Source organism: Microtus oregoni, unplaced genomic scaffold, assembly GCF_018167655.1.
Source record: "Microtus oregoni isolate MIOR12 unplaced genomic scaffold, Mior012 000000F_ref0000247, whole genome shotgun sequence".
Lineage (NCBI taxonomy): Eukaryota > Metazoa > Chordata > Mammalia > Rodentia > Cricetidae > Microtus > Microtus oregoni.
This window is the reverse complement of record NW_024543059.1, coordinates 13,226,113-13,334,653: the sequence shown is the minus strand read 5'-3', so window position 1 is coordinate 13,334,653 and position 108,541 is coordinate 13,226,113. Positions and strand designations below refer to the sequence as shown.

At 43.6% G+C, this 108,541-nt stretch overlaps 2 protein-coding genes across 3 annotated transcripts; one reads left to right on the top strand and one right to left on the bottom strand.

Annotated features, from left to right (window-relative positions):
• The first annotated feature begins 24,522 nt into the window (after positions 1-24,522).
• Tm6sf1 (transmembrane 6 superfamily member 1) lies at positions 24,523-46,123 on the top strand. 2 transcript variants are annotated; one of them, XM_041660678.1, is made up of 10 exons: positions 24,523-24,932; positions 28,494-28,597; positions 31,138-31,235; positions 34,372-34,475; positions 35,134-35,216; positions 35,845-35,966; positions 38,110-38,214; positions 39,935-40,027; positions 40,201-40,320; positions 45,932-46,123. In XM_041660678.1, exons 1-10 carry the CDS (start codon positions 24,841-24,843, stop codon positions 46,121-46,123), a joined length of 1,113 nt encoding a protein of 370 aa, XP_041516612.1. In that variant the 5' UTR covers positions 24,523-24,840. The 2 variants fall into 2 exon arrangements, with proteins under 2 accessions (XP_041516612.1, XP_041516691.1); XM_041660757.1 differs by lacking the exons at positions 35,845-35,966; positions 38,110-38,214; positions 39,935-40,027; positions 45,932-46,123 and having other exon boundaries at positions 40,201-40,286.
• Positions 46,124-47,065: 942 nt separating this feature from the next.
• On the bottom strand, positions 47,066-101,292 carry Hdgfl3 (HDGF like 3). Its single transcript, XM_041660880.1, has 6 exons — positions 100,580-101,292; positions 67,690-67,766; positions 62,296-62,434; positions 61,652-61,807; positions 56,610-56,756; positions 47,066-48,533 (listed from the first exon to the last, which is right to left on the bottom strand). Exons 1-6 carry the CDS (start codon positions 100,661-100,663, stop codon positions 48,528-48,530), a joined length of 609 nt encoding a protein of 202 aa, XP_041516814.1. The 5' UTR covers positions 100,664-101,292; the 3' UTR covers positions 47,066-48,527.
• Positions 101,293-108,541: the final 7,249 nt, after the last annotated feature.

Sequence of the window (108,541 nt, the reverse complement as noted above, 5' to 3'; positions counted from 1 at the left end):
AGGCAAAAACCACTTACTGGCATCATGCTAGGTGTGGGTGGGGTGGGGAGGTGGGGGGGATGTAGGAGTTCAGGTAAGCAGGCAATTTTATACAAGCTAAGTGGTTTGCTGGAGGGGGTTCTGCACAAACAGGCAATTTAACAGAAGCTAAGTTATCCAGGGCACCCTGACCTTCTATTTCCTACAACAGAGTAATTTTCCACGGGATTCCTCATCGAAGAGATCAAACTGTTGTTACAACTGAAATGGCCTTAGAAAGACCTGTATTTTGATTATAGCCATCTTAGTCACAAATTAAGTAAGATATTCACCTATGCAGGGCAAGTTCCCAGCCTAGGAAATTAACCCAGTGTCTTATCTCCCTATGAGACCTGCAGGCCCCAGGCTTCAGAAGCAATCAGCATTTATTTTGTTAGATAACAGTCACAGACCCTCAGTATCCCCTTCATCTCTTTCTCTCAGCCAGAGACGTCTCCAGACCTGACATTCCAGCATCCTATCCCCCCCCCCCCCCCGTCCTTTTGCCATAAAATGCTCCTGAGGGGGAAAAAAAAGTTTGCAGCTTGATCAGAATTCAGACTTGCTGTCCATTTCTTGTGTCTCCTGTCCCTTTCATTCCCATTCTTCCAGGGTTCGGATCCCGTTCATGTCCTGCAGGTCAGGACAATTCAGGATTCCAAGAAAAAAGACCTATGGAAAAATCAGTTCTACTTCAGTATTCTAACAATGAATAATACCAAACAAAACTAGGAGAATGATTTAATCTTGTTAAGAAGGTATCTCAGTCAGTAGTGTGTTTGCCTTGAAAGCACCTGAGTTCTAGCCTCAGAACGCATGTAATATTCATCAATAAGGAACTGATTAAATTATGGTTTACTTATATAGTCTAAAAGTATAGTCATTTATAGAATGAGTACTGTAGGAGGCATGGAGGTCTTTGGGCTCACAGATAAGCACTAGGGAACCCAAAATGTTAAACACACAGGGGTGTTCCTTCAGAGGAAGGCATGCACACAGTCTCATTGCCCAGAAGGCTGGGAGAAGAGGTGGTGACCGCCTGGTGATCTGTGTGCTCTCTGTGCGGTCCGAGACCACACTGGACCCTCCCACAGATCTCTACCATAAGCTTGTTATTCTCGGTGAGTCTATAGAACCCATCTTTATGGAAGGTGGCACATGTCCTTTGCAAAGAGTTTTTATTCCTCCAGGAGATTTATATCTGCTTTATTATGCATGCAGGTTTGAATTTATTATCACCAGGAATCTTTTCATCAAATTGTTCTGTGGTGTGGATTCTAATTGGTCTTAATAATAAACCCGGAGTCAGATTGTGGTGATACCTTGTTTGTACAAATAAAGCTTGCCTGAAGATCAGAGGGCAGAGCTAGCTAGCCACTAGCTAACCATAGAGTCTGGAGGTCAGTACAGACAGTCAGGAAGTGAAATGACTGGCGGGAGAGAGGAACGGATAAGGTGGGAGGAGACGGGAACTGAGTCTCTTTTTAGCTGGGAAGCTCAGTAGCTAAGGTGGCTGTGGTTTGCTCTTTCATCTCTCTAATCTCTCAGCATTTTCCTCTATATCTGATTCTGGGCTTTTATTATTAAGAGCTATTAGAATTTATGCTATATCAGATATTAGGGGTAAAAGCTGAAAGGTCAAAGAAGCAGAACAACCAGCTAGGTATCCTGTCTCTGCGAATCTTCAGACCGAAAGCCCTGAGCTCCTCCCTCTCTGCCCAGCCATATCCCATCCCGTCTCCACCTCCCTAGTGCTGGGATTAAAGGTGTGAGCCACCACCTCCTGCTCTGTTTCTCTTTTAAACTGGATTTATCTCATGTAGTTCAGGGTGGCTTTAAACTCACAGATATCCATCTTCTTCAGCCTACCAAGTGCTGGGATTAAAAGCCACAATGCTTGGCCTTTATGGCTAACTAGTGGTTTAGCTCTGCACTCTGATCTTCGGGAAAGCTTTATTTGTTATAGCACTTAAATATGCCTAAAAACATAACTAAAAATATGCCTAATAAAACTAAACTACTTGGGCTGGGTGGTGGTGGCGCAAGCCTTTAATCCCAGCACTTGAGAGGCAGAGGCAGGCCGATTTCTGTGAGTTCGAGCTCAGCCTGGTCTAAAGAGCGAGTTCCAGGAGAGGCTCCAAAGCTACAGAGAAACCCTATCTTGAAAAACAAAAACAAACAAACAAACAAACTAAACTACTTGGGGTCAGACTCCCAAAGTTTGATCCAACACTGGCTACTTAGGTTGAGCAGATGGCCTTTTTGCCCCCTGTGGATTGTTACTCTGCTGACTACGGTGCTCACAGAGCCCCCTGCAGAGTATCATGTGTGCTGGTATGGAAAGCTCTTCAAGCAATATTTCCCAAGATTGGGCTCGAAAGATGGCTCAGAAGCTAAGAGCACCGGCTGCTTTTCCAGAGGACCCAGGTTCAATTCCCAGTACACACACAACAGCTCACAACCATCTGTAACTCCACTTCCAGGGGATTTGCCATTCTATTCAGGCCTCCGAGGGCACCGGGCATGCAAGTGGTATGCAGACATACACAGAAATGGCAGACACAACACCCTTGCACATACAATTAAAACCAAATATCCTCAGAACTGTAATGCTGAGATAGAATGGAGCATGGTCGTTTACAGACAGCCTAGGTCGGTACTTCAGTACTGTAATATACTGTTATATTAATTAATAACAGTAATATACTGCTAGTGGCAGTATATTAACCAGTGTTGCCTTGACCTCTCTTCATTTTATCATCTGTAAAATGATTGCATCATAGATGCATGTTTTATGAGGAACTTTTAAGAAAAAAATAATGCAAAGCTAAGTAGAAAACTGGCCTGTGCAGCCTTTGTTACATACAGAAGTCTTTCGAACCTTCCAGCACACTTGAAAGAGGAAGAATGAAGTCACCGAAACACCTGTGTAAGGCTGTGCCCTGCAGTTCCGACTTTCCTAGGGCAAGAGAATGTTTTCTAGAGAGAAAGCAGAAAGACTATACTCTAAAAGGATCAGAAGGTTATTATTGGCTGTTGAGTGAATGTCGTCAGCATTCACAGTTGTTAGTGGAGACAGTCTCTTTTGTGGGGTGTTCTGCAATCCAGGGAAGACTGATGCTTCTCTGTGGGAGCTGTCACAGACGTTTACAGTACAGATGTGTGTTTTATAAACACAGGAAGGCTGATAAATGCATTCTGTGTGATTTCACAAGAAGGATGTGATTATCCAATTGAAGTCAGTGACTTACCAAGAATAGTCTTGACAGTAGACTTCATCTTGATCAACTATAACTGAGAACAAAGTTCCCTCATAAATTTGTACTTTGATGGATTGGAGGAAATCAGACTGATTGGCTTCAAGTCATGCAAATGTTGACTCTGTTTTTTCCCTACTACACATACACTCTAGGGCTGACCCACAGCTATAGAAAAGTTCTGACCCCGTCCGTGTCCTGACACGCTGCTGGCTTGATCCATAGAGTAGGCGGGAGGAGTCTTCCCGGAAGCTTTTCCTACCTCGTCACCTAGCACTACAGGTGGCAATTCCAGAAGGGTATCCTATTAAACCCAGCTAAGTGCACCCCACTTGGCTTCTTATTATGCTCTGACTCAGGGAAATTGCCATGGGAGATTTTCTTTTTCATAAGCAGCAGTAAACTAACTGATGCGAAATACCTTATTTTTCAAAGTCTATAAAACACAGGCTTGTGTGGAGATGTTGCTGGCGTCTGCTCCAGGGAACTGTCCTGAGTTTGAAGACGAGGCTTCTCCATGGAGATGCTGTAATGGTTATCTGAAATGAAATAGAAAAAACAAGTAGAGGAGTCTGGGGACATATAGGTGCTTGACAGGTGGATCTATAACATGTGACTGATAAAGTCTGCCATACTTGAAGAGACCAGGAAGTCCAGAAACTCTATTATAGACAGACAAACAAGGAAACATTTCATATTAGTGGGAAAAGCATGGAATTCATCAGTAAAGGTACCAGTATAAAATTACTTAGCTCACATGAATTAGATTGTATTTCTCTCCCTACATATTTGAAGTAGTAGTCTATATATTTCAAAATATGATGGGAATCTGGGTGTCTTGATCCATGTATGCAATCTCTGCACTCAGTGGCTGAGAGAGGAAGATCATGAGTTTGATGCCAGCCTGGCATGCATTGTGAGTTCAAAGCCAGTCTGGGCCATGTAGAGGGATCTTGCCTCAACAACAACAAAACCATAATAATAAAAAGGAAAAGCAAGGGGGAACAATGCCAAGAAGAAACTATAAAGGAACCAGAGTAAAATTCAAGTAAAAATGATTGCTCTTAAGGTAGGAAATGCTTTTCTAAAGAGAACATCAATACTCATAAAATTAAAAAATACAGGCTGTTCAGTTCTATCTACCTAGATATAATGCATAATTAAATCAAACGTAGAAAAACCAAAAACCTTGAGTTTACATGATTTATGACAAAGGTGTGGTGTTGTAAAATATAAAAACACCTTTGTAAATCAGTAAGGCAAATACCCTTCCCCCTCTTTCATCCTGGAACTCAAACCCAGGGCCTTGTACATATTAGGGAAGCACTCTACCAGTGAGCTGTATCCCCAGCTCAGTCTCCCTTTCAGTGGCTAAAGCAGTGAATTCCCTGGGGTAATTCAGAAGTATATGTCCACAGTTTAAAAGCCAATGCATTTCTTACTTAAGAAATTGTGTCTATCTATAGTAATCTATCTTGGAGAAATGGAGCTGGGTGTAGATTTTAAAACAAGGAGCTCAAATTGCTATGCTGAGTTTCAAAATGGAAATACCCTAGACAGTTACTCAACTGTGGTTCCAGGTTGGGCTCCCTTGCTTTGCTGCCATAAAGTAGTGACCCAAGGCATCTTGGGGACGAGAGGGTTTATTTCCATCTTACAGGTGGCAGTCCATCACTGAGGGAAGTCAGGACAAGAACTTGAGGCAGGAGTCCGAGGCAGGAACTGAAGCAGAGACCGTGAGGAACACTGCTTACTGGCTGGCTTTCCCTGCTTAGTTCAGGTGGCTCTTACACTATGCAGGACAATTTCCCAGGTGGCACCGCCCACACTGGGATGGTCCCGCTCATGCCTATCATTAATCAAGAAAATGCTCTGCAGACGTGCCCACAAGACAATCTGATCTAGGCAATTCCTTAATTCAGGTTCCTTCTTCCCGCGTGACTGGGTTTGTCCCTAGGACAGCTGAAGCTAACGAGGGATACCTACAGTACAGTCAGCCGTGTGACGGGCTCAGGATTATCTGCTGGAAAGTGGTCTATTGATGTGAAAAGGTATTCTCAACCCCTAACACTGACAAAGGAGGAACAGGCTACACAGCACGGGCTACACACACTGGTTTGTCCTCTGAGCTCAGAATAAGGCATTCTGTGTGAAATGCCTAAGGCTTTATGAAAATATATGCTCACTATATATAGGAAAACACATAAGCACGCTGTTAGGTCTTACAGAGGGATGGATAAGGTTATGGGTGATTTTCTTCATGATCATTCACTGAGGAAAAAGAAACAGGCTGGGTTTTTATAAGGAAACGCGAAGCAGAGACTACATTGAAGTCTTGAACGAGCAAGCTCCTGGGAAAGCTCCAGGACGGACCCCAGGCGCGACTATCATAAACTGCCGTTGATTTATTTCCTTGAGCCCCTGCAGCGCTGTCGGGTATTACCTAGAATCGGAAGAGATGTCATTTAATCTGCTCCTGCCCCCACTGCAAGGACTAGAGGTGAGATTACAAACACGACCAGAGCATTACTTGTCCCACGAAGCTTCCTGTTTATCGAAAGGTGGAAACCCAGGGAGGCCTGCTCAGCTCGACATCAAACTCCCGTGTTCTGTATTCCTTTAAATACTACAGCAGCAACGGCAATTTGCCGTGTCCTAAGCTAAATTTCTTACAGAGCCTTTCTTTCTCTGCTTGTCAGTGCTCTCTGGAACCCAGCGGAGGGAAGGTAACACAGCCACCATGCATGCTAGTTTATAATTAGAACGAATGGGAGCACGCCGAAGAAAAGGATCTGCTGGCAGGAAGGCATTTAGGAAAACCCTAGAAACGGCAGCCGGGGGGAAAGGAGGAGGAAAAGATCTATTTTGGAAAATGATCTAATGCCAAAGAAGACACAAGATCTGGAAAGCGTGAAGGCGGTGATTAGTCCCTTGGAATGTGGGTTTCGGGGAGTGTACGGAATGGTAGCTGCCGCTGGACTACCCGCTCTTTGAAGGGATGAGCGCTGAGGTATAAATAGAAGCTAAAGCCACGGCGCCAGAGGCAGAAACACTCACGTGTGCCATGGAAACCGGTAAACGCGTGAAATCCCACCCTCTACACTTAAGGCTGCACTAAAGCCTTCGACCCCAATTCGAGTTCCAGGGAGGGCAAAGGTCAAGGATAGAAGAGCTTAAACTTGCCCTTTCTTCGGCCAACCCCTTCCTCTCCCAGGTTTCACTGGAACTCAGAGATCCGCCTGCCTCTGCCTTGTGAGTGTGAGCGCTCCTCCTCTGCCTTTTTCAAGATGGATTTGTCCTCCCTCGGAATGAAAGAGTGGATGTCCAGCTTCCTCATCAAGGCCATTTGGAGGAAGTTCCGTGGTCAGGGGGTCGTGCTATCCACTCCTGAGCCTCCCTTAGCTCCTAGGATTGCAATTAAGAACAACTAGACTTCCATAGACCTGCTGGGTGGGGACAAAGTGACCTCCTTGCCTGGTAGACAATGTGTCAGTGGAGCGCAGTGGGTCAGTCAATGCCAAACTGAGGTGGAGCCAGCTGGAGGGCAGCCCTCAGGCTCTGACTGAGAGAAACAAAACTAGGCTACAGGTTAACATGACTGCTAAGGTCAGCTGTGGACACCAGAACACCAGGGCCAGAGCCAGTATGTCAACCATCACCAGCCCATACATATCCCCGGTCCAGGGCAAGGACAAGGTAGTCAAGCAGCCCAACGATAGCCTGAGGGCACGTGGTCTTTCCCCAGATTGTCCCGTTTACAGATAGGCTGGGCAGCAAGGGAGAAGCTAGGAGAGTCAGTTCACTAAACGGATGGGCACACAGGGATTGGTTGTCTTCCTGTCTTGGACAAGTTACTGAAACAGGCTGAAACACATTTCCCCATTTCGTCTAGTAGGTGGGACCTGCTAAGACCAATCTGTTTGAAGATAAATAAGGAAGTTCCATTCCTTAGTGTTTCTGAGTGTTGTGTGGGTACACTTACCACCCTCTTTTGCTTGTTTTTCCCTTGGTTTTGCCAACTTTCATGGTTACCGTGAGAGTAGTTTACTTTGACCATTTTCCTAGACTTCCGGTTAGAACTGAAGGAGGAGGCTCTAAGCATCACTGCCCCGCACTCCCCTTTATCTATTGGTAAATAAATAATAACCTTTTAGCAGTGTTTTTGTTTTGAGGAAGGGTTTATCTGTGTAGCCCTGACTGTCCTGGAACCTGCTCTGTAGAGCACACTGAACTTGGAACTCACAGAGATCCACCTGCCTCTGCCTCCCAAGTTCTGGGATTAAAGGTGTGAACCACCACCACCCAATTTAAGTTTAATACTTTTTATATTCTTCAGTGTATTAACCTTATAACTTGGGTTGGGACAATAGTTCAGTCAGTAAAGCGTTTGCCTTGCAAGCATGAGGGTCTAAACTGAGTTGCCAGTATCTGTGTAAAAAGCTGTTACAAGTGAAATTTTTAAAAAGTTTATTTGAATAGTCCATTGCTCATATACAAATAAAACATATTTCTGGGCATTGATCTTACATCTGCCACACTGCCAAATTCAGCAATGGCTTTTGTGCATGTATTCTTTGATAGTTTCTTTCTATACACAGGACCAGATAATCTGTAAGAACTGTTTTATTTCCTTCTTTCCATTTTAGATGCTTTTTCATTAGTTTTCTTTTTCTTTTGCCCCATTGCTCTGTCTGGGATTTCTAGAGCAGTGTCACCTGGGGGAGATGAGAATCAGCAGATCGTGTTCCTGATTCTGAGAGCTGCTTTGGAGGTTCTGGAAAGAGAGTGCAGTACTGCATATCCTTGCCCACAGCAAAACTCTTCCCTTTAGGGAAGGTCATGCTCTTAGTGCGTGGCTTCAGGAGGAACAGGCATGGGATAGTGAGGGAGAAACAACACTCTATCCATCCAGCCAGATCAGCCGAATCACGCCTGGTGATCAATGATGATCAATAAATTGTGACCACAGATGTCGTAGGCAGACCACCCTCCCATCTCCAGCTAATGCTTGCACCTTCAGGGCAGCGTCTTAAGTATTTTCACATCGAGTACCTTGCTAACTACAGTGTTGGGGATACTATTTTAAGGTGTGTTGTTTTTGTTTACGCTGCATTTGTTTAACTCTGTGAAGCTGTGTTCCTGTCCAAAACACCTAATGGTCTAGCGAGGCAGGAGAGAGAAATAGGTGGGGTTGACAGGCAGAGAGGATAAATATGAAGAGAAATCTGGGGGGAAAGGATCTGGGAACAGGAAGGAGAACTTCAGGGGCCAGTCACCCAGCCACCCAGCTACATAGCCAGACATGGAGTAAGAGGGAAAGAAAAGGTATACAGGAATAGAGAAAGATAAAAGTCCCAAGGCCAAAGATAGATGGGATAATTTAAGTTAAGAAAAGCTGGCAAGAAACAAGTCCAGCTAAGGCCGTACATTTAACTAAGAATAAGCCTCCATGTGTGATTTATTTGGGAGCTGGATTTATTTGGTCCCTCAAAAAGCCAAAAAAGCCCAAAGAGTAAAACGTCACACAACACTTGGGGTTGTTCGCAACTGCTCTTTTCCGTGTTGAGGGGGTCAATTTTTTATTTCTACTTTGTTGAGGACTTTTCATCATGAAAGCTGTTATATTTTCTAAGATCCCAAGACCAAAGAATAAGATACTTGAGACCGGTTTCAGAGCTGCTGGCGGAGAGTAGGGACTAATGAGAAACAGGTTTGGAAACCAATCACCTGGGTTTGAGTTGTAGCTGGGTCACAGTTTGCTACATGGTACATGACCAACTTCATCTTTCCATTCCCCATTTTCGTTATTACAAAACGCTAGCAATTGCTCAAAAGGGAGTCAGTTTAAATACTAATTGCTGATTTCTTTTCCTTTTGGCTTTGTTTGTTTGTTTTAAACATTCTTGCTATGTATCCTAGGATAGCTTTGAACCCTTGACCCTTCTGTGGCAACTTCCTTAGCATCACAGGCTCAGGTTCTCACCGGTAATGTCTGTGCTACAAATTTCCCAAGGTCTACTCCGCATGGACTTAATAATTTGACTTTGCCTTTGTTTAATTCACGGCACCTCATTTTTTCCTCCAAATTCCCATTTCTGCATTTACTGCTGTTCAAAATCTTTCGTTGTCTTTGCTCCCTTTCTGCATTTAATCTACTTTTATTGTTCGGTTGCACGATTATTGTTAGATGTACTGGACTATTTTTGATGGGATCAAACATAAGGCAGATGGCTAAACATTAGTCCAACTTTCGTCATGTCAAGATTTTCATGATAATAAAAATAACCTGAGGGCTGCAGGGCGTTGGACACTTCTCTGCCCCGTGTGTTCTGAGCACAGTTGCTGTGATCGTGCTATGGGGATTTAAATATGACCTTCCACGAAAAACATGTCCTGGCCAGAAACGAAATACAAAGCAGCAGGCTGGGTTTCAGAGTCCGCTTCTCGAGCATCTGCTGCCTCTTGGGTTACAGGGAAGTAAATATAGACGCTGATTTATGTGAACATGGTTCATTTAGCTCTGCCCGTCTCTACTTATTCCCCAGCCCTCGGAAAGCAGATAATCCTGTCAGCAGTTGCTTGACTCTTTCTGCCAGCTGCAGAAATCCCCCTTCTTTTCAAGATGAGTTTTCCTATCTTTGCACTTGGATTCATCCTGTTATCCAGAACTGCTGTGTGTTCTCCCTCCGGTGACGTTACTGTTCCCATGCCTTGGCTCCTTCTCCAGACATTTGTAAACGTACGGCTAGTCCCCATTGTGAAGTTTCCTCCATCCTGTCTCAGCCTCCGTTGCCTCTTCTTCTTGCCAAAGCACCCTCATCTCCTCACGCTCCACAAGCAGTGTTGTCTGGTTCGGTCCCCACTTCCACAAGTCGCTCTAATGCTGCTGGCTGGTGATTAACTGTCAGTCCCACTGGGTTTTCGTCTCCTGGGGCATGATGTTGACATGCACGCTCCGGAACCTCCCTTGCCTGGGTTTTGTAGCCCAAGTCCCATCATTTTTCACAGCATCTTTAAGCTTTGGACCATCTCACTTCCCAACCAGTTTCTTCATATCTCAGCCATACCTACAGTTCAGCTAATGCAGGCGACTTCACAGCTCTCTCTCTTTCCAGCCCTGGTCGTTCTTTGCATAGGTCTTTTTTTGGATGTTCACACTTCTACTAGAAATGTCCTATTGATGTCTCACACATCAAACCAAGCCTCAAACTTTCTTATAAAGTCAATTGCTGCTACCTTAAAAAAAATTGAGAGTCAAGGACCCTGTTTTCCTTGGGGTTTCTATTGCTGTGATAAACCCCATGACCAAACCAACTTGGAGAGCAAAGGGTTTATTTCACCTTATGGCCCTCAAGTCACACTCAGTCACTGAAGCAAGCCAGGGCAAGAACCTGGAGGCAGGAACTGAAGCAGAGGCCATGCAGGCCTTTGTTGCATGCTTTTATTGCATGCTGTTTTATTGGTGTGCTCACTCATGGCTTTCCCCGCCTACTTTCTTATACCATCCAGGACCAACTAGCCAGGAGTGACATCACCCACAGTGTCCTCCCACATCAACTCTTAATAAACAGGAAAACGCCATACAGACTTGCCTCCAGGTATCTGATGGAGGCGGTTTCTCAACCGAGACGCCTCCTCCCAGATATGTCTAGATTTGTGTCGGTTAACAAAACCCAGCTGGCACACGCCATCAAGATGACTCAGTAGGTAAAGGGTAATTTGTCTCCAAGCTTGATGACCTGAATTTGATCCCCCAGAACCCATACGCTGGAAAGAGAGAGCACAAACTCTGAAGGTGTCCTCTGACCTTTGCCTCCGTGCTGGAGCCCAGGTACCCACACAGACACACCAGATAGTAAATAAATGTAAACAAATGTAAGAAGTTCTGCCCCGATTCTAGTTGGGAAGCAGAGAGAAAGTCACACCATCTGGCTTTTGCCTGTGGTCTCAACAGTTACTTACAGCAGAATACAACAAACCTCTTTAAGGGTGTCGGCCATGGTGTTTACCAACGTGGTCACGTGACTCCATTCCTGGCTTAGGAAATGGCACCACAGAGCAGTCAGCCACCGCCATAGCAGAAAGCCTCCAAGCCCTGGTGCTATGCTGCCCTGCTCTGTCTAGATGACCCTGGGTAAGGGTTTCAATCTTCCAGGCTTCGACTTCTTCACCTGTCTAATGGACATGAGAACACTATTGTTTACTTGGGATAACAAAGGGATCGATTGTTCAGACTCACAACTCCCAGAGAGCTTACCCAACACTGGCCTTTATTGCCAATTAAAAAGATGACATTGAGTCTCACGAAGGCGTACTGCTGTCTGGGACCAGCAGCGGAGGGCTGGCCTCTCCCACGATAGGATGTACAGTGGCCCGTAAGGAACATACCAGATTATTAAGAGGTGCATGCAGGGCACAGCTTACACCAAGCTGAGTTAAGAAACACCCTTATTTTATAGTTCAGTGATAAAGGAACTGTCTCTAACACTTTCCACTATGCTAGGTCCCCATGTCTTATGGTAATAAGACATGTAAACCAGCCATAGCCTGCTAAGTGTGTTGCATGGAAAAGGCTTTTTAAAAAACCTTTCTTATTGTTAAATGCCACCAAGAGTTATTTAGGAGACCTCTTTGACTTTCTCTTTTCCTTCCTCCCTCCCTTCCTTTCTTTTTTATTATTTGTTGGGCTGATTTTTGTTTGTTTGTTTTTCTGTATAGCCCTGACTATTCTGGAATGTACCCTGTAGACCAGGCTGGCCTCGCTGGCCTCAAACTCAGAGATTCGCCTGCCCCTGCCTCTCAAATGATGGGATTAAAGGTGTGCGCCACCACTGCCTGATGGCTTTCTCTTTTTCTAGTTTTTTCTTTTTTTCTTTCAACACGTCCCCACCTCCTGTGATGTTCCATAGGACAGACAACTGCTATATGTCAAATTATTTCTTCTTTTCTAGACTCTGGAACCTGGTTTCATTCAGTGGCGACCCAGGCCTAAGAGCACCTGACTCTGGCCTCAGGGAGTAACCAAGACTGACCCTGTCTTCCCACGGTGACTCCTTCTGAACTGATCAAAGCCCGGGTTCCAGCCAATGAGAAGGTTTTTGTGGTCTCGTTAACATTAAAAACCCCAGAGGAAACGGGCTTGTATTAACAAGTTTAAAGGTGAAAATCCAGCAGGCCGAGGATGGAATTAAGAAGGCCTAAAGAGGCCAGGTCCTAAATGACAGATATCCTTGATGTACTCGTGCTGAAAAAGGAGTCTTATTTTTCAGGGACTTTCATATGGGATTTTCAAGGATCATTTTCCTTAAGCTGGGTGAGGTGTGCCTGCTGATCTTAGTACTCCCTGTGTTCCCAAGGGCAGCAGAGCCTCGGGGAGCTGTTTGAGGACGGGGCGCTAGGTCTAGCATGACAGCAAATTCATAGACTCCTGTGATAAGGAGACTGAGATAGGAGAAGAATGACTTCCAGAGTAGCCTGGGCTACAGAGTGAGAGCCTTGGTGGAGAGTGTTGGCATTCAGGCATATCTGAGCCTGCCCCCTGGGGACCTCGCAGAGTGCATCACCCTGTGTCGCTCCTATGGGAGTGGCAAGCAGTACCCTGGCTCTGTACATAAGCAGGGGCAAAAGGTCTAAGAGACAAGCCCACCCCCTCCCTGTCTTTCTGCTGTCCCTTTGTTCCCCTCCCACTCCATCTCCTCTGTCTCTTCCTCTGTCTGTCTCTGTCTCTTTCTCTTTTCTTCCGCTCCTGTCCCCAGAGGCCGGTCTCCCCTCCCCGCTCCCCCTTTTCCCGTTCCTCTTCTCTCAATAAAACTTCTCACTTAAGCTCCAATGTGTCTGTCTCGCACCTGCCCGGAGACTCCTTGTGGTTCAATCTTGCTCTGTATCTTAACAGAAAGGGTGAGCAGATAAAGCATTCAATAGATCTTTATCCTACAACTACTTCCTGATTGATTTTCCTTTCTTTCCCTGTTTATAAAACTGGGGTAAGGAAGGAGGTTCTAGAGAAAAAAAACAAAACATAGAAGGACTCAGTACGTTTCAGAGAATCTTGGTTTCCTTGGCTCCCTTCCTCCTTCCCTCTCCTAACCACCTGCCGCCCCTAAATCCTCCTGTTACTCCCGGGCAATTAATCGCCAGGCTCCAGGCTCCCGTTCCTAATTAACTCATCCTTTCCGCTCTTGCTCTAACTGCCCAGAACAGGGCCCGTGTTTCCTGCTGAGATGAGTCTCCTGTTCCTCTTTGCTGCCCGCCTGTTCTCTGCACGTCTACCAGCCCCAGCTACTGAATTAGCCCAGCGAAGGTGTCTCTCTCATAAAGCTTCCGCTAGTCCCCTTGCCCTGAGGATTTTCTCCACTAGGCCGGTCCACATGCTTTGTGAAAGGCCTCCTCCACTCTGCTCCTTCTGGGGTCACATTTGCTGACTTGCCTGCACCCTGAGGTTCAGGACATGTTATCTCTCGTAGTGGTTTTCAGAAGAATGGTCCCCATAGGCTCATCTGTTTGAATGCTTAGTAGCCAGGGGTGGCCCTACTGGAAAGGGATTAGGAGGTGTGGCCTTGTTGGAGGAAGTGTCGCTGGGGATGGGCTTTGAGGTTTGCAAAAACCTAAGTCAGGCCCAGTGCCTCTTTCTCTTCCTGTTGCCTGTGGAGCCAGATGCAGGATTCTCAGCTATTTCTCCAGCACCATGTTTGCCTGTGTGCTGCCATCTGCCATATTTTCTGGCATAAGGATAAGGGACTAAATCTCTGAAGCTGTAAGCAAGCCCCAATTAAAGGCCAGCTTTCTGTTTGTTTGGTTTGGTTTTTTTTTTTTTTTTTTTTTTTTTCCTAGACAAGGTTTTCTTGTAGCCCTGACTGTCCTGGAACTTGCTCTGTAGACCTGGCTAGCCTCTAGCTCTAGCCCTCCTGTCTCTGGCTCCCAAGTGCTGGGATTAAAGGCTCAATGCTTTCTTTTATGAGTTGCCTTGGTAATGGTGTCTCTCACTGACTACAACACCTCTGCATCTTGACATCTGAAAAAAAAAAACAGGAAAAATCATTTCCCCCTCATTCTGTTCCCCTGAAACAGGTCTGAAAAGTTTCATTCTCAGGGTGCCTTTTCTAGACCGTGAATAAAGGGGTCTTCTCATCCCTGAAGATACAGAGATGCCAAGAATAACCTGAGCAAACAGTTCTGGTGGTGTGATTGCTGTCTTTGTTCAATTTTATCTTCCCACGACCATACACTTCATCAAATAGCATAAAACTGCCCAGGCTTCTGTGTTTCTTCACGCCTTCATTTTTAAGGCTCTGCTGCCGCAGAGAAGTTATACATCCACTTAGATGACTGCCTCTTTATCTTCTTTATCTTCTGTTTTAGGTGCCTCAGCCATGAACCTAGCAATGGGCAAGGAAGGTATCGTCCCTCACAATCCCGCATGCTGTGGAGCTTACACACTCCTCGTGTTTTCCCAACACAACTGTGATCGTGATGAGTGACACACCTAACTCCCTTGCACACTGTGAATGAGTTGGTAACTTACCCTCAATGCCTAGTGCAGGAAGTATCCGGTCAATGCTGCAATGCCCTTTGGATGCACTGCACTAAGCCTGGCAGCCAAGGTAGAGGTTCGCTTTGTTCTCTAGTGCTGAGGGGTATAAGTAGTTAATCTCTGTGCTGTGCTTTCTTTCCCACTTCTCCTTTCTACTTCCTGACTGTGGGACAGCCTTGCCAACACTAGGATCGAGGAAGTGGTGAACTCCCGATGGTAGAGCGAAGGTGACAGCTAATAAATATCACAACAACCAGCATTTGCCTGGCCTGGTTATCTGTTATTCAGGATCCCAGAGGGGAGGGTGTGAAACAGCCTTCACCGCTGTTGCCCCAGAAGATGATGGACTTACAGGGAGGGAAGGTTTGCTTCTTCTGAAAGGTTCACGGATTTCTGTCCTGAGGCAGAACGTCAGGAGCCTGTGGAGGAAAATCATTCACCGTGAGGCAACCTGGAGAGAGCGAGAGGCTCTGAGAGGCCAGACAAAACACATCCTTAAGATTCACTTAGGTGACTACTTTCTCCAGCCGGGCCCCACTCTCAACCGCCCATTCCGTAAGAACTCCTCAGTGGATTGACTCACTGGTTAAGATTAGTGTCCTCATGGTCCAGTCACCTCCCAACAGCGCCTCCAGATGGGGACTAGGCTTTCAACATGTAAGCCTCCGGAGGGAGGCGGGCTGTGACTGGACTAATAGTCAAACCGTTGCATACAGCTGGTGAAGAGAAGCAAAAGTCAGTAGCTCTCCAGAATATTAGCTAACGGGCTGGTCAGTGATAGAAAGTGTGCCCGCTGGGTTAGCCCACAGCCCATCTCTGCATTGATCCTGCATTGATGGTGGTCAAGCCATCAGTTTGGGAGCTCTTACCACATCTATGTCTTTCTTTGTTCTTTGTTAATTAATTTTATGGTCAAATTCTTATAAGCCATTCTCCACCATCACTTTGATGAACTTTTTTTTTTTGAGACAGAGTTTCTCTGTGACTTTAGAGCCTGTAGCTCTTGTAGACCAGGCTAGCCTTGAACTCACAGAGAACTGCCTGCCTCTGCCTCCCAAGTACTGGGATTAAAAGCGTGCAGCACCACTGCCTGGCTCCACTTTGATGAATTTTATGAAATTCTGCAGGTCAGCAATCCAGGAGAGGCTGAATGTAAGGGGAAAGGCCACTGATGCCTTGGGGAAGGAACGGGCTCTGATGTTAGCAGAAGCGGAGCCAGAGGTATTTATAAACGTGAAGGGTTGCATTGTTTACATTGTGTTGGTCTGAGAAGATTCTTGAGGGGTCTCTCAATTCCTGGCTACCTTCCTCAGTCCTTCGGGTTTTCAGTTTCTTGTTGCCTATGTTACCTTTTCCCTGGAAAGTCATTTTTTTTTGTTGTTTTACTGAACAGTATTTATGATTAATTTTCTCATCTAGGGAGTACGTATACTAAATATCTTGAGTTATAGCATGTCTTAATATTTATCTGCTCTTTAGTTTTCTACTAGTAATTGCAGTTTTGGCAGAATTTATTATTCTATGTTCAATATCTTCCTTGCTAACTGTGTTTCCTAGGACCTAAGGCTGTTCGTGTTGGGAGACAGTCCTGCTTTTTGTTCCCTTGAAGGAAATACCAACGATTTTGTACTTTCCTTCTTGTAAGTGGAGTTGTAAGATATTGCTCTTTGTGTCCAGATTTTAATTTAATTCACTAAAGCTTTATGGGTGCCTTTTGGGTGCCAGGTACCAAGTTCCAGACACTGTTCGTTAGTGGCCGAATCAGACAGCAGTTCCCAGTTTCCTGGAGCCGGCAGGATAGGAGGGGAGACAGATCCTAGCTAACATGTATAACGCGTAAGGAAAGCAGACAGCCTGCTAGTGATGGGCAGTGCTATGGGGGAACGAAGCACGCTGACCAGGTTCAGGGGCGTGCTGGGAGCGGAGTTTTCTGTTTTTGTCCTAATTCTGTTCAGTGGGATTTTTTAAAGACCCATGAATTTAAGTAAATATTTAGTTGGGCACGGTGGTGCGCATCTATAATCTCAGACTGGGAAGATGATGCAGGAGGGTCTCTGAGAGTTCAAGGACAGCTTAGGCTACAAAGTGAGATCGTATCTCAAACACCAACTGACCAAACCCAAGCCAACCACCAGGCAAAAAGCAGAAACAAGCATGGTGTTCGATTACTTGAGGCGTTTTCTCGGTCTTTTCCTGATTGCGCAGTTGCTGGATCTCTCGTTAGTATGTCCAGTCCTTTGTTTCTCTCTCCCTACCTACATCAGCAGTTCTCAACTTGTGGGTCGTCGTCCCTTTGAGGGTCAAAGGACCCTTTCCCAGGGGTCACCCATCAGATATCCTGCAGAGAAGATGTTTACATTACGATCTATAACAGTAGCAAAGTTACAGTTATGCAGTAGCAATGGAGATAATTTTATGGTTGGGGTCAGCACAGCATGAGGAACTGTGTTGAAGGGTCGCAGCCTTAGGAAGGTTGAGAGTCACTGCTCTACACTCTGAGATTCCTGGAGCAACTCCTTAGTCTGTGTTCTTGGTCCCTTTTACACAACTCTGCAGCAGGCTTTCTTTTGGGCCACCAACCAGCTCCCAAAATATGACAGGAGACTTATTAGTTTGAATGCTCGGCTTTATCTTAGCACGTATCTGGCTAGGTCTTTTAACTTAAATTAACCTGTTTCACTTTATCTACCTTTTTGCCTTGGGTCTTTTCTTTCCTTCTGTGTGCATGTGCGCGTGTGTGTATAATTTGTTTTTGTTGTTTTATTTTTGCTTTTTAAAATTAATTTTTCTTTTATTTTATGTGCATTGGTGTTTTGCCATGGGTGTTGGGTTCCCTGGAACTGGAGTTCCAGAGAGTTGTGAGCTGCCATGTATGTGCTGGGAATTGAACCTGGGTCCTCTGGAAGAGCAGTCAGTGCTCTTAACTGCTGAGTCATCTCTGTAGCCCTCCTTCTGTAGATCTTACTTTCACTGCTTCTCCTGCGATTCTCTCTGGTGGCTGCCTGGCTTCTTGCCCCAGGTGTGTCCCCCTCTCCTTCTTCTCTTTTCTCCCTTTCTTGTCTTCTATTTGTTTCCTCTGCTCTGCAGCCCTGCCTAGCACTCTCCTGCCTAACTATTGGCTGTTCAGCTTTTTATTAGACCAATCAGGTACCTTGGGCAGACACGGTGAAACAAATGCAACAATCTTTACATAATCAAACACACATCTTTACATTGTTAAACAAATGTAGCACAAACAAGAGTCACACACCTTTACACAGTTAAAGTAATGCCCTGCAGCACAAACAAATGTAACACTGCTTTGCCCAGTTAAACTAGTCCACAACACCTCTCCTGCCTCCTACGATGACACCCCAGACTCTTCCAGACAGTAACTAGCTGTTACTAGTGCACAATTCTTCCTTAAGCAGCCTGTCTCCTCCAAGGCCAGCTTTCCTTTTGGCTGTCTTTCTTCTGTGCTGCTGATTTTCCTGATTCATCTAGAAATCTCTGGGTTTTGCTTATATTTATGAATAAAGGACTATATGGTGGTCACTATGCCTACGTGTGTGTCTTTGCAGATAGGTAGGCTGCTCATCAGGCCTTTCTTAGTGGACAGGTTGTCGGAGGGTTCTGTGTAAGCGGCAGGATCTAAGGAAACATAGAAACTGTTTACAAGGGTTTGCCTGGGAAGGAAGCAGCCCACTTAGGGATGCCCACAGAATCTCAAATGGACTTTGTTCTAGGGCTAGGACATTTTAGCACTTCAAGCTGGGGTCTGCTTCAGTTAGGGGCTCTATATCCTCCAAAAGTCCCTTGGCAGATCACCTATTCCCTTCAGGGAGTACAGATTCTGGTGAGCAAACAGAAAAGTCATTACTTCAGCCATCACTTGGTCTTGCAGGGAAAGGGACAGGTATGCCCAGCTCCTGAAGGGCCATCCAGAGCCACCTCCTACTCTGCCTTTGTTGACTCTGACCTCGGACTTATCTCCCAGGGGAAGCATTTGGTGTCTCAGTTTAGGTGCCTCCTGGTCTCTCATGATTGCTTCCTGTGTCATTTATCCACGGTGGCACAACAAATCCCTCCAAAATCCAGTGGCTTAGGACACCAAAACTTGGTAATTTGTAATGATTCTTATGACTAAGGAATTTTGCTTCAGGTGGTGTGAGCGTTGGGCTGGCTGGAAGGTCCAAAAATGTTGCCTCCTTGCTGGGATTGTCTATGGCTGTCAGCCATGGGCCTGGTCCTCTGTAGTGACTTCTTCACATGACTGCTAGGACTTTTCCTCACCATGTGGTAGCTGTGCTTCAAGAGAGTGAACCCCAGAGACAAAACACTACTAATGTCCCTTAGTGCCACTGAGAGAGGTACAGCTTACACTGCCAAGCCTGATGTCACGTGGCTGGGGTGACGGTGTCACGTGGCAGGTGGCTTGCTGCTCCCCGCCCCCATCAACAGTTGCCATAACTGTCTGCCTAGTCTCCAGACTCCATGGCCTATCAATTATATCTCTTTTCTTTTTAAGTAGAATAATGTTTATTTTTTCCAATTTATTTATTTATTTATACCAATCCCAGCTCCCCCTGATCCCACCCCTCAACCACTCCTCAGAGAAGCGTGTTGTTTCTAAGTCCTGCCCCACTCAGTTCTAACCCTAAACTTAGTGGAGTCTTTCTGTCATGCCTCAGGAGCAGTCTAAAGATGACAAACACTTAGGGTTCTGATAAGGGACTCTATCCCAGCTCACCCTTTTCATTCAGAATGGCAAATGATCTATTTTCTGTACTCACTGAAAAAGCATACGACATTTTTTCCTTGCGCGCCAGCTGCTATAACCTCAATCTCCCTATCACCTCATCTGTATTAAAATTTCCTCCCTTCCTCTCTCCGCCCTCCTCCTCCCCCCTTTCAGTTTTTGGAGACAGGGTCTCATATCCTGGGTTGGTCTTTAATTCAGTACCTAACTGGGACTTACTATGAATTCTGATCCTCCTGTCCTAGGATTGCAGGGATAGGTCACTGAGCTTGGCCTTAAAACTTTCTTTGGGAGTGTGTGTGCCTATTTGTGTGCACACAAAAATGTCTGTTCATGTGCAGACCGAAGTCACCTTGGGTATCATTCTTCAGGTACCCCCTTGTTATTTTGAGATAGGATCTGCTTCTGGCTTGGACCTTGTTGATTAGGCTAGATTGGCTGGTATGGTTATTTGAGCAAGAATGGCTCCCATCAGCTCATATATTTGGAAGCTTGGTCATCAGGCAATGGCACTACTTGAAAGAGATTAGGAGGTGTGGCCTTGTTGCAGTAGATATGTCTTATTGGAGGAAGCATGTCACTGAGGGGGAGGGCTTTGGTGTTTCAAAAGCCCAAACCAGGCCCAGTCTCCCTCTGTTCCTGCTGCCTGTGGGTTCAGATGTAGAACTCTCAGCTGCTTCTTCAGCACCCTGTCTGCCTGAACGCTGCCATGCTTCCTGCCATGACGTTAACAGACTAAACCTTTGAAAGTGTAAGCAAGTCCCCGTTAAGTGCTTTGGGTTTTGTTTGTTTGTTTGTTTTGAGTCAGGGTTGCTTGGTAAATACTTTACCAAGAGAAACTTACCAGTGTGCTCTGCTGGGAAGGTGAGACCTCAAACAGGAAAGCGTGCCATCATCAGGTAGCGGTGTCTACCTCATACTAGACCGGAAGTGATGGTACAGGCGCTAGAAAAGCATCTTCGATATATCACTGTTCCCAGGTCTTAGAAAATCTCCCTCCAAACCACGTCTAAACATTCAAAGTTCTTATCTCTATGAGGTTGCTTTGACAGCTCAAGTATACCGAGTGACACTTGGCAAAATGCCAGTCACCTGCAGAGGCTGTACTGAATAACAGTTGTCCACAGCTGTCAAGAGCACAGCCTATATTTACTATAGGAATGCTCCCTTAAGATGATTGAGAGGCCAGGTGGTGGTGGCGCATGCCTTTAATCCCAGCACTCGGGAGGCAGAGGCAGGTGGATCTCTGTGAGTTCGAGACCAGCCTGGAGCTAGTTCCAGGACAGGCTCCAAAGCTACAGCGAAACCTTGTCTCAAGGAAAAAAAAAAAAGGCGATTGAAGGACAAGTTTTTCTGAGCAACTGCTCTGTTTTTTTATCTTCCGGGCACGGTGAATGTTATAACTGAATATGCTTCTCTTCTTTTTGCTCTGGTTGCTAGGAAACCCCGGGGGAAACTGCAGACCTCCACTGGCAACTGCGCAGAACCTTTGCAAACCGTTAAACTCCCTCGTCTCATTTTATGTGCCCTCTGCTCCTCTCTGCATCACTTCTATTTCTGGCATCCCCACTTCCTTTCTCTGCCACTGCAGTATTGAGCATATTCTATGTTTGGCACTGTTGCGTGCTGGACACACAGCAACTTCATCCCCCCTCGAGATCCTTATCAATAATTTCATCCGACTTACAGCAACTATAAGGTTAAGCAGTCATCTGCACTGAGCGCTTCTTCCAGTCCTGAGGTTTAGGGAGGGAAGTGGTGGGTTATTCTCTCCTGGCTTCTGTCTCCAGTGCCCTCATTTTCTGCCCCATGAGTCATACAGTCCTGATCACTTTCATACCATTTGCTTGCCACAGTGTATCCCACAGCTCATGCTGAATGCCGCATGCACTCTCGTCTAGAGCATGTAAGCTTTTGTAAGAACACATACTCAAGTTGTTTTTCTTTTTTCCTTTTGCAATACTGGAACTCAAACCCAAGGCCTGGTATACACTAGACGCATGCTCTATCACTGAGCTACAAACCCGGTCATACAAACTTCATGTATGATTGTGCAACGTGTATGTACCTGGTGCCTATGGAGGCCAGAAGAGGGTGTTAGATCCCCCGGAACTGGAGTTACGGACGGTTTGTGAGCTGCAGCATGGGTGCTTGATATTGAACTGGGTCCTCTGGAAGAGCAGCCAGTTTTCCTAACTCCTGAGCCATCTCTCCAGGACCTCCAAATGCCTTTTCTAAAATCTGGATGTGTCCCTCCCTCAAACTTCAATTACTAAGATGCACTGAGATTCTGTCCTCCAGAGCTATGACAAACCTGGTGTTCTTGCTCCCACGTTTTCCCAAGGCACCATTCCTAGCGCTCTGCTGCTGGCTGGCGGTAGCATCCTGAGAAACAGCAACTGGAAGTCTCCATCCTCGAATAGCTTTGCACTCTTTAGAGACCTTCTGTGAGATTAACAAGGGATGATGGCGGGTCTGCTTTTTAATTCATGGGGGTACCAGTTGCAGATGGGATTATATCTCCCAAGCCCAGGGGGTGCTCCCGTGAAACCTTCCCACTTACTATTTTTGCTGTCAGCTTCAAGATTAAAAAAAAAAAAATCCCCACTGAAAACACAAGTTTTCCAATATGCCTGACATAAACTTTAAAGCTTTGCCAGCTCTCGGCCCAGGGATATTGGTTGATCGTGGCCAGTTCTCGGCCCAGGGATGTTGGTTGATCATGCTGGCAGGGTGGATGCCAATAAACTGCTCTGCTGGAGGCCGTGCCCACCGACCCCTCTCAGGGAGCTTCTGTTTGCCTGTCTGACTCTTACGTTGAACACACGGGTTTGGCTTTAAGGCCTGCTTCTGTACGGATAGGACTCAAACTTGCATCTGCAGCCTTTGCCCCCCCCCCCTTTTTTTGCTGGCAGACTGTGCCTCCCAATTGTCCCTGTTCGTACTGAAAACCCAGAACAAGCTCTTACATGGTCTCCCCCCACTTTGTCCAATTCTTTCTGGTATCTTCCTTCCACATTTGTTTCCTCTTCCTTCTCCTTGCCATTGGCTTGGTCCTGGTCCTATCATCTCTTGCCAGGATAAATGGTAGGAGCTTCCTGATTGGTCCTTTTCCTCTGGTAAGCTGCTGTTTACACCATGGCTTTTAAGATGCTCACCTCATCAGGGCCCTTCCTCACCCTTTTGCTTGGCTTCCTGAATTTGAGGTTCTCTGAGAGGAGCCCTCATCACCCCCCATCTCCAGCCTCTTCTCCTCTCTGTCCCATAGTGTTTCACCATTTCCACCCAGAGCAAATGATATCCATACACGGCAAGCTCTGTGGTATGTTCCCAAACCGTTCCCGTTGCCGTTGAGGCAGGGTCTCAGGGCCCCAGGCTGGCCTTGAACTTGTTAGGTAGCTGAGGATGACCTTGAACTCCCGAATCCCTCTGCCTCCATCTCCTAGTACTGGGGTTTCAGGTGTGTCCCATAAAACCCCATTTATGAAGCACTGGAGAACAGATAGAGGTATGGAGTTTCTGAGCGTCAGGTAAGCACTCCACCAATTACATTCCTGGCTTCGACTGAACAATTTTCATAAATATAACTTTGAATTTAACGCAAACCAAGTACAGATGAGAAAGAAGAGTAAGTAATAACTGAGGTTCAGCAAGTGTCCAGGGCAGCCAGAGGCACTCAGAGCATATAGAGAATGCTAACACATCCAGGTACCAGAGGGGGAGGTGATGGTGGATTGGGCATACTTAGGGAGCTGGCCTAGGGGACTGGCCAAGGGAGAGAAAGTTCTTTGGGGAATGAAGGAGGTGGTAAAGATAAGGAGCAATCATGGAAGAGGGTGCTGTTCAGGCTTCCCTCAGACTTCCGAGAGAAACCTCGAAGACACTGCAGTTTGGGTAGAGGCCTTACTTTACCCTTGTGTGTCTACTGTTGACTGAGTTTTCGCGAAAAGCTAGGACAGGGATTAGGAGAGCTGGCTTTGAAACAACTGAGTGGCTTGGAGCAGGTTATTGTGGATCAGTGGCTCATTTTCCTCACTTTTTTTAAAATATGTGTTTATTTATTATGTATACAATAATCTGTCTGTGTGTATGCCTGCAAGCCAGAAGAAGGCACCAGACCCCATTACAGATGGTTGTGAGCCACCATGTGGTTGCTGGGAATTGAACTCATGACCTCTGGAAGAACAGTCAGTGCTCTTAACCTCTGAGCCATCTCTCGGTCGTGGAGACGGGAAGACCTGCACTCTGCTGCACCTGTCGTCGCTCAGGAGCCCACTTTTCTTCGCTTCCCCAAGGCCATAGCAATCAGGTTCTGCCGCAGGGGCCTTCTGGAGCTCCCCCACCAGTAAGGCGGCTCCAGCAGAACAGCGTCACCACCATGCTCTACAACCAGCCGTCTGTCTGTCGATATTCCGAAGAGAGCTCTTGTCTTCTAGTCTTTGTACCCTGCCGACCTGCCAGGCTAGTCGGCGCTAACCCGGCCTCCAAGAACACTTCCAGGCAAGAAATGAATACTGTCTCAGCGTCCTACACCAGGGCGTTCCTCTGAGGGTCCGCTCTGCTACAAAAAAGAAAGGGAGCGGGGAAACAGACCCGTGCGCTGAGCAGTGCAGGGCAAGCCCTTCATACTTGTTAACTCCGTTATTTCCACAATCAGACGATGCAGCAGGCTATCTCTATTTCACACACAGAGAGAAAAGATACAGAACGCTTAGTAACTTGATCAAGGTCAAGGGCTGGTGAGCGAGTAGCCAGGGTGGAAACCGAATATTTCCACTTGGCCCAAGAACCTTGGTTGCGGCCCTTGATGACTGCCTGGGGGGCAGGGAGGTTCCAAGGTTCCTGGAGCATCTGTCCCTGTGAGTCTCTGAGCCGATCTCGCGGGCCTGCACGCGCTGACACCCTCGGGTCTGGCTCCACCCTTCCCTGGCCCTTGGCTCAGCCCAGCGCCGCTCCAGCTCGAGGATGCCCAGCTCCCAACTGTGACCCGCATGCTTCGCCCAGCCACTCCTTTTCCCTGAGAGCAAACGTCCTGGGGCGCTTGTCTCGTCGCCGTGGCCTCTGAACCACGGCATTCTTTAGAAGGAGCCGGGCGGGGACGCCTCTCGGGATCGTACCGCGGCTCTAGCGCACCCGGGTGGCGGCACTGCGCTCGCGGGGCAGCTGCGGGGACGCGCGGAGGGGACGCCGCAGAGGGGAACCTGGAAGGGTAGCGGCGAGGGGCGCGGCGTCGCCGGAAGCTGGGGTGGGGGCACCCGGGAGCGATGCAGTGAAGGGTGAGCGACGCGGCGGCGGCGATGAGTGCCTCTGCGGCCACCGGGGTGTTCATGCTGTCCCTCTCAGCCATCCCGGTCACCTACATCTTCAACCACCTGGCGGCCCAGCACGAGTGAGTGAGCGCGCAAGGGGTCGGCAAGCGCCTGCAACTTTTCAGCGGGACTGGGGTCGCGTCCAGGAACTCCACGCCCGCCGCACGAGGGAGACAGCCAGGTCACCCGGACCTAGGTCCTCCTTTGGGCTAGGGCAGTTCAAGGTCTGAGGGCTGGGCGCCTGCTCTTTGCTGGTGCTGAGTGGGTAACTGGGATTACCCAGGTCAATACTGCAATGCTCCTGCCTCCGAGGCTCTCAGACACCAAAGGGTTCAGAGCAACACGGAAAGGCACGAGCCTGCCCTATTTGATAGGATCGTTTTCCATGTATGGACTTTCACTTACTTAACCATTTTTTAATTTTAGAAATTGTTGTGAGAGGCTAGCAGAAATAGCCCTGGTTCTCTGGGCCTGGCTTGGCTACTAACAGGGTGGCCTGGCTTTAGCGTTCTGGTCTGTCAAATGGGTAGTATTTGCACCCTAAGGTTCTTGTGAGAACTTTGTGGAGGGGCGCTGTGACAGGAATGCCGGCCCGGAGCAAAGGCACGGTAGTTCAGTGCTAAAGCCCAGTGGAGCTGAAGGAGTCTACAAGGACTCTGGCTCCCAGTCTGGCCTCCCACTTCTCTAAAGGGATCACTGACTGACCAGCTCTTGGGTGGTCACTGGAAAGGCGCCAGCTGTGGCCCTGCTGAAGCTGGTTGCTGCCTGCTGGAGGAGGAAGTAACCTGCTATGTTTTCCACAGCGGTTGGTGCTAAGGAAATTGCATCAGTCTGTATACTCTGTAATGTCCCCCACCCCCAAGTCCTCCAGACTGCTAGCAGGGGGTGCACACATCGTCTTGCCCTGCTCTGGTCACCTCCTGCAGACAACCCGAGCACGGAGAAGCTCTGTTAGCTTAGGCACAGGCTGCATCTGCCCTTGGACCGACCCCGCCTCTGGAGCATCTCCTGATGCAGAGGCTCTGGGCAGTCAGATGTTTTGTGCCTGTCGATAGAGTGCACAGGGACCTTGGCTCCTAAAGTAGCACCGTGAGCAGCTCAGTGGACATTTATTGAACATGTGCTACGATCCCTCACAGAAGTTGGGGACTAGCTCAGAACAGGCCAGGAATGACTGAGGAGCCATGAATTAAAAAATAGAGACCAGTAGATACATATGCTATGAAGGCAACAAAACGGGGTGACCAGGAGGGGGCTAGTGGCCTGGGAAGGTTTTTTGGAGATAGGGATGCTTCAGCTACGGCAAGATCTGGGGGCAGAGCTTTGTGAGCATAGGGAGCAGGGTGAACACGGGAGGGGAAGGAAGTGGTTGTGATGGGCAGGTGTTTGCTGGCTGAGCTATCTAGGAAGGGCTGGACTGAGTTAGTTCCAGCCCCCCCCCCCCCCCATCCTCCGATACATAGGATAAACCGGCCTTCCAGGACAGCTCTCTCATTTTGTTCCCTAAATTCTTCCTACTGTCCCCCTTTCTGGTAAATCACGGGGCTACTTGGGAGAACTCCAAGCTCTCTGGCACAGACCGTGGCAAAGGCTCCCTCCTGTCTGAGCCCCCTGCACATATCTGAGCCTCAGCTCCCACCCCACTCCCACCCCCAGAGAGTCAACTCTCTCTCTCTCTTTTTTTCTAAACAACTGGTCCACCTTCTTGTCTCTGTGGCTGTTCCTTCTTTCTCCCCACCGTGGGTTGCTGAAGACACACTTAACTTGACGGCCCAGCGGAAATGAAACTGCCACTTCTCCATTTGTGGGTCCTCCCTCCAAAGGGATTCCTGCCTTGAATCCCCTCAGACTCCTGACTCGCTTTTCCCACAGAGTTCCGACCTGTGGCCAGAGCCTACCTTGCCCAGCGGCAACTCCTCTGGCCACTGCTCCGCCCAGCCCTGTGTGCAGCGGGGTTTCAGTTGCCCTTCCTTTCCTAACTGGAACTTCTGCTTGTTCAGGCCTTTTATGAAACTCTGAGAAACAGGATGGTCAGAGAGGTCGAAGGGTCAGAAAGGAGTTGGGGGAGGGAAGCTTTTGCATGCCCCTGTATATGTTCAGTTATGGGAGATCTGGGGACAGAGCCTTGCAGGTGTTCTGGGGTATGTGTGAGCTAGGCAAGGTAGGGGGAGGGCTAGGCTGGTGTTTGTCTGGAGAGCAGCCTAGAGAGGGCTGTATGGCAGCCCAGAGGATTAATCAAAGAGCACCAGGAACTCCTGACCACTCCAGGCTTACAACCCCTGGCTTATCCAAATCGCCCTTTGCACGGTTAGACCTGCTTCTGCTCGCCCTGGGCATGGGTTGTTTTCCCCAGAGGGTCTCCAGGAGCAGAGTTGGTGGGGGGGGGCAGACATGACCTACTGCCCCAGTTTCCCTTCACGTGTCCTCCTACCTAGAGGTGGAGAACACGAGAGGACGCCCTGAACTAATTCATGCTGCCTGTCATACTCCGGCAGAGCCTAGCCCTTGGAGCGCACAGGCTGTGAACTCAGCCGTTAGAGTCCAGGGATAGCCTTGTCTGCTGACCAGCACCTGCCTCTGGCTCACCAACCTGCCCCCTCCTCCCTGGGTATCTTAGATAGAGCAGCATCATGCTGTGAGTCACGGAAGCTCCCCGAGGAGCCTGGAGAACCCACCGGTATGAGGGAGGCTTCAGAAACCTCCCATTATTTCCCAGCACACAGAGCCGGTCTCCTCATCATATGGTAGAATCCATCCAAGCACATCCGGTCCTTCATCCACCGCCCCCATCCATCATCCATCCCTTACCCACTCACCGTTCATCTGTCCATCATCTCCTCTTCCATCCATTCATCCCTCTTCTCTCCCTCTACCACTGTCTTCCTCTTTCCCCAGGGATATGTGGTGGAGGTTATCTGAAGATCCCAGTGTTTGGGTCATGGTGTGGAGGTATCCCAGCTGGGGATCGGTGCTTGTAGCATCTCTGAGTGGCAGTGGGGAGCTGATTCTATAGAGCTGGCACAGAGGGTCACAGAGGTATTTGTCCAGAATAGGAAGCCCCAACAGTGTTGGCCATCTGGTATCTCTGTAGGGCTGGGGTGACCTTCCGGCCAGCAGAGCTCAGAACTCCTAGAGATAAGTACCTCCATGTAGACAGCGGCCTCTCTTCTTCATCCGGAGTCTCGTAGGCCAGCAACAGTGCCTACCACATGGGGAAGTGCACTGCGAATTTCAAGTTTCTCCCTGGAGGGCCTGTCAATCATAATGAAGCTCAGTCAGAGGGTTAATGACTGGTCCAGGGGAGGTGGCAGACTAGTGGTTAGACCGTTAGCTTCCAGGGTAAAGGGTTGGAGAAAAAGGAGGGCAGGGGCAGCTGAGCTGCAGCCATACTAGGGACACCGGTGGGAAGGAGAAAGGCAAGGGGGACCTGGGTTTCTGGTCCTTGAGTGTTGTGGGGTTGTGACCCTGAGAGGCCAGCATGCTGGGGACAAACTGCAGAAACTTTTTGGTGCCCGAGTTGAGGCTGGCTTCCAGGAGCCTTCGGCAGCACGGGGAGCCAGTGTCTTCAATAGCCAGGAAATTCCAGGCACTGTTGTGTTTATTGTGATTATTGACCACCTCCCTACTTTTGCTCCTGACAGTTCCTGGACCATTGTTGGGGTTGCTGCCCTCATCCTGCTCCTGGTGGCCCTTTTGGCTCGGGTCCTCGTCAAAAGAAAACCACCACGGGACCCTCTGTTTTATGGTAGGTGGGCTGGTAGGTAGATTCCTCAGAGGGAAAGGGTTTGTATCCACTCTGGCAGGGAGCCAGGCATTGGGTACACGTTCCTGCTGGGCTGTGGCTGCTCTGAGCCCACTGCTGACAGAAACTGGAACTGTAGGGCTGTTCAGGACAAGGCCCTTGTCTCTCAATTCCCCTCAAGGCTGTGGTGTCCACTTTCTAAATAGAGTTCTTCTAGAGAGTGACTGGCAGGGCCAGGCGGGCCTCCTCTAGGCACCCTGTTGGGCCCCTGGCATGCTCTTACCTCAGCCTCCAGGCTGGGCTTTCTGCCTTCAGCTGGCTGCTGGTATGTGAGATTGAATGTGCCGCGTCTCAGTCTACACCAGTGGTTCTCAGCCCTCCTAATGCTGCAACCCTTTAGCGCAGCTCCTCCTGCTGTGGCGACCCCCCCCCAACCATATAAAATCATCTTTGTTGCTACTTCATAACTATAATTTTGTTACTTATGAATCATAATGTAAATATCTGGTGTGCAATGGGGGTTGTGACCCGCAGGTTGGGAACGCTGGTCTACACATTTGTCTAAAGGGGAAGATAATACCATGGTCAGACATTAGTATTTGCTAGGGACTTCGATCAACACCTGACAAATAAGTATGTATATTAAATAAACAAACAAAAAAGTCATTGGTTGGACACATCATGTGCCTGAGAAGGCTCCGAGCCCTTCAGAAGTATTATTCACTCGGCTAGCTGGAGGTGCCAGAAATGCAGACAGGATCATGGGGGACACCCCCAGACCCTTTTCACACACATGCTGCCTCAGGCAAAGCTGTGGCTGGTCTCGCAGCACTTCCTGTGGCTGGGAATTCTGTTGGGCATCTTATTCATTATGTTTCTGCTGATGTCAAGCCCTCCTTACCTGTGTCTCTAGCAATGGGCATCCATTTTTCTTGCTCACTGGCCTGTGGGTTACCTGAGATGCTCAGCTCCAGGCTGTGGGTAGATTTAGGGCTGTACTCTCATCTCCTCCTAGTTCCCCAAAGCCTACACAGAGGGCTCAAGGAAGGAAAGGAATGTCCCCAGTGCCACAGTCACTTCCAGCTCCATCCTAAGGTCAGAGCAAACCACGTGACCTCATCAAAGGCGGGAAGCAGTCCCTGCCCACTGTGAGCCTTGGCTAGTCTCCCTGTCGACACAGGCACAAGTGAAGCTTGGAGAAGTCTGAGTCTCTGTGTCTGCCTGGCCTCTCTGACTTCAGAGCTGATCTGGTCCCAGACAGTCTCACAGCGCTGTCTGTCCTTCCACTTCCTCCCCACCTGGGGAGCCCACACTTAGCCTACTGATTGAGACATTTCCCTATCCTTGAGGCAAGGCAACCACTCTTGTATCCATGGTTCTGCTCCAGCTTTGAGAACCCTTCAGCCTTGTGGTCGAGCCCTAGGCCAGCATCCTTACCTACCAGGAGAGAGAGACTATGTCTTTATCACCTCTCAGACAGTATCTATCACCTCTATGGGTGTCACCAGCTGCTAGTGGATTACATGCCTGGTGCCTCGTTTTCCAGGAGCCATGATGGCTGCTTATCTGGGAGTCAAAGTGGTGCCTGGTGACACCCGCTCAGGGACCCCTCACTCCTACTGGCTTCCCCTAAGGCAGCTTCCCCTCTCTCCTTTTGCTTTCTTTACAACTTATCACAAGCAGGGTTTTCTATCGCCCCTTCCCGTTCCACAGTCTCAGACGTCAATATATTATAACTTAAAAAAATGTACTTTTCCTGGTGGACTCACAGGCCCCGAGTGGGATTGGTAGCTGTTATAAAGCTCTGGTCCTTAACTGGTGGTCATATGTAGTATTGAAAGCCCAGCTGGGGGTTTCAAATAACCGGCCAGATTCCGTAGATGTGGCAGCCTTCCTCCCTGCATCTTCAGCTGTCCCATCTCACGTGCATTTTAAAAGTCACAGCCTTTTGCTGGGCGGTGGTGGCGCACGCCTTTAATCCCGGCACTTGGGAGGCAGAGGCAGGCGGATCTTCAAGTTTGAGGCCAGCCTGGTCTACAAGAGCTAGTTCCAGGCCAGGCTCCAAAGCAGAAAGTTTCTGCCTTTTCCCTTAAAGCTACTGACTGTCAGTTGCACATCAGCCACCTGCCTACCCTCAGGACCTCCAGGGAGGACAAGGCTAGCATTCTGGACATGTGGACACTCTCTTAGTTGGCTTGCATGCCACACTAAGAGGACTCACCTTTTCTACACCACCTGACGACCATTTGGTTACAGTGACGTAGCTCCTGCTGCTCAGGGGGGTGGGGGTTTCACTTGAAGAGAGTGAGGATGGTGGAGGTGGCCTGGAAGAATCTTCTGGCACACTGTGATTCTCTGTTTCTGTGACATGAGTTCCCTGAAGACCAGCCTGTGTATGGCAGATGCAGCCTGCTTGTCTGTGCGGATAACACCCGCAGCATTTCCTGAAAGAACATGAGCAACACTCCATAATAATTGGTGGATGCCCCGTCCTTGTTGTCTCCCACGGCATGCGTTTTCAGCTGCTGCCTCCTCTGTTCTAGTGTATGCGGTGTTCGGATTTACCAGCGTGGTGAACCTCATCATAGGCTTGGAGCAAGACGGCATCATTGATGGGTTTATGACTCACTACCTGAGAGAGGTACGGGGCTGCTCGAGGGTTGCGCTGTGACTGGGTGGCTCACATGCAGGCTGCTGGTGGGGCACTGTCCCAGCCTGAGCAGGCACATGACAGGCCAGCGACGGAACACAGAAGGCCGGGAGACCTTCTTCTCCATGCCTCCTTCACTCCAGAACTGTTTTTCCCTGCGAGTGAAGAACTTCAAATGATTTTAGTATTTGGGTTTCTGTTAGTGGATTAGAATCACAAAGATCTCAAAACAGTCTTTAGTATACCTGCAATTTTACTCAGTATAGTTGGGAGGCTAAGGCAGAAGACCTGCTGAAAGTTTGAGGGCAGTCTGACAATATGGTGAGCTCCAGGCTAGCCTGGGCTACAGTATGGAACCCTGTATATATATGCATGCGCACGCGCACGCGCGCACACACACACACACACAGACAGGGTCCCATATATATAATATAATAATATATATATAATATATATGTAATATCAAGTTACTGAAGCTTGCTGAGTCTGTGAGTAACATCCTATCCCCAAATCATAGCTTTTGAGGAAACTAGGCTTATTTTCTAACTTAGAGGGTTGAATCCTGTCCTAGACCTCCTTAAGGTCACATAGAAAATAGATCAGAGGTGAAAACAGTATTGTCTATTGCCTTTCTGTGTTTCAAATAAGGAGGAGTTTGTATATCTCTCCGGGAATGTGTGAGGGGAGCTTTTGAGCTAGGGAAGAAGGCAAGTTTGTGGGTATTGGGCCATTTCGTGAAGTGGGATATCTTATACCTAAGGTGGCTTCTGCAAGGCTAGCAAGGGCAAGAAGATGGCCAGAAGCAGTGCAGGGCAAACAGAGAGAGAGAGACAGAGAGAGACAGAGAGAGACAGAGAGAGACAGAGAGAGAGACAGAGAGAGACAGAGAGACAGAGAGAGACAGAGAGACAGAGAGAGAGAGACAGAGAGAGACAGAGACAGAGAGAGACAGAGACAGAGAGAGACAGAGAGTGTTTTGGGGATTTGGAGTGGGATTTCGGGTCCAGATGGGGGTGATGGAGAGGAAGGCCCAATGTGATGTTCTGGTTCCTGTTTTGGGGTTTGTTAGAATACTGCTGTTAAGTCAGAGGCTTGAGGAGTGACATTCTATACAGACTCCCGAATCTAATTCCATTTCTTGCCCTCAGGAGTTCACTGTCTAGTGTGAAGGGTGAATGACATTGTCCTGGTATATTGACAGAGGTACACTCTCAGTACAGGCCTCTTTGAGTTGCTGGCATTTCCATAGCGTTTCAGAGTGGCCATGGGAAAGGACCACACACACTTCTATATGGTACAAGGAAGGGAAAGGACTTCCAGGGCAAGGGGGCACTTTGGGCAGAGGTGTGGAACGAGGCCTAATAGTGTCTATCTCTCCAGGAGTGTTTGCGGGGGGAATGCTGAGTTCACCTGGGGACATGTGGCGTTTTGGGTGCTTGAGAGACATCTATTAATGCCCCAACTGGCACGGCTAAGCAGGACTTCTGAGGAAAGATTTTGACACAGAGAGTCAGGAGCCACCCAAATGCAGTTGCTTCCATGGGGAATGAAAGATCATGGTGGGCAGAGAGGGGCAGAGGGCCAATGAACTCAGAGGAGGGGCTTTCAGGAGGGAGGATGCTGCTCAAAGGGCAGGGTATCTCCCAGGTGAGGTTGGCAAGGATTTGGGTAGTAGACACAAGAAAGGAAGCTGAGGTGTAACAGCGGTAAGGTCTGGGACCTAGTGGAAGAGATGGGGCTTTGACCTACAGGCTTTCAGGAGGATGGCTGCTGCGTGCATCTCGCATTGTGGCTGGAGTGTGGTAGATGGGAAGCAGGGAGAGACGGGGTGACTGGGAATGCAGCCGTGGTTCTATGTGGGACTCCGAAGGCCTGAGCCTACGCAGTGATGAAACGGGAAGATCACCTAAAGTGACAGCGTAGATATAGCATCAGTGAGATTTGTTCAAAGGCTGTGTAGACGAGCTTGGAGCTGGCTGAGCTGGTTGTGCAGGGGCCAGGAAGGGAGAAGCAGGTGAGTTGGAAGAGTTTAGATGGGTTTGAAGAGCCCGTGGGTGTCTGCCAAGCTCCCCAAAGAGACCAGTGCTGGTTTTAGTGTAGGCAGGAATGACTGGAGCCATGAAATCAGCTGGAATTATGCAGCTAGAGCACCATGGGTATGAGAAAAATGCAGTAGCCAGGCATAGGGCTAAAGTTTGGGTGTGACTTTTTTTGGGGGGGGTGCTGATGTTCTTGCCTGAGGGGAGCCAAAAAGTTTCAGGGAATGCCTCCTTGGCTGGTTGATACCGTTCAGCTGCTCAGACCTCTCCTAGTTAGAGAAAGGACAGCAAGCATATTAGGGAGACATGGGAAGCAATCTGGGAGGGCATGGTCCTAGGACAAGGAAGAAAGGAAGAAAACACCATTGAAGCATTCACGGCTGATGGGAACCTGAAACATGAGTACCTGGGAAAAGGGAACATGCATAGTTCATCATACAATTGTGGGTTCATGAAACTAAAAATATCTCTGAAGTGTGGCTTTGGTTGGTGATACCTGTTCTGCTCCTTAGTAGCTGTGTGACCTCAGACAAGTCTTAAAGCCTTGAAACATGTTTTTGCCTCTGTAGACAGCCGGTCCTGACCAGCCCACAAGCCTGTTGGGAAGGTCGAATAAGGGGCAGGGGGAAGCTGGGTGTGAAATTGGACATGGGTACCTGCCCAACCCACCACAAGATCAGCATGTCTAGTTAAGGTCAGCTGGGGGCACCAGCGAACAGGGTCTTCCTGGGCCACCCTTCTGGCCAGGGCCAAGCTCTTGCAGACACAAGTTTGGCCTTGCTCCAGTGACTGGGATTGCTCACACAGCCACCTGATGCCTTTGTGTTATTATACAAACTTTTGTCGAGTAATCAACCGTCATTTTGTTAGTAGTTCTCCTATTTGATGTTGTGGCAGACCTTGGTTCTGGCTGCCCTGGGGTGAAAGTCACATTTTTGCAGTCCTACCAACTGTTTGGGAGCTGTTACAGCTCAAATGAACAAACAGCACTTAGTTATGTTGTTTTACTTGTAACATACGTCTGCTGTCCTGCATTTAAAGATTCGAGTCTTCCTTACACTGAACTATCTTTGTAATGCTCTCCTCAGGGTGAACCGTATCTGAACACGGCCTATGGGCACATGATCTGCTACTGGGATGGCTCTGTTCATTACCTGATGTACCTGGTGATGGTGGCCGCCATCGCATGGGAGTAAGTGAGCTTTCCTGCTGTGTGTGTGCCACCTTTGCAACCGAGAAGGGGCATGTAAGGAAAACATACGGAGAGAGGCAAATACACACATGTATGCCAGGGCAGGAAAGTTCTATGATTTGGACAGAGGTCTATTTTCTTTGTCTCACTGCCTTTTTTTAACACATCCCTTTGAGCTGTCCCTCTACCTTGGTGGCAGCTCAGGCAGAGTGATCCCTTAGGTTTCTGCTTATGTTTTCAAAACAGAACAATCTCTCTAGGCGTGTTGGTGTACGCCTTTAGTTCCAGCACTCAGGGGGTGGGGAATGAGGATCTCTGAGTTGTAGGTCAGGAGGGTCTTCAGAGTGAGTTCCAGGCCAGGGCTACATAGTGAGAACCTGTCTCAACTAATAAACAAACATGTGATATCAACAATAAACTCTGTGTGTGTATGCATGCGCTTTACCTGTGTGGGCGTGTGCACTCATTTGTGTGTGTGTGTGTGTGTGTGTGTGTTACCTGTGTGGGAGTGTGCGCTCATTCATGCAGGCTAGTGTCGAGGTCAGAGGGTGATGTTGGGAGTATTCCTCAATTTCTTCTCTACCTTATTTTTTTAATTACATTTTGTTTTGTGCGCATGTATGTGTGTGTGTGTTCATGTGAACGTGTTTCGTTGCAGGGAGAGCTACAGAACCATCGGCCTATACTGGGTGGGCTCCATCATCATGAGCATTGTGGTCTTTGTGCCTGGAAACATTGTAGGTAAGAAGCCCTATTTTAACAGCCACGCTTTCCTTGTTGTTTATCTTTTGCAATGATGGGGTTTTTAGATAGAGAAGTTGTTTTTTCAGCTTTTTATAATAGATTGCAAGCTTATAAGAGCTATTTTGCTAAGTTATTTCCAGCCCCTCGGTGCTCCTATCTTTTAAGAAGTGCTTTGGAGCCATGCTGAGAAGTGTGCACTGAAGTTAGCTAAGCAATCGGCATTTGCTGCGTGGACGCTGCTCGCAGCTCTTTGTATTTCATGTCACTTTTCATGCGCCATGAGAACCCATGGTCAATGCACCGGAAATAAAGATTCTTCCAGGCTGAAGTAAAAGAAGTCATTTAGACAGGCAGAAAATTAGTATATGTGTGTTAATATAGTTTTTCATATTGTAAACAGGACATCACTGTTAAGAAACATCTAATGGTTGTGACGGTTTTTGCCTTACCTGATAAAAATAGTGCCTGGTTCATAGCAACATTTTATGTGATTTGAGGCAGGAAGTAGCTTAAATATCAGTGTGTGTATACATGAACAGACTTCTATCTTTTCCTCTCTCTTTTAGGATTTTTAAAAATTTTATCCTATTGAGCTATACATTTTTTTCCTCTCTCTTTAAAATAGGAAAATATGGAACACGGATTTGCCCTGCATTCTTCTTAAGCATACCATATACGTGTCTTCCGGTCTGGGCTGGCTTCAGGATCTACAGTCAGCCATCAGAAAACTATAATTATCCCTCAAAGGTAATTTTATCACACCGAAGTGTAACCAGTTGGCTACTTGTGTGTAAACTCGGGCTAGCTCTCTGGCAGCCGGTAACTCTTCCATGTCCTCGGGGTCACAGGGCTCACACCTCCTGCGAGGAGAGAGCATTTGGGGTGTTCAATCCCCAGGGCTGTGTTGCTAGCTTGGCATTTGCTGGCATCTTCATCAATGAGGCAGATGGTCTGATTCCATCTGAGTCCATCTGCCTCTTTCCACTGCCCCCTAACCCACTGTCCAGGCTACACTTTGGGGGACGTCCCTCGCAGGGATCACCTTGGCTCTCGTCACCCTTCTGTGTTAGCGTGACAGGGGAAGTCCAGGCTTATGGTTTGCCTGGCTTGTCTGTGGCCTGTGTGTGAGCACTGACACTTCCTTTGGTAATCCCACTTACTGCTGAGCTGGTCAAGGCAGTGCACGAGGGCCAAGGGATCTGACCTCTGGGGGTGCGGGGCCAGGACACTGGCTGCAAGAGTACTCCCAAGACTCCTCCCCTTCCAGTCATGGCCAAGGTGGTCGGTATGAAGCAATGCTAGCCCCGCAGGTCTGCTTAAGTCTTCCTTTCTGAGAGATTTCTTTCTCTTCAGTTTATATATGAGATCCTTGGGTAGGGTCCTCTAACGCTATCTGATGTGCGAGAACAAAGTACTAGTTAGAACATGGTTACTCACCTGACGGAACTATTTTTACTTTAAAATAATTATTTTTTAAAATTATTTTTGAGGCAGGGTCTTACTACGTAGCCCTCCCTAGTTGGCCTCGAACTCTCCATGTAGTCCGGATTGGCCTCAAAATCACAGGGATCCACCTGTCTCTATCTCTCGAGTGCTGGAATTAAAAGCATGTGCCACCATGTCTGGCCAAAATTATTTTTACAACTAGAATTTATTAAAATACCTTTTTAGGGGAGTGTTGGGGTTGAATTCATGGCCACCCATGTGCCAAACAACCACTCCACCACTGAAGTTTATTTCTCGCTCTACGTACAGTACAATTTACATGAGGTTAACTTGTACATATGTAGATACTGCTGTGTAAACTCAGGCCAACAGCAGCCACACGCGTACATCTCTCTGAGGAGTGAGTGGCTGGTAGAAGAAAGTAACCCTAGTCGGCCGGCTCCACTGCTTGTGTGTGAGCAGTGTTTGCATAACAAGACGCACAGAACCACGTGTTGTCGCTTGAAGGGTAAAACACAGCCATGGGGGCGTTATGACAAGGTGCTGTTAGGAACCATACTTGGCCAACAAAACCCAAGAGCGGCAGACTCACTCTATAGGGTGGTTTAGCCATGCATCCAACTCATTTCCACATAGGGGCCTGTCCTGAGACCGTAATCGCTAACACCCTGTGGGGATTTCTGTGCAGGGCCACTCTCCTCAACATTCAGTGTCTGAGTGAAAAAAAAATACCCCAGTGTCTTGTACTGGGAGAACAGCAATTATGGTCTCCTTACAGTATTTTCAACTTTAATCACGTGAGCACGTGCTCACAGGGAGTTGTTCAGGGAAGAATGCAAAACTGTTTATATTCTAAATTCTATTTCTGCAAACAAGGTTATACGTGAGTATATATGTATTTACACATAAATGTATGTGTGTGTATGTGTGTGTATATGAAAGAGTCAGGCAGGATGGTGGCACACATGAAATCTACTCCTAGCAACTTGGGGGGAGGAGGCAGGATAATCATGAATTTGAGGCTAACTTGAGCTACACAGGGAGTTCCAGGTCTATCTCCGCCACGTAGTTGAGATCCTGTCTCAGAGAGCCAACCAACCAACCAACCAACCAATCCACCAACCAAAACCATAAATGACCAGGAGTGTGTATCAACCACTGACAGCAGTGAGGCAATTTATGGTTACATTCTAAAGTTTCATTTTTCAAATGCATGTAGCTTACTTTTATAACATAAAAACGTAGTTTCAAGAAAAGATATGGACTAGCGTGGGATGAGCCTCAAATCACCTTAGTGCTTTCGCTTCATGGAAGAGGGAGTGCACGGAGGCGAGGTACTCTTGACTGAGCATCTCCCAGACTCACTGTTCATCACCTTGGCCTTTACTGCCGCAGGCTTGGCCCTGGCCTCGGGATTATGCTCCAGCAACAAACTCTCTTTTAGGTTCTTCAAGAAGCCCAAGCAAAGGCCCTCCTGAGAAGACCATTTGACCTCATATTGGTTGTGTGTCTTTTCTTGGCGACTGGATTTTGCCTGTTCAGAGGCCTGGTAAGCATAGTATCAAAATAGCAATATACTATTCCAAATGGGAAAAAAAGTCTCTGTCTCTGTGTGTGTATGTATAGTGTGTGCATGTATTTAAAGCCATACTGACAAACTCTTCTTCCTGCCACAGCCTGGAGCTCTGGACTAGCTTTCTGCAGTTCTCTGCATACCCCCACTCACAAGGGAAGGCTTGTCCTGGGCTCTCATACTTCCTCCTTTGGGTCCTCAGATCAAGTTCTATCTAGAAATATCTTCCTTATTTTAGGATACCTGAAAAACTGGCGATTAGAGACTTTCTTTTGTTTTCCTTGATCTCCCCTGCCCCGACTTAAAGGCAACCATCTTTGGTCAGGGTGATACCCTAAGACCTCAATTCAGCTGTGGCCCAAAGTATCCAGGTGCTCTCAGGAGTAGGAACGGTGGGATCAAGGAAGAGGTTCCCAGGCAACAGTTCCCTCCATGCAGGGTCATGTGAGCATCTCACTGCTAAGGGTAATGCTGAATTAGGCTCAGGTTTGGAGTTTTTCTCTGTGTATCAGTTTTTGTGTGTGGCTTGTTTTTGCAGATACGTTTTCTCTGTGGAGCTGCAGGGAACACTACCCGTTTGCTAGCTGTGCAAATGTCAATCTCTACGACCTACCATTTTCTTCCCCGTAAACTACGAGTGCCTACCTTATATCGTTTTGAAGATTAGTGACTACCCTCTTCGTACAGGGCCTGGCACAAAGAAAGTGTTCAATAAACAGCTATTGTTATTGTTACTGTCTTCCTTAATACATCAGTGATTCTTCACAATGGCCCAGCTTTATAATTTATTCTTAGAAGAAATATTTTAATATCTAGGAATTATTTGCTAATCATATTCAGCTGAAACAATCACTAACTATTCTAACCTTGCTGGTATTGCACGAGTTGAGAACAAGTCATGGAACCTGTTCTTTGGTTGGTCTGTGCTAATTCCCAAGCTCAACCACCACCACATACTGAGATCCAACTGCATCCTTCTTCGTCCTTCTTTTTTCTCTCTTGCCCCTGAGAAAGATGTGTGTGCTGGGCGGGACTTCCCCAGATGAGCATTTGGGCAAAGGTCCAGCTCCACGGCTGGCCTGTAATCTACATTGTCATCTAGGAGGACATGTCAGTGACAGACAGCCGAGGACATGAGGAATGGTGCCTGAGGGGGAAGTGTCTCAGTGGCGTGCCAACATCTAATCTGTGGCCCAGAGTCTGCTCTGCAGGGACTACATCTGTGCTCTGCTCTTTCCTGAAGTGGGCGGAGCTCCACAGGAGGACCCCGCTTTCGAAGCATCCCTTGCTGCTTCCAAGGACCATATGCTCTGGGAGGCACAGGAGAGAGAGAGGCAGATGCTATTTTTGAATCTTGCAAAGCATAGTATGATTAATTTGGCACCCAAGTGTTATTTTTCTTCTGGTGGAGACTAGTTGGCTACCTATTCCCAAGTGGAACTTGTCATCTATACAAAGAGCTGTGCCTTGGCTCACTAAACCTAGATGCTGAAGCCGTGACTATCATTGTCCCAAGAACAATGCTTCACGGTTAACCTAGGCTTAGTCCTTTAGAGAAGTCGGAATGTTTCTGTTTTTCCTGTTACTGATGAGCCTGGAAAGATACAGTAGCTTATGACTGAAGCTGGCACACAGCCTCATCAGCAAACCCAAGAACCAGACAAGACTATTTATAATGAACTCATTTTGTCCTTAGATTGCTTTGGACTGCCCAGCTGAGCTCTGCCGACTCTACGCACAGTTTCAAGAGCCCTACCTAAAGGACCCTGCTGCTTATCCTAAAATTCAGGTCAAGTAGTTACGAAGTCTAAGGTTTTCCTAAAGTTAATTCTCTCCTATTTTAAATGAGAAAATGAGGTTTCTACACAGGAAAAAGAGTTAGCATTTATCTTTGAAAACGTTTCATGTTTTTGCTTTTCGTTAAGGTCAAGCTGTTAACTTGCTCACTTCTTCGTCACACAGATGCTGGCGTACATGTTCTATTCTGTCCCTTACTTTGTGATTGCACTGTATGGCTTGGTGGTCCCTGGATGCTCATGGATGCCTGACATAACGCTGGTCCACGCGGGAGGTCTAGCTCAGGTACTCAGATAGGAATATTCCCCTCTCCCACTTTTTTTTTTTCAAAGACAGTTTCTTTGTGTAACAGCCCTAGCTGTCCTGATCTGCAGACCAGGCTGGCCTCGAACTAGAGAGAGCCACCTGCCTCTGCTTCCTAAGTGCAGGGATTGATGAAGTGGCCACCACCGCTGGGCTAGAATATTCCCTTTCGAGAAAGTTCTTTAGTGACCAGCTGTCACTGGAATTATGAAACCTGTCTCCGCTCAGTGAATTGGAAATCGTTTTCTAGTTCACTGGAAGACACTTCTGCTACATACACGCACTCTCTCTCACCCTAATGATGCTGCCTGGTAGATATAGTCCTCGTAAAACCAGGGTGTCCTGGGGTCACACAAGTAGCAAGGTACACTGCTGTTATAGGACTGTTTCCCGATCTATGAACGTGACTACTGATGAGAGCTGAACGCTCTAACGCTTAGGCTGTCTGTTCTGTCTAGAGTACAGAGCTCTGCTATACAATCCTTAACAGAACCAGGGAGGCTGGTTTAGTGTGAGTTCTGTTTCAAGAAAGCTGAGCCTGCCCTTCATCCCTCGCTCTGGCACGTTGCCAAGTCCCTGCCGGATGAAAGCAACACTGACCAGGAAATGAGAGTTGGGTCCACCGGGAAGCAAAGCACAGTGATTATACAATCAAGGGGACAGTAACCAGGATGGCAGAAAGACCCCAGAATTCGTATTGTTGAAAAAATACAGTACTTACAGGGTCACTGGGTTAAATCCTTCCTTGCATACTTAGAATAATCATAGAAAAGCAGATAAAACCTGCTGAAGAAATACTCCTGGAGACGCTTAGCTGCTCTGCTCTTTGTCCACCTCTGAATCCCGATCCTCGGTGCCTCAGCGTGGGCTTTTGTTTCTCCATCTTTTTTTTTTTTTGTTTGTTTCTCCATCTTTTGATGTCAGCTGGAAGCTGGTGACCAGTCTCTTCAGCCCTGACTGCTGCCTCCTAAATTTAATTCCAAACTTATCACTTCACCTGGATGCCTCACTAGCACATCCGATTTCTGGAGGCATTTTCAGAAACTTCTGAAATGAAAACAGGAACACTTGACTTTTTAAACACATTTGCAAAGCAGGCGTCAGTCTACAAAAGAAAACCTATTTTCCTGTTTGATAGTCTTGCTTTGTAGCCCCGAACGCCTTAATCTCAAAATCCTCCTGATTCAACCTCCTACCATGCCCAGGTAGCATGTCAGACTAAAAACAGGACTCTTGGTTCTCCCCATTTCTCCTATTGCCCATTTACTTGGTCAGTGGCAATAGCCTCAGCTTCTATTGGTCAGCTCAAGTCAAAAACCTGGAATCTCTTTAACTTACTGTATATGGGTGTTTTGCCTGTCTGTGGATCTATATACCATTTGTGGACCTGGTGCCATGGAGACCAGAATAGGCACAAAAATTTTTTTCAAATTTTCTTAGGTCATTGGAAGACACACTGGGTGATTATTGCGTCCTTGATTTCAGACTGTTAGGAACCCCCCAAATCTGTTGCTTTCAGAAAGTACGAGCTCAGTTAGATATTTAAAAATAAAAATCAGGCTATATTTTAGGTCAGTTTTCACTGGGGGACTTAAAAGTACAATCTCTCTCCATGTGCAGTGCCTGCTATAGGACTGGAGCTGTAGGATAACTTTGGAAGGATGTCAGACCCTGTCAGTGTTTCCCGTCAGCTGGAGTACAGTCAGTTCTTTGTTATGTGCAGGTTAACCAGTTTAGGAGACCCGTGTTGAGGCTACGATGGTTATCAGTACTGAACAAAGAGGAGACTTTTCTTGTTCCCTAAAAGACACAGCATAACGGCTTATACTGCATTTACACTGTGTGGTACTGAAGTCATCTAAAGGAAGACATGCAGAAAGATGTACATAGGATACAAACACATTTTACAAAAGGGACTTGAGGATCCAAGGATTTTGACATATATGGGATGTCCCAAGGTCCTGTAACCAATCCTCCTTGGATGCCAACAGCTGACTGCACGTTGTTAGAATCATTGAAAATGAAACAAACAAAAGCCCGAGTTGATGCAGTCAATGTGATTAACAGCAAGGGCTGATTCGAGCCCCTTGTCGTATATTGGTATATTTTACTTCTCTTGATCACCAATTGTCTGTGAAGTTGCTGAGATTAAACAGGCGCCAAAGAGCTAGGCATAGTGCCTGACACGTAAAAGCTACTGACTCCCGTTTATAATTATTATTGGTATAGTCTCAGAAAGGATTTAGAGAAAAATGCCTTCTGTGATTAATTCTTTGACAATTTAGCCATTGTGCGTCTCACATATAATGACACTCCCAAAATAAAAACAACCTGGGCAAAGGCTTAGGGACAGATACCTAGTGGGACTTACGTAACCCCACATCCATCGGAGGGGGACACCGAGTCCGGTGACATCTCTCCAGCTCACTGCCTCCTCCACTCCTGGCAGTACAGGGATTCGGAGGTACATCTGTGGACAGTCTAGATGAAAAGCGCTGACTTTCCAGGAACTAAGTTTCATGGCATTTTTCCTTCAGATACAAACCTTTCTGCCATCCACATCTGGTACTTTATTACTAAGCACCTTTGACCTTGGGGTTCACTTTCTTGTTTCTGCTTTGATAGAGAAGGAATTAAAAGGTCAATTGTCAACAGGGTGCCAGATCATAAGCAGGTATTTAGTTTTGTATCCACCACACCGCACCTGAGGTGGGCCCTGTAACTGAGCTTGTGTTGGATAAAGAATCCAATCTGGCCATGTGTTTCTGGAGTATTATCAGCACCTATGCGGTTACTCAGAAAACCCTAAGGTTCTGGATCATCTACTTATATTATCGGGTCTGCTACCTAGAGGCTTTGCCCGCTAACATTCAGGAGCCAGGGTTGTAATCATGGGGGAGAGGGATTAGGATAGGGTCACCCTTTCCCAATTTTCTCTATCAGGAATAGGAGCTATCGCAATGTAGCCTTTGCTGACTTTCATTACCTCATTTTACCTTTCTTTTTTCTTTTTCTTTTCTTTTTTTTTTTTTGAGACAAGGTTTCTCTGTAGCTTTGGAGCCTGTCCTGGAACTAGCTCTTGTAGACCAGGCTGGCCTTGAACTCACAGAGATCCACCTGCCTCTGCCTCCTGGGATTAAAGGCATGTGCCACCACTGCCTTTCTAAACATTCTGACAAAAACAAAAATGAAAACAAACCAACAAAAAAAACCAAAAACCCAGTATCTCTTATTTACGCAAGGTAGAAAACTTGGAATTAAGTCAAAGGGAACTGACTAGGGTGTTGGCCAGATCACGGGATACTGCTGCTATAACCGAGATGCAGAATTCAGCAGCACATCACTCCCTCACTGGGCTCTGGTGCCATCCCCAGGCTGAGCTCCACAGATCATGTGTGCTGGGCACTCCTTACCAGCATGTCTGGGACAGAAACCCTCTTCAGTCAAACAGCTTTTCCGGTGTCAGAATCCTGAGCACTTAATACTAGAGGAGGCTACTGTTGGGGGCCCGCCCAGCTGGCTGCCACAAACACACGCTGTTCACTAGCAGGAGCTGCAGAAAACTGGCCTCCAGGCTCTTTTCCCACACCTTTTGGTAAGGAGTCTTACAGCCTTCACCCTTGGTAATAACGCTGAGAATGCCTACCACTGTAGGTATAGAGAAATGCTTTAAAGGTTCTTTTCATAGCTGACAATCACAAGACCATTGCTGTTGAACGTTTATTGAACTCTAACAATGTGATAAGTGCAACAGAAAACATCAGACACAGTATCTGCCCAATGGGCGCACAGTCTAATCTAAGGACAGAAGTCACTTTCTAAGGTTGCCATGAGCTCACTGTGCATGAGAATGAGGTATTATCCGCACTGTGTAGTGCAGGAAGGGCCCACCGATTCACCAACTTTCTGGGCAGGCTTGCCCACATGAGTGCACACAACGCATGTTTCTTACTCTTGGAAACCATGGGTGCCATTTTTCTGGTAGTTCTATGATGTACACAATAATCTATAGGGATAGAATCACTAAACCCACAAATCTGACAAAACCAGAGTTCAAAACTGGCCTCTAGTCCAGAAGAAAATGGTTATATATTCAGATCAACAGCTATTTAAAGTAGGGCCCAGAGAAAAAGCGTCAGGAGCCAAGGTTTTGTTTAGAGTTCCCAGACTGTTCACAACCACAGCTCCTCGAGGCAGCCTCCAAAGTGCTCTTCACTCAAGGTCTCTTGTCTGTGTAGCCCTGAGATGCAAACATTTGCTGGGCCTTTGACCATCTGCCCTAGGGAGGTGTGTCTGAGGGCAGAGCCCCTCAGTGCCTGTGGATCACAATGCAGGTAATCCACTTCTTGGTCCTTGTCAACACACCACAGGAATTTAATTTTTATCTCCAGAGTAGCAAAATCGTATTAGAGGTATCCAGAATATATCAGTAATTTATAAATTATAGCCCATTAAAATATCTGCCATTGATACAAATTCCCAAACATGCTTTTTTATAAAAGCTTGCCCTTTGCTTGTTAAGGTCAAATCGAATGCTAAGTAGCGCTTCTATCTGCTAATCCACAGCACAGTCAGTGCAGGAAATTAAGGTAGCACACACATTAAGAACATTCTCTAGGGAGCCATTCTTTACAGCACCCTCCACCTTGTTACTATGACTTACATTTAAATCTTCAGTCTTTATTCATGTGTACCTTGAATTTCAGCCAAACATAAAAATGCAGACTTGGGTTTGTATTTTATTATAACACAAGTTTTCTGAGAAAATATTTTCTTGATTTTTTAATCCTGCTATGGCCTGTATTACTTTTCTAATAGTTTTTCTCTGTGCTTATGAAAAGTACTAAAAACAAACAAGTCAAGCAAAACTCAGCAGGCAGGCACATTCTGGATAGAGTCTGTGTATATAAAACAGAGGGAGGTCTTGCCTTTCTGTTCTGAATCTTGGATTATGCTGGCCACTCAAAATTCTGAGTAGATTTCTGTCCGGTTTAAAAAGGTGGCCTGTGTATGTGTTTTGTCATTTTATAATCATACTGCTATCGACAGCCAAGCTATTAACAAGTGTATCTTACAAACAACCACAGTGCTATTAAGTTGTGCAAAACTAAATACATGACTAAACAAAACAACACGTTGATGGGGCTCTGAGAACTTGCTTCAGCTGTCAGTCTGATCACTGAAACGGAGATCCTCAGTGCTCCTCTGTACGTAGCTCGTTATACCAACTACAGTTTAGCTTTGAAGCTCAACTTCATTTTTAATTGGAACCCAATTTATGAGTTAGCTGAGTGTCTATGTAGTATTCCTAGAATTAAAATTAGAAATGTTTGGTATTGGGCACTAGATAGGTTAAAAAAACAAAACAAAACCCTGGAACGATAAAATCACACTTGAAATAGGAGGCATTATTTAATAGCTATATCAAGAATGACCTTTAAGTGAAAGGCTATGTATTGAGACTGTGGGTTATCTACAGGTATTTTGCTTGTAAGGCAGATTTTGAGGGGATGTGGTCTGAGTGAGTCACCCAGAATTCATCACTAATCCAAGAGTCAGGTCTCATGCTACTCTTTTGTTTTGATGCGAACAGGCGCAGTTTTCCCACATCGGTGCATCTCTCCATGCTAGAACTGCTTATGTCTACAGAGTCCCCGAAGAAGCAAAAGTCCTGTTTTTTGCATTAAACATAGCATACGGCGTTCTTCCTCAGCTCTTGGCCTACCGCTGCACCTACAGTCCCGAGTTCTTCATGAGAACAAAGGCAGATGAGAAGGTGGAATGAATATACCTCACGTTATCTCTGGTCCCGTTAGATGGAACGGATGCTGTACTTCGTTCCCGTCCATGATAACACGAGAATCAGACTTGTGCTCTGCGGTGTGGGTGTGAGTGGGAATAATGGCATGTGTATGGTATATTCTCTTGGTTGAAGGGAAACTGAAGAAATATGTCAAAACCTGTTTGTGAATGTGATCATGGATCTTAACATTGCACATACTGTGTGAAAGTTACAACTCCGGTGCCTACAAACAGTACAGAATCAAACTATTCAGGAGTGACTAACCATATTCACTATGCATATGAAAAAACTGAAAACAGCAAATACAGGTTGGAGAAATAACTTCTTCATATGAAATGTACGACTCATTGACAACCTTAATATAAATGCCAGATCACCATAATATTCTTAAGTTGTTTGAAGTGTCTTCATAAGGAAAGTACATTACTGTTGTTTTAAAAAGTTGCTATCCAAACTTCCATTGTGAATCTAAATAGCTAAGATGACACAAATCAACCTTATTAGTAGCTTTAATGGATACTTGTTTTACTGGTGGCTGGTAATATTTCTCTTCTGTGTATACTTTCAACAAAATTATTTTTGTTGTTTTATGAAGACAAACTTTATTAAATTTGAAGCATTTGATGTATACATTTCATGACAAATTTTGAACTTTTTATTTAAGAAATCTGTTATATGTTCCAATTTAAAATGTTATCCACATTCTTCATATGTTTTAGTGTGATCAATGAAGAAGAATTTCACTAATTTTAAAATAAAATATTTGAAATTAAAAAATACCTTTTAAAGTTAAAACCTGATGTGGCACCCTGTCTCTTAATGAACTTTTGGTATTTGGAACTGTGTGTGAACAACAGAGAAACAAGCCAAAAGCACAGTAGCCTCCTCAGTATGCCCTGAAAGGGCAACTCCCACAGCCCAGCATCACTTTCATCATCACGACACTGGGCTTTTAGATCTTCGTATATTTTGTCTTCATGTTCATTTGTTCTTCATCAAAATAAGAAACCAAAAGAAAGTGGGATGCACATAAGGCTGTGTATAAACCCAGGGTCCACGGAGCGATGTGCTCTTAGACATGCAGGCAGGTCACACTGTCATTCCCTCCTGTCCCTCCCAGTGTTTTCAATTAACCTAACATCCAGAATAGTTAAAAAGAAAAAATAAAATCCTCACCTACACTTAATTCTTATGTCAATTGGCTGTCAATCTTTGCTTTAATATAGGAATTACATCAATACTTCACATTACACATATGAAGCCAAATAACACTAACTCAGTTGTTTACAACCTCAAACCTTACTCCCAGTATACATTCCAATAAATTTATTCTGTAAAACAATACATTTTTTTGTTGTTTTTGATTTTTTTACAGTAAACTTTTGAGCTACAAACCTCAAACATACACGGAAGATGTTCCAAGGACAAGCATAACAGAGCGGATGAAACCCAAACGGACTAATGTGTTCTCACAGTATAAGCTGGCATAAAAATAAATAAGACTCTCTATTATCACAATAGCGACAATAATGTACACATAATAATCATTTGTGGATGAAAGTTAACTACTCTAATTCTAGTTCCAAAAGAAAAGCCTATGTTAAAGTCTGTATCAAGAGTCAGTGTTTTGTCTGTTTCCCACAGTGCTCTTGCTGATTTCAGCTGTCAAGTGTAAAGTCAGTCATTACCTTGATTGATTAGCTCAAATCATATTGGCATTGGGAAAAATAAATCCTTGCTTTATTTGAGTATAACACAGAAGACTCACTAGGTTCACATACACACTCAGGTTGTGCACACAGCAACATGAGTTGAGAAGCGTGAGTTTCAACTATCTACTTCTAATACAGGACAGGAACTGTACAGTATGGTTAAAGTTTACACATGGCCTTCAGACTGAGAGATGACTTTAACTCCACTCCAATATACAAACAGTATGTATCTAGGAGTTGGTTCTTGGGTTCTGTTAGAAAGAAAATCCCATCCTTAAGTATTATGTTGAGTAGTCATCTAAAAATATGAATTACTATTTAACTGAGTGTTTGATGATGGTGGGGTAGAGGCAGGCAGCTGATGATCAAAACTGCCTTGGAAAAGGAGCTTAGACATGGAAAAGTCTGTGCAAAAATCTTGATAATTCTTAGTGGTTAAGGGAAACTTCATGCAACCGAATAACATAAAATTAAGTCAATAACCTTAAAAAAGGTCAAAGTGTCTTTTTTTTCCTTCAGACCAGAGAGGAATGTGACTATGCACACACACACTGGGTGGGTTCTGTCAGTGACAACAAAGACTATGTGTTGGTTCATAGCAAATCCAAGAATTAGACAATCAAACATTTAACCTTCTTGTGGTTTCTCTCAATATGCAGCATTCATTACGGTAGTTAGGTCTGTAAAAAAGCAAATAAAACAAGCCTTAGATGAGCTAGGACACTAACGAGGGTAGCTATCCACACTTCTGGGCACAGCACTATTTTTCTGGGGTTTGAGTCAGCATTAGCATTATGGCAGCAGCAATACTTAGCGAGACAGCTTCAGAGGCTTTGCTTTTTATCTAGCAAAAAGTTAAAGGCAATTTCTTGGCATTCTGTTGTAACAAACAAAAACCCTGAAGAGTAAACTTTGTCAGTGGGGCGTGGTGGTGCCTGCCTTTGATCCTCGCACTTAGGAGGCAGAGACAGGTGGATCTCTGTGTTCCAGGACAGCCTGGGCTCTACAAACTGAGTTCCAGAACAGCCAGGGCTACAGAGAGAAACAACCCTGTCTCAAAAACAGAAGCCAAACAAAACAAAACCAAAGTAAACTGTCTACTCTCTGCAGTAGTGTGCATGTTGTGCCCCTCAAGGACATGTCTACTGCTGGTACACATGGGTGCACACAGGTAACCGAAATACTTTAGTTACTTGGTACACATGGCATAACAAGTTACAAAAGCTAACAGCATCAGTGTGCCTAGTCTCTGCTTTGTGCTTCTGAAGAAAAGAATACAAGATGAAACAAAGTCTAATTCTCTTTTAACATTATACTGCATAGATGTGGCAAAATTAAATAATCCTGTTTCATAAAAATTAAATTTTAATTTAGTCTTGTATTTTATTTTTTTAATGTGTCTGTGTCTGTGTGTGTGTGTGTGTGTGTGTGTGTGTGTGCGCACTACAGTGCACACATGAAGGTCAGATGACAACTGACAGGAGTAGGTTCTCTCCTATCATGTGGATCTGGGTTCAAGACTCAGGACCTCAGACTTGGTGGCAAGTAACTTTATCCACTGAGTCCTCTTGTAGACCCAAGAATTGCATTTAAATTGAGATTCTACTTTAAATTGTGTCAGATTATATTTCCCCAATGAGATGTTATTTTTGTTTTCCATCTCATTAACCTAAAAATATTAACTTTTAGTTCTCAAGGGATGGATAAAAAAGGGAAATCAGACCCCACATATTTTCCCCTAAAGCAGCTTGAGTTACTTCATAGATAACTCAAGCAACACACATGCATGTGGGATGTTCCCGCTTACCCAAAGCCAATCAAGTCACTACAGGACCTTCACAAGGAGAGAAGGTCATTCGCAGAGGGCAGGGAAAGACTTCTTAACTTTCTCTGCCCCTGCCCCAAACAAGGAAGCTAGTGGATCTTTATTTTTTAAATCATATTTACAACCTGTGAATCTGAAAAATACAATGCCTGGTAATTGATTTATTTATTAATAAATAAAAATACTAGACATGATTATACTCACATATACTTTGGAGGACTCTCTTCTTTCGGAGGGAGAAAGATACCCAAATAATAAAAAATTATTATTCAACCAAAGAAACCTTTAAAAGTATATTTTATTAATATAATGTGAAAGGCAATAAATTCTATGTCTATGAGGCAGGAAGTTCATTTAACAGCCAGTTCATCCTAAAGGCTACTGTGAAGCAGATCCAGCAGATCCAGCAGTACTTTCAGAGTAGTGTCAATGCACGGAGAGATGACGGCACCAGCGCGAGCACTTCAGGAGCACACCTCTCTATTTTTAAATAAGGCACTGTCAAACGGGGGCTTGTGGAGCAGCTGCGGAGGCTACAGCTTTAAATACTCACGCCAGCTACCGTCCTCTTCTAGTCACCCTAACTCAGGATGGTGTCCATACTGGACACAGCGCTCTGGCTATCTGCCAGGCCTGACACTTCCTCTACCCAAAGAGTCAATGTGGTGCTCATGCTTTGTGATCCCCTTCCGTGCCTTCCATGGCTATGCTGACTGACATCTAGAGGATCCAATCAGAATCCCCCTTGAGGTACTTTAATGGGAGGCACACTGAAAAAGGCTGTACAGGGCAGCAAAGCTAATGGATACCCAAAATATGGCAGGAAGAAGCCAAAAGGATTTTCTCATGGAGTATAATTTTTATGTGAAAAAAATTGATGTTAAGATTTGGATATATGGCAAACTGAGCAGTAAGATATCTCACCACAGGAGGGATGGCCATTTATCAGCGAGGAAATAAACAAGAAACGCTGTGAGGACACAGTGCTGGGGAGACAGAGTGCAGAGCTGCGTGGAATCTGTATGGAGGGTTTTCAGAAGACTAAGGACAAGGGCTGGGGAGGTGGATTCGCGAGGGAAGTGCCTGCTGCTCAGCATGAGGACTGGGTGGATCCCCAGCACCAGGGCAGCTGGGGACAATGCCAGTGCTTGTGGAGGAAGCAGAGATGCCTGGGGGCACTAGCCAGCCAGCCTGCAAAGTCTGTAAGTTTAAGGCTCAGTGAGAAATTGTCTTTTTTTTTTCTTTTAAAAGGTTGAGAGTGATGGAGAATTTCAATGCTGCCCTCTGGTATAAAATGCGCAGGCATGCATACAAATTAAACAACAGCAACAACAAAAAGACAGAATTACTGCTGATCATATATACCATTTCTGAATTCACACACAAAGACTCAAAGCATACAGTAGAGGTACCTGTACACCATGTTTACTGTGGCACTTACTCACAATAGCCCAGTCATGGAACCATGCTAGGGTCTATGAAAGGACAAAGAAAATCTGACACACACAGACACACATACAAGTTTTAGTCAGTCAAAAAAAAATGAAACTACGCTGTTTGAAGGAAAATGACTGGAACAAAACGATATAAATAAGACTTAGACAAATAAGGCTTTAAAAAAAAATCACATGCAGATTCTAGATTTAAAAAAGGAACGGGAGAAAATGAGGTGGGAGGGGACCAGGCCTGAATAAACATAATAATAGTGTATATGGATAAAAACTTCCTAATGAATCTGTGTGGTTATGATACACTAATAAAAAGCTTTAGAATTGACCACTTTATGAAAATATAGTGACTCTAATTCCTAAGAAAAATAGTATTTGTTGCTAGTGATAAAAATTGATTATTTAAGTGAAAAGTATGATTTTTAGTCCTCCATTGATAGCTTATTGATGTTTAAAGACTTCTAAAAGTCAGTAGTATTTAGAGAATGACTGAAACATACCACAAAGGTCAGCATTTGAGGAAGTAGTAACCAGGATTTTCAAACAAGTAAAAGTTGTGTGAGATCCAAATGGTCTGAGGGATTGTGCTAAACAAAAACTTGACTAGTTCAGGTCCTGTCCTAGTCAGCAGCAGCTGTCACCTTGACATAGCCTAGGGCCATCTAAGGGGATCTCAACCGAGAGACTACCCAGATCAGGTTGTCTGTCTTGACTGCTGACTGATGTGGCAGGGCCCAGCCCACTGTGGCCAGCGCCATCCCCAGGCAGGTGGACCTGGGCTGTGAAAGGAAGCTAGCTGACCACACACCAGTGAGAGGCCAGTGCACAGAACAACAAACAGCATGCCTTCATGGTTCCCGCTGCAAGCGCCTGGCTTGCTTGAGTTCCTGCCCTGACCTCTCTCAATGATGGATTATGGCCTGAAATGTAAGCTGAACAAACCCTTTCCTCTTCAAGTTGCTTTTGGTCAGTGTTTTATCACAGCAACAAAAGGAAACTAGACCAATTCCTAATGCGAGCACCTTTTAGGACACTACTATTCATAAGATAGGAAATAAAAGGAAATAGAAAGAAATCATCCCTATATGCAGCTCACCATCCTATACTTAAAAAATCTCCAAGAATTCACCAAAAAATCCTTAGACCAGATAAGCATTAAGTAGTGGGATGCAAAAACAACATACAGAAATCAGAAAACTTGCCACACACTGATCATGAGTTTGATGAGAATCAGAGAACACCATCTTATCTGTTCCAAGAAAAGTAAAAAGCCCAGGAATAAATCTAACTAAGGAGGTAGGAGTCCTTCACAAGGAAACTTCATGACACCAAAGAAAGAACTGGAAACCAGGAGATGGCAGGGAATCTAAGCTCATGAATGGGCAGAATCCGTACTGTGAAAATGGTTACATTACTGAAAGTGATACACATATCCAATACAATTCCCATCAAAACTCTAAGACATTGTTCAGTGAATTAGAAAAGACAATCCTAAAATACATACAGAAACGTAAAGACCCCAAAGCCTCAGTGATCTTAAACAGGAACAATAATGCTGAAGGTAAACCCACGATCTCAAACTATACTACAGAGACACACAAACTGCAGTCTCAGAGCAAACACAGACATGAAGTCCAAGCAACTACAGAACAGAGGACCTGGAAATAAAACCACACAGACAAAGCACCCAGTTTTTATTTCTGTCAAAACATGTATTAGGAGGAAAGTGCCTTTTCAATAGTGATTCTAGGAAAACTGGATACATTCCTGGAAGAGATAGAACTGAATCTGCACCCCACCCTGTACAGAAATAAATTCAAAATGGAATCAAAGATTTCTATGGAAGACCTAGTAATCTGAAAATGTTAGAGAAAACAGCATATGAAGCGGAGAAAGTGGTGCCAAGAAATAGGGGAGGATCTGAAGGGGAGGAAACAGCAAGTGTTTGATCAAAACACATTGTATGTATGTATGTAACACTTTTCTTAAACTAAAAAAAAAAGTGAAGAAAAGCACAGGCAGCGTATTTCAAGACACAGACAATGACTTCCTGAAGGCTTTGACAGACAATCCCAGGACTGGTAAATGGGATCATACCAAATCCACAAGCTCCTGTTACAGTAAAGGAAGAATAAGGAAGACGGAGATCCAAGCAACAGTGGGAAAATCTTGGCCAGCTATACACTTCCCAGGGGATATCTAACGTAAAAGAAAATGCAAAAACCGAACACCAGCCGGGCGATGGTGGCGCACGCCTTTAATCCCAGCACTTGGGAGGCAGAGGCAGGCGGATCTCTGTGAGTTCGAGACCAGCCTGGTCTACAGAGCTAGTTCCAGGACAGGCTCCAAAACCACATAGAAACCCTGTCTTGAAAAACCAAAAACAAACAAACAAACAAACAAAACAAAAAACAAAACCGAACACCAAAAACTCCAATTACTACATTAACATATTTTGGATTCCATAGTGTCCCCCTTCTGATGCAGCTCCCTGGCCTCAACCTCCTGACCCGAACTCTAGCTGAATTCACCTCTGTTCTCTGTGCCTGCACAGCTCAGTCTGCCTGGAACAAACAGTCACTCCCTCTGCTTACTTCGAGTTCATGCCCACCAGCCCCAAGTGAGTCCCGCTTCCTTAGCAACCACCTCATTTCTCTAGTCCACTCACCCTCCTATTCTTCTCCAGGCCTTTTTAAACCTCTTCTCTTCTGTGAAACCTCAGCACTTTTCCTGCATTTCCTCAGGTCATGACCTTGTTTCTTTAGAAAATAGAAGCAATCGCAAGAATTTTTGATAAGCTCTCCTCCCAAGTCCCCAACTATGTGTATCTGTGCCCTAATCCTCCCTCCCTCACGTGTACTTATCTTGTGCCTTTTCCCTCGTACAGGACACTGCTCCAGCAACTGTTCCTTTGATAATCCATGTGCTTAATCATTCTTAACAATCTGAGCATCAAGGTCATTTGACATTCTATCCCAGCTCACGGCTATTCCATATTTAAAAGTAAGTTTAACATTATCTATCAGCTTTATGGAATACCATGACTTGTTAGAAAGCTGCTATAGCGTAGAGTGGGTAACTGACCAAAGCAGCACAAGAGAACCTTACGCTGGGGGCACATGATTTCAGTAGATGGTTACGATGGTTATTCTGTTTTTTTTTTTTTTTGTTTTTTTGTTTTGTTTTTCAAGACAGGGTTTCTCTGTGGTTTTGGAGCCTGTCCTGGAACTAGCTCTTGTAGACCAGGCTGGTCTCGAACTCACAGAGATCCGCCTGCCTCTGCCTCCCAAGTGCTGGGATTAAAGGCGTGCGCTACCACCGCCCGGCACGATGGTTATTCTTAAAGACAGACAATTCTAACCACATGAAGAAAAGTGAGGAGCTGACTAAATAAAACTAAGAAAGTAATTTTTTTAAATCAAAAGAAAGTTAATAGATAAGACACAAATATTAAACAGTATCGTACAGCATAAGCAAAGCCCTATAAAGAAGTAAAAAAAAGTCTAATGGGAAAACAGGCAGAACCCTGGAAATGTGTATCATGGAGCAGAAACACGGCCAGTTGGTAAGCATAAAAAGAGACATATCACTGATCACACTGCATTACAAATTCATACTGTAATGACCATTTATAATGTCAGAAACCAAAATCAGATGACACCAAAATAATACACTGTTGGCATTGTTGGTCTGAGCATAAACTGGCCAATCCTCCAGAAAGGGACTTGGTAAACCTGAAAGCCATAAACCTGGACTTCAGCACCTCCAGCTCTAGTGCAAACTAAGAAAACTCAAGCATGTACGCTAGGAGACACAATGCTTATAGCAATATAGTTTTGAACTGCCCAAAGCTGGAAATAGCACAAAAACCCATTAGCAGTAGACTGAATATATAAATTTGGCATACTGCTAACATTATATGTTATATAACCTGAGCATTACACAGCACTGAAAAATGAATAAGGGCTGGCAAGATGGCTTGGTGAGTAAAAGTACTTTTGCTAAGCCCAAGATCTGAGCTTGATCCCAGGATTCATGTGAGAATACAGATCCCTGAAAGTTGTCCTGAGACCTCCATACATGAACTATGTATGGCAAGCTGTAACAGCACTCCCCATGAGTAAGAACTTTAATTAAAAAAAAAAAATCAAACTTGCTGCTACATATAACCAAATAAATGAACTTAAAAGCACAGCAGTGAGTAAATACCATCATTAAATGTTTATAAACAAGCCACATGGAACAATGTTAATAAAAATTGAAATAGGAACTTGTTTGTTTTTCGAGACGAGTTCTCTGTGTAGCCCTGGCTATCCTCGAACTAGAAAATCCACCTGCCTCTGCCCCCAAGCGCTGGAATTAGAGGCATGCTCCCGCCCCCGTGGATGTGTGAACTTTTAAGGAAGCATACCATGGCAGACTGCAGGAGAGCTCTAGGAGAGGGAGGGGAACAGAAGAGAACGGTGATTGGTGAGAGTTGGGAGGAGAGAAGAGCTGCATGGTACTAAATGCTGCGAGAGAAGGGGACTTATAGAAGAAGAAGACAGCCAAGCTTGGTGATGTACCCTGTAGACCCAGCACTCAAGAGGTTCAAGCATGAGTAATATGAATTTGAGGCCAGCTTGAGCTGCACAGTGAGTACTAGGTCAGACGGGGCATACAGCAAGACCCTGTTTCAAAAGCTGAGAGGAGGAAAAAGAGGTGGAGGTTGCAGAAGCCTAACCTGCGTGGTGTGAGTAAGAGAACAACCAAGTAATGGCAGGTGAGTGGGATGAAGAGGGAAAGCTGACAGGCAAGCGGGACCGGAGTGGACAGGCGAGAATGGATAGAGAACCAGTTGAACAGAGGGGCAGCGCACTTCCCAGGCTCCACGGCTCACCCACGATTTCATCAAGGGCAGTTGCTGGGAGTCAGTGCTGTTGGGCCAGGGCTGTGCTCTCAAGTGCTCAGCCTTCATAGGTTATTCTGTGACGACAACTGGTCTACAGAGAAAAGTGCTATGGGAAAGGCCCAGGTGCACAAATTCCCTTCCTACCACTTTCACAAATGTGGACCTGCCTGCAATGCCAAAGTCAACAGAAATCAACTAGAGTCAAAGTAAGTCCTGTGAGTCTTTTAAATATCAGCACTCAGATCCAGCTTGAATACTTATATTCTAATTTGGATATGCTACTGACCTTGTGAGTCAAGAAACAGAACTGTTAAATCTCAGTTTCAGTAACTTGCAAACTACTTTAAAATACTTGTAGTTGCTAAAGTAGTTTGAAAAAGAACAAATATTCAGAGCTCCAATTTTCCAGGAAGGTACAGTTTCCACGTGGCGCTCTTTTGTCCTCAGACTCTAAACATCTGACCGCTCATTCAGGTTTGTGAATGGATACAACAAACCGCATGTCTACTAAGGCTAAGCCATGGACACTGACTCCACAGGGCAATGTCTTCTAGGTTAGCAGGAGATAAGGAAATCATCAGCACATCCTCACCCCTTCACCAGCTTTCTGCAAGTCTGAAGTCGTGTTTCTTGTGTCATTGCCGGCGTCTCCGCCCTCAGAGCTGCTTTTGTTTTCCTCTTCTTTGCAGTCTTTATCATCTTCATCTCCTGGAGATTTCCGGGACTGTTTAGAAGACTTCTAAATATTAAAAGTTAAAAATCAGAGTCAAAAGCAGAGCTCCAGCAAATGCACAAACATAAGTAAAGAGGTGCATTAGGAGCTGGTTTGCATATCGACTGACTCGATGGAGGACATACACAACACACTCAATGTGCCAAGGCTGGACTAGGTGCTGCTGGACAAATCATTTTACTTCTGGGCCTAGAGTAACTAGCTGGAAAGGAAGCAGATATGGGCTAGACAACCACCTAATTATCGCAAGAAATATGATATTAAAACTTGGACTCTACAGACACCCACAGCATGACTAAACACAACTGGGTGAGGACCTACCACCTTAGTAGATGTCAGAACTGAAAGTCACCTTATAGCAATAGAAACCAAGGTACTGAGAGTCGGGGTGAACTTCCTGAGACAGCACATGGCATCAAAGGCAGAAGACCTTGTACTGTTTGACCAGGGACAGACTTAGAAAGACTCTGACAAGGCTTTCCCACCACAGCACGACACTGCAATCTAATCTTTAAACTATGGGTAATTACTTAATCACCAAGGGAACACTGGCGAGCCAGGGCGTTTTGTCATCTTCCATTTGAAATCAAATTATACTTTGCAGCAGAAGTCGCCTGGCAGGACAGTACTAAAGCTAGAAAAATATGGCTTCAATTGTATTTTTTATATATGATGGTGAGATGTTACATTTTTAACATTTCCCTTTAAAAGACTTTTTTTGGAATTTTTAGAATTGTATGAGGATGTATTTGTATGGGTGTATGCGCCTGCCACAGCATGTGTGGAAGTCAGAGAACATTCTTGGGAAGTAGTTCTCTCCTTCCATCATGTGGTTCCTGAGCTGGTCATCAGGCTTGGTGGCAACTGCTGTTACCAACTGAGTGACCATGATGACTCCTCTTAAGCAGTTTTTTTTTTTTAAGTAAAAAATCAAGTTTAATTATAAGCATATAACAATAAACAATGACTAATGGGCTTGTGTGAATGAAGCTAAGCTGTTTGTCCAAAAGCAGTTTCTTTAACATGTTCTGAACTTGACCAGCTTGCCCTTTTATTTATTAAATCTGTATTTCTCTTAAGAAGTTTTAATGGTTGGGCTTGTAGCTCGGTTAGTAGTGCTTGACTAGCATGCAGGAAACCCTGGGTTTGATCCCCAGCACTATATATACTGGGCATGAGGATGGATATCTGTTATTTCAGCCCTCAGAAGATAGAGGAGGAGGCTCAAAAGTTCAACAACATGATTGGGTTACATATGAGTTTGACACCAACCTGGGCTACATGAGGCCATTTCTCTAGAGGAAAAAAGGAAGGTGAGGAGAAATATTTTTAGATCAATCTCCAAATACTTTAAAAACAAAAACTAAGGTAAATTGACTAACCCAATAATTTTTTGGCTTTCCAGAAATAAATTAGCAAATTGGAACTTTCTCAGACAGTTTTTAAAAATTATTTTGTATGTGTGTGGAACAGGGGCAGTTGTAAGTGCTTGTGAGCAACCTGATGTGAGCGATGAGAATTGAACTCTGGTCCTCTACAAGAACAAGCGCTTTCAACTTCTGAGCCATCTCTCCAGTCCCTTACATATATAATGTTTTTTTTAAATGCAAAGATTGGCTGGAGAGATGGCTGTGGTTAGAAGAGCTTACTTGCAGAGGACCTGGGTTCACTTCCCAGCACTGATATAGTGGCTAACAACCACTCATAATTCCAGTTGCAGGGGATCCAATTTCCCATTCTGGTCTGTATGCAATAACACACACGTGTTGTACATACAAACATGCAGGCAACACACACATGAAATAAACCTAAAATACAAGGAGAAAGATCTTCTAGTTACAGGACACATAAATAGATTGCTTCTATTTTACTTGATTAAAACTACCAACCATAGCCAAACTGTTAGTTTAAAATGCTATCATTTTTATCTTTTAAGATTGAGGTATCCTCAAGTAACAGTGCTGACCTCCCAATCTTAGCCAAACGTAGAACATCATAATACATATAAATGCCTGTGCAGGTTGTTTGTAAGTAACCCTGAGTTTATGCTTCTCAGCACTTAGCATGATACAAACATCAAGTCTCATACCAATGAGAGCCAGGGCATTTTTAGACATCTCCTAATGAGTGACAATAGTATCTCCGCAGGAAAGCCGGCTGCAAAACTAACTCTGTAAAGCTCTTCAGATCTTAAGTCCTGTAAGGTTCTTTTAAATTAGTGTTTATCATCTGCTTTATCAGAGTGGACTTGAATTGGTTTTACGTTTAACTGTTGTTTTGCTAACTAAAATTCTTGCTCTTTTAGCATTTTTACTAATTTGTTTTAAGGATCTGATAAGCCTTAACCATAAATCATTTGCATAAAAGACTTTTAATTTACAGTTTTCTAGTATCTGCTAGTGCTTGGTTAACATGAACCAGCTATACACTTGTTAAAAGATAAGTCACTTTCCTCAGACCTGCTGTACTTTGGTTTTTTATTTTGATTACTGAGTTTTTTCCCCTCACAGGTAAATGCAATCCTGTAGATAGAGGAGATATGAGACAATCCTTTTACCTAACTGGATGTTACAGAAGCTTTACAGACTACTAGCTTTCAAGAACCAAAGTAGACTATTCAATTTTAAGAGAAATTCATGTATTCAAAAAAAGAAAACACTGGGAATCCAGAGAGAGTAACAGGGCTACAGTAGGAAGTGGTTCTCCCAGGGTCATTTCCGTGTCAGCCGACTTATAAACTAGATTCCCAGCCTTTCCGCAAAGTTCTGGAACAGCAGTTCTGGGACCTTAAGGCATGTCAACAGTAATTCATAGGATTCTGATCTATGTGACAGTTGAGACACACTGTGTTATTCACAGGAAAAAGGTACAGTCTGACCGGGCTTCTAGCTACCTGGAATCACATCATTTCAGAGCTTGGAGCAGAAAGACCACCATGAGTTCAAGGCTTGTCTGCGATACGTATTCAGTTTCAGGCTAGGCTGGATCACAGAGACAGACCCTCTACAAAGAAAACTAACTAACAAAAAACAAGCAAACAAAAAATCCAAACACCTTACCTCCACTTCAACACACAAATGTATATAAAAAAGTTAGAATTCTGGGCTGGGTACTAAGTAGCTCAGGTGGTAGAGTATTAGCCTAGCATGTACAAGGAGTTTTAATTCCTAGCATTGTGGAAAGCCACCAACAGTGAAAAAATAAACACAGTTCTTAAGTGATCATGAAAATTTCAATTAAATAAAAATAGTTAATTCTAATTAATTAAAATTAAACAATCCTTTAAATGGTAAATTTCAGGCTTCACCTTTACTGCTGTGAAGTGCTAACTATACCCTAACTATGAGTCTTGGTACTGTTGATGGTGGAAACATGCAATGAAATAGTGACATTTAAAGGCAACATGTCCATTGTTAAGTCTTTGAAGCCTTATGTAGCTTTTACCTAATTTAAGGTTGCAAACACATTCCATACAAGCTCAGCAGGTAATCAATTAAGTAGAAATTCAAATGGATGTTTAAGGAAAACACAAATGCTTAAAGAAATTCAACTTAAAACTAACCAACTCTATCCTCACCAAAAGCAATCATTTGTTTGCTTATGTGTGTGTGTGTGCATGTGTCCAATTTCTCCTACCCCCTCCCCACTATTTTCCCCTCCTAACTACATGGTGCTTGTGCTTTTTTTTTAAAAATTTAATACCCATTGCATACATTTAGTGCTGCCTATATATATATGTAGAACACAACGGTCTCAAAAGGGCCTGAATCTACCTAATATTTTTAGGTAGGGTCTCTTACTGGACTCCCTCATTGGGCTAGACTGGGTGACCAGCAAGCCCCTTCCAGGGATCATCCTGTCTCACCTACCCTGCCAGCTCGGGGGTTACAGCCACATGGGCCCCGATTTCAGGTGGGTGCTAGGTTATCTAGACTTGGTCCTCATTCTTGTGCAGTAAGCATTTTACCTACTGAACCATCTCTCCAGCCCTAGTAGTAGTCACTAAGATACATAGTGAATCACACAACATAGGAAATAACAATGAATGGATATCATTTTAGCTATATGTTAGTAGGTAGATTTTAACAACTGCCAAAGTCAAATCCTAATTGTATGAGAAGCTCTTGGTACTTGTTTTTTCAGGGGTTCCTAATTATATAGAGCCAATAAATACAAGAATCGAAACAGAAATAATTTCAAGTGTTCAATCATGTGACAGACTCTACTGAATCTTGAACTAATCTTAGCTCCTCAAGGATCCATTTCTCTTACTTTCAGCTTACTTTCAAGTTTTCACAAATCTCAGGGTATTTTGACCTCATATCTAAAGTACCGTATAGCAAACCTACTCCTTCCCTTTGTAAATCTGCCATCGCGTCACTGCTGCTACGTCTGGAACAGAACCTGGACCCATTCACCGACACCGCTTGCCAGTTTGCACTGTTCAGCATTCACCTGTTCACCTGTGTCTCTGTGCTCCAGATCTAAGGGTACCTGTGCTTTCTGTTTTCTTCCTCTTTTCATAATTTACATTTGTTTATTATTTACTTGTTTATTGTGCCCCCTCTCCCTTTCGATGGAGTCGGAATCCTCAGTCCTGCATACCCAGTTTAACTCAATGTCTGGTACGGATGCACCCTACAGTATTATGTTTAACCTTCCTCCTTCAACTAAGCATACAGTACATTCAGGGCAATCAGCTGTGACTCCCCGAATACCTCAGGGCTTCTGCCTTTCTGCCTCTAGAGTTTTTAGTGTGTATGTGGGGGTGGGGGAGGGGATGTGGCTGAATCATATGTTCTAGGTTAGCACTTTGCCAAGGAACTATACCTCCTACCCAGATGAAAGCCTTTAGTGAACATGCATGAGACATGAATAGTGGGACGAAGGTTGTCAGTGACCTTTGAAGTGTAGGACTTTTTCCGTTTTGAGCCTCCTTTCTCATTCTTCCTTTTGCCTTTTCCATCTTCTACTCTATCGCCTTCCTCCTCGCTGCTTGCATCTGCAGTATTTCCACCTTCTCCCTCAGTTTCTGAAGAGCTCTGCTGCTGAATTGTCTAAGGGAAAAAAAAATCAGACAATTACATTTTGGAAAAAAAAAAGGAACACAAACTGTGGAAACAATCACTCCGCTTAAATTTCAAAGACTTTGGCCTACTTCTAACATTTTAAAATAAAGAACCATTTTATGACAGCCAGGCATAGTGGCACACACCTCTAATTCCAGCTGAGGCTGAGGTAGGAGGGTTGCTTGTGGTCAAGAATTTGAAGCTAATCTCAGCAATATGGGTAATCCTGATTCAATTAATGACCCAAATGACTGTCAGAGTCAATTTTTCAATGGCCACTTAACTCAGACTCTCTGGGCAAGACTTGGTACTTAATCAAAAAAAAAAAAAAAAAAACTGCTGCTATAGCCAAAGAAGAACTCTGACTTCAAACGAATGGAAGGTGAGTACTAACAAGAAGGACATTTTACAAAGATGCATAAGAGTTAAAAGCAAGGAATAAGAGTACAACAAGAGACTGTGATGCAAACTATTACCTGGTACCCAGTAAATTTCACTCCTGGGTTATTTTCAATTTCCCATAATCCTTCATTAAATCCTTTCCGTTTGTTTGACTTTCCAAACTTGTCTTTGTATTCCTTATATGGGAAAAGGTCTTTAGGACCTAGAAATGCACTGCAGAGATAGATCAGAAATAGAACTGACACGCTGACCTTCAAATACAAGGTGCTGTAATATCAAGATCAAATATGACGTCAGAGCACATTACAATAAAGTTATTTAAAGTATACAGAAACCCTCTGGGTTAAACACATATCACAAGATGCTTTAGAAACATATTTCAAGGCAATAAAATGGATATCTGAGTATGTAAAGTCAGCAACTGTGGATTGTCCAATTTTGACTTTATATTAATATTACCGATATACTTCGTTTAAAATTGATTTCTAGTTACACAAGATAGAATTAGAGCTATTTACTTTGATTGTGTCAATCATCATTTTAAACTAGTATTTATGTTAATCTTACTGTAAGTAAGGGTTTGTGAGATTTATATTAGGAATTTAAATACTGGAATAAAAATTATTTAATTCTGTATACTATTTTAGAATACTTAGCCTAGCCAAAATTATTTCTGTAAATTGCTTGGGGGGAGAACAACCCAGAAGTGGCAAAGTAAACAAAATTATATCTAATTTAAAGCTTTCCTAACTAAATTAATTATATTCAAGAAAAAGTAGTTAAATTCTGTAACTAACAGACTGGGGCACACTGAACAGAACCTTTAATATCGTGACTTGTGATCTTAATTTAGTGAGTGAAACTACTAAGGCTCACTTTGGCTGACATCCTTGAGACATTTCAAATTAAAGTTTACATAGCTATTAATATGACAAATACCAGTTAAACTCCTATAATGTGTCAGGCATTGTTGCAATGGTATGGGAATAAGGCACAGCAATTGCTGCCTTCAGGAAGCACAGGTGCTGATAGTAGACCAATTAAAATGGCAAACTAAACACATATTTCTTGTATACGAAGAAGGATGGTGTCTTAGTTTCTTTTCCTGTTTCTGTGATACAACACCCTAACAGAGCAACTTAAGGAAGAAAGGGTTGATCTGGCATATAGTTGAGGTTAAACATCCACCACTGTCGGGAAGTCAAGGGTTCTGACGTAGCTAGACACATCACATCCACAGTCAAGAGCAGAAAGCAATGAGTTAACACATGCACGCTGAAGCTCAACTCATTCCACTCAGACAGTCAGAATCCATCCTAGGGAATGGTGCTCTCACAGTGGGTGGGTCTTTCTAGTTCAAATAACCAATTAAGACAACCCCTCACAGACAAATTATTCACCTAGCTAATTTCTCACTGAAACTCTTTTCCTGGTGAGTCTAGGTTGGGCTGTTGACAATTAAAACTAGCCCATCCCAGATGGGTACATTAGGGATGACTTCTACAATTACAGCTATAAAGACTGGAGAAGGCATGACCAGGAAGGGAACTTCTAAGTAAAGGAGGTGAAGGTATCCTCTGTGCTGTTACCTGGGGAAAAAAATGTGTGTCTGAGAAACACAGAAGAGGCCAGGGCAGCTAGAGTGAATTGAGTAACAGTAACCAGTATGGACATGGTTAGAGAAGTAACAGGCTAGCGACCTGTTAGGGCCTTGGAGCTCATTGCAAAGGTATTGAGTAGTATGGGAAGCCATGCAAGGTTCTGAGTTTTGTTCATAGCACCATTTGGCTGTCATGTTGGAAACCAAGTGAAGGTTAGGTACTAGGAGGTAAGCAAGAACTAACAGAAGGCTACAGAAATAAAAAATGATGGCAACTTGGGCCAGGGTGTAGTTGGCTAAAGAATTGATCAAATTCAGATTTCATTCTCAGGAAAGAAACCTTGGTGGAGAAACTGGATTTGAGGCTACCTAATAAGAAAGCTAGAATTGTTAGTTTCTGAAATGTTACGATTTTTCTCTTGCATAAAAAAATTTGGGATGAAGCATATTGTTAGTTGTAAAACTTGAAGTCCCAGTTAAAACATTCAAAAGAAGATATCAAGTAGGGAGCTAGAAAATATTTTCTGGGGATTAAAGAAAACTATGAGCTAGAGATAGGAATTTAGAAATCAGAAAAAGATGATACTGAAACCTTTCAGTCAACATGCTAGCAGTAATTCATAAATTCCATTTTCTGACTGGGTATAGCAATGATCTCTCCAGATGATTAAAAAAATCAACTAACAAATCTATGTATACTAAGTGTGTTGGCACTGACAATGCACATGGGAGGTGGAGGCAGGAGTTGAGCCATTCTGGGCTCTGTGAGACCCTGTCTACCAGGGAGAGAAGTGTAGACCTGTTAGTTAGCCATACTCCAGGAAGATCACATGTGGTTGTTTTAAAGGAAATGCCCCCCAAAGGAAGTGGCTCTATTAGGACATGTGGCTTTGTTGGAGGAAGTGTGTTACTATGGAGGCGGGTTTTGAGGTCTCATACATGTTCAAGCCATACCCATGTTTCAAACTACTTCCTGTTGCCTTCAAGGCAAGATGCAGGACACTTGGCTACTTCTCCAGCACTATGTCTGCCTGCATGCCACCATGTCACACCATAATGATAATGGACTAAACATCTGTGCTGTTGGGATAATGCTCTTGTACACTGTAAAGATTTGTCACTCATATTGGCTTAATAAAATGTTGACTGGCCAGTAGACAGGCAGGAAGCATAGGCAGGGCAACCAGACGAGGAGAATTCTAGGAAGAAATGCAGTCATAATCTAGAAACAGAGGATGCAAGATGAGAATGCCTTACTAAGAAAAGGTACCAACCCACATGGCTAAACATAGACAAGAATTATGGGTGAATTTAAGTTGTAAGAGCTAGTTAGTAATAAGCCTAAGCAATAGGCCAAACAGTTTATAATGAATATAAGCTTCTGTGTGTTTATTTGGGACTGAATTGCTGCGGGACTGAGTGGGACAGAACCTTCAGTAGGCACCTCTGAAAATGTAAGCCACCACAATTAAATGTTCTTCCTTATAAGAGTTGCCGTGGTCATGGTGTCTCTTCACATTAATAGGAATCTAAACTAAGATACCACACATCCAAGAATATTTGGGCAGCACAAATTGGTCCTGGTGGTTTAAAAAGAAAAGACACAAAGTTGAATGAGTAGGAAAGGAGGTGTGGATCCAGGAAGAGTTGGAAGAGGGCAAAGGAAATGCTCAAATACACAACCAAAAATAAAACTTTTGAGGGATGGGTAAGTTAAAGTTGTATTTGATGAACAACATGAACATGAGAAAAAGTGAACATTATATGTCTACTTCACTTTCAAGGAAACTTAACAGGAATTATTACTCTGGCCTTTGACTTTTGCAATCATTGATCTATGCATAGGAAACAACTGTGGGTTAAGCTGATTAAAGTTTGTGTGCCAGTTGGCGGGTCTTTAAGGGCACCTTTCCACTTCCACTGATTTACAGAATACCTTAAAAAAACAAATACTTACCAAGGGAATAAAAGTAAACACATAATTTTAGTAAATGGTGCATAAAGTACAAGTGAGATTTTTCTAAGTTAACTTTTGCCTTGTCCCCAAAAATGCAGCCAGATAATTTGAACAGGTCATTCTAAGGAAATCAGAACAATGGTATGCATATAAAATAAGGTCAGGAGTGAGGTAAATAAAATATGTATCACAAAGCATATTCTATTTATAGGTAAAACATTTACTTCTAAGCTTTCTAGCAACCTAAGAAAAGGTATATACAGTGTTTGTCAGATGAAAGTAAGACTTGGGTTTAGCTTCTTGCCTCCTTGAGAACTTGTAACTAGTCCAGCAACACACGCATACACACAAACAGAACAACAACAATATAATTAAGCCAAAATAAACTAAACTCAAAACAATACCAAAAAGCCCTAAAAGATTATTTCCTGAAAGATACACATTATCTCTCACACAAGAAAATAAATTTCTGTCTTCAGGACTTTACCCTGGTGCTTTCAAGACCAGAATGAGGTCAAGTTAGAATGGGAGAAATAGCAAGCTAAGATTCCTTTCAAACTCTGCTAACATTTAAATGACAGTAAATGATAGAGTGTGGCAAGACTGCAAATTGTCCCCCAAACCTTCTTCTTCATTAACAGATTATTACTTCTCCCATATTTCAGAACTGCTAAACTGGAAACCACGTCCCAGCTTCCCTATGGCTGTGTGCGGGTCCATGACCAAATTCTTGACACTGGAATGAGTGCAAGCAGAAGTGACTGAGGGACCTTTCTTGCCATCTCCTTACAAGTCATCCTGTTTTTCACTCTTCTCTCTTTCCCTCTCCCTAGAAGATGCACATGCACAATGGAAACGTTAGTATTTAAATAAAGCTAATGAGCTAGGTGTGCAAATGACTTTAACCTCCGCACTTAGGAGAAGCAGAGGGATCTCAGTGAGCTCAAGGCCAATGTGGTCTATATAGCGAGGCTCTCACGAACAGGCACACAAGGGTAATACCAAGGAATGGTAGGATCTGAGAGAGGGTGCAACTCTTAGAACTCATTTAGTGCAAACCTGTCTATCCACCCTCACCTGTGCCCACTTCTGGATTACTGTGAATAAAGGAAATAAACGTATATATTACTAGAATCCATATATTAACAAATGTAATTATAAAATCTTTAAAAGGCAGTATGTTTGTTTTAGGTCTAAAGCTGAAAGAGCTAAGAGAACATAACTTTGTCCTATAAAAATGAGTGGAAGATGCTTCTCTAAACGGGACATGTACAGAGTCCCAGCAGTAAGTCAATTGCTCTAGGACTTCACAAGTGTCCTGAAAGGAGACTTGGTTTGATAACCCACACTTAAAATAGAAACAGAAATGGCATTTAAAACAAAGATGTGCTTTCAGTAATCAAGACTTCTATGAACAAAAACTTACTTTATGGTTTGGATTTGAAATGCCCCCTCTCCCCTGCTCTTAGGTTCAAACATTTAGTACCCAGACAGTGATGTTAATTTGGGAAGTTGTGGAGTCTTACGGAGTGAGGCATGAATGATAGGTCATTAGAAACGTACCTTTTACGCTATGGCCATGCCTGCCCCCAGGCTTGCCTTTTCTACATGTCCTAGTCCTAGTCCACATGTAAAAACCTATAACCACATATTCTTCCTGCATAGACTCCACCATGCCTTCCCTGATGTGAGGAACTGAAATCCCCTGATTTTCTTCCCAAACTTGCTTCCGTTGTGTTTTGTTATAACATGCAAAAATAACTAGTGCACCTTACAGTAATAAAATGTGTTGTCTGTTATTTTATAAGAGGACATAATAACTAACATTAAACAGTAGAGATCACATATTAATATGTAATCTAGTGGAGTCAGATCAGAGCTGTTGAAACTTAGGCTATTTTGTTAACTTACGTTTCATGGGTACCAAAAAAGAAGATGGGATACTTGTTGGCTGGAGGCTTCACAGCTCCCTCTGGGAGTTCATCAATCTATTAAAGATAAATTCAGTTATGAAAGAATGTTGTAAACACAATAGAAACAATGTTTTAATAATTTATTGCCAATTTTAAAATAATATTAGTGTAATAAAAATTCTAAGTTTTTTCTCAAACCTAGCAAAATTCTTCTAAACATCCTATTTGGTTCTATTTAAAACTGTAAATTAGTTATATCCATTACAATAATTTATTGAGGCTGAACTATTCACACCTTTTGACTCAACAGAATTACTCCTACATTTGGTAATCTGTTCTAGTGAAATGAAGCAAAAGCTGGACTTTTGACAGGGTGTCTCTGTTGCTCTGAAGCCTGTCCTGGAACTAGCTCTGTAGACCAGGCTGGCCTCAAACTCACAGAGACCCGCCTGCCTCTGCTTCCTGAGTCCAGGGAATTAAAGGTGTGAGCTATCACTGTCTGATGTCAAAAGCTGTACTTTTAAAAGTAATGACAAACATATATCTCTAGAATACATTTTAACACAGGGGGTATGAGAACTAATAATGTACTATTATGCAACCATTAGTCTGGACCAGGCTGAGTTTCTCTCTCCAACCACATAAGACTTAATAAAGATACACATTTATTATTTCACTTCCATGTTCCAGATTCTATAGCTTTTTGTTGCATATGTATCATTCCTAGTTACGTATTTGGGCAATTTCTGTTTTTCTTTTTGTAGACAGGGTTTCTCTATAGCTTTGGAGCTCGTCCTGGAACTTGCTCTTGTAGATCAGGCTGGCCTCAAACTCACAGAGATCAATTTGCTTCTGCCTCCCAAGTGTCAGGATAAAGGCGTACGCCACCACTGCCCGGCCATTTCTGTTTTTGTTTTGTTTTTTTAAATAAAGATAAGTCAGCGCTTCTCAAGATCTACCAGTTCTTTGTTTGTTTGTTTATTTATTTAATTTTTCATGACAGGGTTTCTCTACATAACAGTCCTGGAACTCGCTTTGTAGGCCAAGCTGACCTCGAACTCACTGAGATCCTCCTGCCTCCCAAGTGCTGAGATTAAAGGTGTGCACCACTACTGCCCGGCAAGATCTACCAGTTCCAAGTGCTGCTGAGGTTAAAAACTTCAGATAGAGTAAGGTCAAAATTCCCTAAAATATTCCAAGAAATGATCATTCTTCTCCTCATATCATGATACAACATGAAACTAGATGCGATTATTTATAAGCGTGCTATTTTTAATTTTGTTATGTTGAGACGGGGTCTCATACTGTAACTCAGTCTTGCCTGGAACCCATTACGTAGCCCCAGGCTGTCCTCCAGCCTCTGCCCCCTGAATGCTGCTGGGCTTACATACAAGCAACAGCAAGCTATTCTCTTTCTGTCTTCTCTGATGGCTGAACTTCTCATTTTTTCAGAGACACATATTATTCAATTACAAAAATGAGTATTTGTTTACAATATTTTGTTAGCAAAATAATAAGCTCCAAGAAATCATCAGCAATTTCCCAAAATGCTTATCTAGAAATGGTTTCTAGTTAAAATACAGCTTTCTAATTCTACCTTGAACATTTCAAGCCCTGCACTGACAAATGAGGGGCTCTGAAATTTAGTATTAACATTGTAAATCTACCTGTTGACCACGCTTTCCTCTGGAATCTAGCTAGATATGAGTACAAGTCATGACTGTCACTTACTGGCTATGTGATCCTGTGCAAATTACTCAACTGTAGCTTCTTCATCTCTTCACATGACACACGTATTACTACTGTGACTATCAAATGAAAGGCGCTTAGCATCCCTAGCTCCAGGTGCTCAATAAATAGGCTCTAGATAATTATTAATACCATTAGCCCATGAAACTTTCCAGGGGCTGTATCTTGTTTGTATGCAGGCATGTGCATGCATGCAGAGGCATGAGGCGGACACCAGGGGCCTTTCATCAATTGCTTCCCACCTTTATTTTTTGAAACATGGTCTCTCCCTGAACCTGAAGCTCACTGATGCCACTAGGCTGGGCAGCCAGCGAGCGTAACAGATCTACTCCACTAGGATCTGAACTCAGGCTTTCATGCTTCCCTATCTATAGTCATTTCCCTAGCCCCTGCAGGAGCTATATCATATTTAGAATGTTATCCCTAATACTATTGCTTAAATATCGTTCATGTGTTAGAAGCTTAGTTCCCCAGTGTAGGGATATGAAGAAGTGATAGTACCTCTACTGGAAGAAGCTCCTGGGACGTTGTCCTGGGAAAGAGATCATGGTGTTTTCAGAGGATCTCTGAGTTAGTTTTATAAAAGCCAGAGCCCACCTCCTAAGATCTCTGCCACTTCCTGTCTTCTAGGAAGGATTTCCCTCACACTCTACCGTCATCTACCATTCACTGTGACTAGGGCAGCAGCCACACCAGACTGCTGACATGCTGGGAGGACTTTCAGCATCAACCACAAACAGACTGGTTCACTTATCTAAGTACGACAAATAGTGCTTATCAATCTTTGTTGTCATATGATAAAAAAATCTACCATATCACAATGGGAAAATCTCATGACTTTGTTAAGCAAAAAAGAAAAATACTTTATGTTCATCATTGATTATAATTATATGTATGTATTTTTATAGATGGATACTAGGAAGGAATAGGAAAATATAAACATCTATGTGTAAGGTCAGTGGTAATAAAGGAGAAAAATTCTCCCTTTTCAATTTCCTTTTTGTTCTCATAATTTACAAAAGAAAACCTTTATATCAGAGGACTAAAATGACTATTATATAAATAGAAAATTTCTTGTATTTCTTTACTGCTGCTGTTTTAATCAAACCCATAAAGATCGAAGCCGGGTGGTGGTGGTGTACGCCTCTAATCACAGCACTCTGGAAGCAGAGGTAGGCAGATCTCTGTGAGTTTGAGCTAGCATGGTTTACGTGGCTGGTTCCAGGACAGCCAGCACTACACAAAGAAGCCCTATCTTGAAAAACAAAAACAAACAAAAAGACAGAATCAAGTCATTTCAGTGTAAATAATTTTGCCTCATTTGTTTCTCAAATTTTAAAAAAAAGAACAGATTTTCTAATTGTAACATGTTCCAAAATTAGTCTGCTGATTGTAAACAATCTTAGAGCTAGTCAATGCATGCATGAACTATGTTTTTAGATACTAGACATCAGAGGGCACAGGACTACAGTCCCCAGGAATCAGTGTTTTAAGAAGCCTCTAGGCGATTTTGACACACTCTTGTCAGTCTCTTGTGGTTCTTGTAGATGAGCCATGGTGTTTGTATTAACATAAAGTCCTCTAAATCTTCAGGCTTTTTGTATTCAGACTGCAAGCTTATTTTCCTAATTCTTTCAGAAAGTCCTGTTAAGTATGTAGCCATTTAGAAATAAATTCTTATAGAAACTGAAAACTTGCAAGCATTTTAAAAACAGGAATCAAATGGGTTTGTTTTCATGTGAACTTTTAAAATTTCTTACACTACTGTGAAGCTGGTATTACTTCTGCATGTTTAAAATAAATGAACATGTAAGCAAATTACAATTCTGAGGTTTTTTGCTTTTTGTTTTTTCTTTGTAGTTCTCACTAGGTAACCCGCCTGACTTCAAACTCAATATCCGTTTGACTAAGCCATTGAGTGCGGAGATTACAGGCATGCTCCACACACTTAGCTCCTTACAGCCATTTTCTCTGTGTGTAACTATGCACACCTGTGCAGAGGGCATGGCGGCCACGGGGTGTCTTCTTCTATTGTTCTATTTTACTCCATCAAGACAGGGTCTTTTACTGAACATGGAGCTCACTTGTTTTTGTTTGCTATTATTTGTTTTTATTTGGTTTTGTTTTATTTATTTATTTATTTTTGAGACAGAGTCTCTAAGTAGCCTTGGCTGTCCTGGAACTTACTCTATACCAGGCTGGCTTCGAACTGTGAGATCTGCCTGCTTCTGCCTCCCAAGTACCGGGACTAGAGGCCTGTGCCACTACCGGCAGCAACTTTGTTACTTTTATGAGTTGTAATGAAATGTATCTGATATGTGACCCCTGTGAAAGAATTGTGACCCACAGGTTGAACACAACTGGCTTAAATGACATTTGAAAGCTCAACATCTAATATAATTAGGAGGGCCTCTACTGCACGCCCAGCCTGTACCCATGGATACATGACAGCTCTCCCAGCCTGTACCCATGGATATGGCCCTCATACAAAGAATCTTTTCCAATCAAAGGTAACAGGCAGAGCTCCTACTATCCCCGAGGATCAGCATTCAGTTCCCTGTCGACCCTTGAAATTACTCTAATAACCAAACATATTCTCCTGTGGTAACTGCATGGCACCTGATCCTATTGAAACTATCAGCCCCATTTTACACTGTCCACCGCTTCTGAGTAGAGCTACCATTGGGCCTGTGGGGTGGGGTGTATAATGTCTTTTTTTCACTCCAGGCTTTGAGTAATGCAATTAATAGTCTGCTGCCTGTCACATCTGTCCAGTATTGGGTATTTGGGCATCCCCACAGCTACACAGTAGGAATTTCTCCCTTACTAGGGGACGAATTAGTGATTAAAATGTACCAACATGAGGGTGATGTAATCATGACATGGAGATCAAGGGATTGGATTCCACATGGTGGCTAAATGTGAATAATTTGTGTGCCCATTCATCCTGAGAGTCTAGCTGGAGGCCGAGGGGGTCAGAAGTCCTAAGGGGCAGGGCCCAGGGAAAGACGCGAAGGCTCCTCTCGGGGCAAGATCTCTTCTCTTAGAAGGGACCACGCTCAGCTCTTTCACCTCACTCCTATTTCTGTTCAACTCCATCAGAAAGACTCTTCACAGCCTACTTCAAAACCACTTCCTTCCCTGCCCCTTTCCCTTCTGGTTTATTGTTTTAGCACTCTCTGACACAGGAATGCATGCTTGTGCACATCTGTCTCTTGGCACTGCGACAATCTCTCTTGTCCTTCTCACGGCTGTATTCCCGCTGCATTCAGCAATGCTTGAGTGGAAGACATTTTAAGTTGAATCCTAACTCTACGTGTTGTGTGTCTGAAAAAGGGGGTAGAGACAGAGATGGGGACAAAGTGCTGAATGAGGGCTGGGAGACAGCTCAGAGGGTGAAAGTGTCTGCTGCCCAAGCCTGGCAATGTGAATTTGAGTTCCTCTCCAGGAACTCACGATGGAAGGAACTGACTCTACATAAGCTGTGGCAAATGCACATCCATACTCACATATGCAGAATTCCTTCTTTGATATAGCTTCTACCTGTGTCTCACAGGGTTGCCTCAAGCTCACAGTCTCCTATGTCAGCCTCCTGATGAGTTAGGACTGGCTGCACGTGTCACTGCATACAGCAGACATCACCATTTGTTTATTAAAACTATTAATCATTTTCCTTTGTGGCTTATGAGTCTGGATCTTGCTTAAGAGCATTTCCTAGAGTTGCTGAGGAATCCCATCAGGACGGAACCTTCATCTGGTGATGGATGGAGATAGAGACAGAGACCCACACTGGAGCACTGGACTGAGCTCCCAAGGTCCCAATGAGGAGCAGAAGGAGGGAGAACATGAGCAAAGAAGTCAGGACCACGAGAGGTGCACCCACCCACTGGGACAGTGGAGCTGATCTATTGAGAGCTCACCAAGACCAGCTGGACTGTGACTGAAAAAGCATGGGATAAAACTGGACCCTCTGAACATGGCGAACAATGAGGGCTGATGAGAAGCCAAGGACAATGGCACGGGGTTTTGATCCTATGTAATGTGATGGCTTTGTGGGAGCCTAGCCAGTTTGGATGTTCACCTTCCTAGATATGGACGGAGGGGGGAGGTCCTAGGTCTTACCATAGGGCAGAAAACCCTGACTGCTCTTTGGACTGGAGAGGGAGGGGGAAAGGAGTGGGGGGAGGGGGAGAAGGGTGGGAGGAGGGGGCGTAGGGTGGGAGGAGGGGGAGGGAAATGGGAGGCTGGGAGGAGGTGGAAACTTGTTTTTTTTTTTCTCCTTTTCTCAATAAAAAAAATAAAAAAAAGAGCATTTCCTAGTTCAAGATTATGAAGAACATTTCTTATGTTTTCTCTATCATTGTTTTCCTTATTTATTTAGAGATAGGGTCTCACTCTGCACTTAAGTTTAACAATTTCTTGCCTCAACATCTCAAGTGTTTGGATTATAGGTCAAGCTATAATGCTAGGCTACTTCTGTGGTTTTAATGAATTGTTTCCTAAACCTAGAAATGTGCCTGAAACTGTGTACAGGAAACTGGACAAAACAAGTACTAGCAATGCTACTGCAAATATTTAAGAAATTGATACCATTCTTTTTATTATAAAATTAAAAAAAACACACCATAGTTTAACAATTCTACTGCTAGCAAACAGTCTATCTTGTAGAAGAGCCTGGAAACATAAAGAAACCAAAAAGTTCACTGGACCACTCCAGCCCAAAGAAATATAAGATCATTAGTATAGGTAGAAATGGTTAAATAAATGTTAAGTAGTATATACTACTATAAACCTCAGTCACGATCTACTATGTACGGGCTTGAAAAGATAGTAATTTATCAAGGTCAAGGGGATATACACTGAAAAAAAAAAAGACAATCCCATAAAACTCTGTGTGTGTTCATTTAAACATAAAACATCAGAAAGGGTATGTTCTGAACTGTGACAACCAGTCACCTCTATATAGTAATTAGTGCTACAGATTTACATTTTCTTTTTTTTTATTTATTTATTATGTATACAATATTCTGTCTGTGTGTATGTCTGCAGGCCAGAAGAGGGCACCAGACCTCATTCCAGATGGTTGTGAGCCACCATGTGGTTGCTGGGAATTGAACTCAGGACCTTTGGAAGAGCAGGCAATGCTCTTAACCACTGAGCCATTTCTCCAGCCCCCATACATTTTCTTTAGAAATAAAAAACAAGCCGGGCGATGGTGGCGCACGCCTTTAATTCCAGCACTTGGGAGGCAGAAGCAGGTGGATCTCTGTGAGTTCGAGACCAGCCTGGTCTACAGAGCTAGTTCCAGGACAGGCTCCAACGCCACAGAGAAACCCTGTTTCGAAAAACCAAAATAAATAAATAAATAAATAAATAAATAAATAAATAGAAATAAATAAAAAAATAGAAATAAAAAACAAACACAAGTACATAAAATGGCCATGCATTTCATATTTTGCACCAGTTCTTACAAAGCCTATCTAAAAAAAAATTGCCCAGGGCATGGAATTCTCATTAAAAACTGGCTAGAGAACCTATCATGTGCCAAGGACTATTCTTGGTCTCCATGTGCCAAGGACTATTTCTTTAGCCAACTTTTCTCAGTACAAAGGCAATGAAACCCCTGTCTGACTGGAGAGAACACCTTTTCCCACTACAGGCCGCTTTTAGAGCCTCTAATTCAACACAAGGCTGGAATTTTAAAGAATCTTTATTCCACTGTAGACGGGGTATGTCGGGGGCACAGAAGGTGGTTTGTGGCAGAGCTGGGGATAAGACTGGGGTATTGATTAGTTTTGAGGGAGCTGAGACAGAGGTGAAAATCTGCAGTTAGCCTGCTTGTCAAAGTGGCCTGTGGGCTCCTGCTGGAGTTGGGGGCTGGGATAAAGCAATGGGAGTAGTTCAGGAGGGAAAGATCTGTGTGGGTGAGGGGAAGAGGAAAAGGAGGCCTCATGAGGAGGAGAAGGAAGAGGAGGAGGAGGAGGAGGAGGAGGAGGAGGAGGAGGAGGAGGAGGAGGAGGAGGTCTGCTACAGAGCCAGGAATGAGATTCAAAGCAATTCCAGTAAAATCAGGAACAAGACAAGGCTGTCCACTCTCTTCATACCTACTCACTATAGCATTTGAAATCTTAGCTAGAGCAATATGACACCTGAAGGAGATCAAGGGGATACAAACTGGAAGGGAAGAAGTCAAAGTATTATATTCGCAGGTGAGATGATAGTATACGTGAGTGACCCTAAATATTCTACCAGGGAACTTCTACAGCTGATAAGCACCTTCAGCAAAGTGTCTGGATACAAGATTAACTCATGAGAATCAGTAGCCCTATACTCAAATGACAAAAGGACTGAGAAAGAAATTAGGGACAGAACACCTTTCACAGTAGGCTCAAAGAATATAAATTATCTTGGGTTAACTCTAAACAAGCAAGTGAAAGATTCATATGATAAAAACTTTAAGACACTGAAGAAAGAAACTGAAGAAGATATCACAAGATGGAAAGATCTCCTATACTCATGAATTGGTAGGATTAACATAGTAAAAATGGCCATCCTACTGAAAGCAATCTACAAATTCAATGCAATCCCCATTAAAACCCCATCACAATTCTTCTCAGATTGAAAGGACAACATTCTCCTTCATATGGAAACACAAAAACCCAAGATAGCTGGAGCTATCACAATCCCTGATTTCAAGTTGTGTTACAGAGTTATAGTAATAAAAACAGCATGGTGCTGGCACAAAAACAGACACACTGATCAATGGAACTGAATTCATGAGATGGACATGAATCTACACACCTGTGCACATCTGACTTTTGATAAAGCATCCAGAAATACACTCTGAAAAAAAGAAAGCATCTTCAACAAATGGTGCTGATCAAACCAGATAGCTGCAAGTAGAAGACTTCAAGTAGATCCATACTCCTTGCCCTGCACAAACCTCAACTCCAAATGAATCAAAGATCTCAACATAAAATCAGATACACTGAACCTGACAGAAGAGAAAAGTAGGAAATAGCCTTGAACATTGGCAAGAGAAAAGACTTTCTGAGCAGATCACTATTAGCACAGGCACTAAGATCAACAATTAATAAATAAATGGGACCTCATAAAACCAGGAAGTTTCTACATGGCAAAGGACATCAACATTTGTCAGTGTGTAATTATTTTGTCAAAGTGTCAGCCTACAGAATGGAAAAAGATTTTTTATTAACTTCACATCTGATAGAAAATTAATATCCAAAGTATATAAAGAACTCAAAAACCAGGTATAAAGAAACAAATTACCTAATTAAAAATTGTGTACAGATTTAAACAGAGTCTCAAAACTGGAAATTCAAATGGCTGAAAAACAAAGAAATCTTAAACACCATTAGCTTTCTTAGGGTTACTATTGAAAGAAAACACCATGAACAGAGCAAACTGGGAAGGAAAGGGTTTATTTGACTTACACTTCCCCATCACTGTTCATCAAAGGAAGTCAGGACAGTAACTCAAAAGCAGGAACTGATGCAGAAGTCATGGAGGAATGTTCCGCCTGCTTTTCTTATAGAACCCAGGACTAGCAGCCCAGGATGGCACCACCCACAATCGGCTGGACCCCCCTCATCTATCATTAAATAAGAAAATGATCTACAGCCTGATCTTATGAAAGCATTTTCTCAACTGAGGTTCTTTCCTTTCAAGTATTTCTAGCTTGTGTCAAGCTGACATAAAAGTAGCCAGCACATTAGTCATCAGGGAATGCAAATCAAAAGTACTTTGAAACTTAATCTTAAACCCCTCAGAAAGGCTAAGAACAATAAAACAAGTGATAGCTCATGCTGGTGAGGATGTGGAGTAAGGGGAACACTCATTCATTGCTGGTGGGAGTGCAAACTTGTATAGATAGACACTATGGAAATCAGTATGGCAACTCATCAGGAAAATGGGACTCAACCTAGCTCAAGATCCAGTTATACCACTCTTGGGCATATACCCAAAGGACACTTCATTCTACCACAGAGATACTTGCTCAAACTTGTTCACTGCTGCTCTACTCATAATAGCCAGAAATTAGAAATAACTTTGATGTCCCTCAACAGACAAATGGTTGAAGAGAATATGGCACATTTACATACTGGAGCATTACTCAGCTGTTTAAAAAGTGAATTCATGAAATTTGTAGGTACATAGGATAGAACAAAAAAAATCCTGAGTGAGGTTATCTCAGTCATAGAAAGACAAATATGGTATGCATACACTTATATGTGAATATCAGTTAAGTCAATGATAACCAAGCTACAATCTGAAGAACCAGAGGTTAGTTATAAAGTAAGGAACTGGGGAGACAAATTGATCTCATTAGGAAAAGGAAACAGGCCGGGTGATGGTGGCGCACGCCTTTAATCCCAGCACTCGGGAGGCAGAGGCAGGCGGATCTCTGCGAGTTCGAGACCAGCCTGGTCTACAGAGCTAGTTCCAGGACAGGCTCCAAAGCCACAGAGAAACCCTGTCTCTAAAAACCAAAAGAAAAAAGATAAAAAAAAGGAAAAGGAAACAGAACAGTTATGGACAGGAGGGCGCTAGAACAGTGAGGATCAAGTGGGGAGAGAGAGAAGAGGATGAGAAAGGGAATAGGGGGAGAGCCAGCTAAAATTAAGGGCCATCTGAGGGGTAGTGTGGAAACCTAATATAGTAGAAACCTCCTAAAATATTTACATATATGAAGGTGATCTAAATAGAATCACAAAATAATAGGGAGACAGAGCCCAAACTGGCCATCTCTTGTTACCAAATAAAGCTTCCAGTACTGGGATTACATCTAATTGAGTTATTGGCCAAGGGGTTACATTGGAATCCCAATAGAACCCAGACTTGCCAAGACAATAGATTGCTCTCCACAAACTAATGGCAAGGCCCCATTGCTGAAGATAACACCTACACAACTCCCTGAACATGGAGAAGTCAAACTGGTGCTTAGATAGAGCTATCACCCCTAAGATTTAGCGTCTTTGGTACAGGAAGCTACTATAAGAAACATAAACACCAACCCAGCCACAAAACCTCTGATCTACAATGGTGTCTTGCAAGATATGCTAAGGCAATGGTGGCACAAAGTTTGTGGTAGCAACCCAATCATATTTGATTTGACTTACGGCCCACTCCATGAGGTAGAGCCTCTATCCACTGCTTGGGTGGACCTGAGACTAGATAGCCAGGGACCTAGGTAAAACCAACACAATTATTCCTAATGACATTCTGCTATATTCATAGATCAGTTTCCTCTGCAGCTGATGGGAACAAATACAGAAACCCCACAGCCAGACATTCTGCAGAGAGTGAGGGACCCTGAAACATACTGCTCTAAATGGGGTGTCTCCATCAAATTCCTCTTCTCAGGGCTCAGGAAAGAGCCAGAGGGCATGGAGGACACCAGGAGGACTAGGTCCTCTAAATCAACATGATCAATATACATATGAACTCACAGAGACTGAGAAGCATGCACAGGGCCTGCACAGGTCTGCATCAGGTCCTTTGCATACATATTATGGCTTCCAGTTTAGTATTTTTATGGGATTCCTGAGTGTGTCAATGTGTTGGTCTCTGTTTCTTGTGCCTTCTCTCAGGCTGTTTCCTTTTGCTGGTTTGTTCTGTTCAATTCCTATGTGTTAGCTTTTATTTTATTATATTTTAGTATACTTTTTTAAAAAAAAGAATCTTTATTTTTAGGAACTTTAATAGCTCCCCAGGCAGGACTCTTAGCTGGTCCTCCTCCAGTGAAATTTTCCTAACCATAGGCACGACTTTCTAGAGTATATTTTAATAAGGTAAAGAACCTAGTGCTTTATTCTGATCTGTCAATGACCTCTCATTTTAAATAAAGATGACCATGTGAAGTTAATTGTTTTACTTGAGACACTTGTGAATCCTAGTCACAAGATATGTGACAATGTGTACTTTTTATGTCATCTAAATATTGTCATCTTTTTTGTTCATCTAAATCTCTTCTCCAATTTGGGACTATTTTTTTGCTTTCTATTCTCTTTTGTGAAGTCAGTCTCTTATAAAAGTTATATTGTTGTATTTTGTCAGTCCAAATAAAAATAATTTATGCTAGTAATACGAACCTTTAAACACAATCTCTTTATACGCGTTTTCCCCTGTAAACTGTAATGTAAATACCTCATTTAAAATTCTATCAGCAGTTATTTTAAAAATATGATTAAAATAATGTTTATACAATTAAGATATTTATTATAGTCCAAAATGAGATATTTAGTGCTTTCTCATCCTGCCCTCCCGCCCCAGTCTGTATTAACCTGCCCACTTCTCTTCATCAGGTTGTAGGGTTTGATTTAATAAATTAGTAACTGCTTTTCTTATAGTTACGTTGAGGGTAAACAGTCCTAGGTAAACAAGCAGGAAGAAGGCAAACACCAAGAGACAGGATGTGAACACAAAGCTACCCAAGTGTCAGTTTTTGTTGGAGATGCAAAATAAAAGATAGTATGTTCCAAAAAGAGGTCAAGAATAAACTTCCCATTTGGGAAGAATATAATCAAAATCCACATAAATTTTACTCTAGCATAACAAACAAGGTGGAGAAGATCTCTGGTATGCTGTGGCTCTCCTTTGCCCTTTCTCCAGGACTTCAACTAATAAAAATAAGGTCCCTTGAGAGCCCAAGGTATGTCTTCTAGATCTTTAGATGATTCAAATCTATGGAATCCTTGAGAGAGGCTGAAGGCAGAATCATTTGGTTAGGTACTCGGATGGCAGCATAAAATTGAGGGTGACTGCCAAGGATTCCTGTAAAGAATGCCAAACTCCATGGCTCACCCACAAGACTGTCTGGGATTTAATTAAATCCTGTCCAAGAGGGCCATCTGGAGGTAAGGCAGTGACTGCAGTGGAAAAACAAGCTGAAAACACTAAAAGATGACCAGGGAAAAGACCACTGACAGGATGTCCATTACTCAGGGGCTGAAGATGAGGTCATCCCAGGAAGACTACTGCTTTGAGAGTTGTAGGCTGCTTTTAAAACGGTACCTAGTGACTCCATTCCTGAGTCACTGCGCTGTGTGTGGAATCTCCCTCCTAGGCTCCTAGGGACTCCATCCCTGAGTCACAGTTGTGTGTGAAATCTCCCTCCTAGAGTGCAGGCTAAATCTAGCTACAGACTAGTAATGAACGGCACATGACAAACGTGATTGGATACCACTTCTAGGTTAGTCAGGACAGTGACTTCTGCTGTGCTATAACCTGTTCTATCCAGTCCACAAGGTATGGGAAATGCAGGACATTCTCAGACTGACAGCTGTGAAGAAATGAACTCATTAGGTCAACAAACCATTCCTTCCAACTACTTATACGTCTTGAAAGTGGATCTATCTTCAGATCAAGCCTTAAGATAACTGGGCTCTTCTGAAGAGTCAGAGTCAAAGACTCCACACAGACAGAAACTATGAAATAATAAATGTGTGCTGTTTTAAACTAAATTTTACAGTAATCTGTTACGAAGGTATTTAATTTGTAATAGTAACATATAAAACAGACCAGTAAGTAATATCATGAAGACAATTAGGGAGTCATTAAGAAAAAGCTGCAAGGAACCCACAAAGAATCGGCTTTAAACAGTTGCCTCAACTAGGCAGCAGAAACACCAGCTCCCCAGTTGTTAGTCAAGTAAAGTAAGAACTTTCAGCAACCTGTACCCAAACAAAACAAAAAACTTTAATGCTGTGTCTACCCCACTTCCGTCCAGAGGTGACTGATGACTGAAGACCCTGGCTAGTCAGAATGTGGGTGAACAGGGTGTGTAAGATAGACAAGGTCAGAAATATTACTTAAACCCTTTCCTACTGTAATAGGCCAGCATTCAGGAGGCCTAAAGAAATTACTTTAGACAGGAAAAACTGGCTGAAAGTAAAACACAAAGTTTTATTCATTACACAGAATTCACTATATTTATTAATGATTTGTGTGTGTTTAACTAGAACTAATTTCAGGATTTTTCATTAGCAGATCTCATCCAAAGAGGCAGGAGAAAGGACAGCATCATGTAAGTAGAGATAAAACATAGTTTCAACAGAGAAAAATGAGAAAATAGAAGTCATATCAGTTAAATTATAGGTTAACACAAAATTATGCTTGAAGACAAAAGACAAGAGAAAACTACTAGGTTACATATAACATGTTATGAACGGTAGTTAGCAAAAACACAGACACCCAACAAGCTGACAGATATTATGCTATTTCTTTTTAAAATTAAAAAATCAATAATAATTTAAATATTTCTTCTCTAAACCTTCTCTAAAACCGAACAGTATATAAACCTTTCTGTCTACTGAGTAAATATGTTTAACAATAGAGGATATCAGATAATTGTGTTCACAATTTACACTCAGTTGAGCACTGCTGTTTGTAGCTTTAACTATTAAACTGTCCCAATGTTCAATATTAGTCTCATATTATTTAGTTTATACCAAAATAAATGTGATGGTTAAAATGGAAAGTGAAAGTATCAAAATGAACATGGAAATAAACAGTAATAAAAAGCATAAAATAATAACAGTTCTGTTTATTTCTCTCAAGCAAAATAATATGACTTAAACCTCGATGAACGTAAAGATTTTTTCCACCCGTCTGTTGGTATCATCTACATGTGTGCATCTGTATTACACAAACGGACATGTCACAGGTGCTGTTTGATCACGGAGATCCTTGCTTTTAGACACAGGCTTACTTTCCCATGTTCCCCCAGACATGTACACTCTCAGGTAAATATGTTTAGCAGGGGTGGGTGTTTTTTGAGGGGAAGAATGATGTCTATGATGCTTCTCACACACAGAGAAAGAAGGAATTTTATTTTCTCTTCACTATGAAAATGCTTGAAATTGGCATAGACCAAGTGGCACCGATCCAATTTGTAAACAGAGACCGCTTGTTCGTTTCCTGGCCGTCCAGACCTGAATAATCACGCAGACTGTTTTCAAAAGGGTTGCAGCAACTCCTATTTCCACCAAGGTATAAAAAGGAACTCCTTTCCCATCTTTGATAGCATTTGGGTATCACTTCTCTTTTAAATCGACATTTTCTGACTGATGGGTTAAACATCTTTTCATAGTTTTATTGGCCATTATAATTTGTCCTTCATCAAACTGCCTATTTATATCATTTCTTCATTTCTTTTTTTTTTTTTTTTGGTTTTTCGAGACAGGGTTTCTCTGTGGTTTTGGAGCCTGTCCTGGAACTAGCTCTTGTAGACCAGGCTGGTCTCGAACTCACAGAGATCCGCCTGCCTCTGCCTCCCGAGTGCTGGGATTAAAGGCGTGCGCCACCACCGCCCGGCCTCATTTCTTCATTTCTATACAGAATTTCTTTTTTTATTATTTTTGTTGTATTTTACCCTCACATTTGTTATTTCCACAGCACATAGACCTCCCAATACAGTCTATGTCTCTGGAGATACTTCTTCTTTCGAGTTCCAGGACCAATCTCTTTCCTCCTTCTCTCTCTCTCACATACACACACACACACACACACACCCTTACCTCACAATCTACCTCTTCTCATGAGCCGCCTGTATTTTCACTTATTCTATTAGTGATCTCCATGACTTTAAATGCCATCTATAAACTGTAAGTCTCATCTTATAATCTATAAATTCATGAGTCTCATTTTGTAAATACCCAAATGTCAGAGCTTTCTGAGCCTAAGATCACATACGGAGATTGTCCTAAAAAAATTGATCTTATTTCCTAACCTGCTGATTACTGCCCAAATAACAGCATCACCACCTACTCAGCTGTTTCCTACCAGACACTGGGAAGACACTGTTGATTTAATTTTCTTCAAAGGCATTTCACCTTGGTGACCACTAATTTCTTCCAATTATACTCCTAAGAAGCATCACCAAACAAGCCACTTCTTTCCAAGTCCACTGTTCTCCCCAGTCCTTGTTAATCATCTAAGGCCCAAACTTTTACAAGTCTCCAGAAAGGTCCTTCCATTCAACATTTCCAATTTTTACCTTGCCCAACTGTGTACCCAGCTTCAATCCTTCAGTTCCTGAAGATAAATCAGACTGTCATTTGTCTGCTTGAAAATCCCCAATGACTTTTCACCCCCCAAAACACTCTAACTAGGATAGAGATCTAAGATCCTATATAAGAAGGCTCTGGTCCGCCTGGCAGAACGTCACCTGCAGGGCAGTCGCATGAGCTTCATTCACCTACTTGCTGTGACTATTCAACCTCTCTGCTGCTTCTCCTTCAGGAGCCGTATGGATTTCTCCCACAGAATAAAATCTGCTGAAACACTGCCATTTTCAGATTGGTCTTCCCTCGATCACGCAGACACATACACCCCCTCATGCCTGACTCCTCAGCGTTACATCATAAGCACCCTCTTAAGCGTGCTTCATCTCCTGTTCTCTTATGGTTACATTACGTGTGATTTTGCTGGCTTATCCACAAGTTCCTTCCACACTAAAAATGTCACAAGAACAGAAACATTTTCCATACTGTTCAGTGTTTAATTCCTAGCACCCGGAACGAGGTTTAGTGTGGTGGTTAATCTCGGTTGTCAACCTGAGTACATCTGATCTGGTATCAACCAAGCAGCTGGGCACTCCTATGGATTTTCTGGATTGGATTATTTGAGGTGGGAAGGCCCACCCTAAATCTGTACATCTTTTGGTAGCAGTCCACCCGAAAGGACATGGAAGAAGGGGGCTTTCCTTTTTGCCTGGTTGTCCTCACTCTCAATGGCAAGTTCATCTACCCTGCTGGTGAGGCCTTCTATCCCTAGTAGTAGAACCGATTTCTTTGGGATTCCAAGATAGAATGCAGAACAGCAGCTCTCTATGACTCCTTGGGGACTCTAGCACCAGACTGGGACTGCTGTGACATCCTGTCTCATGGACTAACAACTTCTGGATCCTTGGCCTACTGGGGAATAACCATTACTGAATACTTGGACCACAAACTGTAAGCCATTCTAATAAATCCCAAATATATAAGCTACATTTCTAGTCGTCTAGAGGTAGAGATATATGTACTATGGAAATTATAGATTCAGAATCAGAAAAACACACAACATTCAATTTACAATATAAATTGCATTCCTAAGTGCTGGACTCTTACATAATCCATCAGTCCTGTTAAAGAATCTTTTTTGAATCATACCATCAGCAATATGATACTTATAAATATTTTAATTTCCGGCATTCCCATAATATTAATTCGCATTTCTGTGAGCAATTTTCTTATAGGTATTATACTCATAGGCATTATATATTTCTTCAATGAAATGGCTGTTTGTGTAGTTTTGTTCATTTGTCTATTGAGCTGCCTGTCTTTGTTTACTTGATTCATTATATACACTAGAGCTTTATAGGTTCCATGTGTTGTGAGCATCCTTTCCCATCTGTGGCCTACCCTTGAAACTTCATTATGGAATTTTTAAAAAGTTGATTTCAATGATCTCAAATTTTACCAATCTTCCTTTTATAGTTTATCTCCTCTGTGTCCTCAGACATCCTGAAAAATCCCTTCAAACAGATGCTTGGTTTTACATAGATGCCATGACAGTTAACTCATCTGGATATCTAATATGATACTGACCTTGACTGTCAACTTGGTTAGGATTAACTACGCCTAGGAAGTGAGTAAAGCACTTCTCTGGATGCTTGTGAGGGCACTTTCAGATATGGTTAGATTACGAGGCCCTGACTCAATCAACCAATTGACTGTTGGGAGGTAATGAAATTGTACAGGTGTGGGCTAGCTAGAGGACATGGGTAACTGGAGGCGTGACTTTGAAGGGTCTAACTTAGCCCCTCCCCTATGGTGCTACTTCCCACTGCTTCCTGGCCACAATGAAGTAAGTTCTGTTCTATCATGCCCTTTCTACTATGATGTTCTGCTTCCTTCAGACAAAAAGAAACAGAACCAGAGGACTATGGACTTAAACATCTAAAGCTACGGGCAAAAACAAATGCTCTTTAAACCAGTTTGGTTATTTGTCAAAAACAAAACCAAAAAACCCTAACACATGCACATGACTGACTAAGCATGCCAGTTTTACATGAAAACACTCCTGTCTGTAACCTCACACTGTCGTCTACTGTGGATTTCACCATCTAGGGACCAGTTTCTGGACTCACTTTTATGTTTTGCTATCTTATAAAGTTTCATCATCTTATTCTTGTTCAAAGTGTTTTGTCTTGGCCATCTGTTATTTTACATACATTTCAAAGAATAGAAACAAAAATAAAACATAATAATATTAGCAATTAGACTAAAATATCTCTAAAATAGATGTGTAGAAAGTTATAGATATTTAAAGGCCTAAATAAATAGAGAAGTAAACTACATTTATGGAAAAGAAAACCACACTATTGTAACAATTCTTCCTATATTAACCCATAGAGGAAACTTAAATCCAATTAAAATCCAAAATCCCTACACAGTTCACTGATTGGAAACATTCAGAATTGTAAGTCTAAGACTTTAACAGCATGTTTTGTAAAACATGTTAAACGTCACCTCATTCTAAACTCATGCCTTTCCTTTAAAGTAAGTCTGACCTTTCCTGATAATCTCGATTAATCTGCTTTGTCTTTTGGAATTGATGTTTCAGAACGTTGACTTTCTCACAGTATACTTCATTAATTAATTACCACTTTCCCTCTAATAATTTATTTTTGTTCTTGTTTTTCTTTTTTTCCTTCTCAAAGTCTGGCTTCTATTTGGCTATTTCTGTCGCATTGACTCTACAAGTTATCTGGGGTGTTTATGGATTCCACTCTGGCTTTTCTTATTTTATGTCATCATTGTTAACATTCTATTTTTCTTAACTGAGAAAAACATTTTAAGGAGCACAGATGTGGGTAAGATGCTGGGAAGAATGGCTTTCGATGGAGATAAAGCACAACACAAAGGAACACAGAGCCTCTGGGCAAGGAAGAAACAAAGCAAAGACCAATGAGAGAGATACCCTACTTAATTTCAGTTTAGAATTATAGCAGTTACCTTACATCCCTATGGAAACAAGGACATGTGCACTAAATGATAATAGACATATATAATATATAATTCTACTTATAGGAGATGCTTAGACATACATAGACACAGAATGTAGAACAGAATTTGCCAGGGGTTAGCAGGCAGGAAATAGTTACTGTTTAAGGAACATAAAGTTTCAGTTTTACAGGAGAAAATAAGTGCTAGAGATGGATGAAGGTGATATTACATTACTAAACTGCACACTTGTGCATAGTTATTAAGCTGGTATATGCTCTATTAACAAGAAGCTGATATAGGAAAACTAATAAAAGTTCTAGGCCAGCCTGAGCTACACAGTATAAGAAACATTAAATATCAATTTTTCTATCAAACACTGTAAAACTTGTATTTCAGACAAGGAACCCAAGTCTTTTATCTCCCCCTCCTGTAAGACTTTAATGCAAATTTTAAAATCACTCCCACTCGGTAAAACCTTTGTTTACACAAAGAACATGCTGCATTCTCAGAACTTAATAAATTAATAATAGCAAAATCCTATCTAAAGAAACAAGATATAGTTAAGATGGTTTTATAGTATGTGTATTATACCATAACTTAAAAAAAACACAATTACAACAAGCACATATAGTTCACTCTAAGTCTGAATTATCTTTTTTCCATAAACATTTTAGTTTTTCTAATTAAATGATTTATGATATTTAAAATTATATTTAATGTGTGTGTTGTGTGCCAGCTAGGTGTTAAAATAATTATGTGTGTGTATGTGTGTGTGTTGTGTGCCAGCAAGGCATGTGTGTGCTGCCAAGGAGGCCAGAAGCTGATATCAGATCTCCTAGAGCTGGAGTTATAGGCAGTGATGACCCACCCAGTGTGGGTACTGGGAATCAAATTTGAGTTGTCTAGAAGAGCAAGCATTCTTACCCATTTAGCCATCTCTCCAATTCAAGTCATGATTTCTAAATCAGAGTGTCAAAAACCAGAGTGATTTCCTTATTTACTTTCACTTCTTCCTCTATGTCAGACAACTGAACAAAGATCATCAATTTTAATAAAGCACTTCCTATTAACTGACTGTAATTATACACTTAAATTTTCTCATCTTCAAAATAACAACACTGGAAGTCATCTTAAATTGTACATTTCAGAAAGTACTATCATTTTACCTTCAAGTACTGCCTGCAGGAAGGGAAGAAGCAACAGAACAAACATTAAAAGTGGGCTCATTCAGGATTTAGTGATCTCTCTCTACAGAGCTTTATTTAAATGCCATTTTATTGAAGGGATTGTCTCTGAATATTCTATGTAACACAGAATATCTTCCCTGCACTCCTCAGTCCTGGTAGCACATAGCATCTCCTCTCGGCTATTTACAACGCTGGGAGACAGGGTCTTCTGCCAGATTCCCATGTGTAAACCCTGCTTCTAGACCAGGGCCTGGAGCATGGGCACTCCATAAACAGCTGCTCAATGAAAAGATGGATAAACATGTAGTGATAATATTATTTGTATTTTAATAAATAAACCTTGCCTGAAGATCAGAGTGCAAAGCTAAGTCACTAGAGGCCCAGGAGTGGTGGCACACACCTTTAATCTCTGGACTCAGGAAACAGAGGCAGATAGATCTCTGTGAGTTCAAGGTCACCCTGAGCTACACAAGATCTCAGAAACAGATCCAGGTGGTGGTACTCACACCTTTAATCCCAGCACTAGGGAGGTGGAGACAGGAACAATATGGCTGGGCAGAGAGGAATATAAAAGGGAAGAGACAGAAACTCACTGGAGTGTGGAGTCAGGTTTGGTGGGGACACAGCCACAGCACAGTTTAGGCAGTCTGAGGATCGTCCCTTCAGTCTGGGCATTGGTAGAGGTAAGGTCTCTCTGGTGACTTGCTGCTGTCTCTCTGACCTTCAGCTTTAACCCTGTACCTGACTCTAGGTTTGGTTCATTAGACCAACTAGAATTCTTGCTGCAATTGCATTGCTGGAGGCAAAGCACACACTCTACTGGCTTAAAGTAAGAATGCGAAGTAGGTTTGGAGCTTATCAATTACTATCATTTGGCAACTTGGAGGAGATACTTAGGATCTCTCTAGACTTTAGTTTTCCCATCTGTAAAAGGAGGGATAGTAATACTTATTATATAGGGTGTCTGTGCAGATTAATGGCACATAAGTACTATATAAAAGTTTCAAGAGTCCTCCTTTAAACATGTTTCTTCTCTCACATGCACTTATTTTGTGTGTGAGTGATGATATATAAGGTGTTTAAATAATAAACGAGAGATCTTCGAGAGATCTTGCCCTTCCATGACAACCGTGTAAGTTGTCTCTGATTATTCCTCGCTCCTTCATTCTAGTCCAGTTAGGGAATCTGTGTTGGACCCACACGGCCTCCAACACAGAGGAAAAATGGTCATTTCTGGGACTGGATTCTCTCCTTCCACAGTCTGTATTCCACAAACTTGCCTTGGAGACCTGTCAGTTTTGTGAACCTAACAGTCCTTATTTTTAATCACAGGTTTAGCACTGTAAACTCAAGCCAACTCCAGAGCCTCAATATCAGTCAGGGAACATTATATAGTCAGACCGTAAATAAATATGCAATTACCAAATACATGGTGCTTATTAGTAAGTCACATACATGAAATTATAATAGCTTCAAGGTAGTTACAGATATAGTCAAAAATTAGAAGGAAGGTGAAGGTTGAAAAGTTTCAGTTTGTATTTTAAAACCATTTGAAAACAAGGAATCTATAGGCCTGGATGATTAAAGTATCTAACAGAATACCAGCTTCATTCCTTATATGTACACAACTTTCATATAAGATTGCAGCTGTATCAAAATACAAAATTCAGGAATGTAAGTAAATCATCATTTTCTAAAACCCAACAATTATTCCATATAAACACAGAATACACAACAGATTAACTTCCTTTGGCCTAGCAGACCAAAACCATGCTTTTAAATCAGTAAAAACTGATTTATTGGTAGTCAACCTAATTTTACACCAAATTAAATATAAAACTATCAGGCTGCATCACATGTAGAATTATGGTTTGGTTAAAAAGTTCTGGTGTGTTTCTGGGAATTAGTATTTATTTTTACTGTCGAATATAGTAAAAGCAGGGACAGCGAACAACTGCTGAGCGAGCCAACGATTGCGCATTTCCCAGAGTCCCCATCTGCAGGACCAGTGAGTCAACCTTGTTATGTCAGCCAGTGAAGGTGACAGTTTTACTTTGAAAACAGCTGGTCTCGTACTGAAAATCAAAGACAGGTAGAGGAAAATTCATTTGCAATGCATTATAATACGAAAATTCAAAAAACTAACAGAGAATTTATAATACTGTTCCCTCTAAAATTAAAGATGTCATCAGTACAAAGTTTCTACTTCAGAATCAAAAAAGGAGAGTTCTAAAGCTGAGTTATTTTCTGACATTCCTGCCTACATAATTTTTTAATCTTCTGTGAAACTTATTTTTATATGTGCTAACCACTATTGAACCAATTTTTTTAACAACTTTAATCTTAAGCATTGTTTTGCATTAGAAATTTACTACTATGTTATCAAGAATTTTCCACTGCCGATATAAGAAATGTTGTTGCTACCACTGCCTGTACCATTCTGTGGAGACTGGACATCTCCAATTCTGGGTAGCCTTTAACTAGTAGCAGAATTTTCATGAAGCTTGAGCCCCAGTGACCAAACGGGAAGGTTGATTTATTCACTGGCCCATCTGCGCGTCAACATGGTCATGTATCTTGTACATCCCCAGTTCTGAAGCTATGGGGAATCTCTAGAAATGGTTCATTACACTTGGGAATCTTACAATGGGAAGTCCCCACAATTCCCATAAGCTAGTGCCAAAATGATTATTATAAAATTACAAGGAAACTGCTGAAAAAACATACCCACCAAGCCATACAAGCATTTACTGAAGTTTTTTACTAGGGTTCTTGCATTATGTAAGTAGAGTTTGGTACAGTCATTTAGTATTTCTTTCATGCATAGTTTAGCAGTGAATCCCTAGGGAAAAGATTTGCAACGTTATCACCCTTCTTGCTGTCGCCCAACCTAACAGACTTGAACAGCAGTAGAGTGAGGGGCTTGTATATCAAGGCTTCTCTGTATATCACAGGCTTCCTCATTGTCAGCAAGACGTCGTCCCACAGGTCTGGACTTGTCTTTCTTTTCTTCTCCTCCCTTTTTTCTTTCTCTCTTTCTTTCTTCCCTCCCTCCCTTTCTTCCTCCGTTTCTCCTATGTGGCTCTCTGTTATCAGTTATTTACCAGACTGACTCAATCAATTCTTATTTGGGTAGGGGAGAGATAGGAAAACATCATTTACTGACTTTTTTAATTAAGTTGAAAGATTACCATACAGATGGCAGGGAATTCAGGAAAATGTTCTCAGGGTCAGAAATGCAGGCCAGTGGTAGAATCTATACTGGACAGTGGTCAGTCTTACAACCTAATTAGTAAGTCCAGTGGTGGAATCTATACTGCCAGTGGTCAGTCTTACAACCTAATTAGTAGTCCAATGGTGGAATCTATACTGGCCAGTGGTCAGTCTCACAGCCTAATTAGTAGTCCAGTGGTGGAATCTATACTGGCCAGTGGTCAGTCTTACAACCTAATTAGTAGTCCAGTGGTGGAATCTATACTGGCCAGTGGTCAGTCTTACAACCTAATTAGTAGTCCAGTGGTGGAATCTATACTGGCCAGTGGTCAGTCTTACAACCTAATTAGTAGTCCAGTGGTGGAATCTATACTGGCCAGTGGTCAGTCTTACAACCTAATTAGTAGTCCAGTGGTGGAATCTATACTGGCCAGTGGTCAGTCTTACAACCTAATTAGTAGGTTCCAGAAGATTAGAAACTCCTAACTAACCCACCTCATGTTTGGAGAGTACCTGTTCTCTCCTATACACACAGATTTTCAATCCTTCACATAAGTCAATAATACTGTGCAGTTAACTCAGAAATGATTTTAATAGTTCTCTGATTTCTCTAAATGCACAACTGCCTTACTTATTTTATATTTCCTTGAATCAAAGGGCTTTTAAAGAGATAGACTAGAGAAATATAATACAAACCAATATAATAAAGGTTCTGATTTAAGATTGCCAGCATCACAGATGTAGGATCTATCTATCTATCTATCTATCTATCTATCTGACTTTCTTACATACTGGCAAATGTTTCTTCAGTCCTTTCATCTAATGGCACAATTGATAAATTTCTGAGGCATTCTTAATGGTCAGGGATTAAGACAGACGGGAGAGTGTTTGCTTAGGAATCCTGAGGCCCTGGGTTTGATTTCCAGCACTCTATAACTGCTCATGGTAATGAATGTTCATAATCCTAGCACTCAGAGGGTATACACTGAGAGATCAGAAATTTAAGGATATTCATTATTTTAAAGTGGATTCGAGGTCAGTCAGGGAAATATGAGACTCTGTTTTAAAACAAGAACAAAAATAAGATATTTATTGTTAATTTTGAGTGTATTTCTTTTTTTTGTTTTGTTTTTTTTTGTTTTTTAAAATATTTATTTACTTATTATGTATACAATATTCTGTCTGTGTGTATGTCTACAGGCCAGAAGAGGGCACCAGACCTCATTACAGATGGTTGTGAGCCACCATGTGGTTGCCGGGAATTGAACTCAGGACCTTTGGAAGAGCAGGCAATGCTCTTAACCACTGAGCCATCTCTCCAGCCCCTTGAGTGTATTTCTTAAGCTACAGTATTATTATATTTACCTTACCCTATTATCAAGATATATACGTAATATGTACACTCTCAGAGATAATCAACTTAATCATAATTAGAAACTTAATTCAAGTAAATGTGTGCATTTGAGCTGACAGATTATTTATTTATTGGTGCTGAAGATAGAACCTAGAGCCTTATGCGTGCTAGACTTTAAAAACCAAGCTATTGCCGGGCGATGGTGGCGCACGCCTTTAATCCCAGCACTCGGGAGGCAGAGGTGGGTGGATCTCTGTGAGTTCGAGACCAGCCTGGTCTAGAGAGCTAGTTCCAGGACAGGCTCCAAAGCCACAGAGAAACCCTGTCTCGAAAAACCACAAAAAAAAAAAAAAACAAGCTATACTTCTCGGTTAAAGCAATGCTAGTAACACAGATCCAAAGTTCTAAAGTGCATACATACCCCATGATCCAAAAATACAATTTCTGGAGACTCATCCAAAGAGAATAACTAATGACCTAGCAAAAAGAATGTTTCTGAATCTTGTTCTATAGTTATAAATTTGAATAACCTATGTCATAATCATTTATAACCATACTAAATGCATACTCATGTTGGTCATAACTGGATACAGGGATATTAATCTTTCTATAATGAATATTATTCACACAATATAACTTTTTACTCAGGAGAAATTAGTATCTACAGCATGAAATTCAATACACTTTCTTTTTAAAAAGCTGATAATAGTTCAAATCATTTATAATACTAAGCTAACTGTATCAGATGAAAATCCACCTTGCAAGAGTCCTGCTTTGCCTCTCATGCTGGACTGTTGGCATTAAAAAAATAATCTGTTGGTGTTTATAAAATACAGGCCTCTTGGTGGTGGTGCCACTGTTCAGGAGGCAGAGGCAGGCGGATCTCTGTGAGTTTGAGGCCAGCCTAGCCTACAAAGAAAGTTCTAGAAGAGCCAGGGCTGTTACACAGAGGAAACCCTGCCTCAAAAATAAATAAATAAATAAATAAAGTGCTGACTAACTAGAAAGTAAAAATAAAAGCACACAAAATTAAGTCTTACTATATTGATTGACTAGTTGATTTCGCAAGAGCATAGATTGACAGGTAGTCTTAGAAATTTACTTTATATTCCTAATCTGAATCAGCTAAATTCCTTTGGTGTATCCCCCCCCCCCCCGCCCTATCTAATTGAAAGGAACAGCCTCCAGTTCCCCAGGACCTTTGTCTAGTTTAGTTCCTCTGACTTCCTTTCTGAGCCTTTCATACCGTATAGCAAAGGGGCTGTATGAATAAAATGGTCCAAGGCAAGTGGTGAAGTGGGGGCGTGATTTGAAACTCCAGGGAAAAAATGTAAATAAAAAGGTAATTTAAAAATAAAAAAAAAGAGGATTAGGTGATAGTTTATAACTTTTGTTACAGATTTCTTTTTCCCCTGCAAGTTTGGCCTACCTAAGTTCTGTGGAGGAAGTGATACTTGGGCATCAGGCTAGGAGAGAGGGTACTTGGAGAATCTTCATTGCTGGGAGGTTGTCAAAAGAGACCTAGTGCAGCTGTCATTTGACACCTGTCCTCTCTTCAAAAGCAGGGGGTGACATTCATAGAGAAACCAGAGCTATGCGGATTAGAGGAAACTACTAAAAGATGGATGGCCTATTGTTTCTGATCTTTGGGGCACCAGGATAATTGCTAAAGGACTAACATCAAGTTTGACGGAAATCAACATTGTATGATTGTCCTTCCCAACATACGATCCACTGGGGGCTTTTCAACTGGAAAACATAATCCAACAAATCACCAAATATTATTAAACATAAAAAAAAATTAAGTCTTAGTCTAAAATAATTAGATTCACAAACTAAACTAGCCTAATTATTTTCACATTCTTTTTTGTTTGTTTTGTTTTCAAGACAGAGTTTCTCTGTGTAGCTCTGCTGTCCTGACTCACTCTACAGACCAGGCTGGTCTCAAACCTCGTGATTCTACTGCCTCTGCCTCCTGGGTCCTGAATTAAAAGCGTGCATCACCAAATGTCATTTTCACATTCCTACTAGGAATTTCTTTACCTGTTTCACAAGTGAAAGTCAGCAACCTGCTAGCAGGCAGGGCTTGAAGTGATCAGAAAAGCATTCTGCCAAGGCCTATACCTATAACCACATCAAACAGACTAGGTTCTGATCTGACTTTTGAATATTCTTAACAATAGAAAACTTTCTCCTGTTTACCAGCCTAGCTGCTTTAATACTAAAGGACACTTCCAATAAAGTTGTCTATAATGCTAAACTATCAGTCACCTTACAAAAGAATCATAAATAGTATCTTACAGTAGAGACTTCATGACAGAGAATTAATGCACATATTGGTATTAAGGATAAGTTGCCTACTTGCTCTTAGTTTATGTAAAAGAAATGAGACAATCTGCCCGTTTCTTGGCAAGGTCAATGCAGTCTCTGGGGAAGAGGCTTCTTCTACCTGAAGACAACTTCTCTGGATGCATGCCAAGGTAGTGAACATTATGGACATCTTACTTCATGTTGAGATTTAAAAGAACTCAAATTCTTGAAAATATGAGGCCTGCTTTCCAGAAATAAAGTCTTATGTCTAATACCTTATTGCCAAAAGCAAACAAATATAGGAACATCACCACCTGGACAGTGCTCCTGTGAGGAAACCCAACTGGTCCAAAAACGTTTACATTAATAAAGATTATAAAATACATTTTATTTATGCTTTTAACTAAGTGCCACAAATGTTATCTGAATTTTGAACTGTACCTAGCACTGTGCCTCTCACAGAACAAAATTTCAGTAAGAGTTCGACACTTACTGTAAAGTTCCATCACGAGAGGCTGAGACAGATCTAGAGCACGATCAAAAGTGATTTAGTGAGAACAGAACGGAAAGACAGATGCAGGCAAACAAATGAAGCTGAAGTCAGAACTGAAAGGAGACCAAAGAGAAACTTCTAAAGTAGCAGCTGTAATCTCTTTTGTCTTTCTGTCTTCCAATACCTGGGGATGGCCCCAGGGCTTCACACTGCTAAATGAGCACTAGCACCAGGTTCAATCTCTAGCAGCAAAGGGAAAGCAAAGCTGAAAACTAAAAATGGTGAGATGGAATCCAGGTAGCTCACAGGATCAGTTGTGTGAGAGGGCATTTCACCACATCTGTCCCAAAATGTGTTTCTAAAAATGAAGGTAGAACCCCACTACAGTGCTCAACCCTTACACGTGCAGCCTGGTAAGCGTTCCTGTGAGCTCTAGCTTGTCCAGCACCAACAGACAAAGGCACAGAGTAACTGCAGGGCTTTTCCCCACTGCATGAGATCTCCACCGCCAGGTCTGCTTGGTTCTCAGTATTATATAAACAGATTTATACTCATACTGTCACGTCTGGCTCCTTTCTCTCAACTTTACATTTTTTTTGGGGTGGGTATCAGTAACACATGACAGAGTTGTCTAATCATTCTCCTGTGAGGGGACACTGGCTGTTTCTACTAGTCTATTATGGATAAGTCGCTTCCTACAGACACTTTTATACAGACCTTTTGGTGGACATAAACACATTATTATTATTATTTGGTTCTATAACAACAGACTGCTATGTCACAAAGTAGGTTTGTGTTCAATTCCAGTAGATGAGGCCAGAGTTTGGAAATGAGAACAATGTTTTAGAGTTCACATAAAGATGTACTGAAACTTTGGGGGGAGGGGTGTCTCGGTGTGTTACCCAGACTGGCCTTGAACTCCCGCACTCAGGCCATCCTCCTGGGTAGCCTCCTGAATACTGAAACTAAAGACTTGTGAAGACTTGGGCTAACATGCCTGGAAATAACTTGGGGGTGTGGGGGAATATTATTTTAAGGTGTGTTACTTTTCTTTTTATGATGCGTTTATTTAACTCTGAGAATCTGTGATTCTTTGTCTAAAACAAAAAAAAGTCCTAATAAAGAGCTGAACAGCCAATAGGCAGACTGGGCTGGCAGGCTGTAGTTTAAATAGGAGAACTCTGAATAGAAGGAGCAGCAATGAGAGAACAAGGGAGAAGGATGTCAGGGGCCAGCCATGGAGTCAGAATGAAAGTAAGATATACACAAGTAAGAAAAGGAAAAAGGCCAGGGGCAAAAAGAAATCGGGATAATTTAAATTAAGAAAAGCTGGCAAGAAACAAGCCAAGCTAAGGCCGGGCATTGCTAAAGTGCTAATGTGAGTGATTTATTTGGGAGCTGGGTGGTGGGTCCCCCAAAAAGTCAAAAGAGTAAAACACAACAATGAGGAGGGTGGACACTAGAGATAAAATTCGGGGCCTCATGCATACAACGCATAGGTTTACTACTGAAGTCCGTCATATCAAGGTTTTCAACTGAAAAAGCTCCTGAACTGAAATACACCGTCTTGGAGGCTATTCTCTGTACCGGGTAACACAGGGTGCTCATAACTCATATCCAAGGTGCATAGGGGTGTGTGGCAGGAAAAGACTATTCTACAAAAGTCAATTTCACTATAATTTAATATAAAAATTGACATTAATGCCCTTACTTAGCCTTACTGTGGTTTACTGCCATTTGTGAGAGCTTGGTTGAACAGAATCACTGAGAATTTAACTCAACTAGCTTTCACCAAACAGACAAATGACTAAAAACTTCTACACAGATAATATTAATGAATACAAGCATACAGATTTAAAAAAATGGCTCAATTGGGATGTGTAACCTAAAAAACAAAACCTGTTTAGAAGATTAAAAGCTGTGACCACTTGATCAATTGGGTCCCACAAGGAGCAGGCCAAAATCATTCTAAAAACTATGGCTTAAAAATATGGATTTTTTTTAACATTACTGTTAATACCTCGACCATAAAAGACATGAACTCTAAAATACCCTCATCTCACGTCATTCCCTTTGGATCATATTCATGTTTATTTTGTAATGTACATAGTAGTAGTATAAAATAAGATGTATACACAATTTTAAGGTAAATTTACATATATGAGAAATGCATACTGAAATTTTACCAACAGGATACTCAGTCAAGAGTTCACATCCTTGTTTAGCGCACTTTAACTTTTTAGTTTTAAGCTAGCAAACCTTTATACACTGATGAATTTCTAGTTTCTAAAGCCATATACAATAGTCCGCAGAAATGTCTAGCTGCCTTTAATGTTAAAATAACAGAGGCAAACAGTAGGAGAGAAGGGAAGAAGACAGGACTGGCCAGGGAGAGACACGAGGGACATTTCCTAGTTACTGGTACTATCTCTATCTCAGTAGGTACTTTTTATTGTATCTGTGTATGTATTAGTCAAACTCAGTGAATGAACACTTATGCTTTCCTTATGTAAATTTTACCACATATGGAAAAATCCATTAAATATGCTGACCTCTAGTTAATGACAAGCATATGTAAGAGTAAATTATAATAATGTCTATAACTTACTTTGAAATATATCACATTAAAATAGACTTCTATATGGATAGAGGGATTGATATATGAACAGATATGTGATAAAACAGTATAATTAATAAAAAATGTAGGTGAAAGATACATGGATGTTCACTGAATAATTGAGTATCTCTGCAGTTCTTCATGGTAAAATAATTTTCTCAACACATCTACTAAAGAGCTGAAAACTGACCGACATTAACTTAAAATGGTACAGTGGTAAAAATGTAAATTATAAATCTATCATGGAAAAGGTACGAATATTTAAGCACGCTGCTTTGGGATACAGCAGTTCCTTATCCTCAAGGTATGTCTCAAGACTCACAGTGGAAGCCTGGAATGGGCACAGTACTATAGCCTATAAACACTGTTTTTTTTTTCCCCTTGAAATATACATAACCATGAAAAAAAGAAACTTATAAATTAGGTTAAGAGATTAACAATAAAGAAAAATTAAAACAATACATTGTAATAAAAGTTACTTGAATGCAGTCTTTCCCTGCCTCCCAAAATACTGTATAGCTGCACTGTACTTCTGAACTGTGGGTAACAAAAACACAGATAAAGGAGACTAATAAACTCTTTATGTAGTGAGAATTATCCTTATTTTACAGACTACTAAATTGAAATTCAGAAAGACTATAGAAGTAGACCAGACCATTAAAAGTCAAGGCCAGGCAGGAATGGAAGACAACTTTCCCAGGTCCTGGGTCCTCTGGACCCACATTTCTCATTAGGTGCCACCCTGAACCAAGCATCTTCCTCCCAAGCATGGAAACTGTTCTTCCCGTCCTGTGCCGACCAGCTCTGACTTCTCAGAAGCTCCCTCCTACAAGACCCAGCTTCTCCTGCTGCCCAGCTGTGATTCTTGGGGGCCGCACACATTGCAACCCCCACATTACATTTTATGTGCGGGGAAAGGGTTGGAAATATGACGGTATACTTTAACTATCAGTGGAAAGCTCTAAGTAGGTATAAAACGAGGGAAAACGCTGCATGAAACTGAGATGAGACCATGTGCAATCAAGAGTAGGACCTCGAAAGAGCTTTTTCTAACCTTCACCCTTCCCTGGAATGCAAAATATTGCTCATCGTAAAATAATTTTCATAGTCAGACCCTTTCCTTAAAGTTAAATCGAAATATGCCGGGTTTTCTTCCATGCACCGTTTTAAATCTGAAAACCTAATGGACTTTTTCTCATCTCCCTTTCTATCTCGGTTTGGAATTATACCTTCAGGGATTTTTTTTTTTTTTGTACAACTAGATAAACAACTAGAAACACTTCTGTAGCACTTGGTTTCACAAATTACCACAGGTGGCCAACCTGTGAGAGCAATATGCTAATGTGAATGTCAGTATTTTCTTTGGGGACACGAGAAGAAATTTTTCAAAGGCCAGACTGTAAGGAATGACCGTGGCCTTCCACTTTTGACCATGCACTATCTCCTCAAAGCTCTGTTATTACCTCTTACTTGACAGGTGCGCACGGGGCTCCCGAAAAGACTCGCCCTTGTGAGTATTGTATACTATTCTGTAGCATCAAAAACAACAAAACCATACATCAAGCAGTAATCCTGCTCTGAAAAGCTCGCCTTATTTTAGGGCCTGGAGAACTTCTTGCACCCTCATGGAGTCTGGGTGAAGCTTTTCTCCTGATGCCTGAGGTTGTTAGGTTGGGAGGAAACCGGAGGCGACTATGTTGGAGCTGCAGACATGGACGTGCAGAGAGTTAAAATGATGGGTTCCTAACAGTGCCTGAAACACACGCCAGATCCCCGAAATTCCTGGCCCAGTGTCCTTTCCATTTTAAAGCCATGCCAAAAACAAACGTTTACAAAAATGACTATGTCCATCCATTACCTCAACTTCACTAAATTTCAGCCTGCCCCTCTTGATGTCACTTCCTTTCCTGAATGAGTGTGTTTTCCCCTTGGTCTTGTTAGCTTCACTTCATTACCACACAACACTCAATTCGCGCTCCCAATTTTGGCCAGCTTTTCCCTTGGCTATTTTTGTTCCTCAGGGACATCAACATTGTTTCCAAGATGCCTTGATTATCCTTTAGATTTCAGGCAGTCAACTGCCGACTATTACAAAACTGAAGGTAAAAGTGGTTTATTTTTAAAACATGAAGCGCACACACACCCGGCAGTGTGCTTCTTTCTTAGTCAGGGAGCGTAATAAAAATGCCGAATGCCAGGTATTAAATGTAGATGCTTTCGAGAGAACACCCTGGCTATTTAGGAAGATAGCTATCGTGGGCTGTGGTTCGAGGCCAAGAACAAGGTTCGGAAACTGACCTCAAACAAATATGGAGGTGAAAAGGCGCAAGGAGCTTCTGGAGCTCATCAGCCTGTGACAGGCTATTTGGCGTCAGTTTCTAAGGACGTGGGGCACCGGGAGGCACCTGGACCGGGAGGCACAGGCGGGGCACAAGGGGATCGCGCTCAGGGAAAACTCAACAAGTCTGGAAGGTGAAGGATGGCACCGGGGTAGAAGATGCTGCCACTAGGCTCCCGCTGGCCTCTGCTCGACCAGGACTGAGCGCCACGGCCGACACTGTCGCCGGCTGGGGGGGGGGGGGGGGGGGGACGACGACAGCTTTTGGCTCTCCTGCCTCGACGTTCACCCGGGACCAGGGGTGTCTACCCAGGACCGTGCCGCGAGCCGGCGCCTCCACCCCGGGCCCGCTCCCCGGGTACGATGGCGACGTCGGGCCTGTCCGGCCGGACCCGCCTTCCAAAGTGGGCGTCACGATGGCCGCCGAGCGGGCCGGATCCCTCGCCTCGGCCCCAAGTCAGGTGCCGAGCACGGCTGGAGGCTCAGCCCAGGCGGCGGCCGGCCGGGCGGCGGGGCTCGCGCTGAGGTGCTGATGGGGAAAGGGGGCGGGCGCGCCATCATGAAGGGAAAATGGTGGGCGGGCGGGCCCGCGCGCGCGGCCGCCGCCGTACTCACCCGGGCGGGCCAGTGCGGGTAGCCCTTCATCTTGGCGAAAACCAGGTCTCCCGCTTTGTACTCGCGGGGCCGCGGGCGCGCCATCCCGGGTCGCCTCCTCTGCCCGCTCGTCCTTGGTCGTCGCGGCGAAGATGCCGAGAGGCCGCCCCCTCCCGCAGCGCCCCGTGCGGGCCGACGGACCGCGCCGCGCGCTCCCCGCCGGGCCTCGAGCCGCCGCTCCGACGAGAGAAAGCGACGAGGCGGCGGCCGAGGCGAGCGGCGTCTGGCTGGGTGTGCGGTGACGGGGGGACCGCAGGCCCGGCAGATCCCCGCCCGGCTGCGGGGGAGAGGAGCACGCGTCCGGCTGCGCCGAATCCCGCCGCCGCCGCCGCCGCCGCCGCGTGCCGTTCACAGCAGCCGCGTCGCCAGCCTCTGGCCGCCGCCGCTGCCGCCTCCCCGCCGGGCTTGCTGGGTTCCGTGCGAGCTCCGGGCCTCGCGCCTCCTCCGAATTCCTCCTCGGGCAGCGACCGCAAACACGATCTTATTATTGTTCTCGCGCGCGCTCAGCATCCCCCCCCCGCCCTCTCGCTCGCCCGCCCCGCTTCCCTCCCCTCGCGCGCCGGCCGGTTAATTCCTAGGTGCACGGCCGGCTTTCGCGGAGAAACCGCGCGCGCCGCCCGGCTCGCAGCTCGCTCGGCCGGCTTGGTGGTGGGCGCGTCCTCCCGCAACAGCGAAGCCGGTGCCCGGCGGGTGGGAGCGCCTACTCCGAGGACGCCCGCCGCCTGCTCTCTTTTGTTCTTGGCCGGGAGCTGCCTGGCGTAGCCCAGCCAATCACTACCCGGCCGCCCCTCTTCCCTCCTGCCCGCGGCCACCCCCCACGGGCTGCACCCCCCCCTTCCCGACCGCCCCCCACCCACGGGCCACTTTCGTGGGTGTTCTCTGGTGAGTGGGGGGGTAGGGGGACGACAAAAGGCTCCCGAGGCCTGGGGATGGCCGCGCGGGGGACTCTGCCTGGTCACTAGGCTGCTGGAAAGAGCTAGCGTTTTTTTGCCCCAGGTCTGCCCTTAACAATGAATGCAGTATGACCCACCTAGGGCGACCTGCTTCACTGGAGTCAAGGCCAGTCTTCACCTTGACACAGTTGGATTTCGAACATGGACCCATAGCCTTTATGCTTCTCTATGTGGGGGCTTCATGGGTCAACAGCTTTGGGGGGGAAAGATTTAGCTTGACCAAGTCACTTGTTTTCCGTTCTGGCAACACGCTGGACAGCAGCTTCTGGTGATTTCTTGCTACAGGTCAGTAGGTCTAGAACGTAGGTTCGCCGTTGTTTTATTTGTCAATCAGCTGACTGCTTTCAAAGACATTCTGGGAGCGAGACTCTTGATAACATCTTGGTGAGTGGTAAAAAAGAGAATTCACTCTTTTCCGAATTGGCCCGAAGGATGAATGAATGCTGCCCCTTCCTTCCATCACTAGAACAGACCTTCTAAGAAGGTCCGCTGCTGCGGCTGTGGCCTGCACGTCGCGCAGAGGACAGTTCTGGCTTGGGGACTACCCTCTTTGCCGTTTCTCCCCTCTGTAGAAGGTGGGTTTTCCAGGCATCTGTTTCCCTGGCTTCCGCTGCAGAAATTGTTTTAATGCAGGCTTCCAGTGGACGGGACCGCAGTCTGCAGACTTTCTGTGGAGTGTTTACTTTGTTCACTGTACTTAGCCATTAAGAGATTCTTTTATACATCTCTTAATCCCCCCACACCATACACACATACACCCCCTCACCTTTTCTTTTTGCATCTCTTAATTCTCCCGCCCCCTACCCCCACCCCTCACCTTTTCTGTGGGCTCACCTTCTCTTCTGCTGCAAAATAAATCTAGGTCTTTCCCCTTTGCAGTGATGGCCTGATAATGTACCATCATCGGGTGCATGGTATGCTTCTAGAAATCACGTCACACCCATTATAGGCACCCGTAGAGTGTTTCCTAGGCCCTCATGTCAAAGCCACATCTCTTGACAGGCTACCAAAGCCCTAAAGGTGCAAAGGCGGAATGGTCCAGTCTCCCGGTGGACTCAGGGTGGTCATGAGTAGAGGAGAGAATCAGTAGAAGTTACCATTGGGAAAGCCATGGAAGGAAGTTGAGCTGGGAAGTAACATGACCGTAGTTGGTCTAGACAGAATACTCTGGTCGCCAGTGTAGGCTAGGTGGATCGGAGAGTGAGGCATGGTCTCAGACGACTTGCTGACTCCCGAGTGGCAAGTAGGTAGGAAGATGGTGATTGAAATCTGATTCCTTGGTTTCTAGACAAAATAACAGCATTGTGGGCATTGGGGAGGGTTAGGAAGTCTGTGAAGAATAGGCGGGTTTGCAGATAAGACCACAAATGGTTTTGGATGTGTTGAGACTTCTGTGGGTCCTGTTTGGTGGGCTTTTGGTTAAGGCAGAATGTAGAAATTTGAATGACATCTGTCAACAGGTGGTTACTATGGCACAGTGTGTCGAAGGAGAGAAGCAATTGCCAAATTTGGAGACAGGTCACCAAACACTTGGAGTCAAGTAGAAGTTCAGTGTCGTAGGATCCAGAGTTAGAAGGCATTTCTAGAAGAAAGGGGATGCCTGGGTAAATGGCACAGAGGATAAGCGAGCTGCTGGAAGAGATGGGCCCATCTATTATGCTGACTGGGAGGTCACTGGTGATCTTTTGAGGATGGTTTGAATAGCGGTGGAAAGAAACCAGAGCGGTGGCTTGAGGTGTGTCAGAGGCAAAAACGTGGATGCAGAAAGTGCAGACCGCTCATTCTCATGAAGTAAACACATCAGGTTCTAATAAAAACTAAATAAACACCAGTGGAGAAAAGACAGCAAGAAAGCAGGAGGGGGCCATTCTATATGGTGCTTGGCTTGTTTTTAAAGATAGGAAAAACAGGAAACAGCTAACCAAGTGGTTAGAGGTAGTGTAAGAGGGGATAATGGACAGGACTTTGGTTATTTTGAGAAGGCAGACATGTCCTCCAGTCTTTTGGTTTCTTGTTTTCAGTTGAGCCTGGCCTTACTGCTCAGCACATATTGCTCAGGCCCTAAGCAAGCCAGACTTAGTAACACAAAAGCAGGGACTCCTCTTATGGGTTGTCTTTGGATGATGATCAGGACTGCCAGATGCGTCTGGCTAAGGGACCGTCTGTCTCTGCAGCCAGACTGGATGCTGACCTCCAGGGGAGGAAACACTGCAGGTTTCACTGAAGGCCTGACTGGTCTCTCCACTTTATACAAAGGACGGACGCTGTGGAAATGCTCAATCCAATATTTGACAGATAGTAAGAAACCCTTTAGAGGTATCAAACGATCCAGATGTATTTATTTAGTGAGTGTGGTCCCAGAAGTTGGTCTGCTTGCTATATTAGCACTTGTGAGGCAGAGGCAGGAGAATCAAAAGTTTAAAGCTAGCCTCGGATACAAAATGAGTCCAGCCTGGGCTATATGAGACCATAACTAAGAACAACAACAAAAGCACATTAATTTTATTTCTGAAACTTGGATGGAAATCCACTTAAAAATTTTAATAGTATCCATGTTCGTTGATTACTTTAAATTTCAGTATTCTCAAATTCCCCTGGGCTAATACTTCTTTCTGCCTCTGGCTCGTGTTTATTTTTGCAATCCTGTGTCACTCTCATCCATCCATGTATTTTGTTGAGTTGGTCCTGCTTTCGCCTTCTCCTTCATATGCTAAGTTAGCATCCAATAAGGGTCCAGTCATTCCTTCACACCCTGCCCTTAAATTCACCCATTCCAACTACCTGTTATTTTGCCTGAAATTATGTATGAAGTGGAATATATATATATATATATATATATATATATACATATATATACACCTGTACACACACACAATTTAGACAATGCCGAGCACACCGTAACTGCTCATTAACTGTTAACATGGCAAGGGTCAAGAGTAACTGAAAAGGATTCTGGGAAAGATGCGCCTAATCTACCACACACAGTCATTGCGTTAGGCAAGAGCCCTTGTGACCTTGCATAAGTCCATTTCAATGGACTCTGCTACTAGAAGCATCTCTTAAATGCCTGCAGCTCAATCCCAAGTCTTATCCTCCTTGAGAGAATGGACTTACAGACACTGGCATCTTCTTGGAAGTCATAGCAAACTGCTGTGAGAGAACTCCCCCATCACTGCCCACCTTTCCCAGAATCCTTTTCAGTTACTCTCAACCCTTGCCATGTTAACAATCAATGAGCAGTTACTGTGTGCTCAGCACTGTCTAAATTATATATTATATATATAAATATACACACATATATATTCCACTTCACACTTGATGTGTGCATTGGTGGTGGTGTCAGATGGGCAGAGGGCACTATGAAGCTTACATGGGCTAGAACTGGAGAGATCAGGGGCCAGGCAGCATTAGCAGAGTGGGAATGGGTAAGAGAAGCAACCACACGGAGGTCAGAAGGTAAAGAAGCAGAGGATGCTCTCACGATAATCTAGGGTGTAGCAAAAGCCACAGACGATGCTGCTTGGACTGCCTGAAGTTACTGCAGGTCTTGGGAATTCTGAATCTGAGCTTACAACCTATTTCATTGAGGTCATTTCCTCTCTTCCTCTTTCATCATCCTGTTCCAGACCGGGGGAGAAAGTGGATAGGTTTGATGAGTTAGTTGCTACTTGGAGAGAAGAGATTCAAGATGTTGAGTACATTAAATGCTCAAAGAATCTGCAAAATTGCCTGTCATTTTTGTTAGCGTAGTTCTAATGTTAGTGTGTATGTAGATGAAGAAAGCATTAGGTCAATATCAGTACCCATTCCTTCATTTATTCAGCGAATATCTGTTGAATACTGGTGTGCACTGGTCATTTCCTAGAGACCCAGGACCACAGAGAGCAAAGAGAGGTGGTACCAGGTGCAAAGTCATGAACGCAGTGGTGCGGGATTCTGGGGAGACTGGGCTCTCTGACTTTGGGTCTCTCAAGGGGATGTGGAATAAACAATGTAGGGGAAATGATGGGGAGACGGGGCTCTCTGACTTTGGGTCTCTCAAGGGGATGTGGAATGAAGGGTGTAGGGGAAATGATGGGGAGACGGGGCTCTCTGACCTTGGGTCTCTCAAGGGGATGTGGAATGAAGGGTGTAAAGGGAATGATGTTTTGATAGTTCTAAGCTCGGGCATTCAGAGGCCTCGTGCTTCCGTCCTGAGTCCTCTTGGAGTCCCAATGCCATATCAAGAATTGTGAGTACTTTGCTGCTGTGGAAAGGGGGTGGGGCATATGGAGAGATGGTGTCCTAGGTAGCTTAAACTGTCAACATGACACAGCCTAGTCCGTCACCTGAGAGAGGAGTCTAGTTGGTGGACTGTAAGATCAGATTGGCCTGTGGGTGAATCTGGGGGGATGTCTTGATTTACTTTGATGTGTATGTGTGGAGCCCGCCGTGGGTGGCAACATCCGAAAGATTCTGTCTCCGAAAACCAAGTGGAGGACTCCTGAGAAACAGCACCTACGGTTGACCTCTAACCTCCACACACGCAAAAATAATTTAAGATTTATTGTTTGTTTATATGATTGTTCTGTCTGCATGTACAGATCCAATGTATAATGGACATTGGATCCCATTATAGATGGTTATGAGTCACCCTGTGGGTGCTGGGAATTAAACTCAAGACCTCTGGAAGAGTAGCCAGCGCTCTTAACCACTGAGCTTAGGTTAATCTCTCTAACCCTGCAAAAACAATTTTTAATGTGGGAGCAGATTGTAATTTAAGAAAAGATAACAGCCAGGCGGTAGTGGTGCACGCCTTTAATCCCAGCACTTGGGAGGCAGAGCAGGCGGATCTATGTGAGTTCGAGGCCAGCCTGGTCTACCAGAGCTAGTTCCATGACAGGCTCCAAATCTACAAAAAAAAAAAAGTCAGAGTTTAGAGTTTAATAGCAATTTAATAGAGTCAAAGAGAGTGACATAAATGGTCAGAAGAAAAAATTGTACTCAGAGCTAAAAAGACTTAAGGAATTTAACATAGTCATTTCGGCATTCTGCTGCTAGTGCTTGTGAGCTATGAATTGTTTTAGTCTGCTGTGGAGTCCCGAGTGATGGGACAAAGGGAGAATGAGGTGGAAGTTTTATTGCTACCAAGAGTTTTCTAAAGCAGAAGATATCACTATGGATCGAATATTTGTGAGGACCCCCCCATTTGTATGTCAAAACACTAATTCTCAATACATTTGTAGCATTAGTTGCCGGGGCCTGCTGTGTAGCTCTTCCTCTGATTGGAGGATTCCCTCCCAGAAAGAGACTCCTGAAGACTCAGGAAGCAAACGAAACTTACAGATCTCAGGAAGCCCCTAAAACTGAGGAAATTCACAAAGGACCACCCTGTGACTAAAAAAACAGAGTGTTTATGTAAGCAGGGTAGGGTTTTCAGTGATGCAGCTGCTTTCGAGAGTCCTCTGCACCCCTCTGTGAGCCCTCACCCACACTCCTTTGCACTCCTAACTCTGAGCCCTCACCCACACTCTTCTGCACCCCATCTCAGCCCTCATCCACACTCCTTTGCACTCCTAACTCTGAGCCCTTACCCACACTCCTCTGCATCCCTAGTGGCCCTCACCCACACTCCTCTGCACCCCTATCTTAGCCCTCACCCACACTCCTCTGCACCCCTGTCTGAGCCCTCACCCACATGCCTGTAAGTAACCCAAATAAAGCTCATTGGATCACTGAGTTATATTTGAGTGCAATCATTGGTTTGTCATTGGTGCCCTATTTGGCGTGAATAGACATTTGTGCGAGTTTCCTCCAGGGAAAGACCCACAACAAGGCCTTTGGGAAGTGACGAGGGATGAGGTGAATCTCTTGGGACGGGTAAGTAATACCTTTATAAGAAGAGGTAGAAGAGTTTCTTCCCCTCTCTTCATTTACCGTGACAAGATGGCGTCTGCAAACCGGAAGGAACACTCCCACCAGATGCGGGAAATGGCAGCTCCTTGGATTTCCCAGCCTCCAGAATGTGAAGATAAATGTCTGTAGTATTTTATTATAGCAATCTTGAGAGGCCACCCCCAGCAGATCTGCAGCCATAGCACAATCCCTGAGCACCCTGGCTCTGAACCCAGAGCCAGTGATAAAAACAGACCCTGGATTGGGGACCTGAGCCGGGGAGAGAATCACTTCATCCCTGAACCAGAGCTAGAGAAAAACACCCTGGATTGGGGACCTGAGCCGGGGAGAGAATCACTTCATCCCTGAACCAGAGCTAGAGAAAAACACCCTGACCTTGAAACCAAAGCCAAAGGAACACACTTTGCCCCTGGACCCAGAGCTTGTTAAAGAAATTCACCCTGAGCCTAAAATTAGAGCCTAAAAGATAAAAAGGACCAGAGAAAGAAACATAATTTGGCCCTGAAATCTGAGCTATCCCTGCCCCTGACATGATACCAGCCAATCCCTGAACAGGAACGTGGTAACCTCTAGTCAGAGACCTGACCTTTCTGGACCTAAGCCCAGGGAGGTAGGAAAGCAGTGACCTCTAGCCTGGAAAGGTGCCATGACCTTTTCCTGACCTCAACCCAGGGAAGTAACTACCTCTAGAGGCATGACCTGGCCTTCATGGGTACCTGTACTCAGGTGAACACATACACACACAATTAAAAAATCTTAGAAAACCATGAGATTATGACGAATTAACAAAGGTACTTAGATACTACATTTTTATGAAGACACACATGAATTTTTGGATAATTACTGAGGTAATAATAATTAAATGCTCAAACTAATAAAAATAACTCATACTCCCAAATGGGAAGAAGTGAGAAAAAAATATCATAGAATATGACATAATTACACAGAACCCATACACTCATATATACCAATGATCACACCAAAGACAAAGTGACAGATTTTCTAATTAAAAGACTGACAAACCCAATTAAAAAGACTTTATGGTCTAACAACGTTCTCCTCCTTTCTTTTTTGC

Coding starts and splice junctions, on each gene's coding strand:
- Hdgfl3 (XM_041660880.1), bottom strand. CDS start 100,663: ATGGCGCGCCCGCGGCCCCGCGAGTACAAAGCGGGAGACCTGGTTTTC. Junction 67,767..100,579: donor ACCCGCACTGGCCCGCCCGG/GTGAGTACGGCG, acceptor TATCTTTAATAG/ATTGATGAACTCCCAGAGGG. Junction 56,757..61,651: donor AAAAGTCCTACACTTCAAAG/GTCACTGACAAC, acceptor TTTAATATTTAG/AAGTCTTCTAAACAGTCCCG.
- Tm6sf1 (XM_041660678.1), top strand. CDS start 24,841: ATGAGTGCCTCTGCGGCCACCGGGGTGTTCATGCTGTCCCTCTCAGCC. Junction 34,476..35,133: donor GTGGCCGCCATCGCATGGGA/GTAAGTGAGCTT, acceptor GTTTCGTTGCAG/GGAGAGCTACAGAACCATCG. Junction 40,028..40,200: donor CTGCTTATCCTAAAATTCAG/GTCAAGTAGTTA, acceptor TTCGTCACACAG/ATGCTGGCGTACATGTTCTA.